A 144,179-nucleotide genomic window follows, 5' to 3' on the forward strand; every position below is an offset into this window, starting at 1 on the left:
CAGTCGGCCGCATAGAGGTCGCGGCCTGAGCTTCGTTTGCCGGCACAGCGAGGTCTTCCTCAGGCTTAGAGTTCGCCGGTGTAGAAGGAACCGTTGACGGCTTGGTGGTGAGGGCTGCTTGGATGGCCACTCGGAAACATTCTGCGGCGCCTTGGAAGTCGGCGCGCACAGTTATGATTCCTTGCGGTCCTGGCATCTTCAGTATCATGTAGGTATAGTGCGGGATGGCCATGAATTTGGCTAGCCCCGGCCTTCCGATGATGGCGTTGTAACCACAGTCGAAGTTCACCACCTCGAACCTCAGGAACTCGGTTCTGTAGTTATCTGGAGTCCCGAAGGTGACCGGCATGTAGATGTGGCCCAGCGGGTATTCCCCTTCCGTCGGCACGATGCCGAAGAAAGGAGTGTCTGACTCGTGGAGCTCTTTGAGGTGAACTCCCAAGCCTTGGAGCGTACGGGGGAAGGTGACGTTGATGCTGCTCCCCCCGTCCACTAGCACCTTCTTTACCCGGCTCTCTCGGATCACCGGATCGACGAGGAGCGGGTATTTGCCTGGATGGTCAAAGTTGAGCCATTGATCCTCCCGAGTGAAAGTGATTGGGTGCTCCGACCACCGGTACGGGGCGGGAGGGCCGGTGGTCGCCACCAGTATCTGGCGGTCGTTGAGCTTTTGTTGTCTTTTGTTCTCCTGCGACCCATGTCCGCCGAAGATGACGTTGACCTCCCTGTCAACGCGCGGGAAAGCTCCTCCTCCCCCCTCCTCCGGCTGATGGGGCTGTCGTAGTTCATCGGGTCTTCCCCTCGGCGGAGGAGGCGGTAGGGGTTGGAAGGGTCGACCATGTCCGACGGAGTGCTTGAAATCCCGGCAGTTACGTAGAGTATGGCGCATGTCCTTGTGGTACGGGCACTGGGCGTCGAGGATGTCGTCCAGTGTACGCTCGCCTCCACGAGGTCCTCCTCGGGCGCGAGAGGCGGGTGGTCCGGCGGCGTGTACTTCTTCGCGAGGCCTCTTCTCCCAGCGCTTGTCGGGCGGCTGGTTCGCGTCGCGTCGTGGTGCTGTCGGTGCGGGTTTTGCTCCTCCGATGAGGTCCTGGGCCCGCTCGTCGGCGGTGATGTAGAGGTCGGCTTCTCGGAACAGCTCCTCGGAGGTAGTCGGCGCCTTTTGCAGTATGGCTCGGACGAAAGCCGAGTCGTTAGATCCTCTGTAGAAGTCCTCGATCACGGCCGCCTCCGTAACCTCGGGGATGCGGTTTCTCATGGTCTGGAACCTTTTAAGGTATGACCGGAGAGTCTCGTCCCCCCGGCGCTTGATGGATTTGAGGTCCCATGGTTGCGCTGGCTTGTCGGAGAGAGACTGGAAGTTGGCGGTGAAACGTCGACTGAAGTCTCCCCAGTCGTCGATGCAGTGTCGGGGTAGATGTCGTAGCCACTGCAGCGCGTCTTGCCCGAGGACGATGGGCAGATACGCAGTCATGACGTCTTCGGATGCCCCAGCAGCCCGAGCAGCGGTGGTGTAGACGGCTAACCAACCCCCTGGATCCTGCTTAGGTTCATATTTGTCGACATTGGATACCTTGAAGTTGGGAGGCCATTGGATGGCCCTAAGGCGCGGAGTAAGGGCGGATACTCCGCACGTGTCCTCCTGTCGTCGGGGATGTCGTCTGTCCCGGGGAGGGGAGTGGCGGTGGTGGTTCCTCGACCGTCCCCGGGTGGTACCACCAGTTGAAGCTGTTGCCGACTCAGTCCGGGTGGCCTGGCTTTGAGTCGGGAAGCCATGATCTCGGTCATATTCCTCCCGACGGCGAATTTCGTTCTCATGCCGCCGTTCGCGCGAAGCATTGATAGAGCTTCGCGCGTCTCGGCGACTGTTGATGGCGTGTCGCAAATCGTTCGGCGGGTGAGCGAGCGGTAGAAGATGGTTGGCTGCCTGAGTGAACAGGCGTCGGTATCCCTCGGCGTCGGGAGTCCGAGGAAGTCCGTCAGCTATCCGAGCTAGAACGCCTCCGACTTCGCTTGGCGTGTTCATAGCTCGGGCGAAGTCGGGGTTCAAGTTGCGCCCGAAGAGCGGGTTCTCGCGTCGTTGCCTTGCATCTTGCTCGGCTTGCTCCTGAGTCCGACGGCGATCACGTCGTCGGGAGTTCCTTCGTTCCCTGAAGACGCGTTCTTCTGGAGTTTCTCCTATCTCTGAGACCTCGTCTCGCGAGACAGGCTGCTCCGGATCCCGTTCTCCAGCTGCGTGATGTCGTCGAACGTTCCTGCGTCGGTTCCTTCGTCGGCGGGATTCTCGCTGAGGTGGTTCTTCTCCAGGCGCGGTCGGTTCATCGTCAGAGACGGCGGGCGACTCTGCTCTCCCGATGAAGAGGACGTCGGGGTAGAACGGTACTGCTGTCGCGGCGACTTTCTTTCCGTTCTCCTTTGAGGCCGGAGGAACGGGAAGAACAACCTGCCTCTCCCTGGTCTCCTTCTTTCTCACGACCCGTGTCCATTCTTTCGTCGGGGAAGTAGACAGCGGAGTCTTCCGGGTCAGCGAGCTTCTAGCTCCAGCCTCCCCGGAGACGATCTTTTTTCGAAGAGCCGGAGGTAGCGTCTTTCCAACATTTTCGGAGTTTGTTGGGGGAGACTTCTGTTCCGGCAGGTCCGCGAGGCGGTGTAGAATTCCCTCTCCGTCCGCTACGGATGAGATTGTCCCGAAGCAGAATACAGATCCGGGACGCACGGCGATCTTACTGTGGAAGGTGACGGCCATTGAGCTAGCTTGGATCGTCGACACACCCCCTACCTGGCGCGCCAGCTGTCGGTGTTTTGGGTCCGACCGCACACCCGGGGTTGCCCCTCAAGGTGTTTTTAGGAGTAGGACGATGTCGACGACTGTAGCAAAATGGTTCGTGCCGTTCGCACGAGGGACAATGGACAAGATTTGCAGGTTCGGGCCGCTTAGAAGTGCGTAATACCCTACGTCCTGGTGAGTATATGAGTGTGGTTACAAGAGGATTCTCTGGATAGAGGGCGCAGAGAGTTTATGTGGGTGGCTAAGTAGAATAGGGTCGATCGATCTGAAGGGGTGCCCCCTAGGCCTTATATACTCGACCGTGGGGCAATACACGTGAGTATGATAACAACAAGTAGCTAAAAGATAGTGAACCTCTTGAGTTTATCCCTACGTAACCTTCGCCGACTTATCCTCGCATGGCTCTGTTGCATGGGGGCTTCAGCGCGGGAAAGTCGGGTCTCTGTTGCGATTCATTCGTTCGACGTTTGTGGGCCGTCTGGGTTTGCACTAATCAGTCTCACGTCTTCTTTTCTTTGTTGGCTGTCCTTCCCTAGGCCCACGAAAGAATGACCTCACGAGTTATTGGGCCCCTGGGCCTTTCGTGAGGCCTTTTACTTCTTTGGTGGACCCAGGGGATATCTATCTCCCACACAGGCTATCATCAAATTTGGATGAAGAAGGAAGATGAGCCAAAAACCAGCTTCATCACCCCCAGTGGTACATATTGTTACCTTCGGATGCCTGAGGGGCTCAAGAATGCTGGAGGAAGCTTCAGCAGAATGACAGCGAAAGTTCTTCATTCTCAGATAGGCAGAAATGTGCTAACATATGTTGATGATATCATAGTAAAAAGCACGAAGCAAGAAAATCACATTGCTGATCTCCAGGAAATATTTGCTAACTTTAGGCAAGCTAGCCTGAAGTTGAATCCAGAAAAATGTGTCTTCGGAGTAAAGAAGGGCAAATTCCTTGGTTGTCTAGTTTCAATAAAAGGGATCGAAGTTAATCCAAATAAAATTGAAGCTATCCTTCGGTGGAGCCGCCAAGCACAAAGAAAGGGGCTCAACGGCTATCAGGAAGATTGGCATCTTTGAATCGATTTATATCCAGATCAGCAGAGAGAAATTTACCATTCTTTGAAGTGCTGAAGTCGGCCGAAGTTTTTCAATGGGGATCAGCTCAGCAGAAAGCCTTTGAAGAGCTAAAGCAGTATCTGATAGACCTAACGACACTAACTCCACCAGCGCCAGGGGCTCCTCTGTTGCTGTATGTGGCAGCTTCGCACTCTGCAGTGAGTGCGGCACTTGTCCAGGAGAAGCTTGAAGGGCAAATTAAAAAACAAGCCCCGGTATACTTTGTCTCCGAAGTTCTCAGTTTATCAAAGAAAAATTATACAGAATTAGAGAAGGTGCTATATGCTATCTTAATGGCCTCCATAAAGCTTCGTCACTACTTTCAAGCATACCATATAATTGTTCCTTCATCACAGCCTTTGAAGGATATTATGAGAAACAGAGAAGCTACTGGAAGGATTGGAAAGTGGGCTGTGGAACTCAATGAGTTCAGCATTGATTATGTGCATAGATCTTCGATTCAGTCCCAGACGCTAGCAGACTTCATCGCTGACTGGACGCCAGGGGCTCAGGAGGAAGAAGCAAGTAAAGATGTCGAAGCTTGGACAGTGTTCTACGATGGTTCCTGGGGAACCTTCGGGGCAGGTGCAGCTGCTGTTTTAATTGCACCTTCCAAAGTTAGAACATGCTACGTAGTGAAACTTGATTTTAGCTGCACAAATAATATTGCTGAATACGAAGCTTTGCTTTTGGGGCTTCGGAAGTTGAAGGCAATGGGGATAAGAAGGGCGGTTCTCAAAACTGATTCCCAAGTTATTTCTGGTCATATTGACAAGAGTTGCAAAGCAAGAGATTCGAAGCTTGAGAAATATTTGGATATAGTTCGAAGGCTTGAAGCTTCATTCGAAGGGTTTTCTGTCAAGAATATTCCACGAGGAGAAAATGAGCACGCTGATCTGCTAGCCAAGTCAGCGGCACAGGAGTTGCCTTTACCTTCAGAAGTGTTCTTTGAAACAATAAAAGCACCTTTGGTCGATCTTCTTGAAAGAGCAGTGCTCAATATATCTCCTGTTTATAGTGAAGATTGGAGAACTGAGATCATGTCTTTTCTCCAAGGAAATTTCCTTTCAGATGACGAAGCTTATAATAAGAGAATAGCGGCAAGAGCCCGACCATATGTAATAATAGAAGGGGAGTTATACAAGCATGGAGTCTGTTCTCCATTGCTCAAATGTTTATCCAGAGCTGAAGGTATAGAGCTGATGAAAGAAATACATGCAGGCCTGTGTGGATCTCACATCGGATCTAGGCCCTTGCTGGGTAAAGTTTTTCGTCAAGGATTCTATTGGCCGAAGGCAGCTTCGGATGCAGCAGAATTAGTCCAAAAATGCGAAGGTTGTCAAAAATGTGCAAGAGATCAAAAACAGCCTTCGTCTCTAACTCAATTAATACAGCCCACTTGGTCGTTATAAAGATGGGGCCTTGATTTGCTAGGCCCACTTCCACCAGCACAAGGAAATTTAAAATATGTTGTGGTGGCAGTAGAATATTTTTCTAAGTGGATTGAGGCGAAGCCCTTAGCCACAATAACTTCGGTAACTGTTCAAAAGTTTTTCTAGCAAAATATTGTGTGTCGCTTCGGAGTGCCGAAGGCTATTACTGTGGATAACGGAACACAGTTTGATGTCGAAGCTTTCAAAGAGTTTTGTGAACAAATTGGCACGAAGATTCATTTTGCATCGGTTAGGCATCCGGAGTCAAATGGACTTGTCGAAAGAGCTAATGGCATCATAATGACAGGAATAATGAAGTTAATCTTCAATCAGCCCAGGGGAAAGTGGCCAGATGAATTAATCAAAGTGGTGTGGAGCCACAACACAACTATGTCAAGGTCAACAGGCTTTACACCATTCAAATTACTGTTTGGTGACAAAGCAATAACCCCAGAAGAAGCCAAAGCTGGGTCAATAAGAACAGTGGCTTCGGTGGAGGACGAAGCTGACTATTCTGTGGAAAAAGATGCTATAGAAGGGATCAGGTTTCAGGCTGTGGAAAACATCAATAAATATCAAGCTGAAACAATTAAATGGTGTGACAGAAAAGTTCAGCTAAAAAATATCAAGCCAGGGCACTTGGTACTTTGAAGAGTTGCTAACCCAGATACAGTAGGCAAGTTGCAGTTAAAGTGGGAAGGACCTTTTCTGGTAGTATCTTCGTCAAGACCCGGTTCCTACAGATTGAACGATATGGACGGCAACGACATTCCTAGATCTTGGAATGCGGATGAGCTTCGGCGATACCATGTGTAGTTTGATGTAATCATTCTTATTCTTTTTTTTTCCTATGGAACCCTTTTCCTTTCCAAAGGGGGAGAAAGGTTTTTAATGGGGCCATAGCATGTAATTTCTCTTTTCTTATTTCAGCTCTACAGGAGCAATATCCCCCAAAAATGTAAATGTAAAAGATGAGCATGCATCATCGAGTGCAAAGAGAAAAGAAAAAACAGGGAGAAGCTCGAAAGACGTCCCTAAGGGGATGCAGAGCACGACGAAGCTACAAAAAAGCCGTTCCTAAGGGAGCGCAGCGTAAGTTTTCTGCTCAAAAGTCGTTCCAAAGGGAATGCAGAGCTTACAGCGAAAAGTCAATGCTGATTCCGCCGAAGTATAAGGCGAAGCGCGAAAAGTCAACGCGATATCACCGAAGTAAAAGGCGAAGAAGTTCAAAAGACGTTCCTAAGGGAATGCAAAACTTACAGCAAAAAGTCAGCGCTGATACACCGAAAAATAAACGGTGAAGCCGAAAAATAAACGGCAGAAAGTTTGGTTGTTCCCAAGGGAACGAAGGTTTTGGTTGTGGCTTCATATGTGTGGGTTTGGACATTCATTTACACGATACATTACATCATACATTTGCATTCATAAACATTCATTTAGACATACATAGGATCATCATCATCATAGCATAGACAGATGTCTCGGCTCTAAAGTGAAGGCTTCGGAAAAAAGAAACAAGTTTTATGCTTCGCTGTGTACGAAAAGAAGGGAAGGTGTTTTTTGCCTTCGGCTCAAAAATGCTAATTTCGTCCACACCAAAGCATTTTATACATCGATGGAAAGGTAAGAATATATTACAAGGTATGGATAAAGTCCACGAACTGAAATTTAATTACATCATTCTTTACACAAGTTATTACAAGAGTTTTTTGAGCTATTTCTACAGACTACTCGAGCTTCATCAGTATTCATGGAGTTTCGTCTTTTTACTCCGTAGCTTTGGCCTCGGCTTCGTCATCTTGTATGTAAGTATTATAAGCAAAATTCAAATTCAAAGGAAAAGGTAAGCATAAGGTATGATTTTATTACCGGCTTAAGATGGCTTCGAGCTTCGTCACCAGCTTTGCTTCGTCCACCCTTTGTCCATACTAATTTTATAAATCTATTTGCAATACTTCAGGCAAGGTTGGGAATGTTATCCAAGTCTGTTGGTAATAAGCTGAAATTGGGTCTATTGATGACCTTTCCGTGTTCGTAGCCAGACTTCAGGAAGGCAACAACTGTGCCCCGAGAAGCTACCAGGGCACAGAAGTCACCATGTCTAGCTATAACTTCGTCAAGATCATCAATTTCACCTTCGATATGTTCGAAGGCACCCGACAGGTCTTCAGTCGAAGGAGTAAATTTTTCGCTGCTGGCTCCAACTGAATAGAAAACCTGCTTCAGCCGTTGAACGCATCGATTGCTGAATTCCAAACATTTATTCTGATGGCTTGTCAATGAGTTTTTCAAGTCTGAACTTTTTTGGACTTCGGTTTCAAGTTTTGCACTAAGCTTCTGCTTTTCTTGATCAAAGTTTTCCGATTGAGAGAGAAGCTTCATACTCAAATCTGTTATTTTTGCTTCAGCTTCCGCTAGTAAGCCTTCGGTTGTCTGAAGCTCGAAGTCTTTCTTTTCAATAGCAGCTGATTGCTCTTTTATTTTGCCCTCTAAATTTTCAATTATAACCTCGTGCTTTTTATCTTCCAAGTCCTGCTGCATTTTTAAAGCTTTGCTCAGCAGCATACTCTGCGAACAAATAACCTTCGTTAGAAAACATCTATGTTATTAAAAACAATAAAAGTTAGAGAAAAGTTGTTTACCTTGAAATTGGAATAAAATAAACTACCAACAATGTGTTGTCGTCGGTAGCGGCTGATATATGTTTCGAGCTTCAGAAAACCGATACTCTTTGATAGAGAAGCGATAACCTTCGCGCCGGTCTGATCTCGCACGCAGCCCAACCTTTCGTCATCAATGCCACCGAAGAGAAGCGCTCCCGGCCGATACCCGCAAGATATAGCATATTCTTTTAGCTCTTCTTTTTCAGCTTTTGTCAGCTCTTGTCCAACTAAGTTTTGAAAGTTAAAAGCTTCATCTTCTGAAGTATCTTCGATCATTTCTTCCTTCTTGGGCTTTGCGGCCGTAGTCTCTTCGGTGGCTGCGGTAGCCTCTTCTGTGGCGGCCTCTTCTGCGGCAGCTTCTTCCGCGGCTATGTTTAGAAGTATTTTATCTATATCAGCAACCATGCTTTCTAAATTAATATCTTCGGATCTGGCAGCTTCGGCTCTGGCCTCTTCTGCGGCAGCCTCCGAAGGTACAGCTTCAGTAGATGTTATGCTTTCAATAGCCGGCACCTTCGGTGGTGTTGCTTCGATGACTTCTGTCACAGTAATGATTCTTTGCCTTTTTGGCCTAGATGCCTTCGTTTTTGCGGGCTCCTTTTCCTTCTAAAAAAGCTTCATCAGATGTGGCCCCAGTGGACTTAGTTTGACAGGCAAAGATTCAGTCATTACCTTTAAGATTTCCTCTACTTCGGTAGCAGAGGGTGTTGCAGAAGTTCCTTCTTCTTCGTCAGTCGCTTTTTGCTTCGGAGTTAAAGTTTTTCTCTTCTTTGAAACACCTGTTTTCGGCTCAGACTCTAGCTTTTTCTTCTTTGGTTGATCTTCATCGTCTTTATTCAAGACACCGGCTACTCTTTTCCTCTTTTGGCCTTCGGCACCCTTGTCTAGCCGCTCATAATCAGGATATTCAAAACCCAGGGCATCCATCACTCGGTTTAGCCTTCGCTTCGGACGAGTGCCGAAGGCCGCAGTCATCAATTGGTCTTCTTTTTTAGAATAATTTCCGAGTATGTCATTGCACATTACTTCGATTGTGTCCAGCCATTCTTGACAAGGCGCTTTGAAATGTCTCTTGAATTTGTAATGATAAGGCAACCGTATAAGTTCTCCTTCCTTCTTTTTTCCTTCAAGCTTCGGCATGGCCCACTCTTTCATAGTTGGAAACACTTTGAAAGCTAAAAATTCTTGCACTAAGTCCCTAGTGTCGATATGCTCCGCAATAACTCTAAATTCAGCCAACGCAGTTTGGGTTGGACCCTCTGGTGTCATATTGCACGGGGGTCTGGTCTCTCCGAAGATCAACTCTAACAGACTCTGGACCAGCTTCTCCTTATCATCATCAATTTTGATGTAAAACCATTCAGATTTCCAGCCAGCTGGCCACTTGCTTCGGTAACTGATCACTGGAGATTTTGTAGTCTTGCGGTAGGCAAAATTGTAGCAGCCGAAGTTTTCATGTAACCCATCTCCTCTAGCCTTGGTCTGGTAATGAAGCTCATGCACTCGGCAGAAACCTTCGGCAAATGGTTCCACCCCTTGGCTTCGGAGAGCCCAAATGTAAACGCTAAGCCTAACGATAGCGTTAGGAGTTAGCTGATGAAGGTAGATCCCAAACTTCTTCAGCACATCAGCAATTATCTTATTCAAAGGGAATCTTAAACCATCTTTAAAGAAACTTTTAAAGATTACTACTTCATCTTTTCCTGGCTTCGGAGTAGTTTCTTCCCCACCAAAACGAACCAGCCTTTTCTTTTCTTCACGTAAATAGCCCAATTTCAACATCTTAGGTAAGTCACCTTCGGAGATGGTGGATTTTCCAAAATCCAGATGGCTGGGTTTACTCGGTACCGCACTGCTATAATCATCTTCAGATTCGGTCTCTTCAACATCATCCTGCTCTGCTTCAGCGGCAGGGACATCCTCCGATGTTACCAGCCCAGACCGCTTCATCGCTTCAGAGATCGGAACAGTCTCAGTAGCTTCGGTCTCATCTCCCTCACGATCAACCCTGGCAGTGGAACGAACTCTGGTCATTTGATTATGACTTTCTTGAAATTTTTGTTGTTGACTTTTTTTATTTTCCCGAAGCTCTTCCTTTTGTGACGAAGCAGAATCAAAAGCGGCGTTTCGTTTGAGCACGATGATTAAGCTTCAGCTATGGCTAAAATTTTGGCAGCAAAACAGTGCAATAGCAATGAATGTTGTGGTAACTTCACACCTACCCGTCTGTTTATATAGTGCCGCAGGTGGGAAGGTGAATCGTCAAGGTCTCCCGCACCGAATAAACAGTCACCCACAAGGTTATTAAAACGATAAAACGTTGGAACGCTCATGGGTGAAATTTTGACTTTTAAACATTTAAACTTTGTTTAAACATAGTTTTAAACAACATAGGAAAAATACCAATACATTATAATTTGAGACAGTAATATGAAGTTAAATACCAAAATAGAGAGGTTAGTGGCTTACCAAAACTTCACCCATGAGCTGGATTGAACCCCAAAAGTAACTAATAGACTGGACCCAAAAGTAGCTAATGGTCTAAAATGCATAAAACACTGTGTTTTACAGTTTAGAACGGCAAAACGCTAAAACGTGGTTTCAACCTCTAATTAGAGTTTTGACGTTTAAACGTAGTTTAAACATCGTTTAAACGTAGTTTTAATAACACTGGTCACCCACACTCGCTGAACGGTGGGCCACAGGGTCCGAGAAGGTGAATCGCTGGGGCGCGCGTAACTGCTGCAAGATGGGGCCACCGCGCGCGCGGATTATTTTAATCGTTTCTCGCCAACGAGCTCAGGGAAGGTGTTTTTCGGATCTTCGACATCCCGAAGCCTAGAAGACTTTTTTCACGGATCAAGCTCGTTACAAAAAACAATCTAGCACCGCGAAGGGTCTACTGTTGGGGTATGCTTCGTAGCCGAATATCCTAAAGAAAGAGAACACCTTCGGAAGATCCTCTCAAGAGCAAAGCCGAAGCTAACACCTATAGAGCTTCGGCATAGTGACAGATCTCAAGACGAAGGGGCAAACCGACTTAAAGATGGATTGACTTAAAGACCCATGACATTTTGTGTCATTATTGTAGTCGATTGTAAAGGACATAAATGTAATTTTACACAGGCTGCGCCCTGTGCCTATAAATAGGTGAACAGTACCCCTGCACTGTTCACGCAATCCTGTAATCGCTAACGCATTACGCTGGAATTATTACTTTCTGCCAAGGCGAAGGTATAAACCTACCTAAATATTATGTTTTGATATTTAGGTTCATATTATAAAATATATGAATGATGTTATTTGTTTCTAATAAATCTTTCTCTAACGTTTAATATTTTATATTTTATTTCGCATTGTTTTATGTCTGATCACGAAGGTATGACCTTCGTGATATTATGCCTGTGACCTTCGTCCGAAGTTCATTAAATCCTTGGGGAGATAATGCTTCAGCGGATGAAGGGCATTATTATTTAACATTTTATGTTGCCTTGTTCTTGATTCATAGCATTTGAGAACAAGTGCCCAACAAATAGTCTTAGGGACCCAAATGCAAGTTTTATCTCCCTTGCATTTTGCCCCCAATTTTCTAGCAACCACTTTCTTATTTTTACATGAAAGTACAAAATCAGTGTTGCAGGTGTCACACCCGCTTCCAAAGGGCAGAGCCGGGTGCATCGCATATGTGTGCCAGGATCTATTTCCACACATATGTTGACGTCACAAGTGTAATATATCAAAAGAACAATGCATAAGAGCGTAAATAACGATTATATTAACATATTACACTTCAAACAGACATAATGTCTTAACCTTTATTCATCAAAGTACAGCGAACATGGACATCCATCCACAGGAAGATGATCGGGGGTATCACTAGACTAGCATCCATGGAGTTCAACATCATATCTTCATTTGCAACTTCTGATCAAAATTAAGCAAGGGTGAGCTCACTTATGGTCGGGGCTCAGCAAGTGGGGGAAAAACTAATGCAAGTCTAACAAGGTGAGGCTGAGGTTGAGCAGTAAGCATTTTAGTTGGTCAACATTTTATTAACGACATATGTCTTACTAATAAGTGTGAATCCCAAGTATTCCCATTAAACAAAGGTATAAGAATATTTCAAAAACACTTAAGTGAAACCACTTAAGCAAACCATTGGCAGATCATCGGATCTCGATTTATTTCCATCTTCAAGTTCAATTATCATGTGAGGAGTCCAGGCTGCTCATAACCGTGAGCACGGCTGATATATCAGTTTTACACTCTGCAGAGGTGGCGCATCTTTACCCATGAGTCGCGATTCCCTTCTAGCCCGGGTTAGCTAGACCCGTATTCACTTCCGAGGTGAATGGCCAGGGTCTCACTACGAGGCTTCTCCCTAGAGTCCTCATTACGCAAATGCTGGAAATGGTCAAACTGCATAAGGCACACCTACTGTAACCAACTTATAGTCCAGACTACAGGGTAAAGCTTTGGGAACTATGCCCGTATCCAATCTGCCTGAGCCGGAACTATAAGAGCTTGCCAGATGCCCCCGTTCCTGTCAACCACGACCAGCACCCAACATAAGACTTCCCTAGTTATTTAGCCAAGACCAGAGCCATGATAGTTCTCATGGTAGCACTGTTTTCCCGGGTGGTCACTCCATGTTCCAATTAATATGCAATAATCTTGTTTAACCATCGGGTTAACAACAATAATGTAAACTTACCATTTGGAACATTAGTATCATATAGGAGTGACTGCATAAAGTTAAGTTGTAGCAATAGCATAGCTACGGAGGTAAAGTATAATTCCCAGGTTTGATCAAGGAATAAGGTTGGAAAGGTTATCTAAATAGGTAACCCGTCAAATTATGCATATATATCCAAAAGAATAAACTTTATTAAATGTATTGTTTGGGATCAAACAGAGTATGCAGAGGGAGAAGTCCACTTGCCTTGCTTATTGAAAACTTGAGGTTCTTCCACGGATAGGAATAGACCTTGATTCTTAACTACTAGATCAACCACTGAATATCACACAAACAAACAAGAAGAACAAACACCACTCAATAACATACCACATTCACCATACGTAAAGCTAAAAGAAAACCTAACGAAAAGAGTGTTCACTTTTCAAAAACATTACATGCAAGGGTTATAATAAAAAGGTATTTTTTCAAAAATGTGTGATCTATACTTTATAAAATCATGACATGAGCTTAAAAATATCTTAATTAAAATATACAAATATTAGGTTCATCAAATTAATCTTTTATAAAACGTCATATGTGATATGTCTAAGATTAAGGTGATAACACACGTTATAACAATATTAAACCTTTTTAACCTTTTAGAAAAGATATATGTTATATATCTAAGGTTAATGCGTTATGAAATACATTATAAATTTTAGAAGCATTATGGAAACATTTACTTATGATAAACTAAGATATAAGTCTAAATATATTTTATGTGAAAAGATCATTATTATTAAATACCTATTTTATGAAAAGTTAGGTTATAGGCCTTTAAGTGGATTGTCATGCAAAAGATAATGAACAAATAACCATCTTTTATTTTTATTAGAAGGTACACGTCCTATATTCTTTGTTAAGAAAGCTATATACAAAACAAATATGTAAATTAACATTTTAATTATAAAAAGGACATGAACACTAATTTTCTTTATTTTATCCTTTAAGAAAAGCTAAGTGATTCGTATATAACGTGGACTAAATTTGATGAAAAGAATAATTAAACCTATATTACTAGTTATGAACAAATTGCATATAGGTTTAATTAATAAATTAAAAAAATAATTAATCTACTATTTGTCTTTAGTTTTAATTTGAGAACTAATGATCTCATTAATAAATAAGGAAATTGTATTCAACATTATATATAAACTATGATTTTAGTTTACGAAAGCAAGAACACTAATTAATACATTTTAACACTGAACTTTTTAAAAAAACTCTATATTACTTTTAAACATTATGACACATGATACATCATCATTTGTAAAAAACTTGAATATAAGGCTAAATCAAGTTTTATGGGAAATATAATTAGACAATATTTAACTTTTATTTTTATTAAGAAACATATGGTCTAATTTTAATTTTTATTAAAAATCTATACTTTAGCAACTATACGAATCATAATTCAATCTAAATATGAAAACTATTAAGAAAACTATTTAAACATATTTAATGCATAATTATGAAACTAACAAAAACCATTTTTATTTTATTTAGATTTCTTATATGTATTTTATTACAAGAATTATTGTAGGGACAAAAATAAAATTAACAGTAGACGTGGGACTTAGCTTTGCAAAATTTGCGTTGTCTTCTACCTTCGTTCTTGCTGACAGCTGAGGAGCAGAGTACGCCAGAGCAGAACACGGGGCAAACTAGCTTCGATGGCGTGGTCCTCACGGTGCTGGCGCTGGGTTCGGACGACTGTACGACGTCGACAGCACGACAAGGCTGAGCATTGACATCAACGAACGCGAACACGATGAGCAAGGTCGGACGACGCAGGGACGATGGTGGTGGTACTTGATGTCGGCACGGCAACTACGTTGAGCGGGCGCGGCAATCGACGAGCTAGCAGAGAACTCGGCAACGAGGTAGCAGCAAGCAGAGCGGAGGTTCTCCGGTGGCACGGGCTGGCGAGACGCTAGTGCTCAGTGACACGGCGTCGCGGTGCTGGTGCGCAGCAACGCTGCGTGCAGCAAGGCTCCCACGCTGGCAGCAATAGCACGACGCGGTGAATAAGCAGAGGCTAGCAGGGAATGAGCATAGGGAGAGCTCCCTGCTGATTTTATAGGCCGAGAACGGGGAGACGAGCAGTCAGCGGCCGACAACTACCATTGATGGCGAGCAGCAACCGAGAAGAGGAGAGGGAAAGACGTATGGCGTAGTGGGGAAGCAGAGGAAGCGCCGCGGCGTTACGAGACTGCTCCATTGTTGTAGTGTGGGCGCGGGGAGAGACTAGAGGGGTGGTCACGACCTCCAGTTTTTTTTTTATGGCCATCAATGGCCATGGATTTCGGTAGGGATTTATTGGGGAGCCGTTTCCGGCTGAATAAAGGAGGGGAATATGGCCGTTACGGGGGAGTGAAGAGCCGGACCGAAGATGGGTGGTCACGGCCTCCAGTTTTTTTTATGGCCATCAATGGCCATGGATTTCGGTAGGGATTTATTGGGGAGCCGTTTCCGGCTGAATAAAGGAGGGGAATATGGCCGTTACGGGGGAGTGAAGAGCCGGACCGAAGATTTCGGGCGGAGGAGGAAGGAGCAAGGCGTCCCGGGATGCGGGGGCGGCGCACAGGATGAAGAGCGGCGACGACCGACGGCTGATGAGTTGCCACCAAAGAGCGAACGGGAGAAAAGAACAGTAGAGAAGATGAACAGGCAACCGAGATTGGGCCCACCTGTAAGTAATCGAGAGAGAGAGATGACAGATGAGAGACTCATGGTGTGCGGGTCATCCAAACGATTTCTTTTTTTAATTACGAATTCCCTTTCCTTGTTTTTATTTGTATTTGTTTTTTTAATTTCTTTTCCTTTTCGTAGAAACCGAATATATATATATATATATCAAAATCTATAATAAATCTAATTTTATTATTAACTTAATAAAATTTATTTTGTAAAAATAAATTATTTTAAGAGAATTCCAGAAAATAAAGGGTTCTTCTCGTAATGCAATAAAATCAAACAAATAGAATTTTGTAATTACTTACAAACTAAAATTATTAATATACATATTTCCCAAAAATATTATTTTAGCAATCCATCATTTTTTTGTAAAATGAGACTTTCACAAGATCAAATTCATAAATTGGATTTGCAAATCAATTCAAACAAATTACATGCTTAGGCATGAGTGCATTAAACACTTGGTAAAATTTTATCCAATCATGAACTTGTTCAATTTATTTATAACACCATGTCATTATTTGAAAACATAAATATTTTTCCTTTCTATTGAAAATTAATAGGTTAACACTAATAGATGGATTTAGGGTGTTACAGCAGGCATGAAAAACAGTAGCAGATTTATTTTACATTTTCTTAGGCACATGATGAACAAAATTGTTTCTAGGCATATTTCTACTATGCACAAAGGAAGAACTTGAAACAATCATGACATGTGAATAATAAGCATTATAACTCCTATTATGATGAGCATTCCTAGAAAATTTTCTATCATAAATAAATGCATGATTCTTTTGACTACTACTAGCCATAGGAGCCTTCCATTTTTCCTTGTTGAAAATGGGAGCCCTTTGGCTTGTTAAGTTCTTGGCTTCCCTCTTAATGCCAAGCCCATCCTTAAATGAGGGGTGTCTACCAACAGTGTAGGCATCCCTAGCAAATTTTAATTTATCAAAATCACTTTTACAAGTCTTAAGTTGAGCATTAAGACTTGCTACTTCATCATTTAATTTAGAAATAGAAATCAAATGTTCATCACAAGCATCAACATTAAAATCCTTGCATCTATTGTAAATTACAACATGCTCTATACAAGGACTAGATTTATTAACTACCTCTAGCCTAGCATTTAAATCATCATTCAAAATCTTCAAGCTAGAAATAGATTCATTGCAAATACATAATTGAGAAGATAGTAATTCATTTCTTTTAATCTCTAAGGCAAGAGACTTTTGAACACTAACAAATTTGTCATGTTCCTCATACAAGATGTCCTCTTGCCTTTCTAGCAGTCTATCTTTTTCATTCAATGCATCAATCAACTCATTAATCTTTTCTACTTTAGCTCTATCTAATCCTTTGAACAAGCTAGTGTAATCTACTTCATCATCACTAGAGTCCTCATCACTAGAAGTAGAATACTTAGGAGTTTCTCGAGCGTTTACCTTCTTCTCCTTTGCCATTAGGCAAGTATGGCGCTTGTTGGGGAAGAGCGATGATTTGTTGAAGGCCGAGGCGGCGAGTCCTTCGTCGTCGGAGTCGGACGAAGAACAATCTGAATCCCACTCTTTGCCAAGGTGTGCCTCACCCTTAGCCTTCTTGTAAACCTTCTTGTTCTCTCTCTTCCCATGTCTTTCGTCTCCCTGGTCATTTTCATTATCGGGACATTGAGCAATAAAATGACCTCTCTTCCCATGTCTTTCGTCTCCCTTTGCCTTGTTCTTGTTTGAGTACTCCTTGCGTCCCTTCAATGCGGTCTTGAAGCGCTTGATAATGAGGGCCATTTCATCCTCATTTAGCCCGGCCGCCTCAACTTGCGCCACCTTGCTAGGTAGTGCTTCCCTTCTACTTGTTGCTTTGAGAGCAACTGTTTGAGGCTCGTAGATGGGCATTGGACCATTCAATGCCTCATCAATGTATCTTGCTTCCTTGATCATCATACGCACGCTTATGAACTTTCCGAGTATTTCCTCGGGCATTATCTTGGTGTACCTAGGATTTTCACGGATAGAATTCACAAGATGAGGATCAAGTACAGTGAAGGACCTGAGCATAAGTCGGACGACGTCGTGGTCCGTCCATCTCGTGCTTCCATAGCTCCTGATCTTGTTGACCAGGGTCTTGAGCCTGTTGTACGTTTGAGTTGGCTCCTCCCCCCTGATCATTGCGAACCTTCCCAGTTCGCCTTCCACCAACTCTATCTTGGTGATCATTGTGGCATCATTCCCCTCGTGAGAAATCTTGAGGGTGTCCTAAATTTGCTTGGTTTTATCCAAGCCGCTCACCTTGTGGTAGGGATGTTCCTAAAACATCCGAATTGTATCACAATCTAATATTTTAGCATAGATATACATAGAATTTAAAGCTAATTTTTGGCAATGTTATTAAGAATATTATGAAGTATTTAAATAAATTTTTATATAATTTTTTTATGTATATTATTTTCTCCCTACAACAAAAAAGGTGAAAAAACATCTGAATCCATATTCGAATAGACATCTGAAGTTTATATCAATTATTTAAAAATATATAGAATGAATTTAATGTTTATTTTTTGTGAAGATTAATAGCCTCAATGCTAAAAACAAGAATATAAATTTACATAGCAAATTCTATATGTTATTTGTTCATAATCGAAGAAAGAAGACTAAAAATTTGACATCCGAATAAATATCCGGATCCATCCCTACCTTGTGGTACTCGTCCCTGCACAAGGATGCTAGCAAAACAGTGGTAGCTTGTGCATTTTTATGGATTTGCTCATTGAAAGGGAATTAGGCTTACACCTAGTTCCTATATAATTTTGGTGGTTTAATTGCCCAACACAAATCTTTGGACTAACTAGTTTGCTCTAGTGAATAAGTTATACAGGTGTCAAAGGTTCACATCAAGCCAATTAAAAAGACCAAAGTTGGGTTCAAATAGAGAGCTAAAGGCATCCCGGAAGACTCCCTGGTCTGGCGCACCGGACTGTCCGGTGGCGCACCGGACAGTGTCCGGTGCACCAGGAGAACTCGCGCTGAACTCCTCAGCCTCGGGTCTTTCCTGGAGCCGGCACGCTATAATTCACCGGGCTGTCCGGTGTACACCGGATAGTGTCCTGTGCTCCAAAGAAGGCACGGCTCCGGAACTCGCCAGTCTCGGGAATTCGCGAAGGCTGCTCCGCTATAATTCACCGGACATGTCCGGTGTACACCGGACTGTCCGGTGCATCCTCGGAGCAACGGCTACTTCACGCTAACGGCTACCTGCGACGGCATTTAATGCGCGCGCAGAAGTCAGAATCGCCCATGCCGGCGCACCGGACAGTGAACAGTGCATGTCCGGTGCGCCACCGGACATCAAGGCGGGCCCAGAAGTCAGAACTCCAACGGTCAATTTCCAACGGCACTGATGACGTGGCGGGAGCACCGGACATGTCCGGTGTGCACCGGACTGTCCGGTGCGCCATCGAACAGACGGCCTCCACCAACGGTCAAGTTGGTGGTTGGGGCTATAAATACCCCAACCACCCCACCATTCATTGCATCCAAGTTTTCCAGCTTCCAACCACTATACAAGAGCTAGCATTCATTGCAAAGCACACCAAAAGAGATCAAATCCTCTCCCAATCCCACACAAAGCACTAGTGATTAGAGAGAGTGATTTGTAGTGTTCATTTGAGCTCTTGCGCTTGGATCGCTTTTTTTTCTTTGGCATTCTTTCTTGTGATCAAACACTCACTTGTAATTGAGGCAAGAGACACCAATTGTGTGGTGGTCCTTGCGGGGAGTTTGATTCCCAAGTGATTTGAGAAGAGAAGCTCACTCGGTCCGTGGGACCGTTTGAGAGAGGGAAGGGTTGAAAGAGACCCGGCCTTTGTGGCCTCCTCAACGGGGAGTAGGTTTGAGAGAACCGAACCTCGGTAAAACAAATCCGCGTGTCTCACTTCATCATTCACTTGCGATTTGTTTTCCGCCCTCTCTCGTGGACTCGATTATATTTCTAACGCTAACCCGGCTTGTAGTTGTGATTATTTTTGAGAATTTCAGTTTCGCCCTATTCACCCCCCCCCTCTAGGCGACTATCAATTGGTATCAAAGCCCGGTGCTTCATTAGAGCCTAACCGCTCGAAGTGATGTCGGGAGATCACACCAAGAGGGAGATGGAGACCGGCGACAAGCCCACTACGAGCCAAGGGAGCACTTCATCGGAAGAGTCCCGCACCAAGAGGAAGGAGAAGAAGAAGGACTCCTCCAAACGGAAGGAGAAAAGATCTTCTTCTTCACACCACAAGGAGAAGAAGGAGAAATCTTCTTCCCACAAGTCGCATCGGAAAGGAGACAAGCACAAAAGGATGAGGAAGGTGGTCTACTACGAGACCGACACTTCATCAACATCTACCTCCGACTCCGATGCGCCGTCCGTAACTTCTAAGCGCCAAGAGCGCAAGAAGTTTAGTAAGATTCCCTTACACTATCCCCGTACATCTAGACATACTCCATTGCTTTCCGTTCCATTAGGCAAACCGCCAACTTTTGATGGCGAAGATTATGCTAGGTGGAGTGATTTAATGAAATTTCATCTAACCTCACTCCACAAAAGTATATGGAATGTTGTTGAGTTTGGAGCACAGGTACCTTCTGTAGGGGATGAGGATTATGATACGGACGAAGTGGCCCAAATTGAGCACTTCAACTCTCAAGCCACAACCATACTCCTCGTCTCTTTAAGCAAGGAGGAATACAACAAAGTGCAAGGGTTGAAGAATGCAAAGGAGATTTGGGACCTACTCAAGACCGCGCACGAGGGTGATGAACTCACCAAAATCACCAAGCGGGAAACGATCGAGGGGGAGCTCGGTCGCTTCCGTCTTCGCCAAGGGGAGGAGCCACAAGATATGTACAACCGGCTCAAAACCTTGGTGAACCAAGTGCGCAACCTCGAGAGCAAAAAGTGGGACGACCATGAGGTGGTTAAGGTTATTCTAAGAGCTCTCATTTTTCTTAACCCCACTCAAGTTCAATTGATTCGTGGTAATCCTAGATACCCACTAATGACCCCGAGGAAGTTATCGGGAATTTTGTGAGTTTTGAATGTATGATTAAAGGATCAAAGAAGATCAACGAGCTTGACGAACCCTCCACGTCCGAGGCACAGCCGGTGGCCTTCAATGCAACGGAGGAGAAGAAGGAGGAGTCTACACCGAGTAGACAACCAATTGACGCCTCCAAGCTCGACAATGAGGAGATGGCTTTAATCATCAAAAGCTTTCGCCAAATCCTCAAGCATCGGAGGGGGAAGGACTACAAACCCCGCTCTAAGAAAGTGTGCTACAAATGTGGTAAGCCCGGTCATTTTATTGCAAAATGTCCTATGTCCAGTGACAGTGACAGGGGCGACGACAAGAAGGGAAAGAGGAGAGAAAAGAAGAAATATTACAAGAAGAAGGGCGGCGATGCCCATGTTTGCCGGGAGTGGAACTCCGACGAGAGCTCCACCGACTCCTCCTCCGACGACGAGGATGCCGCCAACATCGCCGTCACCAAGGGGCTTCTCTTCCCCAACGTCGGCCACAAGTGCCTCATGGCAAAGGACGGCAAAAGGAAAAAGGTTAAATCTAAATCCTCCACAAAATATGAGTCCTCTAGTGATGATAATGCCAGTGATGAGGAGGATAACTTGCTTACCCTTTTTGCCAATCTTAACATGGAACAAAAGGAAAAATTAAATGAATTGATTAGCGCTATTCATGAAAAAGATGACCTTTTGGACTCCCAAGAGGATTTTCTAATTAAAGAAAACAAGAAACATGTTAAGGTTAAAAATGCTTATGCTCTAGAAGTAGAAAAATGTCAAAAACTATCTAGTGAGCTAAGCACTTGCCATGACACCATTGCCAACCTTAGAAATGAAAATGCTAGTTTAATTGCTAAGGTTGAGTCTCATGTTTGTGATGCTTCAATTCCCAATATTAGAAATAGTAATAATGACTTGCTTGCTAAGATTAAGGAATTAAATGATTCTCTTGCTAGCCTTAGAGTAGAAAATGAAAATTTGATTGCTAAGGCTAAAGATTTTGATGTTTGCAATTCTATTATTTCCGACCTTAGAACTAAGAATGATATGTTACATGCTAAGGTTGTTGAATTAAAATCTTGCAAACCCTCTACATCTACCGTTGAGCATGTTTCTATTTGTACTAGATGTAGAGATATTGATGTTGATGCTATTCATGATCACATGGTCTTAATTAAACAACAAAATGATCATATAGCCAAATTAGATGCAAAAATTGCCGAGCATAACTTGGAAAATGAAAAGTTTAAATTTGCTAGAAGTATGCTCTATAATGGGAGACGCCCGGGCATCAAGGATGGCATTGGCTTCCAAAGGGGAGACAATGTCAAACTTAACGCCCCTCCTAAGAACTTGTCTAACTTTGTGAAGGGCAAGGCCCCCATGCCTCAGGATAACGAGGGGTACATTTTGTACCCTGCCGGTTATCCTGAAAGCAAAATTAGGAAATTTCATTCTAGGAAGTCTCACTCTGGCCCTAATCATGCTTTTATGTATAAGGGTGAGACATCTAGCTCTAGGCAACCAACCCGTGCCAAGTTGCCTAGGAAGAAAACTCCTAATGCATCAAATGATCATGCTATTTCATTCAAAACTTTTGATGCATCATATGTGCTTACTAACAAATCCGGCAAGGTAGTTGCCAAGTTTGTTGGGGGCAAACACAAGGGCTCCAAGACTTGTGTTTGGGTACCCAAAGTTCTTGTTTCTAATGCCAAAGGACCCAAAACCGTTTGGGTACCTAAAGTCAAGAACTAAAATTATTTTGTAGGTTTATGCATCCGGGGGCTCAAGTTGGATACTCGACAGCGGGTGCACAAACCACATGACAGGGGAGAAAAAGATGTTATCCTCATATGAGAAAAACCAAGATCCCCAACGAGCTATCACATTCGGGGACGGAAATCAAGGTTTGGTCAAAGGACTGGGTAAAATTGCTATATCACCTGACCATACTATTTCCAATGTTTTTCTTGTAGATTCTTTATATTACAATTTGCTTTCCGTATCCCAATTATGTCAAATGGGCTACAACTGTCTATTTACTGATGTAGGTGTTACTGTCTTTAGAAGAAGTGATGATTCAATAGCATTTAAGGGAGTGTTAGAGGGTCAGCTATACTTGGTAGATTTTGATAGAGCTGAACTCGACACTTGCTTGGTTGCTAAGACTAACTTGGGTTGGCTCTGGCACCGCCGACTAGCCCATGTTGGAATGAAGAATCTTCATAAGCTTCTAAAGGGGGAACACATTTTAGGACTAACCAATGTTCATTTTGAGAAAGACAGGATTTGTAGCGCATGCCAAGCCGGGAAGCAAGTTGGCACCCAACATCCACACAAGAACATCATAACGACCGACAGGCCGCTTGAGCTACTCCACATGGATCTATTCGGCCCGATTGCTTACATAAGCATCGGCGGGAGTAAGTATTGTCTTGTAATAGTGGATGATTATTCTCGCTTCACTTGGGTGTTCTTTTTGCAGGACAAATCTCATACCCAAGAAACCTTAAAGGGATTCTTAAGACGGGCTCAAAATGAGTTCGGCTTAAGGATCAAGAAAATTAGAAACGACAATGGGACGGAGTTCAAGAACTCTCAAATTGAAAGCTTCCTTGAGGAGGAGGGCATCAAGCATGAGTTCTCTTCTCCCTACACTCCACAACAAAATGGCGTAGTGGAGAGGAAGAATCGAACTCTATTGGACATGGCAAGAACCATGCTTGATGAGTACAAGACACCGGATCGGTTTTGGGCCGAAGCGGTCAACACCGCTTGCTACGCCATCAACCGGTTATACCTTCACCGAATCCTCAAGAAGACATCCTATGAACTCCTAACCGGTAAAAATCCCAACATTTCATATTTTAGAGTTTTTGGTAGCAAATGCTTTATTCTTGTTAAGAGAGGTAGAAAATCTAAATTTGCTCCTAAAACTGTAGAAGGCTTTTTACTAGGATATGATTCAAACACAAGGGCATATAGAGTCTTTAACAAGTCCTCAGGACTAGTTGAAGTTTCTTGTGACGTTGTGTTTGATGAAACTAACGGCTCTCAAGTAGAGCAAGTTGATCTTGATGAGATAGGTGAAGAACAGGCTCCATGCATAGCGCTAAGAAACATGTCCATTGGGGATGTGTGTCCTAAGGAATCCGAAGAGCCTCCACATACACAAGATCAACCATCCTCCTCCACGCTAGCATCTCCACCAACTCAAAATGAGGATGAAGCTCAAGTTGATGAAGTAGAAGATCAAGCAAATGAGCCACCTCAAGATGACGGCAATAATCAAGGGGGAGATGCAAATGATCAAGACAAGGAGGATGAAGAGCAAAGGCCGCCACACCCAAGAGTCCACCAAGCAATCCAACGAGATCACCCCGTCGACACCATCCTCGGCGACATTCATAAGGGGGTAACCACTAGATCTCGTATTGCACATTTTTGTGAACATTACTCGTTTGTTTCCTCTATTGAGCCACACAGGGTAGAGGAAGCACTACAAGATTCGGATTGGGTGGTGGCAATGCAAGAGGAGCTCAACAACTTCACTAGAAATGAGGTATGGCATTTGGTTCCACGTCTTAATCAAAATGTTGTAGGAACCAAATGGGTCTTCCGCAACAAGCAAGATGAGCATGGCGTGGTGACAAGGAACAAAGCTCGACTTGTGGCCAAGGGATACTCCCAAGTCGAAGGTTTGGATTTCGGTGAAACCTATGCACCCGTAGCTAGGCTTGAGTCAATTCGCATATTATTAGCCTATGCTACTTACCATGGCTTTAAGCTTTATCAAATGGACGTGAAAAGTGCCTTCCTCAATGGACCAATCAAGGAAGAGGTCTATGTTGAGCAACCTCCCGGCTTTGAAGACAGTGAGTATCCTAACCATGTCTATAAGCTCTCTAAGGCGCTTTATGGGCTCAAGCAAGCCCCAAGAGCATGGTATGAATGCCTTAGAGATTTTCTTATTGCTAATGGCTTCAAAGTCGGAAAAGCCGATCCTACACTCTTTACTAAAACTCTTGAAAATGACTTGTTTGTATGCCAAATTTATGTTGATGATATTATATTTGGGTCTACTAACGAGTCTACATGTGAAGAGTTTAGTAGGATTATGACACAGAAATTCGAGATGTCTATGATGGGGGAGTTGAAGTATTTCTTAGGATTCCAAGTAAAGCAACTCCAAGAGGGCACCTTCATTAGCCAAACGAAGTACACTCAAGACATTCTAAACAAGTTTGGGATGAAGGATGCCAAGCCCATCAAGACACCCATGGGAACCAATGGGCATCTCGACCTCGACACGGGAGGTAAGTCCGTGGATCAAAAGGTATACCGGTCGATGATTGGTTCATTGCTTTATTTATGTGCATCTCGACCGGACATTATGCTTTCCGTTTGCATGTGTGCAAGATTCCAAGCCGACCCTAAGGAATCACACCTTACGGCCGTAAAACGAATCTTGAGATATTTGGCTTATACACCTAAGTTTGGGCTTTGGTACCCTCGGGGATCCACATTTGATTTGATTGGTTATTCGGATGCCGATTGGGCAGGGTGTAAGATTAATAGAAAGAGCACATCGGGGACTTGCCAGTTCTTGGGAAGATCCTTGGTGTCTTGGGCTTCAAAGAAGCAAAATTCGGTCGCTCTTTCTACCGCCGAAGCTGAATATATTGCCGCAGGCCATTGTTACGCGCAATTGCTTTGGATGAGGCAAACCTTGCGGGACTACGATTACAAATTAACCAAAGTCCCTTTGCTATGTGATAATGAGAGTGCAATTAAAATGGCCGACAATCCCGTCGAGCATAGCCGCACTAAACACATAGTCATTCGGTATCATTTTCTTAGGGATCACCAACAAAAGGGGGATATCGAGATTTCATACATCAACACTAAAGATCAATTAGCCGATATCTTTACCAAGCCACTTGATGAACAAACTTTTACCAAACTTAGGCATGAGCTCAATATTCTTGATTCTAGAAATTTCTTTTGCTAGTTTGCACACATAGCACACAAGTATACCTTTGATCATATCTCTTTTGTATATGCTATGACTAATGTGTTTTCAAGAGTATTTCAAACCAAGTCATAGGTATATTGAAAGGGAATTGGAGTCTTCGGCGAAGACAAAGGCTTCCACTCCACTCCACTACTCATCCTTCGCCGTCACTCCAAGCATCTCTCCAACTTTGGTATACTCTTCATTCATTTATTTTATAACCAAAGGAGGAGAAAATACTTCGCAAGGGCTCTAATGATTCCGTTTTTGGCGATTCATGCCAAAGGGGGAGAAAGGTTGAGCCCAAAGCAAAAGGACCGCACCACCACCAATTTCAAAAACTTAGTGTTTTCCAAGAGTATTTTTCAATTGGTATCTTATTGAGTTCAAAAGGGGGAGAAAATAGTTTTTCATTTTGAATCATCAAAACCCTCTTGAACACTAAGAGGATGATTTCATTTAGGGGGAGTTTTGTTTAGTCAAAGGAAAGGCATTTGAAACAGGGGGAGAAAATTTCAAAACTTGAAAATGCCTTGCAAACTCTTATTCATTTACGTTTGACTATTTGCAAAAGAACTTTGAAAAGATTTACAAAAGATTTTTGCAAAAACAAAACATGTGGTGCAAACGTGGTCCAAAATGTTAAAAATGAAGAAACAATACATGCATATCTTGTAAGTATTTATATTGGCTCAATTCCAAGCAACCTTTGCACTTACATCATACAAACTAGTTCAATTATGCACTTCTATATTTGCTTTGGTTTGTGTTGGCATCAATCACCAAAAAGGGGGAGATTGAAAGGGAATTAGGCTTACACCTAGTTCCTATATAATTTTGGTGGTTGAATTGCCCAACACAAATCTTTGGACTAACTAGTTTGCTCTAGTGAATAAGTTATACAGGTGTCAAAAGTTCACATCAAGCCAATTAAAAAGACCAAAGTTGGGTTCAAATAGAGAGCTAAAGGCAACCCGGAAGACTCCCTGGTCTGGCGCACCGGACTGTCCAGTGGCGCACCGGACAGTGTCCGGTGCACCAGGAGAACTCGCGCTGAACTCCTCAGCCTCGGGTCTTTCTTGGAGCCGGCACGCTATAATTCACCGGACTGTCCGGTGTACACCGGACAGTGTCCGGTGCTCCAAAGAAGGCACGGCTCCGGAACTCGCCAGTCTCGGGAATTCGCGAAGGCTGCTCCGCTATAATTCATCGGACATGTCCGGTGTACACCGGACTGTTCGGTGCATCCTCGGAGCAACGACTACTTCACGCCAATGGCTACCTGCGACGGTATTTAATGCGCGCGCAGCGCGCGCAGAAGTCAGAATCGCCCATGCCGGCGCACCGGACAGTGAACAGTGCATGTCCGGTGCGCCACCGGACATCAAGGCGGGCCCAGAAGTCAGAACTCCAACGGTCAATTTCCAACGGCACTGATGACGTGGCGGGGGCACCGGACATGTCCGGTGTGCACCGGACATGTCCGGTGCGCCATCGAACAGACGGCCTCCACCAACGGTCAAGTTGGTGGTTGGGGCTATAAATACTCCAACCACCCCACCATTCATTGCATCCAAGTTTTCCAGCTTCCAACCACTATACAAGAGCTAGCATTCATTGCAAAGCACACCAAAAGAGATCAAATCCTCTCCCAATCCCACACAAAGCACTAGTGATTAGAGAGAGTGATTTGTAGTGTTCATTTGAGCTCTTGCGCTTGGATCGCTTTTTTTTTCTTTGGCATTCTTTCTTGTGATCAAACACTCACTTGTAATTGAGGCAAGAGACACCAATTGTGTGGTGGTCCTTGCGGGGAGTTTGATTCCCAAGTGATTTGAGAAGAGAAGCTCACTCGGTCCGTGGGACCGTTTGAGAGAGGGAAGGGTTGAAAGAGACCCGGCCTTTGTGGCCGCCTCAACGGGGAGTAGGTTTGAGAGAACCGAACCTCGGTAAAACAAATCCGCGTGTCTCACTTCATCATTCGCTTGCGATTTGTTTTCCGCCCTCTCTCGTGGACTCGATTATATTTCTAACGCTAACCCGGCTTGTAGTTGTGATTATTTTTGAGAATTTCAGTTTCGCCCTATTCACCCCCCCTCTAGGCGACTATCACTCATTAATGAAAATGGGATTGTCAGTACTATAAAAAAGCATTCCATTTTCAACGATCTCCCAAATACTTGGATGGAGAGAGAATAGGTGACTACGCATTTTGTGACTCCAAAATGAGTAGTCTTCTCCATCAAAGTGTGGAGGTTTCCCAAGTGGAATTGAAAGTAAATGAGCATTGGAGTTAGACGGAATACAAGAATAATCAAAAGAAAAGTTTGAGTTAACCATTTTCTTTTTCTCGTTGTCGTCGTCTCTTTGGGAAGAGGAAGACTCGTCGCTGTCGTAGTAGACTATCTTCTTGATGCACATCTTCTTCTTCTCGTCCTTCTTCTTGTGACTTGAGCCAGAGTCAGTGGGCTTATCGTCTCTAGGCTCGTTGAAGACGGATTCCTTCTCCTTATCGTTGACCACCATCCCCTTTCCCTTAGGATCCATCTCTTCGGGCGATTAGTCCCTTTCGTGAAGAGAACAGCTCTAATACCAATTGAGAGCACCTAGAGGGGGGGTGAATAGGTGATCCTGTAAAAACTTAAAACTTATAGCCACTAACTTGGTTAAGTGTTAGCACAATAGAATCAAGTGGCTAAGAACCGAGCTCTTGTGAAACACAATAGTCACAAAGAAAACAAGCACAAGAGACACGATGATTTATCCCGTGGTTCGGCCAAGTAACACTTGCCTACTCCACGTTGTGGCATCCCAATGGACGAGGGTTGCACTCAACCCCTTTCAAGTGATCCAATGATCCACTTGAATACCACGATTGTTTTCTTTCTTATACTCTTTCCCGTTTGCGAGGAATCTCCACAACTTAGAGTCTCTCGCCCTTACAACAAAGATCAAAGTGAAAGCACTTAGAGTAAGGGAGGGAAGCAACACACACAAATCCGCAGCAATACGCACACACACAGCCAAGACTTGAGCTCAAATGAATCGCAATAAGTTCACCACGAGAACAGAGATCAAATCACTAAGAAAGTCAATCAAGTGCGCGGAGACGGAGTGTGGAAGACTTAGAATGCTCAAAGTATGCTTGGGTTACTCCTCCATGCGCCTAGGGGTCCCTTTTATAGCCCCAAGGCAGCTAGGAGCCGTTGGAGGCATTCTTAGAAGGCAATTCTTGCCTTCTGTCGGGTGGCGCACCGGACAGTCCGGTGCACCACCGGACATCCACTGTTCATAGTCCGGTGCGGATCTCCTTCCTAAAATGGCACAGCCGACCGTTGTAGAATTGTAGTCGTTGGCGCACCGGACACTGTCCGGTGCACACCGGACAGTTCGGTGCTCCCAGCCGACCGTTGGCTGGGGCCACGCGTCACGCGCGGATTGCGCGGCCGACCGTTGCTCTGGCGGTCGTTGGCGCACCGGACAGTCCGGTGCTCCCAGCCGACCGTTGGCTGGGGCCACGCGTCACGCGCGGATTGCGCGGCTGACCGTTGCGCTGGCGGCCGTTGGCTCACCGGGCACCACCGGACAGTCCGGTGCACCACCGGACAGTCCGGTGAATTATAGTCGTACGCCGCTGAAGATTTCCCGAGAGTGGCCAGTTCGCCGGAGCTGGCCTGGCGCACCAGACACTGTCCGGTGCACCACCGGACAGTCCGGTGCACCCAGACTGAGCAGCAGTTGGCTGTACACAGCCAACTCTTTTACAATCCTTTTCTTTTCCTGATTCTTGCACTTAGACAAATATATTAGTACATAAAAACCATTGTACTAAGTCTAGAATCATACCTTCTTGTTGATTTGTACTTCATCCATCATTTGACATATAATTACTCACTCAATATGTGTTGGGCACTTAATCACCAAAATATACTAGAAATGGCCCAAGGGCACATTTCCCTTTCACCACCCTTGTGGTAGCACTGTTTTCCCTGCTGGTTGCTCCATGTTCTAATTAACATAATGATCTTATCATGAACAGTAAATAAAAACTAATACTAAAAGTATGATCATGAATAATGTGTATCTCCATACCCAAAATCAATTTTGACAAAGGGAAACCCCCTATTTCATTAAGAAATAGAAACCGACCATAGTTCTTACAAAATCCCCGACTTAACCAACAGTCGCAAGCCGATAAGACTACCACATTATCAGCTACGCAATGTTTAAACCCAACTAAAGGAACACAGCAATCCAGAAATATTATGAAAGACTAACGGCCATCTAGAGAGATTAACTAGATACAATTCCAAAAGCAGCCTGGACCAGCCACCACCAGCGACGACCAAAGCTAGTTTTTTATCTACCGAAGAAGATAAGCTGATTACATCCAAAACAGAACCAGATATGAAAAAGATGCATCAGCAGCCAAAATGTCACTGGAGGCGCCTATCGACCGGCTTCCAACCATGGGCCTTGCTGTAGATGTCACTTGTTATCTTTTGGATTCTGCGGCTTCCTTGCTCCACCAGTTTTTTTCCCTCTTTGTCTGCCGAATAGACCAAGCATCAATCCAGTAACAACAGGAGAAAATCACATTAGATGGGTCATCAATCAGCTTAGCATTGAAGCAGCAATCGTTACGAGTACGCCAAATTGCCCAAATGACAACACCACACCCAAAGGACCAGCTTCTTTTCAGTTTTATAGAAACTATTAATCCAGGGACCGAAAAGATCAGCCGTGTCTTTGGGAATAGAGGACAGCTTGAAGGCAATTTGGATAATTCTCCAAATAAATCTGGCCACCGGGCAGTGAAAAAACAAATGGTCTATGGACTCTAATAGTCCACAAAAGATACAGTCCGGATTTCCATGCCAGTGCCTTTTAACCAAATTATCCTTTGTCAAAATCTTATTATTTCTGACCAACCACAGAAACACTTTAATTTTGTGGGGAAGCCTGGTTTTCCACAAAAAATCAAAGGAACCTCAATCAGGGAATTCTTCAACATTTTGTAAAAGGAATTTACTGAAAAACCTTTGCAACCCAACAACCACTTAGAAGAATGATCATTTTCAGAAAACAAGACCTGACTACAATGTTCAATAAGGTCATTATAAGCCTCACCTAAATCACCAATAAGTCTCCTTCTGAACGTAAGCATATAGAAGTTGGAGGAGATGACATTATGAACAGTGATATCTTTGTCATAAGCAAACTCAAACAAGTTAGGGTACTTGTCAGCCAACTTATCATTGCCACACCAGATGTTTTTCCAAAAACTGGAGCTCTTTCCATCACCAATATTCTTTTTACAATAATTATAATATTTGTCTCGAACCGAGAGTATACCCTTCCAGAAATGAGAATCTAAAGGTCTCTTCTTCACAGAAATGATAGGCTTATTTTTAACATATTTGTTATGAACAATGGATTGCCACAAACCACTAGAATTTTCTAGTCTCCAAATCCATTTTGCCAGCAAAGCTTCATTCATTTTTTGCAAATCCAGAACACCAAGACCACCCATATTTTTGGGAGAACAGACTAAATTCCATTCAACCAAATGGTATTTTTTCTGGTTATGGCCACCCTGCCATAATAACCTTTTCCTAAAGAAATTCATTTTTTCAGCACGACCTTGGGGCATTTGTACAAAGAGAGCATATACAAGGGGACATTGGTGAGGCTGCTGTTGATCAAAACTAATCGACCCCCCAAACTGAGAAACCGACCTTGCCAGGAGCCCAATTTGTTCTCAATTTTTCCAATTATGGGATCCCACAAAGATTTGCACAGCTTCTTGTTATCAATTGGAACCCCTAAATATTTCATAGGGAGACCACTGGGAGGACAAGTAAAGATGTCAGCATACAGATGTTCTTTGTTACAAGCATTTCCCAACCAAATAATTTCACTTTTATGAAAATTAATCTTAAGGCCAGACATCTGTTCAAAGATACAAAGAATAAACTTCAGGTTTCTAGCATTTTCCAGATCATCTTGAAACAGAAAAATAGTGTCATCGGCATATTGTAAACAACAGCAGCCACCAGAAATAATATGTGGAATGAGACCTTTGATAATACCTTCATCTTTAGCTTTTTGAATCAGGCAAGCAAGACCATCAGCAGCCACATTAAAAAGGAGTGGGGAAAAAGGATCACCTTGGCGCACACCCTTATGAGTTTTAAAGTAGGGTCCTACCACATCATTAGTTCGGATAGCAACTTTACCACCTTTCACAGTCTTCAAAACCCAATCACTCCACTTATCGCCAAAGCCTTTCTTAATCATCATATTATGAAGAAAATTCCAATTAACCTTGTCGTAAGCTTTTTCAGAATCAACTTTGAAAATCACCCCACTTTGTTTCCTCCGTTTTACTTCATGAACAATCTCATGAAGAGAAAGGACACCATCCATGATATATCTCCCTTTGATAAATCCATACTGAAGGTCACTAATCACAGAGGTAATGCAGCGAGCCAATCTATTAGTCAGAACTTTGGTAATAATTTTGTAACAGACATTAAGCAAACAAATAGGACGAAAGGCTTTAATATCAGTCGCATCAGGGACTTTTGGGATAAGGGTGACTATCCCAAAATTAAGTCTCTCAATGTTGAGAGAACCATCATGAAAGGATTTAAAGAGATTAAACAAATCACCTTTGATGACTTCCCAGAACTCCTGATAAAATTCAGAAGGGAAACCATCGGGACCCGGAGCACTGTTGTGTTTCAGGGCAAACACCACATCTTTGATCTCTTCCAAGGAAAAAGGACTGATAAGAAACCCCCAAAAATCATATAAAGCAATAGCAGGTACTACCCAAAAATTCAGTGGTAAACAAGGTATAAAGATACCCCAACTAAGGTAACCTATTGGGTCCCATCAAAATTAACCTATGCAGATCATTATGATTAATAAGAACATGATTGGGTAAAAAGAAGTGATCAAGGGCACAACTTGCCTTCAACAAGCTCCTGCTCAGCAGTCTCCACCTGCTGAACCCCGGGATCCTCTGTAGATGGCTCGTCTACTCGCAACAGTACAAACAAACATGGTATAGCAGAAATTAACATCACACCAAAGAACAAAACAAAATGCATGTTAATATTCTACGCATCGTAATGAGATCGTAGGAACAAGAATCACTAAATTCGGAGTTATGGTTATCCAGTTATGAATTTCTGAAGCTATTTAGTACCTAGAATAAAGTAATTTGAGTGAATAATTTCAGTTCAAATTTCATGGCTAAAAAGAGCTACTATGTAATGAACAATATTAAAACGGAGTTATAATGAATTAAATATGAATTATACAAGTTTCTGAAATTAATTTTTACTATAATTAATTATCTAATCCATCTACACCTAGGTTGTGCGCAATAATAATCAAAAGTCTAGGGGCTAACTCGTGAAATTTCCCAAACTCAATCCTGCGATGGACTACGGGTTAATTACACATAAGTCCAGGGTCTCTTTAGTAAGGTGGCTGGCCGAAGGGGTATCCGGAGACTCCGTCCATTGGATTAGAATTGGATGGCTGCGAATCACGTTAGGCACCGAGTGTCAATCTAACCGTAGGATCCAGACGCGACTGCCCAGATTCTAAATACCCAGATTCATCTCGATCCGTCCGATCTGTCATCGATGCACCAGATGCAATCCACCCTGAAGCGCTTCTAGAATATGGTATAGGTCGTTCTCCCAAAACTGACGGCTCTGATTATCTCTTCCCCGATCGAGTGACCAGGAACGACGGCGCGCTCCACGCCACGAGGAGAACTCCGGCGAGGTCTGCTAGCTAAAGCGCGGCTACTCAAAATCGAGCGCAGACAGGTGCTACACGAAGACTAGGAGGAGGCGATTTAAGCGAGGCGGACATACCGGTGAATCGTGATGCCCGAACCCCTTGCCCACGGCACGACATGGAAACAGGGTGACGGCCCTCCTCCGGCGAGCAATTGAGGAAGGAACGGCTGGTTTCCGCTCTCTCGAAGTGATCGCGCACAAGAAGCACAATAAGGCGAATCTCCTAGGTAGTACTCCAAGGTCACGACTATGGTGTAGCACGCGGACGACGGTGGCGGCGGTGCTTTCACCTCCCTGGATACGGCTCTGGCGGCGGTGTTCTGATTTCGGGTGTTCGAGTCCACGCAAGAGGGTAGCAGAGGGGAAGAATGGGTTCCAATTTATTTCCTAGGGTCTCGATTCGGGAAAAGGAGGAGGTCGCCAACTATCCCGACGATGACGGCGAACTCAGCGCCGTTCGTTGCGGAGGAGAAGAGAGGGCTCACGCATGGGCCCCACCAGACAGTCAGGGAATCAGCCACAACGCGCGCGGAGGCGAGGACAGTCACTTGCGAGTGGGCCCGCTGCGCCAGAGACACCACCGCGCGGGCGACACATGGGCTTGGTGCGGTGCAACTAGGCCGACTTGCAGGTTTGGGCCCACGTGGTGCTTTCCCTTTTCTTTTTATTTTCCATTTTTCTTTTCTTCCCTTCCAAATTCAAAACTTGAATTCCAATTTAAATTCAAATTTCTGTGGCAAATTTGCCTTCACATTAAATGTTTGTTTTGAATATAGTATGGGATACATTTATTTATTTACAAATTTATCTTGTTTTCTATAGTATTTTTCTCTTTTCTCTTCTACATATTATTTCCAATTTCCTAAATTGTGCCTTTGGGGTAAATCTAAATTCTCAAATCACTATCATATTTTCTTAGTGTCACTATTGTTATTATTCAATGCACAAACAAAACTCCAATATGACGCATGGATTTTCTTTTTTTGTGTTTTAGTAAAGAATTATTCTCTTTTAATTATGCTTAGCCACATGCCTCAAGAAGTAGATGGCAAATCATATAAGGAGATCAACTCTTTTATAAATTTTATAATTTGGGTAGTACATAAACTTACCATTTGGAACATTAATTTCATCAGCAGGCATACCAGCATAAAGTTAAAGTTGTAGCAATAGCATAGCTACTCGATTAAATCATAATCTCAGGTTAAACAAGGAATAGGGTTGGAAAGGTTAGGGGTATCTAAATAGGTAACCCATCAAATTATGCACAGAATAAATATAAACTTAGTTATCATGTATTGATTAGGATCAAAAAAATGTACAGGGAGAAGACCACTTGCCTTGCTTATATAATACTTGAGGCTCTTCCACGAAATAGATCTTGATTCTCAACTAATGGATCAATCTCTAAACATCACACAAACAAACAGAAAGAAACAAACACTGCTCAATAACATACAACATTCACCATAGACCAAACTAAAAGAGAGCATAACGAAAAGAACATTTGCTTTTCAAAAACATCACATGCAATGGTTATAACAAAAAGATGCACTTTTGAAAAAGGTTTGGTTTATATTTTATAAAACAATACCTAAGCTTGAAAATTATGAACGTTTGATGAACCATTTTAATATTTTTAGAAACGTTATATAGAATAACTAAGTCTATGGACTAAAAAATAAAACACATTTATTAAACATTTATTTATGAAGCATTATAAAATACATTATTAAACATTATTAAATCCTTTTAGAATAGATATATGTTATATATCTAATGTTATTGAGTTGTGAAACACATTATCAAACTTTATTGAAAAGCTAAATTATGGATTAAATACATTTTAGTGCAAAGATAAGAAAAAATGAACAACTTTTATTTTCATTAGAAATCAAAACTATAAACTTAATATTTCTACAAGGTGAACTTATCATTCTAAATACAATAAACACTACTATGCATATTTTAACAATTTTAGAACACCTTCATGTATTATTAACATGATTAACATGGATGAGCATTATACATGCATATACACATGTATAAGGCATTCATTTATAATGAAAGACAATTAACTAATTCAATCATCTTTTATTTTTGATTGAGAAATATGTGGGCTATATCTTATTAAGAAAACTATATATAAACTTCATTATTTTATTTACCAAAAACATGAACACTAACTGTATCACTTTTAATATGTTTAGAAAAACATGTTGAATTTAATATTGCAAAGCACAAAATATACCTTATTTAAGAAAAATTGAATATGAATCTGAATCTCATTTTATGAGAAAAGGTAATTAAATATATAATTATCTTTTATTGTTATCGAGAAACATATGTTCTACATAAATTTCTATTTAAGAAAGTTAGACTAAAAAATCTATAATGAACCTTGTTCAATTATGAAAACGTGATATCTATTGAAAAGGTCATTTTAATATTTCTTGTATAACAACCGTAAATCAAAATTAAACTATGAAAATACGTGAACAGTTAGAAACACCAATTAAAATGTTTATCACATGATTAATAAAACTAACAAAACTATTTCTATTTTATTCAGGTTCCTAGCATACATTTTATAACAAAACTGTAACAGAGACCCAAACATAAATAAAGGTAGTAAATTTGCATTTTGTGTACAAATAACACTATGAATACTATCTCTTATTTTTTGGTTAAAAATATGTAATCTTTCTTTCCTTTCAAATTTATAAAACTACACGTAGATCAATTATAACAATAACTAATCAAATTTAAATTATAAAAACATGTAGATTGCTGCAAACACTGATTTAAAGTTTTTAGCACAAATTTACGAAGCTAACAAAATACTATTTAATTTATTTGAGTATCAAATAAATATTTAAAATAGAAATATTATCGTAAGGTCTATACGCGATTAAACATATACTTGAAGTGGTAGCTTCTGATTTTATTTTCACCTTCTTCTGCTCTAGTTCGGCAAAATAGTAAGGAATAGGGTCGTTGTCGAGATCGCAGGAGATCTCGGCACTGGGGACTGAGCAGAGCAGACTGTCCCAAGGATGCTTCGACCATAGTGTGCTCGGGCGACGGCAGGCGAGGAACCGGCGATGTTGTGGCTGTACATGAACATGTCTCCGGTGAGGTGGGTTGGACGGCATCGACGACGAGCGGTAGGCGGTTCCGAGGAAGCAGAGAAAGAAGCACCGGTGGCGAAGGGCGATGCTCTGGCAAGGGGCAACAGGGACTCGTTGTCACGCTGTTCATGGGAAGCAGAGCTCTGGCAAGACGACGACCGACGGGCAGGGAGCAGCAGGCACGGTGTTGCAATTTCAGTGGTGGGGACGACGGCAAGCATCGAGCAGCAGCAGCAGCAGGCACGGAGGCGAGTGTGATCTCGGCGTTGCGAACGGCGACGTAGTGCGTGCAAGGCGCAGGTGGGCAGAAAAGTCAGAGCGAGCGGGAGAGAAAGGAGAACGAGGCTGTAGGGACAAAGAGCGCCATTGATGGGCGCCCCTCCGCTACCCATGTGTACGCCGCTGCCCCACCATTGATCGCATCTTTGCCTGCTGCAGTGGAGCAGCCGCCGCCTCCTTTTCTCCCCTTCCCCACTGAGTCGTCCTCCTCCATCGCGCCATTAATGGCGTCGACGCTTGCCGCTTCCTTCCCTGGCACCGTTACTCTTTCCCTGGCTTATAAATCGTGCTGTCGCGACCTCGTCGATCCATTTCTCTAATTCTCGATCCTGCTACATGCCCTTGCCGTGCTATCCAACGCGGCCACAGTTCCGTACTCACGTCGTTCACCACCGCGCGCCAGTCCTCATCGTCAATGGACGAGCCCGCGACGCTCTCCGCCTGCTGCTTTTATAAATTTATAGCTAGGGGAAATAAACCATATAAGCATAATATAACAATGCATCTAATTTGGCTTGTAATCTTATCTGGTCCCAACTGGACTCCTAGAGACTCCCTTAGGCCTTGTTCGTTTACGTCGGATTGCATTCGGAATTTTTCCAGCTAATCAAAGTTTATATAAAATAGAGAAGCAATCCGTCTATAAATCGTTCCAACCCACCAATCCGACACAAACGAACAAGGCCTTAACAAACTACACGAGGTGTCACACTGTCACGTGTGTGTGTTGTACTTGCATGCTAGCTGAAAGCTGTAATTTTTTTCTAAACATGACGTCAAGTCTAAGCTGGCTGCACGAATCACTGCGAAACCAACAGTCTGTCATTTTCAGTTTGGCTGTAGAAAACTCGAAAACATTTCAGCTCTGTTTCTGACGCTGCAACTCTGTTTGGAAGTAATTCTAGCGTTTCTGCATGAAAGATCGGGACCAAATTACCCACTTGCGATCCGCTAGGGACGTTGAGATTCAACCTGATGGCCCATTAAACGTTTGGCCCAACAAACCGTGCGCTGACGCTTCTCACCAAAGCCCATTCCACCAATTTTTGTGTCATTTTTCGTAAAGCTAACTATTGAGGAAGATTCCAGATTCAGACCCGAACATGAACCCGTGAGGAATATACAGAAGACATGTTCCCTTTTCTTCTCGTTTTGGCATAAGAGATAAGAGACAGAAGGTGGGTAAACTCTTTCCTTATTATTCATTACGATAGGAGAGTACATATTTATCTATATCTATATCTATATTTATATACTAATCTATTAAGAATCTAATGTTGGCACCTGGTGATACCATGTCTTCAGCCTCCGCGCTACCATATCATATCATATAAAAAATAGTGCAAAACGAGCAATCGAATCCACACCCCTTTACTCTAAACATTATTTAGAGGTAACCACCAGACCACACATACTTTAATGTATACAAATAAACAATAATTATATTTTAATAGATATCCCAATACATATTTATCTATTTACTGCTCTATTAAGAACCTAATATGGACACCTGGTGCTACCACAACTTCACCCTCCACGCTGACACTCTGAGCCCGCCTCACTGGTTCTCCCGTCCCTCTCTTAGATACTGCCATGTGGACACGCTGACACTCTAGGCCCGCCCCACACTCTCTGACTCATGTGGACACGCTGCCATTCTAGCCCCGTCCCACGCTCTCTGACTGGTTCTCCTGCCCCTCTCTCATCTACTGCCTTGTTGATCCCAGCGCACACACAGCCAGCTGTTGTGCCTGCTCAGCGCAAAAAATACAAAGCGAGCACTCGAGCCCACACCCCTAGCTCCGAAAATTTGGAGCTAACCATCAGACCACACGTACCTTAGTATTTCGAAATAAATAATAATTATATTTGAATAAATACCTTAATACCTATTTATATGTTATATAAAAATCGTAGCAAAGTACGAGCAACTGGCTAGTTATATAGAAAAGTAGAGCCCATCAGGGCAGATGTTTGGTATTAGCCTACATAATCTTTCGTAGGGTTCTTAACACCACTTGGGCGAATACCGCAATAAACTCATGCCTCATTAAAACTTCGAAAAACCTAGTAGGAAAAAATAGGGAATAGTGCATAGTACTGCTCCATTAATTGCACTTGTTGCCTCGTTAAAAATATTTGCGAGAAACTTTAGAAAAACTCACAACAGAAAAAAGAGTACAACAGGTGTCTTCAGGAAAACTACAACCTTCAGGGCTGCATAGCTCATGATCTTCAAAATCGAATGGCAAGGGCTAAAATTCAAGGATGGTCTCCTTTGAACTCTACAAATCTCTCAAGTGTCTCATCAGCCCTATACCTTGAACATATTTTTTTGAATGTGGCTGCGGGTAAGGATTTAGTGAATAAATCAGCTAGATTACCAGAAGACTCGACTTGTAGGATCTTCACCTCACCCTCAATCTAGAGTTCATGAGTATAGAAGAACTTACGAGAAATATGCTTAGTCATGATGCTTGATTTTGTGTAATTTACTCAAAGACATATAGTCATAGCATAAATATGTAACTTCACTTTCAAAAAGCAGTTTCTATTGACTGTCTTCCATTATATAGAGTGTGCCATCTCCATATTGTAGAATTGAGAAATCCATATAAGAGTTGATGGCAATTGGGCACACTAAAAAGCATCTATCTTTGTCCTGGTTGACAATCGATTGTAACAGGTTGGTAACAATAACAACTCCACATACCATTTGGCCATAAGGCATGAGCCGTTAATGCGCCACCATTTGTACCTTAAGTTGTCCTTGTTAATGGCGTAGGTGGTCTAGACAATCGAGACTATGGGATAGTCAACACCAACCTTAAGCAACAATGGACAATGAACATAACTGCATGATATGATAGTTGACTGCATAGATTGATAACACCTTTTTATGTTCAAAACGATGATGGAGCTGAAGCACTAAAACATTGCCCATTTCTGTTTTCGTAGAAGGCAACGATGATCAGAGTGGACTGCTTTGGGTTTGACGTGCCAGTGTGCGTAGGAACTCGAGAGTGCATATCTCAAGGTTTCCTTTTCTTAAAAGGTATGTCACAGTTGTCATTTTATAGTGTTGTATGATATATAGTGTTTACAAATATGTGATTCCATGAATGGAAATTGCAACGTACACGAAAATAATATAGATGGTCCGAAGCTATATTAATTCATTCCTATGAATTAGCTCATCGAATTACTCCAGTCAATGGATCATAACATTCACGCCCTTACCTCTTTTACATAATCCATGCAGCACTAGGTATATATGTTAGGAATAATAAACTCGGCACCAACGTGTGTGCGTAGGTCTGGCCGAGTACTAGTAGACGTGTGAGTCTGTAGCATGTAGATGTAGGTTCAGTCTGTAGCTTGTCGCGTGACGTGGAGTGAGTGCTCCTGGTCATCACCCAGCTATAAAAGCGTCTCTGTACTGATGAATGAAATAACAGCAAGAGAATAGCAGAATCATACTGCGTTCCTCCATATTGAGGTAGAAAAATCACATAACAAACGATTTCCTACTGAGCCATATGTCAATGTAATAATAGGCCAATATCTAGACCTCGAAATCAAACAATCTAGGAAATTGGCTCGCCTATGGAAAACAAAGTGTCAACAAAACCAGAACTCTTGCAGGTGCTGGCAAATTGTTGATGTCACCCCCAAGGACATCCAACCCACATTGGGCAGTGCAAAGGATGATGTGAGCAAACCATGGTCAATGGAAGTAATCACAACCATGCTATGATGCATATGGAAATGCAGAAATAGCTGTATCTTCAAAGAAATCCCACCCACAATAACCCTGTGCAAGGAAATGTTTGTCCAGGAGCTGATACTCAACTCCTATAGAACGAAAAAATGTCGGTCGACTCGGTAAGAACATGGGTGCAAGCATTGTAATGACTGTATATATGTAAACTCGTGTACATACCCATCTCTTTCTCCTTTATAATATAAAAGAAAAAAAGAAATAATGTAGGCATCCCCTACGGTAACAAACTTATTCAAAAAACAATCTAAGTGACCAAACCATGGAAATAACATGATGATTATATCTACATATTCCAAATGATGTCTCGTACTAAAAAACATAATTCATATGACTTCTGTTGTTGCTCTAGAGGCCCCCGCGTCGGTTCAGGTCTCACGCTGGCTTGGACGCGCAAGCTCTCTGTCTCTTGGTGTGTGGGCTCACTGTGGGGAAGGAGCTCGGGGTGGCTGTGGCCGTCAAGGCCGTGGCGTGGCGGTGGTTCTGGATTCGCGGCAGCGGCGTGACGACGTCTGTGCAGCTGCAGTTGGCGTCGGCCGCTGTGCAGCTGCAGTTGGTGTGGAGCTTGGCGTCGGCCGCTGAGCTCAGGGGAATTGGGTCTGTCGAGGCCCCCACGGAGTTGGGTCACGGCGCCGTCGTGGGCGTGCACGGCCTCCTTGGCAACGTCGTAGGTGTCGGGGAGGGGCGGTTACGGTTGCGCGAAAGGTGGATCTCCGCCACTTGCTTGCCCCGTTGTCGCTGTCATATGCCGTGACAGCTTAGCACCACAGGTGGCGGCGCACAAGCCCGCTGGCGACGTGCGCGCGTCTCCCAGTGTCGTCGTGCTCGCCGCCAGTCGCTTGTGTCCTGCATGTCTGATGGATTCTCCGTGTTGTCTGCCGGGGCGGGGGCTTGTGCTTCGATGCTGCGCCAACCAACGTTGTCGACGACTTGCTGGTTGGCTGGCCCCTTGGGCTGCCTTTGCGTCTCTCTTGCGCGATGCTCCCAGCAGCTCGTAGAGGAGCTGCAGGGGCCGTGTGCTCATGGTCGCCTAGTTGGCGGTGAGGGGTGTTGTGGCCCTAGCCTTCAGAAGTGGGGCGCTCGCTGCATGGTTCTGTGTGCCCGATCGGAGGATGTGGTGTCTGACGCAGCTCTACGACTGATGTGGTAGCCGACACGTCGATGCCCCTCTAGGGCTTGTTCGGTTATTTTCAATCCATATGGATTGGAGGGGATTGATACGGATTGGAGGGGATTTTGATTTGTTGTGGATTGAAACCCTTCAATACCCCTCAATCCATATGGATTGGGGTAAAACCGAACAAGCCCCTAGAGGGTTTGATGAATACATGGATATCAACTATATGTTCAAGGCCCAAATAATCATAGAGTCACAAGCTCAAGTGGGTTGAAACCTATTCGCGAATCCGGTTCGGACTGTAGAAGTGGGTCTCGCGAAAACGGACACCCAGGCTACATACGGACTCCATTTTCGACGTTCTAGATATCGTTGAAAAGCTAAGGAGATAAGCTTTCTAACCCGACTAGTCCAACGTCAATATAGGGTTGGAGCTGATCAGAATCATCATAACAAGATGATGTCCATAATCTGCCAGAAATCAGCGATGCCTGTTTTTGGGCCTAAAGGCCTTGTACATCCTAGGGTTGTGCGGCCACCCCTTGAGTCGAGGACGACTCCAATTCAAGTGGGGAAAATGATGAGGACATCACTTTCATAAAAATAATGCATGTACCGACAACACGAACATGTGCACGAAAGCTGAATCTACAGGTTCGTTCTAACCTAGTCAATTGTGTTTTAGAGCTTACGCTTGGTGACATGGATTTTAAATGATTAGAAACTTTGAAGAGGACCATCAAGGACTTAGGAAAGGCTAAGGTGTCTAGGAGGAGCAGCAAAGCCGTCCACAACAGGAACATGAAGGAGATCAGGTCCGACTCGGCTGCGATTCCATCTCCGGTTCTAGGACCAGTCTGCACTAAAATAGACGCCTAGGACGCATCCGGAATCTGATTGAGACAGACTTGATATGGTTGGAAAGATAAGAAGATTATCTAACCAACCCAACCGGTGCCATTTAAAAGTTCATCCGGAGTCGACATGAATCGTCGAAACAAGTCAGCACTCAAATTATGTTTTGATGCTGTCACACCGTCTGTTGGGCCGTGTATCGTGTTGGAACCCGTTAGGGGTACTGCCATGGGTTGTGCACGCCTCTAACCTCTATTTTAACAGTAGTTGTCGTCACATTAGGGTTTGGGTTTTGCTTAGATCATATCTGTCATCGAATAGTACCATCGTTCATCGGTTTGTGAGACCCCCTCGTGGTCAATGTAGTTTTGATTACGTTCTTCCAGTTCTTGCTTGTGTTCTTGATTGCGCTTGTGGGGATAAGCCTTTGTGGAGAGGTCACTTGTGTGTCATGGATGATAATCAATGGAGCAGTGGTGTAGTGATTGGGAGGATCCGTTCGCTCGGAGCCTTGAATCATCAACGTTGAGATCTCCACCCAATCAAGTTATCATACCTCATGGAAGATCGGGCTTCAGCATTCTATCAAGTGGTGTCAAGATTCAGGTTGCCATTGAGGTATAATCCTACCTTAAGGTTCATTTTGTCCATCCTATAACCCAAAAAGCCAAAGAGAAATTAGTCCTAACATTAGGTCATATCTTTAAAAACCATTAGTGTATCCTGACCCACAGACTTCGCCTTAGCCTTTGCATAATATGGTTTCAGATTCCGCTGTATTGAGTTTGTGTCCTAGGTCAAGGTCTTGTTGCTGGTTTAGATTTGTTTTGGTTCAGTTAAATCCATTTCATCCGCTGCAATCCCACAAATTCAATCTCAAAAATAGATCCCATCATTTTTCATATCAAATTAGTTTCTGTTCAGTTTGGTACTTTGAGCATAAATCTCGCATACGAACTCAGAATATAGTGTTCTTGTAATTTCTAGAAAGCTTAGAAAATTATCTACAACTGTCATACTTACGAGGTTTCCATAAATCTTCGTTATCAAAGAGTTATCTATTTTGGAAGTAAATTTGTGTCTGGTCCTAAAATTTCGGACTAGTCTGTATTTTGGGGTCCATATCTCCCACTTTCTTAATCCAAATAGGTGATCCATATGTCTAAAAGAAAGAGAAAACGAAGACCTACAACTTTCGTGTCGTGAGTTTTTGTGTTTGAGGTATCTAAATATGTAAAATAGTCTGTTGAAGTTAGAGCAAAAAAACTGTGATAGATAGACGAGATTTTTTTTGATACTCTTATGTTATATCTTGATTTTTCAACACTCTTGTGAAAAATAGAAGAGAATATAAAAAGGCAAGTGCAAAAAATGCCACACAAAACAAAGAAAAAGAAGGAAAAATCAGAGAAAAAGAGAAAAAGAGTACACATAAGCAGGAACACCATGATCTGTGCAGCTCTGTGATTGTTTTTCATTCCAACTTGTTCCCTTATTGTTCCTAGATCCTTGTCACCTTCTTTACGTCTTCCTCCAACTGTGCTATTAAATTCTCTAGGCTAGCAGCTAGGACGAGTACTTTGGACACTTATTCAGCATTAGTATCTTTTACTGACTTGTGTGCCACAAATATATATTAATGATTCTTCCCAAAGCTCCACATTTCTCTCAAGCAGAACAGGTACTCCATTGCAATCACACCCACGCTCTTTGGGCTGTCACACCGGCCACCGTTTGCCATCTGCAAAGATGGTAAGAACCTTGTAAGAGCAGGGTAAGATGCTTCATAACATGTGTTCCACCACAATCCTTGAGAGTAGTTGTAGGATTCACAAATTTTGTTTGTTGCTTTGTTTCTGTTTTGTACTAACAATGACATGAACAATTCATCTGAAGATCCATGACATGATGAGAGTTATGTGTGATGCACTCAACATCAACACTGAAAGGTTCAAGAGAGTCAGAACTTGTTGAACAGATGGACACGATGGAGATTCGTCTACCATAGCGTACAACTTCTTCCACATGTGATTCTATTCATGCATTTCCATCCTATGATGATATAGATGCTGAGAATATATTGAGTGGGAAACTAAGATAGATTGTTCTTCTGCAAAATGTTTTATGTGTGAACGGAAAAAGATCAAAAAGGCAACTAGTGTTTTGACCTATTTTGCTTTCTCTTGGTGGGAGTCCTTAACTCCATCTAATAAACCACAAACTTGGGCTAATATGAAAATCCTTATGAGAGAATGATTTGTTTCTTCCAATGATGTCATGCCTTCAAATAAGTTTGAGTTATCTTTATTACATGATGATTGTACTAGTAATTCTTGTGATAAAAAAGAGTTGTGTGATGATTCTTCTATTACTTATATACCACAACTTGAGCACAAACTTGGTATTATTTCTTCTAATCCTATTAATTTTGCTGAAATTAGAACTTTCAATCCTATAACTAGTGTGCATGATGAGCTGAAATTGTTATCTTCTTTAAATACTTTGGACTATATTGAATTTGATGTTCTGCGTAATCAAAATAATTTAGAGGAGAAACTTTCTTTTAATGCTGATTTTCCATGGTTATTTCAACATACATATCATGTTATTAGAAGATATAATTGGAAAGAATAATATATGGTACATCAAATATATATTTGTTCAAATATGAAATCTCCTTTTGTCATGAAACAACATGATCAATTAGATGGTTGTGTTAAAGCTAACCATATCCCGTCCAGTTCCACTTGTCCTTTTTTGTATGTTTTACACTTGGGTTCTAGGAGCAGCAAGGGCGTCCACAACATGAAGGAGATCAAGTCCGACTCGGCTGCGATTCCATCTTGCGTTCCAAGACCAATCTGCACTAAAATGGATGCCCAGGACACATCCGAAGTCTGATTGCAATGTACTTGATATGGTTAAAAAGATATGAAGATTATCTAACCAACCCAACTGGTCCCACCTTAAAATTCATCTGGAGTCAACAGGAATCTTCGAAACAAGTCAGCGTTCAGATTGTGTATTGGTGCTGCGACACCGTGTGTTGGACCGTTGGGCTGTGTATTGTGTTGGAGCCCATTAGGGGTACCTCTAGGGGTTGTACACGCCCTTAACCTCTATTTTAATAGCAGCCACTACCAATTAAGGTTTGGGTTTTGCTTAGATCATATATATCTTTGAATAGTATCGTCGTTCATCTGTTTGTGAGACCCCACCTCGTGATCAATGCAGTTTTGATTGTGTTCATCCCGTTCTTACTTGTGTTCTTGATTGCGCTTGCAGGGATAAGCCTTTGTGGCAAGGTCACTCATGTGTCATGGGTGATAACCAAAGGAGCAGTGGTGTAGTGATTGCGAGGATCCAATCGCTCGGAGCCTTGGATCATCAATGTTGATATCTCCACCCAATCAAGTTATCGTACCTCACGGAAGATCGAGCCTCGCCTTCTATTAGGGTTTGGGCAGGATGTCAGGGTTTGGGCAATGACAGAACTAGCTTGTGTTGTCTCATGGTCTTGGCCTGACGTTTGTGATGGGGACTTCTTGGGCGTAAGCCTCGACGATGGTGGCGCTCATGGACGCAGCTTCCCCTATTGAGGGAATCACTCTCCCTAGGGGCAAAAGCCCGATCCTTCTTGGACATGCGACGGTGGCATCCACGATGTCAGTACCTTCCTGAAGGCGTTGCTTTTGAAGTTCTTCTAGTCCACGACATCACCCTTCGATTGTTGCTTTCGCTCCTCTACGTCTGGTAGGTGGGTGGAGGTGCAGTCTTGCTATGAGAAGTCAGAGCTGCTACGTTAGGGGGGTGTGGCTTGGCAATGATGACGCTTGGCGAGCCCCCTTCTTTGTGGGCTAGATTTGCTTCGGAGGCTATGCGTTTGCCAGGGCGGGGTGAAGGATCAAGTTTGGTAGTCACATTGGTGAAGAATCAGAGCTGCCTCACGTGGGATGTCTCAAGGCTTGGTGACAACGGCGCACCGCGGTCTTCCTCTTTCCATGCTGGTGTTTGGGTGTAGACGTTGTCGATTTTTCTCCTTTGGCATTGTGCTGCCCGTCTTGGGGAGTCAGAGCTGCTCATCCTTTGTGTTGATCTCGGCAACGATGACCCGAGATGGTGTTTGTGTTTGGGGCTACTATTGTCTGGGTTGCTTGTGCACCCTATGTAGGTTTCAGGCCTAGTTTTGCTTAAAACTGAGTCAATTCCCTTTCTGCATCTTAATTGAGAGGCAGAGCTCCTGCTATTAAGTTCAAAAAAATGCCAGAAATACAACATTATATTCTATATGATATAAATAAATATAGCCTACCGCCTACCGGCCATTCAAATTTCCTGATCATTGTGAAGAAGAATATCTGCATTCAGTAATCTACTATAGGTTGATAATCCGTGTTCCATTTTATATGATAATTTTAAATATTGTTAAAGTAAAATTTATTGGTGGGACCGATCATACTCAACTGTGATAGAACTATAGCGAACCGTCTACCAGGGATGCCTATGTAAGTTATAGTAATAGTTACACATGGTTTGTTTATCAAAATTATCATGAGGTTCTAATATTTGGTTAGTATCATTATTCTGTAATTAATTATTATTGATTGAGTTCAATGATATGTAATATCGAATGTACGAACTAAAAATGTACTGAGGACCAAATTCTTTGTAGAATTGATGAAGTACAAGGAGAATGAATGTAAACTGTCACATCCGGATTTAAGGGCCAAACCCGGATGCGTCTCAAATGTGTGCTAGGATCAAGTCTCACACATATGATGACTCATGGTATAGAAACAAATGTGACATCTTTACTATATAATGGATGTATGTATAAAATAGTTAAATAATTACATCATAAGAAGACAACGATCCATCAAACATAGTTGAGTGGGAGACGACGACCTAGACCTCTCACGAACTCATCACGACATCCTTAATGCTCCTTATCTTGTGGTACCAGTCCTTGACCTGGTGGGATGTGAGTACAACAAGGGTGAGCTCACATAGTTCATCGCTCAACAAGTTGTTGGGAGTAATGTGCATGAGCTCACTTACGGTGGGAGCTCATGTGAAGTGTAAGGCATACCAAAGAAGATGGTTAAAGCTGAGCATTGCTTTTAAAGTTGGTCAAAGTTTTATTAGCAGTTACTAAGTATAAGTAGATACCAATCCAATTAAATAAGAGATCATAATTAATAATAACACCCATAATGCAATGCATATGACATATTAAGTTTAGTTCCATAAGTTCATCATGCGAGAGTCGTGCGTCGCTCTTAACCGTGAGCACGACTGATATACCCGTTTTACACTCTATAGAGGTTGCACATCTTTACCCACAAGACATGTTTCCCGATTAGCCAGGGTTAGCTAGACCCTTAGATACTTCCAAGGTGAATGGCTAGGGATCCACTGCGAGGCCTTTCCAAAGTTCCACTAGTTCGAGAAAACCCGCTACGAATTCAGGAAGAAGGAAACATAGGAATCCCTCATCCGAAAAGCTTTACAAACAGTCCGACCCGAGGACCTCCCTATACTCTATAGCGACGCCTCCCCACTTACCCCTTTCGGGTAAGGTAATCTCTCCCTAGCTTTCCTAATTACTTGGCCAAGGGCGTCCCATTCCACCCTTGTGGTAGCACTGTTATATCAAGTTAAGCTCCATGTTCCAATTAACACAATAGTCTTATCATGACCAATAATTAAATCAACAACAATATTGGAACATGATCCTAATTCAGATGTAACATTAATCCCAAAACCAGGTAGAGCAATATCAAGTCTACCCAATAGTTCATTTGTTAATTTGCAAGGTGTGGGGTAAACAAAACTAGGAAAACCTATTAGGTCCCATCAAATTAACATGAGCATGCTACAATGATTAATAGGAACATTATCAGATAAAGAAGAGTGATCAAGGGCACAACTTGCCTTAGACTTGAGATCCTAGGTACTTCACCAAATTGGTCTTTGGGTTTCTCGTGACCTCGCTGCTACTCGTAGCAATACATATAAATGGACAAGGAGTACATAAAAATAACCATACACCAAACATGAGAAAACAACTGCGTAATGATATTCTACGCGCTGCTACGAGATCATAGGTTCGAGAACAACTAAAATCAGAATTATGGTTCAGAAGCTATGGTTTTCTAAAGTTTTAGGTGATTAAATGATAATAATATATTCTATGTTATAAATCATGTGAGAAACATATTACAAAGAAATAACTAACTCAACTTTAAGCTAAGTTATAACATAATCATGTTCCACTAAAATTATAGATACTTCGAATTCAAATACTATATTAACTCTGATTAAACATGGCAACCCAATAAACATAGGTTGAACAAATTAGTTATCTATTTTTCAAAACATGTTACAAGATAAAATAATGTTACTAAAGTGTAGACAATTTTATTACGAGGCTAGCGCAACTTGAACGGGTCAAATTGGACTTAAAATGGACATGTTGTACTTCATCTAAGATTTTGGAATTTGTAAAACCATTTTCCCGATTTATATAATAAAATCATTATTTCGTTTGGACTGCGACCTCTATATTCTAGAAAGCTAGGGTGTTTGGCAACAATTTCAGGACCTATAAGTAATACTTTTAGAGTTGACGTGGATTGCGGGTTGATTCCCTAAAATTCCAGGGTATCTTCAACAAATTACGCACGGCCGAAGGGGTATCGTATCGTGTGAACCGTCCGATCTACTGCAACGGCCAGGGTTAGATCCGAACCGATACGGGCTCTCCACCATTGGATCCTGGATCCGTGGTCGAGGTTTGGCCATGCCATCGATTAATCTACACCGCTCCTATTGGATATGATAGTCATGATTTCCTGGCACGAAGGGGTAAGCGGTGATCTATTCCCGGTCGTTCAAATCCGGATCGACGACTAGATCACCATTTCTCCTCTCTGCGGTGTCGGGGCGGCGGCGCCCGTGCATCCCGCGGCGGCCTAGCCCCTGCATGGTTCTGCCCGGTGCTTCAGTAATCCAAATCCCGATCCAAATAGTGCTAACCTACGCTGGAGCCATGGTGGGTAAGACAAGGGCGACTTACCGATGGTGAGGGCGGAGGAAAGATCAGTCCATGGCGTATGACAGATTCATGGCATCGTCACGCGACAGCAAGAAATTTTTTAGTCACCGTTCAACGTCGCACATGACGATTACCACCCGCATGCTCCACAGACTCAGGCGAATTCCCTGGAGCCACTGGCCAAAGCTAGAGGACTCCGCATACGGGTACCAATGACGGCGGCACACACCCTCTCTTTCTTCTCTGTGCTCGCTCTGGTGAATGGGTGCTCGGGCGCCACCACTAGTGGACGAAAGGGCAGTGGGGCACGGGATTTATACCTCGAAAACGGAGAGTCCGCACTTGATGCATGGCTGGAAGATAAGGATCAAAGGAGGAGATACAATTTTGGGAACTCGTTCCGCCGTTCTGTTTGAGATAGGAGAAGCCCCTGATGATTGGGTCCCACGTGTAGGTGTCACACGTGTGTGTGTGCACGCGACTGACCCTAAAACCCTAATACAGACACAAATCTTTGTCCTCGATGGTATCTCATCTTCATCGCCCAAATACAGACGCAAATCTGAAATGTTAAACATGGGACTAACACCAAAATATATACAGATCTCAAGTTTATATGCATTATCATTAATTTTCTCAAGTACCTTGAAAGGACCCACTGCATGAGACATTAGTTTAGACTTTCTAAAATCTAGAAATCGTTCTTTTCTCAAGTGCAACCAAACCAAATCACCCGGTTCAAGTTTTACCACCTTCCTACCTTTACTATCAACTAGTATATACTTCTCATTCATCTTTTCAGTGTTGCTTTTAGTTGTATCATTCAATTTTAGAATGAAATTAGAATGTTGCTAATCATCGAAGTTCACAAATTTGGAAGGTGGCAACAATAATAAATCAATTGGAGGACGTCGAATAAAACCATACACTACATGAATTGGACTAAATTTTTTGGTGTGTACAACCCTACTCTAAGCAAATTAAACATATGACAAACACTCCTCCCATAACCTCAAATTAGTTTTCAATAAAGTGCACAACATAGTAGACAAACTATGGTTTACCACTTTTGTTTGACCATCCATATATGGGTGACAAGTAGTAGAAAACAACAGTTTAGTTTCCAATATATTCCACAAAGTTCTCCAAAAGTGTCACAAAACATTAGCATCATGGTCTAAGATAATAGTATTAGGCATACCATGCAACCGAACAATTTCAACAAAGAATAAATTAGCAATATGAGAAGTATTATCGGTCTTATCACATGGGAATAAAATGTGCCATTCGGGGGAAATGATCAACAACCACAAAAAAGCTATCCCTCCCCCTCTTAGTCTTAGGCAATCCTAGCACAAAATCCATAAAATATCCTCCCAAGGTGCACTAGGAACAAGAATAGACAAATAAAGACCATGTGGGTTAAGTCTTGATTTAACTCTACTGCATGTGGAGCATCGAGAGGCAAAACACTCCTCATCACGTTGCACCCGTGGCCAAAAGAAGTGAGCGACTAGCACATCCTCCATCTTCTGACCCCAATATGTCCCATCAAACCACCGCCATCGCGTCTTGCAAAATCATTAGTCAAACAAAACTAGCTGGAACACACAATATGGCAGTCCAATAAAGAAGACCATCATGTAACAAAACTTTTTGCCATGTGCAAACCTCTTGACAATTTTCAAAAGCATCTTTGAAGTTCATATCAGTAATATAAAGTTCTTTATTCATCCCTAGCCCAAACATTTTGTGATCTAGTGGAGACAACATTGTGTATAGTCTAGATAGAGCACCAACAATAATGTTGTCCTTCATCTCTTATGCTTAATGATGTAACTAAATGATTCAATGAACTCAATCCACTTAGCATGTCTTTTATTCAAATTTGATTGGCCTTTAAGATATTTCACAGATTCATGATCTGAATGTATGAAAAATTCTTTAGACCAAAGATAGTGTTGCCAACTTTGCAAAACATGTACTAAAGAATAAAATTCTTTGTCATATGTGGAATTATTTAGAAATGAACCACTCATTTTTTACGGAAAAATGCAACTGGCTTACCCTCTTGAAGGAGAACGCCAACAATGCCTAAGCCACTTGCTTCACATTCGAGATGAAACATCTTATCAAAATTAGGAAGTTGTAACAATGGCGCATCAATGAGCTTGTGTTTGAGCATATCAAAAGCCTTTTGTTGATTGTCACACCCGGTTTTAGAAGGCAAACCGAATGCGAACCATGTACGTGCCAGGATCAGTTATTCACGTACACAGCAGTTACATAACATGGACATCATCACACAGTGCTCAAAATAGTATTAAAAGGGAATAATAGTTGATTACATCATACGTCTGAGACGTCCATATAGTTCTTACAATAAATCAAAGTGCGGAAAAGAAACGTAGATAACTGCGGCCTTCACAGGCAGCCGACTGGGGGTTGCCGCTAACCCACACCTAGAACTCGTCGTAGTCTTGGAACTCCTGGAAGTCTCCTTCCACAGCTTCATCTTCTCCTGAGCAGTGGTTGCAATGCTGACAACCTGGAAATGGGGGGGTTTGGTGTGTAGAGCAAGGGTGAGTACACATCAACATACTCAACAAGTATCCTGTTTGGCTGTAGTGGACTAGCTTTATGTGGGGATAAGTCAAGCAGTTGCTTTTAGTTGGTCAGATTATTACTTACTAGTAGAAAGCCAAGTTTTAGCATTACCCAAGTTATTAACCCGATGTACCCTTTCCAAACGGAAAGAATACCACTTACCAGCACCATAGTCATAACCAAAACCATCGATTCTCATAGCCACCTGTACCACAATGTCTCTGATCAAGTACCACTAATCACTGGAGCTCCCTTGGCCGCTCATAACCGCGAGCACGGCTGATATATCAGTTTTCAAACACTCTGCAGAGGTTGTGCACTTTACCCACAAGCCGTGATTCCCTTTCTGCCCGGAGAGAGCTACTCCCCATTGACTACTACCTAGGTGGCCTAGCAGGGCATCACTACGTAGCCTTTACAAAGATTCCCCGGGGCTGTAGCCACCCGTTAGGTTTCCTAAATGTACCGCACTCCTCCCCAAGGGACAAATCAACCTTGGCAGAGCGAGCCGCATACACCGAGCCCCATTGACGGCACGACGGCTAAGTGAACTACATCCCGGATCCTCTAATTATTCAGCTAAGGGCACCCCATTCTACCCTCATGGTTGCACTGTTTTCCCGGGCGGTCATCCATAGAACAGGTCCTTACAGAGAGGCACTCGAGAAACCGCTCGAGCCCCCTTAAAGCCACAAGTACAACATCATAATAAGAGAAGGGAAAACAGCGTATCATAGATAATCTCATCATGTTCATTGATTAGAGTTGAGCAATAGCATAAAGCTAACTAATAATAATAATAATCCAACCCAGATAGGTAAACAAGGACATGGGCAACAAAAGCTAGTCAATCCTTAGGTATAAATGTGTAATGCGGGAGGTGAATTAAATAATGAATAGGACAGAGATAGGTCAAAGGACACTTGCCTCCACCAACCGACTGCTGCTCAGGGGCTTCTCCTGCGAGTTCCTCGGGCTCTTCGACCGGATCGTTCTCTATGCGATTGCAAGCATACATACATTCATCCATTCAAATTGGGAAACAAACAGTACATCATACAAGGGAACAAATAAAGTGAGTATGCATCAAGTATGACATTCGATATCGCATTCATTATGGTTAGAAAGAAACGGGAAAAGGTCTCGCAGGGGTTAAAGCTTATGCACTAACGATTAGTTACAATTGGTTCTAACAAAAGAATTTAGTTATATGCACTAATGGGAACCTAGTCATTTTTAGTTGATTAATATTGAACTGGATAAACGATTGATTATATGAATCAACTAGCGTAACGGAATTCCAAATTAAATTTCCTGTTTCAATAACACGAACAATGATCAACCTGCCTAAAAATAAAACACATACCAGTAATAAAAATAAAATAAAAATAAAATAAAAAAAGAGGGGGGGCGGTTGAACCGGCCAGGGGGCGGTTGAACCGGCCTGGGGCAGGGGCGGCTGGGCAGGGCGCGGGCGCGGGGGGCGGCCGAGCTGGGGCGCGCAGGGGGCGGCCGGGCTGGGCGGCCGAACCGGCGGGGGGGGGGGGGCGAGCTGGGCGGGCGGGCGGCCGAGCTGGGCAGCGGGCGGCCGAACCGGCCAGGGGGCGGGGCAGGGCGCGCAGGGGCGGCGGCGGCCGAGCCGGCCAAGGGCGGCCGAGCTGGGCAGCGGGCGCGCAGGGGAGGGGGAGGGAGGAGAGGAGGGGGAGAGGGAAGGGAGGAGAGGGGGAGGGGGACCTCACCGGGGACGGGGATGGGCGGCCGAACGGCGGGGCGGCCGAGCTGCAGGGGGCGGCGGCTAGGGCAGGGGGGCGGCGGTTGGGGTGGGGAAGAGAGAGAATGAGAGGGAGGGAGAGGGGTTTTGGGAAAAATAAAGGGAGGGGGCGGCATGGGCCAACTGGGCCCAAAGGGGCGCGGGGGGCGGCTGGACCGGCCAGGGCGCGGCCCACGGCGCGAGGGAGAGAAAAGGAAGAGGGAGTGAAAGAAAAAAGAAAAAGAAAAAGAAAGAAAAGGTTTTTCTTCTTTTCGAAATCCGATCTTCTTAGATGAATGCACTTACATTCCTAAGCAATCAAAGAATGCATAGTTCGGCATGGTGCATCAAACAACATAAGGTAATTTAGGGTTTTTCTTAACACGGGAATTCCAAGCCGAACTCCGCTGAAACTTTGGAAAAGGTCAAGGTTTAGCGAGAGAACGAGAAAAGAAAAGAGTAACGCCTGAATTTGGTGAGAGAAAAGAAGAAAAAATTCTACCCCCAAATTCAGGGCGTTACAAACCTATCCCCCTTAAAAGAATCTCGCCCTCGAGATTCAGGGTTGGCCAGCAAAGAGCTCAGGGTATTTAGCCATCAGATCATCTTCACGCTCCCAGGTTGCTTCTTCCTCAGAGTGGTGATTCCATCTGACCTTGCACATTCTGATGGTCTTCCTTCGGGTGACTCTGTCTGCAACCTTAAGGATTTGCACTGGCTTCTCAACGTAGGTCAAGTCCTCCTGGACTTCAAGACCTTCCACTGGCAACTGCTCTTCTGGCACACGCAAGCACTTCTTCAACTGAGACACATGAAAGACATCATGCACAGCAGACAAATTTTCTGGTAGACTGAGCTGATAGGCCACTTCTCCACGTCTTGCAAGAATCTGATACGGACCAATGTAGTGGGGTGCTAACTTGCCTTTCACTCCGAATCTTCTGACTCCTCTGATCGGTGACACCTTCAGATAGACAAAGTCTCCGACTTCGAAACTCAGCTCTCTCCTTCTTGTGTCTGCATAGCTTCGCTGCCTCGATTGCGCTATCTTCAGATTCTCTCGGACCATCTTGATGTTCTCTTCGGCTTCAAGCAAAATGTCTGGCCCAAACACTTGCTTTTCTCCAGGCTGATCCCATTGCAACGGAGTTCTACAACTCCTTCCATAGAGCGCCTGAAATGGTGACATCTTCAAACTGGCCTGGTAACTGTTGTTATAGGAAAACTCTGCATAAGGCAATCTCTTGTCCCATCCGGACTGATCTTGCAACGCACAGGCTCTCAACATGTCTTCAAGAATTTGGTTGGTCCTTTCGGTCTGGCCATCTGTCTGCGGGTGATAAGCTGAACTGAAATTCAGATGCGTGCCCAAGGCTTCATGCAACTGCTGCCAGAAATGAGAGGTGAACTGCGTTCCTCTGTCTGACACTATCTTCTTTGGCACACCATGAAGACAAACGATCCGAGACATATACAATTCTGCCAATACTGCACTGCTGTAGTTGGTCTTGACTGGTATGAAGTGGGCTGACTTGGTCAAGCGGTCCACTACTACCCAAATGGAATCGTAGCCGGCTCGAGTGCGAGGCAATCCGACTATGAAATCCATACCAATTTCATCCCATTTCCACTGAGGGATCTGCAACGGTTGCAACAATCCAGCAGGTCTCTGGTGCTCTGCCTTAATTCTTCGACAACTATCGCACATAGCCACATGCTCTGCGATTTCCCTTTTCATTCCGTACCACCAGAATTTCTTTTTCAGATCCTGATACATCTTCTCACTGCCAGGGTGAATCGAATAAGCTGTCTCATGAGCTTCCTTGAGAATCAACTCCCGAATGGACTGGACATTGGGAACACACAAGCGGTCTTTGAACCATATCACGCCTTCTGCATCTTCTCGAAAATCTTTGCCTCTGCCATCTAGAATCAGTCGCCGGATCTCACTGATCTTCTCATCATTCTTCTGCGCTTCTTTAATTTCGCGCTCCAGGGTAGGTTCCAACTCAACTGTGACTCCTCGCGAATTGTTCAGAAATCCGAGACTCAACCTGTCGAACTCCTTGGCCAACTCATAAGGCATCGGACGAGCGACCATCAGATTGACTTGACTCTTTCTGCTCAAAGCATCTGCCACTACGTTTGCTTTGCCTGGATGGTAATGAATCTCCAACTCATAGTCTTTGATCAACTCTAACCATCTTCGTTGCCTCATGTTCAACTCTGACTGAGTGAATATGTACTTCAGACTCTTGTGGTCTGTGTAAACATCGCATTTCTGTCCATACAGATAGTGCCTCCATGTCTTCAGTGCGTGAACCACTGCTGCCAACTCTAGGTCATGGATTGGGTAATTCTTCTCATGAACCTTCAGCTGTCGGGACGAGTAAGCCACAACTCTTCCCTCTTGCATTAACACACATCCCAAACCTGTGTAGCAAGCATCACAATACACCGAGAAGGGCTTGTGCACATCAGGCAAGACTAGGACAGGTGCTGTAGTCAACTTCTCTTTCAGCGCTTCAAAGGCCTCTTGGCATTTCTGGGTCCACTTGAACTCAACCTTGTTGCCTAGCAACACTGTCATAGGTTTCGCAATCTTCGAAAACCCTTCAATGAATCGCCGATAATATCCGGCCATTCCAATGAAACTCTTGATTCCTCGAGCATCTGTTGGCGCTTTCCAGTTCAGAATGTCTGCCACTTTCTTCGGATCCACAGCCAATCCTTCTTTCTTGATTATATGACCCAAGAACAGGACTTCACTGATCCAGAACTCACACTTGCTCAACTTTGCATACAACTGGTGCTCTCGCAATCTCTGCAACACCATCTTCAAATGATCCGCATGCTCTTCTTCGCTTTGAGAGTAAATCAGAATGTCATCAATGAATACCACCACAAACTTATCAAGGTAATCCATGAATACACTGTTCATCAAGTTCATAAAGAACGCTGGCGCATTGGTCAAACCAAAAGACATCAATGTGAACTCATACAAACCATACTTGGTAATAAATGCCGTCTTCAGAATGTCCGAAGGTCGGATCCTGAGCTGATGATAACCTGACCTCAGATCAATCTTGGAGAACACACTGGCTCCTCTCAACTGGTCGAACAGATCTTCTATTCTGGGCAAGGGATACTTGTTCTTGATCGTGACTTCATTCAAAGCTCGGTAATCGATACACATCCTTTTGGTGCCATCTTTCTTTTCTACGAACAAGACAGGGGCGGCCCAAGGCGAGGTGCTTGGCCGGATGTAACCTTTCTCTGACAGCTCATCAATCTGCTCCTTAAGCTCAACCAACTCTGGTCCAGATATTCTGTAAGCTCTCTTAGAGATAGGGGCGATTCCAGGAAGAAGCTCTATGGCAAACTCAACTTTCCGCTCTGGTGGCATACCCGGTAAGTCCTTTGGAAACACATCTGGGAACTCAGACACAACCTTGATACTCTCAATTGGGTCTGCTTCACTGCTATCAACGGCTATCTGATAACAACTTCCTTTCTTTGGCTCAGGCGGGACTAACTCGGTCACCACTTCCTCTCCTAGTGGAGACACCAACTTGATTGTCCTTTTATCACAGCTGATAACTGCCTGATACTTATCTAGCCAGTTCATCCCTAGGATGACATCTATTCCCTGAGTACCCATTACTATAAGGTTGGCGGGAAACGCTATCCCCCTTATTTCCACACTTATATTCAAACAAATGCTATCGGCTCGAATTCTACCACCGGCTGAGTCAATTTGAATGGGGGTTGACATGGTAGTAATTAGAAGATTATGTGCTTCTACCCATGATGCAGTAATGAAAGAATGCGTTGCTCCGGTATCAAATAACACTTCTGCAATATGGGAGTCGACTGGGAACATACCTACTATCATGTCGGGGGTCTCCTGAACTGCTTCCGCCTCCAAGTGGTTCAGTCTCCCATGATTGTAACGCGGCTGAGAGCGATTGCCTGCTCCAGGCTGAGACACGTTCTGCTTCGCTGGGGCATTGGGGCCTGACTGCTGCTGGGCTGCCTTCTTTGGACATTGCATCACCCAGTGGCCTTGCTCTCCACAGTGGAAACATGCCCTGTTTCCAACCTGAGCTGGTGCTGCCTGATTGTTCTGCTGGTTTGCTGGGGCAGGAAGACGAGGTGCTTGCTGATTCTGCCTCTGAAACTGACCTCCTGACTGATTGCTCTGACGGTTCTGATACTGATGCTGAGGATACTGCCTTTGGAACTGCTGATGCTGCTGAGGTGGACGCTGGTTCTGCCTGAACTGCTGAGGTTGATTGCCTGAGAAACGAGGACGACTGCTGCTTCCAGGCTGGGGTCCACTGATCTTGCGCTTACGATCCTCCATCTCCTTACGCTTTCTTTCTGTCATGATTGCTTTGTCAATCAGGTGCTGGAATGTCGGGAAGGTGTGATTCATCAGTTGGTACTGCAGAGGGTCAACCAAGCCTCTCAGGAAACGGTACTGTCGCTTGGCGTCGGTGTTGACATCTTCAGGAGCATAACGAGACAATTGCAGAAACCTGTCTCGATACTCACTGACAGACAACGACCCTTGCTTGAGAGCCAGAAACTCCTCCTTCTTCACTGTCATCAGACCTGCAGGGACATGGTACTGACGAAAACTACTTCTGAACTCTTCCCAAGTGATAGCGTCAGGGTGGGCATGGGTGGCGAGGTAAGACTCACACCATGATTGGGCTGCTCCTCTCAACAGACGGGGACCATACAGGACTTTCTCCCTGTCATCGCACTGAGCGGTATGCAACTCCCGCTCCACAGTGCGCAGCCAGTCTTCAGCATCCATGGGGTCAGAAGAATGAGCGAACGTTGGTGGATGACCTCTCATAAATTCAGCACGCTTGTCTCTGGGCATCTGAGGCATCTGAGGCTGAGGTGGGGCCTGCTGCTGTTGCTGCTGCTGCTGCTGAATGGCGGCCAAAGTCTGACCGATGGCTTGAACTGCCTGAGTCTGCATCAGAAACATCTGCTCGATGGACATCGGGGGCGGGGGCGGCAGGTGCTGCTGCTGGGGCACCTCATCTTGTTGAGCGGCTCGCTCCTGCTGAGCACGCCTTCCTCCTCTGCGCCTGTTCTCTGACATCTGCAGAATGCAACCACACATCAGAACTGATCTGGCAAATCTTGCAGCATAAGAAAAGAGTAGAGGATTCTTTGACAGCACTGAACAGATGAGCATCTTCACTGATCTCCAACACAGACCACACAGCTTCTCAGATAAAGAGGAAAGGGGAATAAAAGGTTTCCCAACTATATAACTAACTCCATTAACATAATAGGTAAACCAAAATGCAGGGGATACCCACACTCTGGTGACAATCATTACAAAGATCCAAACCAAACATAGTTCATCATGACAAACATAAATGCACAGGATATAGCAAACTACCCTGTCTAACTAAGACTAACTAAAACTGAGACTAACGCTAAGACTGAAGCTTCTATGTATATATATATTTCGTATTAATTACAAGATCCAACTCTGACGATCTATGGTTCTAGAGTTATCTTGGTCTTGCAGTCGGGATTGCCATAAGACTGGGATCCACGCCGAGGTGAACGGTACAGGTGCTGAGTCCCGACGGGAGCGGGGGAACCATCCTCCAGGTGACGACGTTCCGCGCGCTCAGCCCGCAGCAGGGCGATCTCAGCACGAGCCCTACTCAGCTCGTCTAGTGCATGGTCCAGCTCCGTGTTTAGCACGGCGGCTAGGTTGACTGTGCTGCTCAACCTAGGATTGCCCTCACCGACGGGTGAGACAATCACGCCTCCTGTGCTGCCAGATGAACGGCGGGGGTAATACCTCAGGTCAAGACCGTCAGCTACCCCACCGAAAACCGAGCAGTAGTGCGAAAGCGCACGCCGTGCAGCATCTTGCATGGCTGCTTCAGCTGAGTCCCGCTCAGAGATAGAATAGTGCTCTGAGCAGGCCTCTGCACCCTGGAGACTGTTCTCCGGACGGCGCACCAAGCAAGTTGCCTCCCAGCGGTCCGGGTAGACCCCACGACAGTGCTGGTAGACCACACAGCGATACTCGATGGACCAAGTATGCCGGTTAAGTGCCCGACGTAGCAGGGTATCGAGCGCATCGTGGAAGTGACACCCGCGAGCAGCGTCGCGAGTGATGGATCGAGCAAACCATCCTTCCAGCTCATGGTTAGCAGAGAAGTCGGTGTCGTGGCTCGAGCTGTCGTCGCCATCTCCGTCGTCTGGATCTCCTCCAGCAGCTGCTCTAGGGGCTGGGGCGCCCTGTGGTGGTGCAGGGGGTGCCTCCAGGGGAAGCACAGGGGAGCAGCTCCTCACAGACTCTATCTCCTGGTGGAGCGAGAAGGAAGAGCCCTGCTGCTCCTGCTCCTGTCGTCGACGTTACTGCTCCTCATGCAGGCGGTGGTGCAGTCTCTCCAAGTGGCTGGACTGTCCGGCCACAGGACGGCGAAGCGGACGCTCAGCAAGGCGGGAGGGTAAGAAGGGGATGACGGACTTTCGTGCAGTGTGTCTAAGTCGAGCCATCTATAAAAGACATCGCAAGCAAAAGGGTGAGAACAGAATTAATATGACCAGCAAATAATGAATCATAAGTAAATGAAGGATTAGAATAAAACATGATTTTCAGCAAGGTATAATATATAGTAGAACATAGGTTTGATCGGTATGACCAACTTTTGAAGGGATATCAAAGTCAAGGAAGGGACAGAGGTCTATAGTCCTTAGAACGACCATTCTACTCTAGGTTAGCGGTCCTACAGTCAGCACGGCTTTGATACCACTTATGTCACACCCGGTTTTAGAAGGCAAACCGAATGCGAACCATGTACGTGGCAGGATCAGTTATTCACGTACACAGCAGTTACATAACATGGACATCATCACACAGTGCTCAAAATAGTATTAAAAGGGAATAATAGTTGATTACATCATACGTCTGAGACGTCCATATAGTTCTTACAATAAATCAAAGTGCGGAAAAGAAACGTAGATAACTGCGGCCTTCACAGGCAGCCGACTGGGGGTTGCCGCTAACCCACACCTAGAACTCGTCGTAGTCTTGGAACTCCTGGAAGTCTCCTTCCACAGCTTCATCTTCTCCTGAGCAGTGGTTGCAATGCTGACAACCTGGGGATGGGGGGGTTTGGTGTGTAGAGCAAGGGTGAGTACACATCAACATACTCAGCAAGTATCCTGTTTGGCTGTAGTGGACTAGCTTTATGTGGGGATAAGTCAAGCAGTTGCTTTTAGTTGGTCAGATTATTACTTACTAGTAGAAAGCCAAGTTTTAGCATTACCCAAGTTATTAACCCGATGTACCCTTTCCAAACAGAAAGAATACCACTTACCAGCACCATAGTCATTGACTACTACCTAGGTGGCCTAGCAGGGCATCACTACGTAGCCTTTACAAAGATTCCCCGGGGCTGTAGCCACCCGTTAGGTTTCCTAAATGTACCGCACTCCTCCCCAAGGGACAAATCAACCTTGGCAGAGCGAGCCGCATACACCGAGCCCCATTGACGGCACGACGGCTAAGTGAACTACATCCCGGATCCTCTAATTATTCAGCTAAGGGCACCCCATTCTACCCTCATGGTTGCACTGTTTTCCCGGGCGGTCATCCATAGAACAGGTCCTTACGGAGAGGCACTCGAGAAACCGCTCGAGCCCCCTTAAAGCCACAAGTACAACATCATAATAAGAGAAGGGAAAACAGCGTATCATAGATAATCTCATCATGTTCATTGATTAGAGTTGAGCAATAGCATAAAGCTAACTAATAATAATAATAATCCAACCCAGATAGGTAAACAAGGACATGGGCAACAAAAGCTAGTCAATCCTTAGGTATAAATGTGTAATGCGGGAGGTGAATTAAATAATGAATAGGACAGAGATAGGTCAAAGGACACTTGCCTCCACCAACCGACTGCTGCTCAGGGGCTTCTCCTGCGAGTTCCTCGGGCTCTTCGACCGGATCGTTCTCTATGCGATTGCAAGCATACATACATTCATCCATTCAAATTGGGAAACAAACAGTACATCATACAAGGGAACAAATAAAGTGAGTATGCATCAAGTATGACATTCGATATCACATTCATTATGGTTAGAAAGAAACGGGAAAAGGTCTCGCAGGGGTTAAAGCTTATGCACTAACGATTAGTTACAATTGGTTCTAACAAAAGAATTTAGTTATATGCACTAATGGGAACCTAGTCATTTTTAGTTGATTAATATTGAACTGGATAAACGATTGATTATATGAATCAACTAGCGTAACGGAATTCCAAATTAAATTTCCTGTTTCAATAACACGAACAATGATCAACCTGCCTAAAAATAAAACACATACCAGTAATAAAAATAAAATAAAAATAAAATAAAAAAGAGGGGGGGCGGTTGAACCGGCCTGGGGCAGGGGCGGCTGGGCAGGGCGTGGGCGCGGGGCGGGGGGCGGCCGAGCTGGGGCGCGCAGGGGGCGGCCGGGCTGGGCGGCCAAACCGGCGGGGGGGGGGGGGGGGGGGGGGGGCGAGCTGGGCAGCGGGCGGCCGAACCGGCCAGGGGGCGGGGCAGGGCGCGCAGGGGCGGCGGCGGCCGAGCCGGCCAAGGGCGCCCGAGCTGGGCAGCAGGCGCGCAGAGGAGGGGGAGGGAGGAGAGGAGGGGGAGAGGGAAGGGAGGAGAGGGGGAGGGGGACCTCACCGGGGACGGGGACGGGCGGCCGAACGGCGGGGCGGCCGAGCTGCAGGGGCGACCGAGCTGCAGAGGGCGGCGGCTAGGGCAGGGGGGCGGCGGTTGGGGTGGGGAAGAGAGAGAATGAGAGGGAGGGAGAGGGGTTTTGGGAAAAATAAAGGGAGGGGGGCGGCATGGGCCAACTGGGCCCAAAGGGGCGCGCGGGGGGCGGCTGGACCGGCTAGGGCGCGGCCCACGGCGCGGGGGAGAGAAAAGGAAGAGGGAGAGAAAGAAAAAAGAAAAAGAAAAAGAAAGAAAAGGTTTTTCTTCTTTTCGAAATCCGATCTTCTTAGATGAATGCACTTACATTCCTAAGCAATCAAAGAATGCATAGTTCGGCATGGTGCATCAAACAACATAAGGTAATTTAGGGTTTTTCTTAACACGGGAATTCCAAGCCGAACTCCGCTGAAACTTTGGAAAAGGTCAAGGTTTAGCGAGAGAACGAGAAAAGAAAAGAGTAACGCCTGAATTTGGTGAGAGAAAAGAAGAAAAAATTCTACCCCCAAATTCAGGGCGTTACATTGATGTGGACCCCATGAAAAGTCAATCCTTTCTTAGTCAACTCATTAAGAAGTGTTGCAATAGTGCTAAAATCGCGAACAAAGCGCTGATAAAAACCTATAAGACCAAGAAAACTTTGCACCTATGTGGCCGAAGAAGGTATGGGCCAACTTGTGATAGCTTGGATCTTTGATTCATTCACCTCAATTCTCTATAATGTGAACAAAGACACTTGGTCAGTGCAAAATATGCACTTCTCAAGGTTACCAAACAAACGTGCATCTCATAAGACAATAAAATAGCATGCAAATGCTCAAGTTGTTCATCTAGTGATTTGCTATAAATGATAATGTCATCAAAATAAACTACAACAAATTTGCTAATAAAATAAGACCTCGTTCATTAATATCATGAAAGAGTTAGGTGCATTTGTTGAACCAAAAGGCATTACTAACCACTCGTAAGGACCAAACTTAGTTTTAAATGTCATTTTCCATTCATCGCCTAAAACCATGTGTATTTGATCATAACCACTATGCAAATCAACCTTATAGAAACTAACAACACCATTTAACTCATCAAGCATGCTATTAAGCCTAGGAATATGATATTGAATAGTGATGATGTTAATTGCTCTAGAGTTTACACACATGCATCAAGAACCATCTTTCTTAGGAACTAATAAAATTGAAACAGAATAAGGACTAAGGTTCTCACGAATATACCCACGGTCCAAAAGGTCTTGAACTTGTCTTTGGAACTCCTTAGGCTCTAGATTAACTATGTAACAAGCATAGTTCGACAAGTTGGCTCCTAGCACCAAGTCAATCTAGTGTTCAATCCCACGAAGAGGTGGAAGGCCAGGAGGTAGCTTCGAAAGAAAACCATCCATATACTCTTGCAAAAGATTAGTAACATCATGGGCAACAAAATAGCTACACCCTTAAGGAACAACAAAGCACATTTGCAAACCAAAGAATAGCATGACTAGGGAGAAGCATCAATTTTAGTGGCAAGAAAAGAGGCCTTTTTTATCTTAATCGATTGTTGTTTTCTAGATTGTAAAACACTTTTTATTTAGCATTATTCACCTTAGCTTGGTCATACTTAACAATTTTAGCAAGAGTCTTGGGAACCAATGTAATTTTCTTTCCCTGATGCATGTGTTAGTTCTACCATGCTGAAAAGCATAAGTATGAAATCCCCAAGGATGACCCAATAAAAGAGAACATAGATCCATCAACATAACATGAAAATCAACAAAATCTTTGTATGAACCAATAAAAAATGCACTCTAGCAGTTAGGGTTACCTTGACCTTACCATTGGTGTTGAATCACTGAATATGATATGGATGTGGATGCGCTCTTGTAACCAAATCAAGCTTCTTGATCACATGAGTGTTGATCAAATTGTTGCAGCTACCACTATCTATGATGGTAAGAACATGACAAATGTTGACAATGAAGAAATTGTGGAACAAGTTTTGGGGTTATAGCTTGTTCTCTTGATCAACTTGAAAACTCATAGCATGGTGCACAATAAGAGTATTGTAATTCTCCGTGGCATGAGTGCCAAGGACCTCCTCATCACATGTCTCATGTTCATCGTTGTTCCCTGTAATATTAGCTACATTCATATCTTCATCTTCAACATCAAAAGCACTAACATACCCACCGTCGGTAGTAGCAATGTAGGCTCATTTGCTAGGACACTCCCACTGCATAAGGCCAAGTTCATGGCATTGGTGGCACCGGGTGTCAGAGGTACACAAGGTTGTCTTTCAAGCCACCAACACTAATGTGTTGGTGGACTTAGAGCTATCTTGACCCCGTGAAGTGGAAAACGAGTAGAAGCATGCATAACACTAGTGAAGGAATAATTGTGCAAAAAGGAGGGGCTACCCCTTGTTGCTAGAAGCTGAAGATGGTCGTGGTGTAAAGGCAACAACACCCTTGTTGCTGTATCATTGGTTATATCCCTGCAATTCCTTATTTGTAAGCATACCTAAATGGCACAAATGTTGAATAGAATAATACTCTTTATAATCAATGATGTCCAAATTTTTTATTAAGACCCCCATAAAAATATACCATCTTATCCTACATATCCTCAACAACACCATTGTTGGGGACTTGTTATCAAATGCTAAGAGTTAAGAACAAGGCAACATGAAAAAATGTTAAATGTTAGAGTCCTTCGTCCTTCGAAGCATTATCTCCCTTTGGATATAATGAATTCCGGACGAAGGTTGTGAAGGAAAAAACCTTCGTAAGCACAATAAATGATGAGAAAGAATTCATATACGAAATATGAAAAATAATATAAACATTATCATCAACTTATTTTTATTTGCATTACCATATTCACGATGACAAATTATAGATGTACCTTCAGTTTGACGGAAAGTAAGAGTACAGGTGTGATGCAAAAAGCGAATGCCAAGTCAGCGTGAACAGTACGGGAGTACTGTTCATCTATTTATAGGCAAGGGACGCAGCCCATGTAGAATTACATTCATGCCCTTTACATTTGCTAATAACTCTATAGTAATTCTTCGAGGTCTGATTTGCCTTTTCATCTTTAAGTCGGTTCCCCTTTTCTGCTGTCGTACCGAAGCTTTCCTGCGCACAGCTTCGTGATCGCCTTGTCCTTCGTCATAATCACCTTTCGTCTCGCTCAAGCTTCGTCCAGACCATGCTCTTGTATGCTCATGACCCGATTCCGAAGACACCTGTTTACATATTTCACTTGGAAAACATTGTCAAATCATATTTTTGAGGACCTTCGGAAGCCGAAGGCCCCCAACAGTAGCCCCTCGCAATATTTATTTATTAGAATGGTGAATTTATATTGCGATATGGACGAAGGCCTTAAGCCGAAGGTCCGAAAAAACACCTTCCCTTTGCTAGAATAGCAACAGTCACTGTCAAGCGGGACCCTCCAGCTCTCAGCACGCTAGGCGTATAAATAAGAACTCACCACAGGTTCATTTGGTACGCTTTCTTGCCATCTGCTCTTGCTTACTCAATTTTTAGCTCTTGCGCACCAACATTTGGTTGACTTTTTAAATTTTTAAGCTTCGGCTTTGAGAGCACCTTCTCAGCATTTTCGAAGATGTCTGAAGACAAGAAAGCTGCCGATGCGTCGGGGCTGAGCCTTTCTGAAGAGAAGAATCTTGGTTTTCTTGAATTAATGGCAAAGACAAATGCAGAGAAGATTACCAGGGACATTTTGGAAGGTTTGTCTGAAGATACTGACGATAGCGACAGTTATGATGTGGAAAGTGGTGGAGAAGACTCCGAAGATCGACCCTGGCGACCAAGCCATTCAGTTTTTGGAAAATCAACTATTAAACAGAGTCATCGTAATAATATGAGGGGAAGATATTTTCGGGACATGTCTATTGTACGGGCTGATGACGGAGAAAGGACCGTGCCTACTCCCGAAGAGAATGAAGTTGTTATCTTCCGAAGATTTTTCAAGGCTGGGCTCTGGCTTCCATTAAGCAAGTTTGCGGTTGAAGTTTTGAAGATTTATCAAATCTACCTACATCAAATTACGCCCGAAGCCATTATAAGAATGGGAATCTTTGTCTAGGCCGTGAAGAGCCAAGGTTTGGAGCCAAATGCAAAGAGTTTCTGCAATATACATAAGCTATTGTATGAGACAAAACCCTGGAGTAAGGAGCAGTATCACAACAATTTTGGCTGCTACAGCTTCGGTGCTCGATCTGGGTCAAGCTGTCATGTGCCAACCTTTCGAAAGAGATGGCCCGGCGACTGTATGACGTAATGGTTTTATGTGAAAAATGATTTGAAAACACGAGAGGATATTAAAGATATCATTATGCGCCCTATCTGGCAGCGCTTCGGCCTCCGGAGGCCGAAGGTGGAAATGGATGAAGCAGCCGAGGAATGCCAGAGAGCCTTCGGCGTGGTTTACTCTTTTATTGGGACAAGGGATTTGATCTAAGAACATATTGCCTTCAGAGTATGGCCACTTGCAGAAAAATGGGAAATGCCGAAGGAAACTGTCAGGGAACCTGACGAAGGTGGACTAGTTAAGCTAAAATACACATTCAAATATGGAGATAAGTTCGTCGAGCCAGATGATGACTGGCTGAAAAGTATTGAGGCCATAGTGATGAACTGCTTGGATTATACTCGAAGGCGGAAGACACTGCACTATCTGCAGCCTTCGGAGGCCGAAAGAAGAAAAGACTCAAGCGAGTATTTGATGCAATTGGGTTTGTCTACCTTGACTACCGTTATCCAACACGGGGTCAAAAAAGAAAGAATACATCTTCTGCGAAGGAAGTAGCTTCAGCCGCTCCTAGTGAGCCGGCGCCGAAGAGGAAAAAGATGAAGGTTCTCACACACCGGCCACGCTATATTGAACCGGCCACAGTGCCTGAGTTTGTCGGTGAGACCTCTTCGGCCACCGAAGCCAAGGAGCCAACTCTCCTGCCGAATATTGAAGGGCCGGCCAAAGTGCCAGCGACGGAAAAAATAGAAGAACCGAGGGCTGAAGAAACAAAGACATCGGAAATTCTAAGTCCTTCAGCAAGAATTGAGGTGCCAATGCCAATGCCGATGACGACCCCCAAGAGGAAAAGAATGGTTAACGTACTGGATGTATTGGAGACAATAAAGTCTTCAAGCACTACTCCGAAGAAAATTTCCGAAACTTCCGAAGTGCAAATCGAAGCCTTTGGTGCCGAAGCTTCAAAGCACCAAGCTAAAACTGAAGCTGGGCCTTCAGAGCCCGCCAAGGTGAAATCCTTGGAAGCCGAAGAGACAGAAACAACAGAACATATTTTGACTGAAGAAACTGGGACTGCCGCCCCCGAAGCATTCTCCGAAGCTTTTGATTATATTTTACGACATGCTTCGGGGAAAGAGTTGACTGCAAAAGAAAAGCAAGAAGCTCAGTTTTATGCCCAAAAACTGAAATATCCAAAGGGGCGTTGATATTTAACGGCAGTGGAGAAGAAGACTTCTTGTATTGTCTCCCTGACAGCAAGGAGATTTCTGTCTGTCGGGAGATGAGCAAGAGCTTCGGATTCCCAACATTAGAAGACGGGCTCTCGGTGTTATCAAAAAACGAGCTGGCCGACAGCTTGGCATACAATAGTTTAAAGGTGCAAAAATGAGGTCTTTGTATTATTTCTTGAAACCAAAATTTTTCATTTGCTTAAACTTATTGACACACACACATTTTTTTTGCAGGGCCTTATACTTAGCAATGTCCTCAGGGCTCAAAAAGATGCCGAAGACGAAGGGTGTGTTATGGCCCTGAGCAACCTTCGTTCCGAAGTAATTGAACTAAGGAACGAAGGTCTCGAAAAAGATAAAATATTACATTCATTGGTAAATAGAATAAAAGAAGATGAAGCTACTTTTAAAGCTCAAGCTGAAGCTCAGAAGCGTGAAATTGAAGATCTTCGAAAACAACTAGCCAGAGCTAAAGAGGAACGCACACTTGAAGAAACAAAACGAGAAATCAGTGAACAATGGGCAAATCATTTGGAAAAAACGTTGAAGAGCTTCGTGCATCCAAGAAAAGATGCTATGAAAAATCTATAGAATGTGTTAAGAAAGTAAAAACCAGCTTCGCCAGCGTTGGCACATTCTCAAGTGAGGAGAACTTCATAAGGGGTGACCCCGAAGGCCCAATTGGATGGATCAGCCACGAAGCTGAAGCCTTTGAAGAAATTTTGAATAGTCGTGGAGACATATGTGCCTTTTCGGGTGCCAGGGGGATTGCCACTATTTTGGAGAGGAAAGGCTGTGACCATGTGAAATTCTTGGCACAATCCGAAGCCGCCTTGTCCTCTGAAGATATAAAAGACCCCTCGGCCGAAGCGAGCCTTGTCGGTGGAAAATTTTTCACCAACATCTGGGATAATGGTGGCCGGGAAATGGCCCAAGAAATTATACGAAAAAGCGAGAAAGGCATTCATGACGCTAGAAAAGTAGCAGAGGCCGCTGAGAGAAGTGCGGATGTCGAAGGACAAATAGGTATTGACTAGTGGTTTTTGGCTCTTTGTTGTAATTTTTTGATTTCGAACTTGTTTACATTTTGTAACATAGCCGTACTTTCTTTTCCCTCAGAGCCTGCCGAGCCGTCGGCGGACCCCCACGTGAAGGGGGACGACGAAATTAGAAAAATGGCCGAAGCCATCATGGATAAAGTTGTTGATCAGCTACTAAACGAAGCTGCAGAAGTAGTTCTAAGGGAAGATTATATGTTATTGTAAAAACATTTAGAATGTAATGTTTGTTGAGGAACATGTGTAATATTTGTAATATTTTGTAACTTTGAATGTAATATATAAGCTATTTATGATTCTATTCTTTACGATGCATGAAAGTTCACATACATACCATTTTTGAGCCTTCGGTGAAAAAACACCTTCCCTTCTTTTCATGCTTCGTAAATAATATCCGTGTTCTCATAAAATCAGTAACCAATCCTCGTAAAATCAATAACCAATGGATCTTTTCATTTCAGAGTTTGACGAAGGTATAGTTCTTCAATAACTATTTTTGTGTCCTGACACTATTTCTTCGAAACAATCTTCGAATATCAATACTGAGACCCCCTTCTTGCGTCATTGATGCAATATGATGTATGATGTTATGCTATGCAAATGATGTGATGATGTGATGTTATGCGGAATGATATTTGCCGAAGATCGACGTTTTTTCACTGTAAGCCTCCCTTAGGAGCTTCTTCGCCTTTTACTTCAGCGGAATCAGCGTTTATTTTTCGCTGTAAGCCTCCCTTAGGAGCTTCTTCGCCTTTTACTTTCAGCGGAATCAGCGTTTATTTTTCACTGTAAGCCTCCCTTAGGAGCTTCTTCGCCTTTTACTTTCAGCGGAATCAGCGTTTATTTTTCGCTGTAAGCTCTGCATTCCCTTCAGAACGACTTTTGAGCAGAAAACTTACACTGCGCTCCTTAGGAACGACTTTTGTTATTTCGAAGATTCACACTGTAATCATAAGTTTTTATGCTTCGGCAACTTTTTGGGCTCCGTTATTCTGTGGAGAAGATATACTTGTACTATAGCAAAGGCAAAGCTATTACAAGAAATTGAGAACGACAAAAAACACTTAGACTTTCAATAATTGTTCCTTATTAAAAAGAAAATGATACTGAATGCAAAAACTGCTGTCGAGGTAGGATATTTGTCAATAAATGTGCTTCGGTTCTGGCACAGTACTATTGACTGTGCGAGCTTCGGATTCTTCTCTGTAGTCTCGTTGGTGTTGAATATGCTGACTCCCTTCTGGCTGCTGGCCTCGTTGCATTGGTGGTGGAGGTGGATGCTGTTGCCAAGATGCCTGAGATTGACTTGCCGAAGCAACAGAAGCTACAGGGTGGTTACCCACATACTCTGGGATATAAGGCGAGTGGTATGAAGCAGTATGCATGACTTGCTTCGGCTGGGTCTGTTGGGCTGCAGCTTCTGCTATTTCTTTTTGTTTCTGGATCGTGACATGGCACACCCTGGTTGTGTGGCCCTTGTCCTCACCACAGAATAAGCAATAAATTTTCCTTGGCTGATCCCCAAATCATCCTCCGAAGCCCCTGGCACCTCTGCCCCTTGGAGCTGGAGGCCGGGGATAACTCTGCTGCTGCCCCGAAGCCTGGGAAGCCTGGGAGGAATATTGCGGCCTCTGCTGCTGGCTTCCTCTGTCATCATTCTGGGTAGAATGAATCGATCTGACATGTCTAGGATGAAATCTTCTTCCGAAGCCCCTGGCTATTTCGGAGAATCTGTAAGCTTCCTCCCTTCTCTGTCGAAAGTCATTGTCAGCGCGGATGTATTCATCCATCTTCTGAAGCAATTTATCCAAAGTCTGAGGGGGTTTCCTGGCAAAGTATTGGGCTGAAGGTCCCGGCCGAAGCCCCTTAATCATGGCCTCAATGACAATTTCATTGGGCACTGTTAGCGCTTGTGCCCTCAGGCGTAAGAATCTTCGGACATAAGCCTGAAGATATTCTTCGTGATCTTGGGTGCACTGGAATAGAGCTTGAGCGGTGACTGGCTTCGTTTGAAACCCTTGAAAACTGGTGATCAGCATATCCTTTAGCTTCTGCCATGATGTGATTGTTCCTGGCCGAAGGGAGGAGTACCAGGTTTGTGCAACATTCTTGACAGCCATGACGAAAGACTTCGCCATGACTGCAGTATTGCCACCATAGGAAGATATTGTTGCTTCGTAGCTCATCAGAAACTGCTTCGGATATGAGTGGCCGTCGTACATGGGGAGTTGGGGTGGCTTGTAGGACGGGGGCCAAGGTGTGGCCTGCAGTTCTGCTGATAGAGGAGAAGCATCATCAAAAGCAAAATTTCCATGATGGAAATTCTCATACCAGTCATCTTCGTTGAAGAAGCCCTCCTGATGAAGCTCTCTGTGGTGAGGCCTTCGATTCTGCTCATCTTGAGTAAGATGGCGAACTTCTTCAGAGGCTTCTTCTATCTGCCTCTGCAGGTCAGCTAGCCTAGCCATCTTTTCCTTCTTCCTTTGCACCTGCTGATGAAGCATCTCCATATCTTTGATCTCTTGATCCAATTCATCCTCCTGAGGCGTTGGGCTGGTGGCCTTCCTCTTCTGGCTTGGGGCCTCCCGAAAAGAGAGGGTCTCCTGGTTGAGATCCAGCGGTTGCAGAGCTGCAGCCCCTGTTGCTGAAGCTTTCTTTGGCGGCATGACGAAGGTCTATGCTTGCCGAAGGTGTTCAAAACTCAGAAAGTGGAAGTGAGTTCACCGGAGGTGGGCGCCAATGTTGGGGACTTGTTCTCAAATGCTAAGAGTTAAGAACAAGGCAACATGAAAAAATGTTAAATGTTAGAGTCCTTCGTCCTTCGAAGCATTATCTCCCTTTGGATATAATGAATTCCGGACGAAGGTTGTGAAGGAAAAAACCTTCGTAAGCACAATAAATGATGAGAAAGAATTCATATACGAAATATGAAAAATAATATAAACATTATCATCAACTTATTTTTATTTGCATTACCATATTCACGATGACAAATTATAGATGTACCTTCGGTTTGACGGAAAGTAAGAGTATAGGCGTGATGCAAAAAGCGAATGCCAAGTCAGCGTGAACAGTACGGGAGTACTGTTCATCTATTTATAGGCAAGGGACGCAGCCCATGTAGAATTACATTCATGCCCTTTACATTTGCTAATAACTCTATAGTAATTCTTCGAGGTCTGATTTGCCTTTTCATCTTTAAGTCGGTTCCCCTTTTCTGCTGTCGTGCCGAAGCTTTCCTGCGCACAGCTTCGTGATCGCCTTGTCCTTCGTCATAATCACCTTTCGTCTCGCTCAAGCTTCGTCCTGACCAAGCTCTTGTATGCTCATGACCCAATTCCGAAGACACCTGTTTACATATTTCACTTGGAAAACATTGTCAAATCATATTTTTGAGGACCTTCGTGAGAGACAATTGCTGGACCAACACGTGTTATAAGCCTAGCCCAATATAAATAAGAAAAAGACACCACGCGGGAAATAACATAGGGGAAATAGAAAGAACCACAACTGGAGTATCTCCAATTTCCTTTTTCTCTCTCTATTTTTTGTTTCTATTCCTTTTTGTTTTGTTTTTTTACTTCTTTGTTTTATCTTATTTTTTCTTTTTTCCTTCTCTGTTCTACAATAGAGGTGCAAACAAAAAAATCAGCCCCAGCAGCAGAAGTTTCAACCTTGACGTCCGAACTTCAGAGGACGGGTTAGATGCCTTCATGAAGGAATTTGGGAACCAAACTTTGATCGGATGCATCAAAGAGACACAATTTCAGATATAAAATTTAGTTTCACACAATTTTAAAAAAAATCACCTCAACCTGAGTTTGTATGCAAAAGCTATCGCTGATTTACAAAAGGGTCTCTAATAGAGGGGAGAAAATCAGGTTTTGGACACAAAAAACCAAAGTGAACCACCAGTGATCCCAAAGTCAAATGAAGCATAGTTAAGGGATAATTGTAAGGTAATCAAGGATGGAATGCTGAAAGGGGTTGCTGTTGGGGACTTGTTCTCAAATGCTTCGAGTTAAGAACAAGGCAACATAAAAAATGTTAAATGTTAAAGTCCTTCGTTCTTCGAGACATTATTTCCCTTCGGATATAATGAATTCCGGACGAAGATTGTGAAGGAAAAACCTTCGTAGGCACAATAAATGATGAGGAAGAATTCATATGCAAGATACAAAAAATAACATAAACACTTAAACATTATTATCGACTTCTTTTTATTTGCATTACCATATCAACAATAACAAATTATAAATGTACCTTCAGTTTGAAAGAGAGCAAGGATACAAGTGTGATGCGGAAAGCAAATGCCAAGTCAGCGTGAACAGTACAGGGATACTATTCACCTATTTATAGGCACGGGACGCAGCCCATGTAAAATTACACCCATGCCCTTTACATTTGCTAATACTCTATAGTAATTCTTCGAGGTCTAATTTGCCTTTTCATCTTTAAGTCGGTTCCCCTTTTCTGTTGCCATGCCGAAGCTTCCCTGCGCACAGCTTCGTGATTACCTTGTCCTTCGTCATAATCACCTTTCGTCTCGCTCAGGCTTCGTCTTGACCATGCTCTGTATGCTCATGATCCGAATCCGAAGATACCTGTTCACATATTTCACTTGAAAAACATTGTCAAATTATGTTTTTGAGGACCTTCGGAAGCCGAAGGCCCCCAACAGTTGCAATCTAGTGTGGGCTTGCGACAACAATAGTTAATACAAAGGCGACTAGCGAGGGTAAACCAATTAAGGTAGTGGATCAATTTGTAGTTTAGGGTGGTGGATGTGGGATAGTGATGGAAAACATGCCAGAGAAGCAATTAACTATGTCCTAACACATGATGTCATAACCAGCAACAATGTCAAACCACATAAAAAACAAACTCAACCAAACGAATTATAATTGAAAATGTAGGATTTAGGGGCGATACACTACTACAAAATTGATTATACAAGACCATGCCAAAACATTTTAGGAGGTGGTCACAAAAATCAACCGCCTCAGTTAAATGCATGCGATTAATAGAGTCAGTCTTTTTTATTAATGGAGGTGGGCTTCGTAACACAACCATCTCTAGAAGTAGCCTATTTCTGAAGGCAATCATCTTAAGAAGCCTGTTGTGGCGAAACAACCCATATTATTCCAGCTTAAGGGTCCAAGTCCCGCCTTAGAGGCAACGACACACTTAAATCGGAATAAACTGTCGATCCCTCCGATAAAGCCATTTATCAAGGATCGAATACCACTAGCTCACTCGAAGGTGAAGCACAGAGAAATACAATAAAACATAAAACCACAAATTAATAAAGAACTTAGAGATATTACATCATCGGAGTTCAAAAGTAGTAACCATTGTTCTCATTGTAGTAGAAAATAACTAACGGTAAATAAAGGGAGTATGGCGAAGCCTGGCCGATCACTCCTCAAGATCCTCTTCTGCTGAGGCAGGGTTCCACTCGACTGTCCAACCCGGTGGAAGGATGGATGGCTAAGTCAAACCAGCAACCATGTCCTCCAAGGAAGTACCTATAAAAATTATGCCACAAGCAAGGCTGAGTATACTAATACTCAGCTAGACTTACCCGGTGTGAGGAGTCTACAACCTCTACCTCTAGACCATGAAGTTGTTTGGCTAAGGGGTTTGGTTTGCCAAAAGCACTAGCTGAGTCTAAAATAAGTTTTAGCTTTTCCAAGTTCTATAATATTCTTTAAACTAGGTTAGCCTCTTTCTAAACATACATGATATCAAGCATTTAGTGCAAGCAACAGTTTATCATGAAAACTCATTTCACTTCTTACTCGATGTAGCAGCACGTATCAAGCAGTCTTATTAGCTGCGAGAAGCAGACGACTCGAATCTATTTTTAAACCTTGGAAGGTAAACCTAACCACATGACATGTAGGGGCACTCCGTCCCCACATATCAGTCATCCCCATCGATTCCCTGTCAACAGATCAGAGCCACTACCATTGGTATACAATGCTCCACTGACCCCGGCCGCCGCCGTGCAGTGACCGCACTTGTACCCACCATAACCGGAATGGGAGACCCTGTCTCATGAGAAAGTGAGGAGGTATGTCTGCACGCAGGTTCCCTTAGGTACTAGGCTTACCGATTTACCATATTTCTTGGCATGTGCTTAGTACTTTCAAACGCTTGACAAACGGTACCACACATTAATCCTTATTCCAATTTCGCCTCGTAGAGAGGGCATCCCCATGGATCCATGTCCACAGACCAACATAATTTTGTCATCAAAACATGGATAAAATCAATTCCTAACCTCGCGCAAGTTCTAGAAAAATCACTCGACTTCTACCGAGATCCTGAATTAGCTTAGCAACTACTCGACCTAGCATACTAGTATCCATCTCAAAGAAACCTGAATTCATGCAACTAGGATTTCAAGCAATTTCTACACTTAAGTGCACAATACAACGCTACAAACATTAAATGCAGTAAAACAGTATATATAAACGGTTATGCATAAAACCGGGGCTTGCAATTGCCTTCAACCTCACATCATGTTCAATCTAATGAATGCAATGCATAAGATATATGTGTACTATGGTATGCAAAAATGATAAACATAATGCGAGATTGAGTATTGTCACACCCGGATTTAAGGGATAAAGTCGGGTGCGTCTCATATGTGCGCCAAAGAAGAACAACACATATAATGACCAAGTGTATAGAGATAAATGTCACAATCATTATTACATAGCGGAAGTGTCTTACAAAAATAAATGATAACAATAAAGCGAACTAATAATTATTCCTTGGCACCATCAAGCTGACTGGGATCCGCCACCTTGACTTCCTCGTGCTCCTCGTAGTAGTCCTCCTCTTGGGCTACCTGTTCTTCTCCTATGGGGGGTTTATACATCGCAAGGATGAGCTCACAAAAGATCATAGCTCAACGAGTTGTGGGTAATAATGTGCATGAACTCACCAAAGGTGGGAGCTCATGTGAAGTGTAAGGATGATCAATAAATAATGGTTAAAGCTGAGCATTGCTTTTAATAAATTGGTCAAATTTTATTAGCAGTTACTAAGTATAATTAAATACCAGCCTAATTAATGAGAGATCATAATTAATAAATAAACCACAATGTGATGCAAATGATCAATTAAATTTAATTCCATAAGTTACTCATATGAGGATGCAAGTCACTCATGACCGTGAGCACGGCTGATATACCAGTTTTATACTATGCAGAGGTTGTGCATCTTTATCCACAAGTCATGTTACCCATCTACCACGGGGTTGTACGGCCCCATACACCTCTATCAAGGGAGAGAGGCAGGGTAACATTACGAGGCCTTTACAAAGTTCCACTAGCTTCAGAAAACCCACTACGGTTTCTAAGGAGCGCAATATAGGAATCCCCAGTCTGAAAAGCCATCTCAACAAAATCAACCCGAGAACCTCCCTATACCGCCAACTCCCCTACCGCCCTTGCCCCTTTCAGGTAAGGTAGTCCTCCACTAGCTTTCCTAATTAGTTAGCCAAGGGCGTCCCATACCACCCTTATGGTAGCACTGTTTTCCCGGGTGGTTCTCCATGTTCCAATTAACATAATGATCTTGTCATGAATAGTAAATATCTCATTTATAATAAAAGCATGATCATGAATAATGTGTATCTTAACACCCAAAACCACATAAAGCAATAGCAGGTACTACCCAAAAGTTCAGTGGTAAACAAGGTATAAAGATAACCAAACTAGGGTGACCTAGTGGTAAACAAGGTATAAAGATAATCAAACTAGGGTGACCTATTGGGTCCCAGCAAAATTAACCTATATAGATCATAATGATTAGCAAGAACATAATTGGGTAAATAAAAGTGATCAAGGACACAACGTGCCTTCAACGAGCTCCTGCTCAGCACTTTGCACCTGCTAAGCACCTGGGTCCTCAGTTGTTTGCTCGTCTACTCGCAACAATACAAACAAACATGGTACGGGAGAAATTAACATCACACCAAACATTAGAACAGAATACATGATAACATTCTACGCATCGTAATGAGATCTTAGGTTCGAGAATCACTAAATTCAGAGTTACGGTTAAAGAGTTATGATTTTCCAAAATTTTAAGTGTTTGATATAGAATAAATTAAGTGCATAATTCTAACCTATCTTTCATGACAAAACAGGGTTACCAGATGATAAACAATATTAATATGAATTTAATGCAACTGGAATGGATAAAAAAGAAGTTAAAATGAATTACTTATGAATTAAACAAGTTTCTGGAATTATTTTTATACTAGAAATTTAATTTTAGTGTATTTTCACTTAATTAATAAACTGAATAGACCGTGAACACTATTATTGGAAGGTTCAGGGACCTAACTGCTAAGAACATGACCTATTTTAAATGTTTTCTAATGGTGCAAGGACGACGAGTTGATTTGTAAAGATTACAGGGTCTCTTTTGCATAATCGCACGGTCGAAAGGGTATCTATGAATCTTGGTTGTTGGATCTCAAGCCAATAGCTAGGATTAGATCGGATCCTGAATAACTGACCCCCCCGTTCCAGCCCTACGATCAACGGTATACGGCTCAGATCTTAAATAGCTAAGACGGATTCCTACGCGTAAGATACTTATCCAACGACACAGATCTAACAACCCCAACCGTTATGCATGATTTAATCTCATGCATCGAATCTCCGATCGACGGTCCAGATTGGACCATGCCGAACGAGGACGCTGTTCTAATCACAGCCGTTACACCCAGATCAGACGGTCGAGACGCGCGCTTCCCCCTCCTAGGTGTGCAGGCGACGCCGCCGCCCAGGTTTACAGCAGCACGCCCGCCGGAGGCCCCTACATACAGCCATCTGGCTCCCCAAAGCTATCTAGGAGGGAACTACTCACAAAATGGAAGATGGCGATCGTTATAGGAACTATCATAACGCCTTACTGTCGTGGTGATGCTTGGCCACGACGCAAGGCGGACGGCGACGCAGTTCAAACTTTGATGAGCAATTCCTACAGCGACGCAACGTTCCGGGCGTGGGTGAGTCTCACACGGGCTTTAGAGATGATTAGGGATGAAAACGGGCCGGATACAGCCGGATACAGGGTCATCCCGTATCCTACCCTAATGTATTTCTCTCGGATATGGGACCGGATACAGGTAGTTAAGATTCGGGATGGATACAGGATGGGACCGGGTAATAATCCGGGCGGGTAAGAAACGGATAATGGATAATACTCGGGTAGGTACCGGATAGTTGTCGGGTAGTTCATCCCGATGATATGAATTATGCATATGATAGATCAAATGTAGGAAAGAAAACCTATTGACATCATGCAGTTCAAAGTTACTAATCACAAGGACATTGTGAAATCATCACCACAATATTAAAAAAATCGGTAGCATGTCCCCCTCTTTTAGGCATAATCCACAAGCCCACAAGTATATAACATATAGTAGATAGTTGACATTAATTGACATGTTCAAGTGTTCAACACTTTCACATCACAAAATGAAACAACACAAATCACAATAGATATAGTCATTTGATCATGTCAAGTTCAGAACAGCACAAGTGAAGAAGTGCAAATAAGAAAGCATAGTTCCAACAACCAAACAACCAGCAATATTCTATGGTAACTTGAACTTGAACATCTCAAGTTTCAATTGCAGCATCCTCCTCCAAGTCAACGGCATTCATAGCGTCACTTAAGGTTTTAATTTCAATCTCCAAATCTGAAATTAACATAAAACATATTATTAGTCTTGAATGATGATGTGAATCATAAAGTTATAAATATAGCAATACCTTTCTCTGAAGCAATCTTCCAATCTTTACAACAAACCAATGCCTCAATAATTTCTGGTTTGAGCCTTGAACGGAATGCATCAACAATGCGTCCACCAGAGCTAAATGCAGACTCCGAAGCAACAGTAGACACTTGCATAGACAAAACATCACGAGCAAGGGTTGAAAGAATAGGAAAACTTGTCACTTGCCCTTTCCACCATGATAAGACATCAAATGTTGCTTCGTTGTCATTGACCTTCACTAGCTCCTTACTCATATACAAATCCAATTCTGACACCTTTTTTTTCATTGCTTGTTGTTGCATACAACTCATCAAGATCAACCTCATCATCTTCCTCATCCACCAAACAAGCTCGCCTTCTACATGCATAAAGTTGATAATCCTTTTTTGCATATTCCAATTATCATCAATCCAATGTGCAGTAACACACAAGTATGACTTGTTCTGAATATATGTCCATGTATCCATAGTAAAACTAACACGACATGGAAGTTTACTGAATTGTGCATACAACAAATTCTTTTGCTCCTTATAAAGATCCATGATCTCTTTACAGACAGTAACACGAGACTTCATAGGAAATGATGGTCGTAATGATTTGATGAATTTCAAAAAGTACTTGTGTTGAGCAATAATGAAAGGATACTCATGCATGATTATGGCATAATATAGAAGTCTCACACTAGCATTCTCATCATATTTATATGTTGCTATGGCATTTCCACTCTGACTAAGAATTTGTTGACCTTTCAAGATTTGATGCTTCAACTTTAAATGGTTGCTAAAAGCCTTTGTACCATTAGCACTTTCTGCCCTAGCTTTATGTGCACATCTGTTGCATTTAGCCCACGGTTGCTTAACAGTGGAACCATCAGATTGTTGAACCTCTAATTCATACCTTGTGAAGTGCTCCCACACCCATGAAGTGAGCTTTTTTCCAATCTTGACATCATTTTCTTCTTCTTCTTCGTTGTCTCCAATACTTCCTTGACCACTAGCACTTGCATTTGCGCTTTGACTTCCACTTGGAGCGTTTGGACTTGCACTTGCATTTGCACTTTGACTAGCACTTGCGCTTTGCACAACTGTAACAAAAAACAAATGTTAACATAAAATTACTAGTTGCATAAAGCTTGCGAAACTAATTTGTGCAAGTTTAAAAATATACAAACCTTTTGCAAGTGATGGCACTAAAACAATAGCTCTATCCTTGCTTGATGCTACTGCCTTGGATGCCTTGAGCTTGCTCAAAGGAGTAGTGGTTCGCTGTTTCACCACACGATTAACAACACCCAAGAATTTCTTCTTCTTTCCAAGTAAAGGGGTAGCAACAACATTAGCATCAGCGGAAGGTTCACCAACAACTTGGTCATCACTGTGAGCATCGACATCCTCCATAATTGGGGTTGGGGCTTGCACTTTATTCTCATTGGACACATTCTCAATATCAACTATATCATCCACATCCATGGCACTGCCAATCATGAGTACAAAAATTCAGACATATGCAACATGTTCACCCATTAATTCATTAGTGAAAATATTCTAGCATCTGCAGCTCTGCTTCACGGACTCACGGTGGAGGCACCTGACCTGGCTTAGTTGCTCTGCTTGTCCTGTCTCTGCTGCTTGGCTGCTCGGTCGGTCTCTGCTTCTCAGTTCTCACGTCCGTGGCAGCAGGCACTTGGCAGCAGGCACGACAGCAAGCACGGCGATCGGCGAAGGCACCTGGCAGCAGGCACGACAGCAAGCACAGCGATCAGCGAAGGCACCTGGCAGCAGGCACGGCAACAAGCACGACGGTCGGTGGAGGTACCTGGCAGCAGGCACGGCGGTCGGCACAGGCACTTGGCAGCAGGCACGTCGGTCGGCGGAGGGCGGTCGGTGAAGGGGGAAGGCACCTGGCACTCTGGCAGCAGGCACGATGGCACCGTCAAATCGACGGCCAGGGAGGGCTTCGTCCCGTCGACCGTCGTGGCGTCGTACTCGTCCGTGGGGTGTGGCCGTGGCTGGGCGCCTGGCGGCTGGCCGGGTAAACTGCAGGCTGCAGCCACGCCTAAGCCTAACCTAACTAGAAATCGTTAATGGGCCGGGGCGGCTAGCTTGCCTAATGGGCCGAACAACACGTGAAAATTGGGATTTATAGATTCGGTTCAGGAACCGGGTACCCGACCGTGAGGTACCCGTATCCTACCCGGTATTTTCAGGTATTTGTCGGGTATTGGCGATTCCGTATCCTACCCATATCCAGGAGTTCATTATCCGGGTAGTACCCGTATCCGTCCCGACGCAAAAATACCTGTATCTGTATCCGAAACTCAGTTCCGTTTTGATACCCGTACCTGGTACCCATTCCGGGTACCCGTCCCATTTTCATCCCTAGAGATGATCGGTCGAGGTTCCACGTGTATCCACAGGGCCCGAGGCGACTAGGTGGATATGACCGGTGAAGCTAATTTTACCGCGTGCTCGCAACTGGACTTCCCTTGACGTCGGCGGTGAGCTTAGGGTTTGGGGAAAAGAGGAGAGGGGCACAGGGCTCACAACTTTATAGCCCGACCCAGTCGGACGCCACAACCCCCAAGCGCGACATAGGCACCAAGATTTCCCCGTGTCGCTAGGTCTGTTTCCGCCCGAGAAGATGAACAAGGGCGGACCCCACAAGTCAGTCGGTTCGAAGACTGCATGGACTCGCGCGAGTGCCACTGACGAAGGTGGCCCTCACGTTAGAGCACGAGGGTGCGCGGGCGCGGTTTTGGTGGGCCGAGGTGGGCCTGGCGCACGCGCATGGAGCACGAGGTCGGGCCAAAATTGATCCTGGCGGCCCACAACAGTAATTTTCCTTTATTTTTTATTCATTTTTGTTTTATATTCTCATTTATAATTTGAATTCAAATTTAAATTGTGATTCCTTTATTCAAATAAAATGCATCACACAAAAAAAATACATCAGCATGAATGCACTTTTAATTTATTCAACTTGATCTCTTTATTTACATATGCAAAAGAGACGAGAACAATTAATCACATAAGGTTCCATAATTTCCAAGGCTTTTTGTATATAAAAAAAATTATTCCATCCAAATTTGGGCTTTACAAGTATCATTAAATCACTTAGTAAGGTTAGAGTTTTCCTTTTATTAACTAAGTCTTTTAGCAGTGCACTTAGTGGTTTAGATTAAATAGTGAACAAGGAATAAAGGGTCGTTGAGACTTCATTAATCTCCTAAGAATTCAGTGAAGGCTTTGCTAGGTTTTTTGAAAGCCACCTAATGAACATTAGTTAGCCCTTCATTCCTCTTTTCTATTTTCTTTATGCTTTTAAGGGTGATTTGAACTACAACTGTTATTTAGAAAATTTCAAAAAATATGTAAAAGTTACAATAGCTTATCTCTAGCTAAACTAGGTTGTCCTAAGAATTTGAGGTCAAGACTAGTTAGAATCTGTCCTAGACAAAAATAAGAAAAATTAGGGCAGAGGGGTTACTTTGCACTACACCTCCTATCTTGGAGTGGTTACTGCCTATTGGTTATTTTTAATGGTATCTAGGTGCATCAATTTGGTGCTATGCCAAAAATTACTTACTGAAACTTAGTGAATATTTAGTTGTGATTTTCTAAAGTTCTAGGGCTAGAAGATGCTCATAACTAACTTTATTTTTGAAAAATGTTAAACAACAAATTTGGTAATTTTCTAAACTTTTCTTTGCACAAGAGCAATCATTCCTAAGGTTGGAGATTTTTCTCTACACGGAAAGGTTTCTATGATTTCCTAAAGTTTTCTCTAAATCTCTCATATGGCAGGGGGAACCATAATTCCTTGCTCAGCTATGCCCTTTTTATATTTTTACTTGAAACTTTGTTACTTAAGTATTATAAGAAAAATGAGTTGGTCTAATGTTTCATATTTTTAGATCTTGTTTTAGTTTTCCAAAGAAATATGCAGAAATCTAAATCAATTTGTGAACCCTACTTAACTGGGTGAACTAGGGTTTGTAGTATTTTTGTATGTGTTCACTTTTGAGTAGGCATCTACCAAAAATTTTCTAGCCATAGCACAATATTTCTAGTATTTTTACTTCTACTTCCATATTCTACCCAATAACCTAAATAAATAAAAAACTTCCAGAAACAGTACTATACTAGGGTGGTTTCCTATTTTTGCTCTAAGGTTTACTTTGTCCAGAGCCAAGCAAAATTGGTTTGACCAAATTTGGATAAGTTTTACTCAAGTTATGCATTTTAAAGTTTGCTGTTGAATAAATGAAGTTGATATTCTAAAAAAAAGAAAAACCATCTTGCTCTCGGGTCCCTAGCTTTTCTTTCCATTTTCTCTCACAAAACAGTCCATGTTACACTATTCACCAGAATCTTTGGCTTAACACTTAACCCCTTGGGTTTTCCTGGCATCTAACACGTGGTCCTTGGCCAGGGATAAATAGTAACCGCATCGAAAAAGATGGTGGAATGGCTAACCAGCGGCGGTAGAGCTTCAGCGAAGGGTCGGGTGAGGTCGAGGAGTCTCTGGCCATCATGTCGATGTGCGGGTCGGCGTCGGATGTGATCGGAGGTGTCCTGGCCACGAGTTCAGGCGGCGGTGCCTGCTCCGGCCAAACCGTGGTAGTAGAGGTCAATCAAACCGTACAGGGAGCTTCACTAGGTGATAGGGGTGTGTGTGTGCAAGGAATCAAAGAATGGCTCTCTAGTTTACCTCGACCACGTGCATCGACGGGCTAGTGAAGTCCGGCGAGGGTGATCTGGCTTCTCTAGCGAGGTAATGTTTGGTCTAAGGGCTTGGGAAGCTTCACTAGCCTCTGAAGAAGCCAGTGGTGAAGCTCAATTGAGTGGGGAGGGGCTAGGGTGGTCAGACCACGGTGGTCGAGGCTCGGGTGATCTCGCGGGCGAAGCTGGGCTCGGTTCTCAGGCGATCGCAGTGGTTGGGGCCTTGGTGAAGGTGAAAGGCGTGCAGGAGAGTGAGGTTGAGGGCTTGGGCTATCTTCTAGGCATGGTGTAGTTATGGGCGCAGGGTTGGGTGGGGGTCGTGCCGACCGACGCTTGGGGCGTGCGCAGGGAGCAGCCATTGCGCGCTCGGCATTGCCAACAGAGGTCGAACTCGTGGAGGTTTGCTTCTGCTCTTGTCCAAGCGTCCGTTTGGTCACCTTAATGTGCAAATCTTGACAAGAATCACTTGTAAGGTCTCTTCTCTATGCCAAATCCTATCTTTTCTATGTGAGTCCCAAGTGTAGATTGGCTTGGAACTTGGAAAAAAAGTTGGGTCAAGTCGGGTCTGCCTCTTAGCCCAACCCGAGAGAAAAGCCAGGCCAAATCATGCCAAACGATTTTGGTTTGATTTTAAACTTTACTAGTGTGTGCCTAGGGTATTTTGGCACCACTTTGTCCATTGGGGCATGTGGTTTTGGGTTTTGGAACTAGGTGAACACGGATGATCTTTGCAAGGGGCTGAAAATGAACTTAGAGAAAAGTTGATTTTTCTTTTGAGCTCTCCACTTGAGTGATCTTTTTGGGGTTTTTGTGGAACCTTTTTGGGGTAACTTTCTTATTATTTCTTGTAGGTATTTTGGTGAGCTAAAACTTCTATAAATATCCCAAGCCATGATAATGTCATTTACATTGCCTACTTACTTATTCTCTTTTGGTGCTCTATTTGTGTAAAGTGGGTGGACTTAGTGTTTAAGCATTTCTCCCTTTTTTATGTGCATGAAATGGATAAGATAGGTATTCTAAGATGATTAAAACTCACTTAGAACCTTGATTCTCAAGTTTGGTGTCTTTTTTCTCAAACTAAACCACGTGTGATAATAGGTCAAGGGTGTGAGTGCTGAGTAGAAACCCTAAGTAACACTTGGGTTGTTACAGCCCTCCCCCTTAAAAGAATCTCATCCCAAGATTTGAGTGAGATTATAAGGGGTAAGGAGGTGGGTAAATCTACTGCCTAAATAGGGATAGTGTAACTACTGAGTTGTTTTGACCACTGGCTCTTCGAATGTTATCCTCTTTGCAACTTTAGAAGGAAGCCCTACAACACTTATCTAGACAGTCCATCTTTCTTCTAAATAGGGAGGTATTATGGTACCTTGAAACAGGAAGCAAGGATTTGATGGAGGGGTATGGTTACGTACCAACACTTTCAGGTACAAACTCGGGGTAGTTCTTGTGTAGATAATCCTCTGTTTCCCAGTAGCTTCCTCCTCGGTGTGGTTGCTCCATTTGACCTTATACATTTTAACTGCCCTATTGCGAGTGGATCTGCTCTTATGGTCCAATATTTTGACAAGATTCTTTTTGTAAGACAGGTCTGGTTCTATTTCTATCTCTAGCTCAGCTAGAACTTCTGTCCATACTCAGACACACTTTTTTAGTTGAGACACGTGGAACACATCATGTATTGCAGATATCATAGGTGGTAGCTTCAGTTTGTAAGCTACTAGCCCACATGCTTCTATGATCTCATAGGCCCCAATCTAGCACAAGGCTAATTTGCCTTTAATCCCAAATCTTTGCAAACCTTTGGTGGGTGAGACCTTGAGATACACATGATCTCCCACTTCAGACTGTAGGGGCTTTCTTCTTTTATCATGGTAGCTCTTTTGCCTAGCTTGAGCAACCTCTAAGTTTTTCTTAATGATTCTAACTTTTTCCTCAGCTTCATGCAATAGGTCAGGCCCAAAAAATTCTCTTTCTCTAATTTAAGACCAATTAAGGGGTGTTTGACACCTCCTTCCGTACAAGGCTTCAAAGGGTGCCATCTTCAGGCTGGCTTGGTAGCTGTTATTATAAGAAAACTCGGCCAATGAAAAGCACTTGTACCCGTTCTTACGATAGTGGATCACACATGCTCTCAACATGTCCTCAAGAATTTGATTTACTCTTTCTATTTGGCCATTTGTTTGAGGATGGTATGTTGAGCTTCTAATCAAGGTCGTTCCAAGGGACTCCTATAGCTGCTCCCAAAAGCGTGCTACAAACTGAGCTCCTCTATCAGAGATAATGGTCTTGGGTATCCCATGCAAACGTACCACTTGGTCAATATAGATCTCTGTGTATTTTTCTGCCCTGTGGGTGGTATGTACTGGTAAGAAATGAGTCGTCTTGGTTAACCTGTCCACAATAACCCATATGGAATCATGGTGTTGGGAGGTATTAGGTAATCCCATAATAAAATACATGTTGATATCTTCCCATTTCTAGGATGGTATAGGGAGTGGCTGCAAGGTGCCTACTTCATCCTAGTCCACCAATATAGGGATCGAAGGTCATGATACATCTTGTTGCTTCTAGGGTGCATGGAAAATTTGGAGAGATGAGCCTCGTCCAAGATTCTCTTCCTGAGCTCCTGATCCTTAGTAACAACAAGTCGGTCCTCAAACCATAATATGCCCTTGCTGTCCTAGCAAAAACACTTGTACTTTTCCACTTTTTGGGTGAGCATATCCTTGAAGATTTGGACTCCCTTATCACCAAGTTGTGTCATGATAATCTGATCTTGCAAGGTTGGCTCAACTGAGATATAATCCAGAGTTCCCGGAGAAACTACTTCCATGTTCAACTTGCTCAACTCATCGCATAGAGCAGCGATAAAAGAATCAATGGTCAGACAATTGCATTGGGATTTGTGACTCAATGCATCTGCTACCACATTTGTTTTCTCAGGGTGATAGTGCACTTCCAGGTCATAATCTTTGATTAGCTCTAACCATCTTCTCTATCTCATATTGAGGTCAACCTGGGTGAAAATGTACTTGAGGCTCTTATGGTCAGTGTAGATGTTGCAACAAGCTCCCATCAAGTAGTGCCTCCAAATTTTTAGATCATGAACTACAATTGCTAACTCCAAGTCATGTGTTGGACAGTTCTTGTTGGGGGTCTTCTACTCTGCTGAAGGTCCTCAAGACGAAGACTCTACGTAGAAGCAACAATGCGAAATGCCGAAGCTCAGTAACTTCAGCCCAGACCAAGCAAAGAAGGAAAAAGGACTAGTTAGACTTTCTTAGTTTAAGTTTCTTGTAAACAAATGTTCAAGGACACGAATGTAATTTCACCCGGGATACGCCCCGTGCCTATAAATAGATGCCCTGTGCTGTTCACGCTGGATTGTATTCACTCTTCCGCATCCCCGCTTTCGAGCAAGCCGAAGGTACCAATGTAATATTAACATTGTTGATATTTATATATATTTTATGGAATGCAAGAATAAATGAATTATTAAGATATAATTATTACACTTATTCCTTCGCATTCCTACCCTTGTATTGATATTATGAAGGTACTCCCTTCTTGACCTTCGTCTCAGAAGCATTATACCCGCAAGAAGATAATGCTTCGAAGGATGAAGGTCCTTAATGATTAACAATTGTGTTGTCTTGTTCTTGTCTCACAGCATTTGAGAACAAGTGACCAACATTGGCGCCCACCTCTGGTGAACTCACTTCCACAATTGCGACAATGACTTCGCAAGCCAACCAAGTTGTGGCACCTTCGGCTACGAAGCTGGTGCTCCCAATTACAGGCGGCTCAAGTTCTGAACCAGCCAACAAGAAGCAGAAGAAGGAAGCACAGAGAAGGGTACAACATGTTGGAGTGCAAGAACCCTTCATCAAGTCCAAATGGTCTCATATACCAATCACCTTCTCCCAGGAAGACCTTTAGCTCAAGGATTATCCCCACAATGATGCAATGGTCATATCTTGTGTCATCATGGGGTTTCTGGTCCACAACATTCTAGTGGACACGGACAATGCGGCAGATATCATCTTCGCGAAGGCTTTCAAGCAAATGCAAGAGTCGGATGACAAGATACATGATGCAACACACCCCCTTTGTGGCTTCAGAGGAAGACATATCGTGGCGCTCGGTAAGATAACTATGCCAATCACCTTTGGCTATGTTCACAACACAAGGACAGAGCAGGTTTGCTTCGACATTGTTGACATGGACTATCCTTACAATGCAATCATTGGACGAGGGACATGGAATGCCTTCGAAGCAATACTTCACCCAGCATATCTTTGCATGAAGATACCTTCGGAACAAGGGCCCATTGCTATGCATGGAAGCCAAGAGGCTGCCAGGAGAGCTGAAATAAGCTAGACGGATTCGAAGTCCATCCATAACATAGATGAAGCCGAAGCTCATCGACAATATAAGCATAAAAGAGAAAAGGTTGCTTCAGCAGATCAACCAAAGTCCATGCTTTTGTGTGAAGACATAGCCGAGCAAAAAGTGCTATTGGGATCTCAGTTATCTGACGAACAAGAGAAGACCTTGCTAAGATTTTTGTTCAACAACAAAGATGTTTTTGCTTGGTCGACCAAAGATCTTTGTGGTGTCCATAGAGATATCATTGAGCACTCACTCAATGTAGATCCAGCCTTCAGACCAAGAAAGTAGAGGCTTCAGAAAATGTCCGATGATAAAGCCGAAGGTGCACGAAACAAAGTGAAAAGACTTCTGAGTGTCGGTGTTATCAGAGAAGTGACATACCCAGAGTTGTTGGCTAATACTGTGATGGTAAAGAAAGCTAATGGAAAAAGGAGAATGTGCATTGACTTTACAAATCTCAATAAGGCATACCCGAAGAATGAATTCCCATTGCCAAGAATAGATTCCCTTGTGGATGCAGCAGCTACCTCGGAGCTTATGAGCTTTTTGGATTGCTACTCAAGCTATCATCAAATTTGGATGAAGAAAGAGGATGAGCCGAAGACAAACTTCATAACTCCTAGTGGGTCCTATTGTTACCTTCGGGTGCCTGAGGGGCTCAAGAATGATGGAGGAAGCTTTAGCAGGATGACCGCCAAGGTTCTTCACTCTCAAATTGGCAGAAATGTGCTAACATATGTTGATGATATCATAGTAAAGAGCACGAAGCAAGAAAACCGCGTTGCTGATTTGCAAGAGACATTTGCCAACTTCAGACGAGCCGGTCTTAAACTGAATCCAGAGAAATGCGTCTTTAGAGTGAAGAAGGGCAAATTTCTTGTTTGCTTGGTATCAACAAAGGGCATCGAAGCTAATCCAAGTAAGATAGAAGCCATACTTCGAATGGAGCCACCGAAGTCAAGAAAGGGTGCCCAAAGATTGACAAGAAGGCTGGCATCATTGAACATATTTATTTCAAGGTCAGGAGAGAGAAACTTGCCATTCTTCAAAGTGCTGAAGTCAGCCGAAGTCTTTCAATGTGGACCAAATCAGCAAAAAACCTTCGAAGAACTGAAACAATATTTAATAGAGCTGACAACCTTAACTCCACCTTTGTCAGGAACTCCATTGCTGCTGTATGTACCTGCTTCCCACGCTGCGGTTAGTGCAGCACTGGTGCAAGAGAAGTAGGAGGGCCAGACAAGAAAACAAGTGCCAGACTACTTCGTTTCCGAAGTGCTTAGTGCATCAAAGAAAAATTATACAAAGTTAGAGAAGGTACTATATGTTGTACTAATGGCTTCCAGGAAGCTTCGGCATTATTTTCAAGCATACCTGTTGGGGGCCTTCGGCTTCCGAAGGTCCTCAAAAACAAGATTTAACAGTGTTTCTGGAGTATAATGTGTAAACAGGTATCTTCGGACTCGAGTCGATATCGCAGTAGGAGAAGCCCAAAGTAATATGAAGGTTGATACAACGCCGAAGATGTGAGCGGGAAAGCTTCGGCGTGGTAGCAGAAAAAGAAACCGACTTAAAGATGAAAAGGCTATTCAGACCTCGGTGGATTACTATAGAATTACTACCAAATGTAAAGGGCATGAATGTAATTTTATATGGGCTGTGTCCCGTGCCTATAAATAGGTGAACAGTACCCCCGTACTGTTCACGCTGACTTGGCATATGTTTTTGCGTCACATCTGTATTTTCATCTCCTTCCAAGCTGAAGGTACATTTGTAATTTGATGTTATTCCTGTTTCTTCATAATAATAGTAATGCAAAAATAAGTTGATAATAATATATAATTGTCTATGTTCCTTATGATTCATTCTTCATCATCGTATGCTGTGTTTATGAAGGTACATCCTTCATAACCTTCGTCCGGAAATCATTATACCCTAAGGGAAATAATGCTTCGTAGGACGAAGGACTTTATCGATTAACATTTTCTGTGTTGCCTTGTTCTTAACTCATAGCATTTGAGAACAAGTCCCCAACATTGGCGCCCACCTCCGGTGAACTCACTTCCACTCTTTGAGTTTTCGAACACCTTCGGCGATCATAAACCTTCGCTATGGCGCCGAAGAAAGCTTCAGCAACTGGGGCTGCAGCTCTGCAACCGCTGGACCACAATCAGGAGACTGTCTCCCTTCTGGAGGCCCGAAGCCAGAAAAGGAAGGCTGTTAGCCCGACACCGCCAGAGGATGAGATAGACCAAGAAATCAGAGACATGGAGATGCTTCATCAACAGGTGTAGAGGAAGAAGGAAAAGATGGCCAGGCTAGCTGAACTGCAAAGGCAGATAGACGAAGCTTCTGAAGAAGTTCGTCATCTTACTCAGGATGAGCAGCACCGAAGGCCTCAGCACCAAGACCTTCATCAGGAGGGTTTCCTCAACAAAGATGACTGGTATGGCAATTTCCATCATGGGAATTTTGTTTTTGATGATGCTTCTCCTCTATCCGCTGAGCTGCAGGCTACACCTTGGCCTCCGTCCTACAAGCCGCCTCAGCTTCCCATATTCGATGGCCACTCAGACCCAAAGCAGTTTTTGATGAGCTACGAAGCAACAGTATCTTCGTATGGTGGCAATACTGCAGTCATGGCCAAATCTTTTGTTATGGCTGTCAGGAGTGTTGCTCAAACCTGGTATTCTTCCCTTCGACCAGGAACGATCACTTCATGGCAAAAGCTGAAGGACTTGTTGTTAACTAGCTTCCAAGGGTTTCAGACGAAGCCGGTCACTGCTCAAGCTCTATTCCAGTGCACCCAGGACCACGAAGAATACCTTCAGGCGTACGTCCGGAGGTTCTTGCGTTTGAGGGCACAGGCACCAACAGTGCCCAATGAAATTGTCATTGAGGCCATGATCAAGGGGCTTCGGCCAGGACCTTCAGCTCAGTACTTTGCTAGGAAGCCTCCTCAAACTTTGGAGAAGCTGCTCCAGAAGATGGACGAGTATATTCGGGCCGATAATGATTTTCGTCAAAGAAGGGAGGAGGCTTTCAGGTTTTCTGAAATGACCAGGGGCTTCAGAGGGAGGTTCTATCCGAGGCACGTTAGGTCAATTCACAACTCTATTCAAAATGATGATAGGGGGAGCCAGCAGCAAAGGCCACAGTGCTCCTCACAGGCTTCGGGGCAACAGCAAGGCTCCTTCCGACCACCAGCTCCAAGAGGCAGAGGCGCAAGGGGCTTCGGCGGAAGATTTGGGGATCAACCTAGAAGAATTTTTTGCTTGTTTTGTGGTGAGAACAAAGGCCATACCACCAGGATGTGCCATGTTACCATCCAGAAACAAAAGGAAATAGCCGAAGCTGCAGCACAACAGGCTCAACCGAAGCAGGTCATGCACACTGCTTCGTATCATTCGCCTTACATCCCAGAATATGTAGGCAACCACCCTGCAGTTTCTGTTGCTTCGGCGAGTCAACCTCAAGCTTCCTGGCAACAGCCTCCGCCTCCGCCACCGCTGCAACAAGGCCAACAGCCAGAAGGGAGCCAATATGCTCCACACCAAAGGGACTTCAGAGAACAGTCCGAAGCTCGCACAGTCAACAGCACTGTGCCAGAATCGAAGCACATCTATTGATAAATATCCTACCTTGATAGCAGTCTTTTTCATTCAGTTTTATTTTCTGTGTAATAAAGGACATTTTTTAGATTTCATATAATAGTTTCGTTGTTTGCCACAAGGAAAATATATTTTCTCCACAGGCTTAAGTTGTTGAAGCTTAAAGATTTGCGATAACAAGGAGGACCTTCGAATTATCAAAAATTCTTCGAAGCAACAAAAAGTCGTTCTAAGGAACGCAGAGTAAGTTTGCTGAAGTCACAAAAAGCCATTCCAAAGGGAGCGCAGTGTAAGTTTTCTGCTCCAAAGTCGTTCCAAAGGGAATGCAGAGCTTACAGCGAAAAGTCAACGCTGATACCGCCTAAAGTAAAAGGCGAAGCGCGAAAAGTCAACGCGAATACCGCTGAAAGTAAAAGGCGAAGAAGCTCCTAAGGGAGGCTTACAGCGAAAAATAAACGCTGATTCCGCTGAAGTAAAAGGCGAAGAAGCTCCTAAGGGAGGCTTATAGCAAAAAGTCGACGCTGATTCAAATAGATTATGTGTTTTATCGCAGGGATGTGCGCGTGTCTTCGGAATAAATACCATCTTACATAGCATAAACATCATCACATCATTTCGCATAGCATAAGCATCATACATCATGCTGCATATGGCACAAGAAGGGGACACAATATCGATCTTCAGAAGAATGTTTTGAAAAAGGAGAAAATCATGCTAAGTCGTAAGGAGATACACTATTGATCTTCGGAAGTGTAGCTTCAGAAAATATCTTCACGAAGCTTGGATATTATTCATCAGAACACTACGGATATTGTTGTGATAAATAAAAATTCTTCTTCACGAAGCATGAAAAGAAGGGAAGGTGTTTTTTCGTCAAAGACTCAAAAACGGTACGTATGCAAAATTTCATGCATCGTAAAGAATTGAACAATAAAAACAGGTATATTACATTCAGGGCTACAAGATGTTACACATGTTACATTTCAGAAGTTTTTACAATAGTACTTAATCTTCTCTCAGAACAACTTCCGCAGCTTCGTTCAGGAGCCGATTAACAACTTCATCCATGATAGCTTCAGCCATCTTTTTAATTTCGTCATCTCCTTTCGGGTGAGGGCCCGGAGATGCTTTAGTAAGATCTGAAGGAGGACAGGACACGGCTACATTGCCATTACAAATTGCGAACGAAGTTTAAAGCCAAAAATTACAACACAATAAAAACCATTAGTTAATACCTATTTGCCCTTCGGGCTCTGCGCTTTTTTCAGCAGCCTCAGCTACTTCTCTAGCATCGTGAATGCCCTTTTCGCTTTTTTGGATAATTTCTCGGGCCATTTCTCGGCCACCATTATCCCAGACATTGGTGAAAAATTTTCCACCAACCATGCTAGCTTCGGCTGAAGAATCTCTCGCATCTTCGAAGGACAAGACAGCTTCGGATTGCGCTAAAATCTTTACATGCTCGCAGCCCTTTTTCTCCAAAATGTTGGCAATTCCCCTGGCACCCGAGAAAGCACATATGTCTCCGCGACTATTTAAAATTTCCTCGAAGGCCTCAGTTTCGTGATTGATCCATTCGATGGGACCTTCGGGGTTGCCTCTTGTAAAGTTTTCTTCGCTCGAGAATGCGCCGACGCTGGCGAAGCTAGCTTTCAACTTCTTGACACACTCCATAGATTTGTTATAGCATCTTTTCTTGGACGAACGAAGCTCTTCAACAGTTCCCTCTAAATGATTTGCCCATTGGTCGCTAAGTTCTCGCTTCGTTTCTTCAAGTATACGTTCCTCTTTGGCTCTGGCCAGTTGTTTTCGAAGATCTTCAATTTCACGCTTCTGAGCCTCAGCTTGACCCTTAAAAGTAGCTTCGTCTTCTTTTATTCTATTTATCAATGAATGTAATATTTTATCTTTTTCGAGACCTTCGTTCCTCAGTTCAATTACTTCGGAACGAAGGTTGCTCAGGGCAATAGCGCACCCTTCGTCTTCGGCATCTTTTTGGGCCCTGAGGGCATTGCTAAGTATAAGGCCCTGCAAAGAAAAGTGTGTGTGCGTCAATAGATTTAAGCAAACGAAAAATTTTGGTCTCAAGAAAAAATATAAAGATCTCAATTTTTGCACCTTTAAGCTATTATATGCCAGGCTGTCGGCCAGTTCGTTTTTCGACAACACTGAGAGCCCGTCTTCTAGTGTTGGGAATCCGAAGCTCTTGCTCATCTCCCTACAGACAGAAATCTCCTTGCTGTCAGGGAGACAATACAAAAAGTCTTCTTCTCCACTGCCGTTGAATATTAACGCCCCCTTTGGATACTTCAGTTTTTGGGCATAAAGTTGGGCCTCTTGCTTTTCTTTTTCTGATAATTTTTCCCCGAAGCATGACGAACAATATAATCAAGGACTTTGGGGGATGCTTCGGGGGCAACATCGCTGACTTCTTCAAAGATTGGCTCCGTTATTTTTTCTTCCTTGGTTTCCAAGGATTTTACCTTCGTGGCCTCTGAGGGCCCAGCTTCAGCTTCAGTTTCTTGCTCTGGAGCCTTAGTATCAGAAATTTCAGTTTTCGCTTCGGAAGTTGAAACAGTCTTCTTCGGAGTTGTGCTTGAGGATTTAATTGTTTCCAGAACATCTAACACATTGACCATTCTCTTTCTTTTCGGAGTCACCGCTGGCCCCTTTTGGATTTTTGTTGTCTCAACATTTGCTGAAGGACTTAAAACTTATGATATTTTTGATCCTTCAGCTAATCCTTTTGCTTCTTCCATTTTTTCTGACGATGGCGCTTCGGCCATCTCTTTGGTTTCTGATAACAAAATCTTTGGTTCTTCCAATTCTGTTCTTGTTGGCGTTTCTGCCATTTCTGCGACTTTTGGCAGCAAGGTTGGCTTGGTTGGCTTTTCAGCTTCGGTGGCCGAAGAGGTATCTCCGGTGAACTCAGGCACCGAGGCTGGTTCAATATAGCGTGGCCGATGTGTGAGGACCTTTATCCTTTTTCTTTTCGGTGCTGGCTCACTAGGAGCAGTTGCAGCTTCTTCTTTCGCAGAGGTTGTGCCTTTTCTTTTCTGCCCTCGAATGGGATAACGATAGTCAGGGTAGACGAACCCGATTGCGTCAAATACTCGGTTCAGTCTCTTCTTTTTCCGGCCTCCGAAGGCTGCTGACAATGCAGTATCTTCGGCCTTCGAGTAAGCCCCAAGTAGTTCATCACTTAAATTTTCAATGCTTTTTAGCCAGTCATCATCTGGCTCAACGAATTTATCTCCGAACTTGAAAGTATACTTCAGCCTGATAAGCCCACCTTCGTCAGCCTCCTTTATGGTCTCTTGCGGCATTTCCCATTTTTCCGCGAGCGGCCATACTCTGAAGGCAATATGCTCTTGGACCAAATCTCTCGTTCCAATAAAAGAACAAATAACTCCGAAGGCTCTCTGGCATTCTTCGGCAGCTTCATTCATCTCAACCTTCGGCCTTCGCAGGCCGAAACTTTGCCAAATAGGGCGCATAATTATACCTTTAATATCTTCCCGTGCTTTCAGGTCATTCTTCACATAAAACCATTCTGTCATCCAGTCGTCGGGCCATCTCTTCCGAAATGTTGGCACGGGACAGCTTGACCTAGATCGAGAAACGAAACTGTAGCAGCCAAAATTATTGTGATACTGTTCCTTACCCCAGGGTTTTGTCTCATATGATAATTCGTGTATGTTGCAGAAACTTTTCGCATCAGGTTCCAGACCTTGGCTTCTCACGGCCCACACGAAGATATTCAGCCTTATAATTGCTTCGGGGGTAAGTTGATGAAGATAGACTTCAAACATTTTCAGCACTTCTACGACAAAGCTGCTCAGGGGAAATCGTAGTCCAGCTTTCAAAAAGCTTCGGAACACTACAACTTCATTTTCCTCAGGGGTCGGGCAAGTTTTCTCTCCTTCGTCGACCCTCACAATGGATAAATCCCGGAAGTATCTTCCCCTCATGTTGACAAGATGATTTTCTTTGATACCTGATTTGCCAAAAACTGAATGGCTTGGTCGCCAGGGGCGATCTTCGGAGTCTTCACCACCACTATCCACATCATAACTGTCGCTGTCACCAGTATCTTCAGACAAACCTTCTAAAATCTCTTTGGTGATTTTTTCTGTGTTGGTCTTCGACATTGCTATAAGAAACCCCAGGTTCTTTTCTTCAGAGAGACTCAGCTTCATCTCGGGAGCAGCCTTCTTATCTTCAGACATCTTCGCAAACACTAAAAAACTGTTTTCAACGCCGAAGCTTAAAAACTTAAAAAGCTAAGCAAATCTTGGTGCGCAAGAGCTAAAAATTGAGTGAGCGAGAGCAGATGGCAAGAGAGCGTGCCAAATGAGCTCGCGGTATGCTCTTATTTATACGCCCAGTGCGTTAAAAATTGAAAGACCCCGCCTGTCAGTGAATGTTGCTATTCTAGCAAAGGGAAGGTGTTTTTTCGGACCTTCGGCTTAAAGCCTTTGTCCATGTCGCAATCTAAATTTATTATTTTAACAAATTAATATTGCGAGGGGCTACTGTTGGGGGCCTTCGGCTTCCGAAGGTCCTCAAAAACAAGATTTAACAGTGTTTCTGGAGTATAATGTGTAAACAGGTATCTTCGGACTCGAGTCGATATCGCAGTAGGAGAAGCCCAAAGTAATACGAAGGTTGATACAACGCCGAAGATGTGAGCGGGAAAGCTTCGGCGTGGTAGCAGAAAAAGAAACCGACTTAAAGATGAAAAGGCTATTCAGACCTCGGTGGATTACTATAGAATTACTACCAAATGTAAAGGGCATGAATGTAATTTTATATGGGCTCTGTCCCGTGCCTATAAATAGGTGAACAGTACCCACGTACTGTTCACGCTGACTTGGCATTTGTTTTTGCGTCACATCTGTATTTTCATCTCCTTCCAAGCTGAAGGTACATTTGTAATTTGATGTTATTCATGTTTCTTCATAATAATAGTAATGCAAAAATAAGTTGATAATAATATATAATTGTTTATGTTCCTTATGATTCATTCTTCATCATCGTATGCTGTGTTTATGAAGGTACGTCCTTCATAACCTTCGTCCGGAAATCATTATACCCTAAGGGAAATAATGCTTCGTAGGATGAAGGACTTTATCGATTAACAATTTCTGTGTTGCCTTGTTCTTAACTCATAGCATTTGAGAACAAGTCCCCAACAATACCACATCATAGTACCTTCTTCACAACCTCTCAAGGACATAATGAGAAATAGAGAGGCCATAGGAAGAGTTGGAAAATGGGCTGCAGAACTAAACGAATTCACTATTGATTTTGTTCATAGATCTTCGATCCAATCCCAAGCGTTAGCAGACTTCATTGCTGATTGGACGCCAGGGGCTCAAGACAAATAGAAACCAACCGAAGCCGTAGCCTGGACAGTATTTTGTGATGGGTCTTGGGGGAACCTTTGGTGCAGGAGCAGCAGCTGTCTTGATTTCACCATCAAAAATTAAAACCTACTCTGCAGCAAGATTGGACTTCAATTGCACAAATAATATTGCAGAGTACGAAGCCCTACTCTTGGGGCTCCGGAAGCTCAAGGCAATGGGAATAAGAAGGGAAATACTTAAATCCGATTCATAGGTCATTTTAGGTCACGTTGACAAAAGCAGCAAAGCATGAGACCCGAAGCTAGAAAAATATCTGGATGTAGTCCGAAGGATGGAAGCCTCTTTCGAAGGTTTTTCTGTAAAAAAATATCTCGAGAGGAGAAAACAAGCATGCAGATTTGCTAGCTAAATCAGCGGCACAGGGGCTTCCGTTACCTTCAGAAGTGTTTTTTGAAACAATAAAAGCACCTTCGGTCGAGCTCATGGAAAGAGCGGTGCTAACAATTTCACTAGTACATAGTGAAGATTGGAGGACTGAGATTGTATTGTATCTTTCCTCCAAGGCAAATGTCTTTCGGATGACGAAGTTTACAATAAAAGAATTGAAGCAAGAGCAAGACCATATGTAATCATAGAAGGGGAATTATACAAACACGGAGTCTGCTCTCCATTGCTCAAGTGCTTGTCCAGAGCTGAAGGTCAGGAATTGATGAAGGAAATACATGCATGATTGTGTGGGGCTCATATTAGGTCTTGGCCTCTGCTGGGGAAGGTTTTCAGACAAGGTTTTTACTGGCCAGAGGCAGCATCGGATGCAGCAGATCTAGTTCAAAAATGTGAAAATTGCCAAAGATGCGCCAGAGACCAGAAACAACCTTCGTCTCTAACCCAACTAATACAGCCAACTTGGCCACTGCAAAGGTGGGGCCTGGATTTGTTAGGTCCACTTCCACCAGCACAAGGCAACTTGAAATATGTTGTGGTGGCAATGGAGTACTTTTCCAAGTGGATTGAGGCAAAGCCCTTAGCTACAATAACTTCGACCACAGTACAGAAATTCTTTTGGCAAAATATTGTTTGTCGCTTCGGCGTGCCGTAGGCTATCACCGTTGATAACGAAACTCAGCTCGATGATGAAACATTCAAAACCTTTTGTAACCAGATTGGTACAAAAATACACTTCGCATCAGTGAGGCATCCGGAGTCAAATGAACTGGCAGAAAGAGCAAACTGAATTATAATAACAGGAATAATGAAGTCAATCTTCAACCAACCCAAAGGGAAGTGGCCAGACCAACTAATAAAGGTGGTGTGGAACCACAACACCGCTGTGTCAAGGTCAACAGGATTTACCTCGTTCAAGCTTATGTTGGGTGACGAAGCAATAACACCGGAAGAAGCAAGAACGTGTTCAATAATAACCTTAGCTTCGATAGAGGATGAAGTTGATTGCCTAATAACAAAAGACACCATAGAAGGGACAAGACTGCAAGCAATAGAACACATCAATAAGTACCAGGCCGAAACAATCAAATGGTGTGATAGAAAGGTAAAATTGAAGAATATTAAGCCAGGACATTTGGTGCTTCGTAGAGTGGCCAACCCTGATACAGTGGGGAAGCTTCAGCTCAAGTGGGAAGGTCCCTTTTTTGTAGTATCTTCGTCAAGACCTGGATCTTACAGATTGAAAGACATGGATGACAACGACATACCAAGGTCTTGGAATGCGGATGAGCTTTGACGATATTATGTGTAAACAATGTAATTTTCTTATTTTTTCCTATGGCACCCTTTTTCTTTCAAGAGGGGAGAAAGGTTTTTAATGGGGCCATAGGTTGTAATTTTCATTTTTTGTTTAGCCCTATGTAATACAAGGGCCAAAGTCCCCCACATGTAAAATGTAACATCAGGGACCACACCATCAAGTGCAAGAGGCCATGGAGAAGCTCAAAAGTCATCCCTAAGGGGATGCAGAGCTAAAATGTCACCTAAGAGGTGAAGAAGCTACAAAGTCGTTCCTAAAGGGACGCAGAGTAAGTTACGAAGCTCCAAAGTCGTTCCTAAGGGAATGCAGAGCTAAAATGCCACCTAAGTAAAAGGTGAAGAAGCTTCAAAGTCGTTCCCAAGGGAATGCAGAGCTTAGATACCACCTAAGTAAAAGGTGAAGAGACTCAAAAGTCGTTCCTAAAGGGATGCAGAGTCTTTGTGTGTTTTTGGCATACATTTGCATATTTCATCACATCGTCCTTTGCATTCATATGAACATACATTAGACATTCGTAGGCTTATCATCATCATGGCATAAAGCATAGATATTAATAGGAAAAATAGGAAATGCCTGTCCTTAATGAGAAAATGCTTCGTTGCATACGAAGATGCTTTCTCTTCAATGAAAAATGCTTTGATGCGAGCAAAAAGAAGGGAAGGTGTTTTTCGCCTTGAGCTCAAAAGATTACAAGCATTGGTTTCATCCACAACAAAGCAGTTCACACATGATCGAAAGGTAAAATGGTATTACAATGTATTAAAAAATATTTACAATAATTTGTCCAACTGTCAATTACAATTTTTTGTCATATGATACAAAGAGTTTCTAAGTCCTTCTACATATAAATACAAAAGGATATTCTGGGATATTTCAGAACAAGCTTCGGCTTAGGACCTTCGGCTTAGCAACCTTCAGTGCCATCATTCTGCAGCAAGACAAGGTATAAGGTAATCGGAAATTTAATAAGGAAAAATCAAGGTAAAAGGACAAAGGCAAAGTTTCATACTAAGTTAAGCAGCTTTCGTGCTTCATCCCTGGCCAATTCATGCCCGCCCTTTGCCCAAATTTGGGTAATAAATCTATTTCCTATACTTCGAGCCTCGGTTGGAACGTCAACCAAATCCGATGATGAAACATTGAAGTTCGGCTTGTTGACGGCCCTCGCGTGATTGCACCCGGCCTTCATGAACGCTGCAGCTGTGCTGCATGAAGCCACCAGAGCATAGAAATCTCTGTGCCCAGTTATAACTTCATCAAGGGCCTCAACTTCATTCTCGATATGATCCAAGGCATCGGGGATGTCTTTAGTAGAAGGGGTGATTTCTTCAGAAGTGGCTCCGACTGAGTTAATTATCTCCTTCAATCGATTAATGCATCGGGTGGCAAAGCTGGAGCATTTGTCCTGAAGGTTCTTGACAGCTTCACTTAGCTTCGCATTCTTTTCAGCTTTGGCTTTGACCTTTGCTTTCAGTTCCTTCGTTTCGTGGTCGATGTGCTCTGATCTTTTGTTCAAGGTTGCTCAAGCTTCATCTAGGTCTCCGCTCAACTTATCATTCAGAGATCGTGCTTCCGCGAGGGAGCTTTCGACTGATTGCAGCACACTGTCTTTTTATTTTAAAGAATCTTCAAGTTTCTTAATTTTATCTTCTAAGCCTTCAATAATAACTTCGTTTCTTCTATCTTTGGTATCTTGCTGCATTTTCAAGGCTTTGCTTAATAACATACTCTACAAACAAGTTAAAATTAGAATACTCAAACCATTACAAAGGTAATATTAAAAAGTGTAGAGAAAAACCTCACCTTGAAATTGGAATAAAACAAACTACCAACAATATATTGCCGCCTGTAGCAGCTAATGTCAGTCTCCAACTTCGAGAATCCAACACTCTTGGATAAGGTGCCTACAACCTTTGTCCCGGCGCGGTCGCGAATGCATCCCAAGATTTCTTCATCGACCCCACCGAAGAGCATGGACCCCGGTTGGGAACCACAGGACATAGTGAATTCTTTCAACTCTAACTTATCTTCCCCAGAAAGTTACTGGCCACCTAGGTGCCGAAGGTCAAAATCCTTCTCTTTCGAAGAGGCATCATCAATTTTCTTCCCTTTATCAGGCACTGGGGCCATGCTTTTCTCTGCAACCACATCTGCCTTCTCTGCAACCACATCTGATATAAGTTTGTCAATTTCTGACATTGTGGCTGCGAGTTCTTCTGCTTCGGCTCCGCCAGCATCTTCAGCGTCGGCAGGAATCGCTGCTTTCACCACTAAAGCTTAAGGCGGCGTTTGCTAAATTGCATGCATTACATTCACAATCCGCTGCTTCTTCTGCCCTTCAACCTTCTCCTCTGTGTCCGAGGGCATTTTCTTCTTCTATAAAAGGTTGGTCAGTTTCGATCCTAGAGGACTTATTAGCTTGAATGGTGGGGATTCAGTCATTACCTTCAAAATTTCTGACACCTCGGCAGCAAAAGGCGATGAAGGGCTCAAGGTTTTCTCCGGCACTTCATCTACCTTTCGGATTGGCATGATGTATCTCAAGTTTCCTTTTCTTAGGAGCCGGTGCCTTCGGCTCCGGCACTGCTTTCTTCAGAGCTTCTTCTTCCGCCTTCATGGACCGGGCCGCTTGCCTGCTCAGAACGCTGACAACTCTTTTTCTTTTCGCCCCCCTAGCCCCTTGTCAAGTCTTTCATAGTCTGGATAATTGAAGTTCAGTGTATCCATTACCCGATTTAGCCTTCGTTTTGGCCGGGTGCCGAAGGCAGCAGTCATCAATTGATCCTCTTTCTTCGTGTAATTACCGAGAATCTCATTGCACATAGTTTCAATCATTTCTAACCATTCAGTGCATGGTTTCTTGAATTGTTTCTCAAATTTGAAACGATAGGGGAGTTGAACAAGCTCGTATTTCTTTCCCCCTCCTTCAGCATTCCCCAGCCACTGGAGGTCGGAAAGGTCTTATTCGCCAGGTACTCCTGTACTAAATCTTTGGTGCTAATTTCAGCAGCCATCACTCTGAATTAAACCTCAACTAGGTGGCATGGGGAGCCGAGTTGCATATGGCACAATGGCCTTATCATTCCGAAGCTTAATCTCATAGGACTCATAACCATGGTCATCAATTTTTCTCTCTTCTTCTCGTCAGCTTTTACATAAAACCACTCATTTGTCCACCCGGTCGACCACTTGGTGCGGTAGCCGATTACCGGGGCCCTGGTGTCCTTTCGGTATGCAAAATTATAGCATCCAAAGTTTTTGTGAAGGCCATCCGCCCTGGCCTTCGTCTGATAGTGCAACTCGTGCACTCGGCAGAAACCTTCGGCATTAGCACTCATGCCCTGGCTTCAAAGAGCCCATATGTAAACACTCAACCTGACAATGGCATTTGGCATCAGCTGATAAGGTATATCTCAAACTTCTTCAAAACCTCTCCTATTATGTCATATAGAGGAAACGAAAGCCCTGCACTGAAGAAGCTTTTAAAAACAACAACTTCATCCTCCTTCGGCTCCGGAACCACTTCCTCGCCAGCAAAACGAATAAGTTTACTCTTAGTTTCCCCAAAATAGCCCAGCTTCTTCATCATAATGAGGTCCTCCGCTGACACAGTAGATTTTCCAAATTCAATATGGCTCGGTTTTGACGGGCTCAAGATATTGTTGTCTTCTTCAAACTCATCATCACTCCCATCCTCTGCTACAGTTTGCTCAGCTTCGGTAGTGACACCTTCGGCAACAGCTTCTTCCAGCACTACTAAACCCAATCGCCTCATCATTTCTGATATTGGCGTTGTCTCTGTCATTTTAGCATCATCTCCCTCACGTGACACCCTAGTAGTGGATCTTACTCGGGCCATCTCAAGTATCACGGTTCCTTAAGACGAAGCTGACTTCGTAAAATGAAGAGTGTGTCTGGAAATAGCAATCCGGAAAGCTTTGGCTTTGGTTAAAATTTTGAACAACACAATAGTTCAATGGCAATGAATGTTGTGGTAACTCCCCACCAACCTATTTGCTTATATAGTGTTGCAGCGGAAGAAGGCGAACTGCTAGACCGCCTACACTGGCTAAGCAGTGGATCGCTCGACGCTCGGAATATTTTAATCGTTTTTCGATAACAAGCTCAGGGAAGGTGTTTTCGGACCTTCGGCATTCCAAGGCCTTTGTGTTTTTCATGGATCGAGCTCATTACGAAAAAACGATCTAGCACAGCGAAGGGGCTACTGTTGGGGGTCTTCTACTCTACCGAAGGTCCTCAAGATGAAGACTCTACGTAGAAGCAACAATGCGGAATGCCGAAGCTCGGTAACTTCAGCCCAGACCAAGCAAAGAAGGAAAAAGGACTAGTTAGACCTTCTTAGTTTATGTTGCTTGTAAACCAATGTTCAAGGACACGGATGTAATTTCACCCGGGCTGCACCCCATGCCTATAAATAGATGAACAGTACCCCCGTACTATTCACGCTGGATTGTATTCACTCTTCCGCATCCCCGCCTTCAAGCAAGCCAAAGGTACCAATGTAATATTAACATTTTTTATATTTATATATATATTATGGAATGCAAGAATAAATGAATTATTAAGATATGATTAGTACACTTATTCCTTCACATTCCTACCCTTGTATTGATATGATGAAGGTACACCCTTCTTGACCTTCGTCTAAGAAGCATTATATTCGCAAGGAGATAATGCTTCGAAGGACGAAGGTCCTTAATGATTAACAATTGTGTTGTCTTGTTCTTGACTCACAACATTTGAGAACAAGTGACCAACAGTTCTGCTCATGAGGTCTGAGTGCCCGTGACGCACAGGCAATGAGTCGGTTGCCTTGCATTAGGACACACCCAAGTCCAGTGCTCGAAGCATCACAATACACGTCAAAAGCCCTGGCGTTGTTGGGTAATTCTTGTATCGGTGTGGTCGTCAGATGTTGTCTTAAGGTGTGAAATGTGTCTTCGCACTTCTGACTCCACTCGCCCTTCTTCAATAACTCAATCATTGGTTTGGCAATTCTAGAGAAGTCTGGAATAAATCGTCGATAATATCCCGCTAATCCCAGAAAACTTCAAATCTATCGAACCGTGGTAGGAGGCTTCCAATCCATCACTTCTTGCACTTTGTCAGGATCAACTACTATCCCTTCCTAAAAATTGTATGACCAAAGAACTTGATCTGCTTCAGCCAGAAATCACATTTGGAGAATTTGGCATAAAGGTGATGATCTCGCAGTCGTTGGAGTACTATGTGGAGGTGCATTGTATGTTCATCTTCATTTTTCCGATGTTTCCAAAATATCGATATCGTTTCCATTTTTGAAGTTACCATTTTTATTATGTTTCTGATAAAAAATGTGAAAACCAAAACGGTTTTAGCGTTTACCGATTGTTTCCAACCCTTTTGATCCCTACTCACTGCCACACTCTTCACTTAGGAGCCTTGTCTCTCCTAACTCACCAGCTAGGAGCCCCACACCTCCTAAATGAATCCTTTCACCTACTACACCAACTCTTAAAAGGGAAATGCACATAATGTTAAGCCAGACAACAAGCAAGAGCACCCAAATTTACTCCTTAGCTAAGTCTACATCAAAGAAGCAAGCTTATGACATGACTGATGACAAGTTAAACACTATCGTCAACACCAAAGTGATGGAACACTTCAAAAAGAAGATACCTGAGAAAGAAGTGCCAATATATCCATCCAAGAAAGCATTCTCTCTGAAGATGAGCATCAAAGCGAAGAAACAATGCATGTCAGACTAAAGAGCACATGCTTAGTAGATCACATAAAAATGTCCAAAGGAAAATGTGCCAACACAAGAGAGAGCTTGGACAAAGCAGCACTACAAGCCTCTAGTGAGGCCAAAGTTGGTGAAATACTTACCAACATAAATGTGTAGATTCCATGAATGGTACATGAAGGAGCCAACCATTGATAGGACCTGTTTTGGTATGCTTATAATTTTTTGACTTCTCCGATGGCCTTGACATGGTGTGGCCAGATTTCAAAATATATTTAAGATTTATCAAAGGAATGCACTAGACATCTCTCTCCTTAGTTGTTGGGTTCTATAAGTGTTTACCATCTCTACTAACTATTGTACATGATTCAACAATATATATTTAATGGTGTCTATCATGCCCTTACACCTACTTTATATCATGAAGGATGGAGTTACAAAGATGCTTTATTGAGGGGATATACAATGTGGCCTTCATTGACCCGATGGTTGTTAACCAAAAAATCAATAAGGACTTTCTCGTCATTGTCTTCAAAATATTCCTCAAGTTTTTGCATAAGCAACATTATTTGCGATACATATTTCTATCCTACAATTTTAAGTGATTGCGCACAACATCATACCCCATAAATTTTCATAATTGAATGTATACTCTAATTAGCTCTTCTTGTTTATAACATTTCTACAACTTCCACTAGATACTTCTAGTGATCTCAATAAAATAAGGCATTTACACATCTTTGACTCAAATACATTATTAATTAGTAATTCTTACTATTCAAACTTAATTCCCTAAACCTCAAAATGCACCAAGGACCAATCATTTTTGTTATACAGGACATGGACGTAGCTACACAAAAACAGTATGGCCTAAATGAAACTTTAAGTTTGGGCCAAACTTTTATGTATGTACAAAGCTTGCACATCGCACAAATTATTTGCTAATAGTATTTTCTCGGATTTGGTGTAAGACACAAGAAAAGGGGGACAATCTTTATGGATACTATATTTGTGAATTTTTTTCACACCTTCATAGGTAACAATTTAGTGATAAAAGATATCAAGGTATGTTAATAATATGGACATTATTAATTTTGATTTCATGATAATAAAGTGTCTCAAATTTGAATTTAATAAAATATTATTAGTAATTTTGAAAATTACAGTTGACGAAGATGAAGGAACCTACGATTTAAGGACAAATCCAGATGCATCTTAAATGTGTGCTAGGATCAAGTCTCACACATATGATGAGTCATGATACATAAATCAATCTCACATCTTTATTACATAATAGGAGTTCTGTAAAAAAATACCTAAATAAAATACATCATATGACGATATGATTCTCCACAACCATAGTTGTCTGGGAGACGATGGCCTAGATCTCTCCAAACTCATCTCCATGATCCTTCTCCAGCGGTACATGTACTTGACCTGGTGTGATTATAGCAAGGGTGAGCCCCCATACGGTCATCGCTCAACAAGTGTGGGGAAAAGTGTGTATGAGCTTACTTACGGTTGGGGCTCATGTGGTGTAAGGCTTACCAAGGATAATGGTTAAGTTTGAGCATTGTTTTTAAATAAGTTGGTCAACATTTTATTAGCAATTATTAAGTATAAGTATATACCATCCCAAATAAATGAGAGATCATAAGTAATAATAATTCCCATAGTGCAATGCATGACATATTAAGTTTAGTTCCATCATTTAATCATGTGAGTGTCTAAACCGCTCTTGACCGTGAGCACGGCTGATATACCAGTTTTACACTCTGTAGAGGTTACACATCTTTTTACCCACAAGCCGTGTTTCCCGTTTAGCAAGGGTTTGCAAGGCCCTTCCAAGGTGAATGGTCAGGGATCCACTGAGGCCTTTACAAAGTTCCGCTAGATTGAGAAACCCCACTACGATTTCAGGCAAAAGGGAGTATAGGAATCCCTTGTCCAAAAATATATCATAAATAGATTGACCCGAGAACCTCCCTATACTCTGCAGTGATTTCACTCCCACTTGCCCCCTTTCGAGTAGGTAATCCCTCACTAGTTTTCCTAATTAATTAGCCAAGAGCGTCCCATTTCACCCTTGTGGTAGCACTATCTTCCTGGGTGGTTCTCTATGTTCTAACTAACATAGTAATATTATCATAAACAACAATTAAGCCAACTATAATGGCAAAGCATGATCATAATTCATATGTAATATTAATCCCAAAACCAGGTAGAGCATAGCAAGACTACCCAATAATTCATTTGTATGCAAGGTGTAGGGTAAACAAAACTAGGTAACCTATTAGGTTCCATCAATTAAGCCTAACTGTGCAGCAGTGACTAGTAGAATCATAAATATTATTAGGTCAAAGAATGTGATCAAGGACACAACTTGCCTTATACTTGCAATACCAGGTACTTCTCAAAGTTTGGGATCAAATTCCTCGTGACCTTGCTTCTACTCGTAGCAATTGTCACACCCGGGTTTCGGGGCACCAAGACCCGGGCGTGAACATAATCACCAGGTGTGCTGGGACCAAGTCTCACACATATGATGAATCATGGCAAAGGATTGAATGTCACATCTTTACTATATAATAGGAGTTCTATACAAAATAAATAAATAATTACATTATCAGGAGACAACGGTCCAGCAACCCAAAGTTGACTGGGAGACGATGGCCTAGACCTCTCACGAACACATCGCAGCATCCTCCATGCGCCTCATCCTGCGGTACCTAATCTTGACCTGTGGGGGGGTGTGAGACAGCAAGAGTGAGCTCACATACGTTCATCGCTCAACAAGTTGTGGAGAATAATGTGCATGAACTCGTTAAAGATGGGAGCTCACGTGAAGTGTAAGGCTTACCAAAGAGGATGGTTAGAGCTGAGCATTGCTTTTAAAGTTGGTCAAAATTTTATTAGCAGTTACTAAGTATAAGTAAATACCAACCCAATTAAGAAAAGTAATAACATCACCTGCGATGCAATGCATATGACAAATTGAATTTAGTTCCATAAATTAATCATGTGAGGGTCCGAGCTGCTCATGACCGTGAGCACGACTAGTATACCAGTTTTACACTCTGCAGAGGTTGCACATCTTTACCCACAAGTCATGTTACCCATCTGCCAAGGGATCGCGACTTCCCATACACCTCTACCGAGGAGGCGAGGCAGGGTAACACTACGAGGCCTTTACAAAGTTCCACTAGCTTCAGAAAACCCGCTACAGTTTATAGGAAGCTCCAATGCAGGGATCCCTCGCATGATCGCCATCGCAGCAAAATCATCCCAAGGACCTCCCTACACTGACCACTCCCCTACTGCCCTTGCCCCTTTCGGGTAAGGTAGTCCTCCACTAGCTTTCCTAATTAATCAGCCAAGGGCGTCCATAAACCCTTGTGGTAGCACTGTTTTCCCGGGTGGTCGCTCCATGTTCCAATTAATATAATGATCTTATTATGAACAGTAAATAACAACGGATAACAAAAGTATAATCATGAATAATGTGTATCTCAATGCCCAAATCCACATAAAGCACTAGCAAGTACTACCCAGAAGTTTAGTGGTAAACAAGGCATAAAGATAGTCAAACTAGGGTGGCCTATTGGGTCCCATCAAAATTAACCTATGCAGATCATTATGATTAATCAGAACATGAATGGGTAAAAAGAAGTGATCAAGGGCACAACTTGCCTGGGACTTAGAGATTCCAGGTACCAGGATTATCTTCAGATAACACGTGTCCTCACTGCTAAACGTAGCAATACAGACAAACATGTATAGGCAAAATTAACATCACACCAAACATAAGAATAAACTGCGTAAGCATATTCTACGTGTTGCTACGAGGTCGTAGGAACAAGAACCACTAAATTCAGAGCTACGGTTATTAAGTTATGATTTTATGAAGTTATTTAATGCCTAAAATAGAGCTATTCATGTGAATAATTTTAAATCAAGTTTCATGGTTAGACAAAGGTACTTGGTGATAAACAATATTTAAACAAAATAAATGCCACTGGAATGAATCAATTTGGAGTTATAGATTTTAAGTTATGAATTTCTGAAGGTTTTATGTGTTTTGTACAAGATTAAATATGATATAAATTTTAATGTGACTTTCATGTCAAAACAGAGGTACTATGTGATAAACAACATTATTACAAAATTATAGGAACTGGAATGGACTAAAAAGAAGTTAGTATGAATTTTCTATGAATAAAATGAGTTTTTGGAATTATTTACATACTAAAAATTATTTTCTAATTGAATTTCTGAATTTCCCAATGATTTTGGACTGCACGCCAATTCCCAGAGAAGACAGGGGCCACGGTGTAAAATCTTCCAAGACACAGGGCACAGCACTGGTGGACGGCGGGTTGGTTTAGATAAATTTCAGGGACTCTTTAGCAAAGTGACTCGGCAAAGGGGTATTGGCGAATCATGGCTGCTGGATCATAATCGAGGGCCCGGATTAGATCACGAGTCGTTACGCGTTGTAACGATCCCAACTGTTGGATCAATGGCGAGCGGCCTGGATTTAAATACCCTAAAGTCCATCCTATTCGCTGATGAATAGATCTACGGTCACCGCGCCCGAGCTGAATCGTTCTTTTGACTTCTAATCTCCACCGTTAAACAAGGATCGGACGACCCCGAGACCCCCACCAACCTCCCACAGCGGAGCGCGGCGGCGTGCTCCATGCGCGGTGGCTCCCCGCCGGAGTCGAGTTGACTACGGGTTTGTCGAACCGTTCAACCGAGGGAAACGCGCCAAAAGAAAATTCACACACTAACAAATCGAACAAAGGGTTCCATACCTAGGTTTGACGCGGCGCGATGCTGCTCCACGCCGAACGACTCCCACGCGGCGGAGACAAGGTCCCGACGAGAAATTCCAGTCGCTGCCGAGGTCGAAACACCCCCAGCCGGTCACGAGCGCCCCCCAGCAGCGCTGCGAAGTAGCCCAAGGCGGCACGGACCCCCCGGAAATGGTCACGGACGGGAACGGAGCTGGCGGGTGCTCCCAGCCGCGATCCGAGCCCGAGCAGTGAGTTCCCACGGCGCGTACGGATGCGGCAAACAGGCGTCCGACGGCGAGGATGTCCTGCGAGCGCATGGCAGACCCACAGTGTCTCCCCCGCGAGCAACGAACCGAGGCCAACCCTCCATACATCACGCGCTCGTTGAAGGTCCACACAGGGGCGCTCTTTATCTCTCTCCACCATGGCACCCCTTCCTGGTTCTCCTTGTGTTCTCGCTGGGCCGCAGGTTCCAAGTCGACCCCGAAGCGATGGGGAAACCGGGGGATGGTTTTTATATTCCTAAAGCCGAGCTTCACGATGGGATGACGACGAATCGAGCCCGGAAATCTCGGTTCCTGGCATCAGTTAGCGCCAGATGCGGAGGGGGTTTGAGAGGATAGGGATGACCCTGACAGGCTGGGCCCACACGCAAGACACTCAGGCGAGAGGTGCTGAGGACAGCGTCCCAGTACGCGCGCCATCGCCGTGAGGCCGCCCACATGACCCCACAAGTCGGTGACAGTGTGTATGTGTGCGGGATGTGAATTGGGCTAGCAGGGTGCTCATGGGCCGCATGGATGTGAGCCAGGTTGGGCTGAGGGGGAGGGAATTCAGCCCAGAATCCAGTTTGTCCATTTTCCCTTTTTTTCTTTTCTAATTCCTAATTCAAATTTAGTTTGCAATTCACACTCAAGGTTTGAGTTCAACTTTTAAATGCACAGTGAAAACTCCAGCATGAGATTCAAGTTATATTTGTAGAGAATATTTTATTCAGTTATTTAGAAATATATATTTCAAATGTGAAGTAAACATATTGTTGAGAAATACTATTTTTGATGTAAGTTTAAAGGTTCTCCCATAATTCAACATTTATTTTTTTTATTTATTAAAATTAAAGGGATATGTTTTATGAAGGATGAAAAACATTTATAGAAGTTATTTTATCTCAAATTATTCGGACATTTTTTATAACTTCACAAAATAAGATTTTGGGTATTACAACAATGCATACAAATAATGAAATAATGGATACAAATAACGTTACACCAAACATGAGGAAAACTACGTAGTAATATTCTACAAGACGAGACGAGATCGTAGGTTCGAGAACCACTAAAATCAGAGTTAAAATGTGAAAGATATCAATTTTCTAAGTTTCCTAGGCATTGTATATTAATTTTACACTTAAAAGAATTTACTCACCCGTGTTTAAGGACAAATATATATACATATCAAATGTGTGCTAGGATCAAGTCTCACACATATGATGTCATGGTACATAAATCAATGTCACATCTTTATTACGTAATAGGAGTTCTATATAGAATAGCTAAATAAAATACATCATATGACGATATGATCCTCCACAATCATAGTTGTTTGGGAGACTACGACCTAGATCTCTCCGAACTCATCTTCATGATCCTTCTCTAGCGGTACCTATACTTAACCTGGTGTGATTATAGCAAGGGTGAGCTCTCATACGATCTTCGCTCATCAAGTGTGGGGAAAACTGTGTATGTGTTCATTTATGGTTGGGGCTCATGTGGTGTAAGGATACGAAGCATAATGGTTAAGGCTAGCCATTGCTTTTAAATAAGTTGATCAAAATTTTATTAGCAATTACTAAGTATAAGTATATACCATCCTAAATAGATGAGAGATCATAAGTAATAATAACTCCCACAATGCAATGCATGACATGTTAAATTTAGTTCCATCATTTAGTCATGTGAGTGTCCGAGTCGCTCTTGACCGTGAGCACAGATATACCAGTTGTACACTCTATAGAAGTTGCGCATCTTTAACCACAACACATGTTTCCCGTTTAGCCAGAGATTCCAAGGCCCTTAGACGCTTCCAAATTGAATGGCTAGGGATCCACTCCAAGACCTTTATAAAGTTTCGCTAGCTTGAGAAAACCCGTTATGGTTTAAGAACCACTAAATCAGAGTTAAAAAATGAAAGATGTGAATTTTCTAAGTTTTCTAGGCATTTTATATTAATTTTACACTTAAAAACATTTACTAAATGTTTTTATGTATTTCCTGGATTTATTTTATTTTTTAATCAGTAAAAAGGACGGTGTTCACTATTTCTAAGAGTTCGGGCCCTGTAAAAGTTATGGGCCTAAATTAAATTTCTTTAGCTAAGTTAGGACTGCGGGTTGATATATGACTCTGCTCTATTCGGCTGTTATAACTCTGCTCTATCCCTGGTCATTGGATCCAAAGGCAACGACACAGACTAGTCTCCCATTTCTACGAACCGGTACACTCTCTGATCTCTCCGATTCCACATCTACGACGTACGATCGTCCACGTCTTGGCTTAACATCTACTCGCCCGATCAAACTCTGATGGTTCAGATGGATTCAAGCCGAATGGGTAAATTAGATTTAATCCAGTCCATCCATCCATCCATCCACATCCAACGTCCACGCTCTCATCCCTCTCCTCTGGTGGTCGAACACGGAGGCGCGCACGATCACCACGGAGGCGGCAATTCTGGCAACCGGTGAAACAACGCTCTGGCGAGCAACACCCTTCAACAAACAGGGCTACACTATGTGGAGGTCGCGATGAACGATTGGAAATAGATCTCACCGAATATGATGGCGAAGAGGCCCTGGGTCCACGGCGTGGTGAAGCTCCGCGACGGCGCTTGACCTCCGACGAGCACGCTCCTGCTATAGGGTGTCATTGCTCAGATGCAGACGGTGCTACTCGTTAAGGGGACAGTGGAGAGCACGATGAGGGGATTCCTACCCAAAGAGGTGCCGGTGGTGACATGGTCCGTGTCGAACTGCGGCTCCACAACGTCCGACTTGCTCCAGTGAGAAATTCGGCCGGCCCTTATGGCTCACACTTCACACCAGTGTCTTGACCAACCTCCTTGCCTCCCAATCGAATTCCATAGCCACCAACCGAGGCCGGAGGGACGGCGTGGTCAAGATCCGGAGCGCGACGTCTCTCTCCTTGCTCTCTGCTCTCTTCGCTACGTGATTTCTCAATGCTCGGCTATTGACGTTGGCCCATCCATCCCGAGCTGGAAGAAGGGGGGTCACGGCCAGCGGGTAATATATATAGTTATATACCCCACGCAAGCGAGCCCGAAGGGAGAGCGGCCGAATCCAATCCTGATTTTACGCAATAGAATTATGTTGGGACGAAGCTTCTGGTCAAGCGGACCCACATGTCAGTCACATGTAAATGAGAGCGTGTCGCGATGGAGCCGGCACAGGGGCCCCACCTGGCAGCAGATATCGGCACGCACGGGGAAAAGAAGGCTAGCCACCTGGGCCCACCTGTCGGCATCGGGATGGCTGACTAGGCTGGCGCGAGGGCACTTGGGCCGGCTGAAAGGGTTTTTGGCCCAAGGTGAGCCCTTTTCTTTATGATTTCTATTTTATTTATGATTTTTTATTTTCTATTCCATATTAAAATTTTCAGATTTCAATTCGGTGTTGGGTTGAAACACAAATTAAATGAATAAATCAGAACTCATATCATGATGCAAGGTTCATTTTATTTATTTACTCTTTAACTAATTTATTCCTTTGAGTAAATACTTCTTACTCTATAATTAATGAAAGAATAAGTCACTCAAACAGATATGGGTTTTAAATTAATTTCTAGTTTCAAAGATTAGATAAAATTTTGAACTACCAACTTTTAATAATACCTAATTATTATTATTATTATTATTATTATTATTATTTTGAAATGGACATGTTTAATATATAATCCTCCATTAGAAGACACTCTAGTTTGATTCTTCTTGGGAAATTTTCACTAAAACCAAAATTAGGATTTTGGGGTATTACATACTCCCTTGGAAAATATTGAAGCAATATAAACAAACTAATAGGGTTTATATATAACAAGATCATGTCTAATATTGGAAAGTTCTATTATGGTGGATGAAATCTCTTAGCTCCATTAGAAAACAAGAGAATGAATATTGAGAATATAGGAACAAAAACTATTTAGTAGTTAGTAGACTTTATAGTACTTGCTTGTACATTTTGTGTATATTACTATTATTATTTATCTTAATGTACACATATTAATATTACTATTCATATATATATATATATAGGAGGGGGAGGTAATGGAAACCCAAGGTGTAACACCTCTGGATCCACAAATACAACAGAATGCTACTAAACTACATATCTAACATTCATATATAAAGTTTCGACAGCATCTCCTTTAAAAATTGCATAAACGGGGAAGCAACAAAGTATAAATAGTGTCAGCGTTTCGGACCCGGGGGTTCCCTGGACCGACGAGTAAATTTGTCGCTGCGTGCCCCTGTCCAGATGGGTTGGCGCGAGATGGAACACAAGGGAGAAACGCAGCTCGTATTATCTCGCACTAGGGGGGTGTGCTCGTAGTAGGGGTACAAGCGTTCACGCGAGAGAGAGAGAGAGAGAGAGAGAGAGAGAGAGAGAGAGAGAGAGAGAGTGAGCCTGTTTGTTAGCTCGTTCCCCCGCGCGACCCACTCGCATGAAGGCCCTGGACCTCCCTTTTATAGATGCAAGGAGAGGGTCCAGGTGTACAATGGGGGTGTAGCTATGCGCTCATGTGTCTGGCAGAGAGGTGCCTGAGACCTGTGTACATGCCAACGTGGCTGTCGGAGAGGTGCTAGAGCCCTATGTACGCGATAACGTGGCCGTCGGAGAAGTCCCTGAGCCCTGTAGAAGCACAGTTGTCGGTGCTGCTGGGATCCTGCTGACGTCTCCTTGCTTCCGTAGGGGGCTGAGAACCACCGTCGTCATGGACGCACGCGGGGAGCCATCATTACTTGTTACCGGGGCGAGCCAGATGAGACGCCGGTCTTGTTCCCTCGTAGCCTGAGTTAGCTAGGGGTAGTAAAATGATGTATCCCCTGTGGCGCGGTCGGTCCGAGCCCAAGGTCGGGCGAGGCGGAGACTTCTCCTGAGGCCGAGGTTGAGGCCGAGCCCTGGGGTCGGGCGAGGCGGAGACCTCCTTCCAAGGCCAAGGTTGAGGCCGAGCCCTGGGGTCGGGCGAGGCGGAGACCTCCTCCCGAGGCCGAGGTTGAGGCCGAGCCCTAGGGCGAAGACCTCCTTCCGAGGCCGAGGCCTAAGGTCGGGCGAGGCGGAGCTTCCTGTTGTGCCCGAGGCTGAACTTGGCTATTGTCAGCCTCACCCTGGTGGGTGGCACAGCAGTCAGAGCGGGGCGAGCGGCGCTATTTTCCTGTCAGGTCGGTCAGTGAAAGGTCGAAGTGACTGCGGTCATTTCGACCTTGCCGACTGAGGCACGCGTGTCAGGATAAGGTGTCAGGCGATCCCCGCATTGAATGCGCCTGCGATATGGTCGGTTGGTGAGGCGATTTGGCCAAGGTTGCTTCTCGACGAAGCCTGCCCGAGCTAGGCCTCGGGCGAGCCGAGGGTGCGGCCGCTGCCTGAGGAGGTCCTCGGGCGAGGTGTGAACTCGTTCGGGACTACTACTCCCGCTCGAGGTCGGGCTCGGGCGAGGCGAGATTGCGTCCCTTGGTAGACGAGGCCTTGACCTGAACCGCGCCCATCAGTCTTTGCGGTTTGCGCTGATGGTGGTTACCAGCCGTATTTAGGAGTGTTGGGGGTACCCCTAATTACGGTACCCGACAGTAGCCCTCGAGCCTCAAAGGGAGTGTTGGTACTCGCTTGGAGGCTTTGCCGCACTTTTTTGCGAGGGGACCGGCCTTTCTCGGTTATACTTTGTTCCGATGGGTGCGCGCGAGCGCACCCGCCGGGTGTAGCCCCCGAGGCCTCGGAGGAGTGGTTTGACTCCAATGAGGTCTTAATGCCTTTCGTGATGCCTCGACCGGCCTGGTTGTTCCCTCATGCGGCCTGGCCATAGCCCGGGTGCATGATCGGGTTCCGAGTTTCTGAGCTGGTTTGTTGACGCTGTCAACAGTTTGGCCGTAGCCGGGTTGCGAGAGCAGCCCCCGAGCCCCTGCACGGAGCGAGAGGACGATCAAGGACTGTCTCGACTTTTATCATACGCACCTTCGTCGCCTTTCTGCAAGGAGGAAGGGGGAAAGCGCCATGTTGCCCTCGGAGGGCGCCGAACATGGTGTTTCTAGTGAGTTGCTAACGGGTGATCCGAGTGGACGCCTGTGCCCCGTTCGATAAGGGTCGGCTAGTGGCCCAGAGGCACGCTCCAAAAGTACCTGCGGGTGATTTGCCGGACCCAGACCCGTTCGATAGGGTCCGAGGGCTCGATGCCTCCCTCTGGTGGGATTCCGTTACAAAATCGCTCCTGCTGGTCTCGGAAATGTCCTATGGTACCTCGGGAGCGTAGCCCGAGCCTCGGCCATGTAATGGACGTACCCAGAGTCATCCCTCACTCCGTGTGCTCAGGGGCGGCTGTCGAACCCTTCCGAGGGGCCAGCCTTTGAACCCCTGATCAGTAGTGGGCGCGGAGCCCGGGCGCTCTGGGGCGGCTGTCGAACCCTTCTGAGGGGCCAGCCTTCGAACCCCTGATCAGTAGGAGGGCTCGGGGCCCGCTTCCTTCGCGGAGAAGGATCCCTTTCAAAATATCCCCTTTCCCGGTCCCTGTAGCAAGAGAGAGAAAGGGGAAGAGGAAAAGGATATGAATTTAAACGGTGTGGCACACCTTTTTTGACGCGGTCATCATGGCGGAGGTGAAACGACGCCCGCTTCGCCTGCCAAAGGTGTCGCTTGCTCTGCCGAGGAGTTAATGCGACGGGACGGGCGATTCGCGGGGCGGCCGCGTGTGCGAGTCGTTCGAGGAACGAAACACGGGCGCGTCGTCTTCACGCCGTGGGAGAGGGCTCCCCTGTCGCTTTAGGAGGGGACGCGAGCCTGCAGGCGATTTGACCGCTGCTTCCGCTCGTCTGCTGCCGCCATTACTGCCGGTCCACTTTTGGCCATATCAATCGTCGCGCCTCCTCCCGCAGCTGACTGACTCATGATCATTGCACTCAATTGGCACCATCGGGTCGCGCATAGGGCTGCCTCGAGTCGCGGTACTAGTTCCGCAGTCGAGAAGACGCGGCATTGGCGTAAGTGGCGGTGCGGTTTCTTGCACGTAGTAACCGGCGCGCCGGTTACATGACGTGTGGGACTGGGCCTCCATGCCGGATGCGACGAAGCCGAAGGGGTGCGCCACCGCGGTGCGATTGCACGCCACCTGCATGGCGGTCCGCCCTTTCGTCCGTTGGTTTTGGTGAGGATGGAGGAGTGCTTGTAACCGCGGGGCGGTTACACGCTCCGCGTGTGGCGGTTTGGCTTCTTCCGTTTCGGGTCAGCTTGTATGACGTGTGGGACCCAGCCCCCGTGTCGTAGGGGGAGGACCCTAGAGCACGTCGGTGAAGACTTTGCCCGTGACGCTTGAGGATGCGAGTGGGGAGAGCCGCCTTTAAAAAGGGATCGATCCCCCGGGCGGTAGCCATGCCTTCACACTCCCCTCATGCATCACGCCCTTCCACCTTTCGAGCCCCCGGATGGGGAGCACCCGCGTTGCCTTCGTCTTGCTGCTGTTGGAGGAGCGTGACCTCGCGGGGGTTGGCGCCCTTTAGCTATCGCTCGGCTTCAAGGATTTTTATCATGTAGCCCGGCTGCATTCCCTCACCAATGGTCATCCAGGATGATGACCACCAGTTTGGTGGTGGGGAGAAGCAAGTCGGGCTGTAGCCTCTGCCCTGCCCTCAGCTTCAAGGATCTTCATCATCCGTGCTGGGGAGGAGGGCGGGGCGAGTCGGGGCCTGCCTCCGTGTGGGCCGGCGATCCGCTTCTTCCTCCGTCATTCGGGGGAGAAAGGCATCCTCAAGCTCTGCAGAGGAGGCGTCCTCCAGCCATGCGGGGGAAGGCGAACTACTGCTGCCGGGCCAGGGTGCAGCTGTCCGTCCTCCACCCAAGCTACGGCCGTGCCGCGCGTGGGCCGGCTACGTCCAGGTCCTCCCTGCGCCATCGGCTGCACAACACGTCGTACGCTGCGAGGGTGGTACTCGTGTTCTGGGACGGTCCTGTTCTCGTTCTCGTGGCGAGAATGGGAGTGAGGACCTGCCGGTGCGCTTTGGGGCAGCCGCCGCTTGCCGGTGCAGTGTTGGTGGACAGGTGGCCGCTGTCGTCGGTGCTAAGGTGGTGGTTGCCGCTGGAGAGGCTTCCCACCGCAGCGGTGGTTGCTTCCGCCGGCGAGACCGTCAGTGCCACCTGCGCTCCGGGCCTCCGGCTCTTTGGCTTTAATGGCTGGTTCTCATCCCCGTGAGGGGACGTGAACGAGGGCCTTTCAGCAGCAGTGTTTGCCCTGAGGCCATCGCTGCAGCTGTCTTGCCGCCTGAGACGGAGATTGTTGCCGCGCTGCTGGTGCAGCGGTCACCGGCGAGCCACCTGGAGTTTGTTGTCCCGCAGGCTCTCTGGTGTGGAGGTTGTTCATACCCGCGGGAGTGGAACCGAAGTCCCGTTTGTAATGGTGAGAGCACCTAGAGGGGGGGTGAATAGGTGATCCTGTAAAACTTAAAAACTTAAGCCACAAAACTTTGATTAAGCGTTAGCACAGTTAATGCCAAGTGGCTAGAGAGAAGATCTTGCACAATACGATAACCACAAGGAGTTCAACATAGAGAAGACACAATGGTTTATCCCGTGGTTCGGCCAAGTACAAAACTTGCCTACTCCACGTTGTGGCGTCCCAACGGACGAGAGTTGCACTCAACTCCTCTCAAGTGATCCAATGATCAACTTGAATACCACAGTGTTATGCTTTTCCTTTCAATATCCCGTTTGCGAGGAATCTCCACAACTTGGAGTCTCTCGCCCTTACACTTGAGATTCACAAAGAAATACGGAGTAAGGGAGGGAAGCAACACACACAAATCCACAGCAAAATGCGCACACACACGGCCAAGAATCGAGCTCAAAAGACTATCTCAAAGTTCTCACTAGTACGGAGCTCGAATCACTGAGAATGACAAACGAATGCGCAAAGACTGAGTGTGGATGATCAAGAATGCTCTAAGGTTGCTTGGTGTACTCCTCCATGCGCCTAGGGGTCCCTTTTATAGCCCCAAGGCAGCTAGGAGCCGTTGAGAGCAAATCTGGAAGGCCTTTCTTGCCTTCTGTCATCGGGCGCACCGGACAGTCCGGTGCACACCGGACACTGTCCGGTGCCCGATTTCCTTCCCAAAATGGCGCAGTCGACCGTTGCAGATCTGGGAGCCGTTGGCGCACCGGACATGTCCGGTGCACACCGGACAGTCCGGTGCCCCCTTCTAGCCGTTGGCTCGGCCACGTGTCCCGCGCAGATCGCGCGGCCGACCGTTGGCCCGGCCGACCGTTGGCTCACCGGACAGTCCGGTGCACACCGGACAGTCCGGTGAATTATAGCCGTACGCCGTCGGCGAATTCCCGAGAGCGGCCACTTCGGTCGAGGCAGCCTGGCGCACCGGACACTGTCCGGTGCACCACCGGACAGTCCGGTGCCCCAGACCGAAACAGCCTTTTGGCTGTACACAGCCAACTCTTCTCTTTTCTTCTTCTTTCTGTTTCAAATACTTGGACAAGTATATTAGTACACAAAACCAATGTACTAAGACTTAGAAACATACCTTTGCTCTTGTTTTGCACTTTGTTCATCCATAATCATGAATTCACATTTAAGCACTTGTGTTGGCACTCAATCACCAAAATACTTAGAAATGGCCCAAGGGCACATTTCCCTTTCAATCTCCCCCTTTTTGGTGATTTATGCCAACACAACATAAAGCAACTAGAACAAGTGCAATATCACTTCAAATAAAACTCAAATTTATTTTGATTCAATTTTGGCATATATGGATCATCCTTTGCCACCACTTGGTTTGTTTTTGCAAATCAAACTCAAATCTCTATCTCTAAGTCAAACACACATGTTGAAGCATAAAGAGAGTCTTTCCAAAAGAGATTGATCACAGATTTAAAAACTCCCCCTTTTTCCCATAATCAACACTTCTCCCCACAAAAAGCCAACTTTTGACAAGAGAGACAACAAAAGAGTTTTGACAAACCAAAAACTCTATCCTACTATTTTCAAAATCTCTCAAGTGGTAGCTGATCCATTTATTGCTTTGGCCTTTATTTTCTCCCCCTTTGGCATCAAGCACCAAAACGGGATCAATCTTGGCCCTTTAACCCCATTGCCTCACCAAAATCTTCAATTAAGAGCAAATGGCAATGAGAGTTCATGAGATGAACTTGGAATAAGTTACCCTCTCATCGGAGTGCAGTGGAAGTCTTTCATGGTCCAAGTCCACCTTTTCCCTTTCAATTCTCCTTTGAGACTAAAACAAGCAAACTCAAGCATATGGTTAGTCTCAAGGGGTCAAGTTGTAACACATCTCCCCCTAAAACTGTGCATCACGTTGCAACGGACTTGTGAGGTCCAGGGAGTGTTTGTACAACTTGAGCACCACAATAAGCAACAAAATGCAGAATGAACATGATCAAAGGCATAAACACATGTATGCTACAATTCAATCCAAGTTCCGCGAATCTAAGACATTTAGCTCACTACGCAACCTGCAAAAGGTCTTCTCATCTAGAGGCTTGGTAAAGATATCGGCTAGCTGGTTCTCGGTGCTAACATGAAACACTTCGATATCTCCCTTTTGCTGGTGGTCTCTCAAAAAGTGATGCCGGATGTCTATGTGCTTTGTGCGGCTGTGTTCAACAGGATTTTCCGCCATGCGGATAGCACTCTCATTATCACATAGGAGTGGGACTTTGCTCAGATTGTAGCCAAAGTCCCGGAGGGTTTTCCTCATCCAAAGTAGTTGCGCGCAACACTGTCCTGCGGCAACATACTCGGCCTCAGCGGTGGATAGGGCAACGGAGGTTTGTTTCTTAGAGTTCCACGACACCAGGGACCTTCCTAAGAATTGGCACGTCCCTGATGTACTCTTCCTATCGACCTTACATCCAGCATAGTCGGAATCTGAGTATCCAATTAAGTCAAAGTTAGACCCCTTAGGATACCAGATCCCGAAGCAAGGCGTAGCAACCAAATATCTTAGAATTCGCTTTACCGCCACTAGGTGACACTCCTTAGGATCGGATTGAAATCTAGCACACATGCATACGCTAAGCATAATATCCGGTCTACTAGCACATAAATAAAGTAAAGACCCTATCATTGACCGGTATGCTTTTTGATCAACGGACTTACCTTCTTTGTTGAGGTCGGTGTGTCCGTCGGTTCCCATCGGCGTCTTTGCGGGCTTGGCGTCCTTCATCCCAAACCGCTTTAGCAGATCTTGCGTGTACTTTGTTTGGGAGATGAAGGTGCCGTCCTTGAGTTGCTTCACTTGGAACCCAAGGAAGTAGTTCAACTCGCCCATCATCGACATTTCGAATTTCTGCGTCATCACCCTGCTAAACTCTTCACAAGACTTTTGGTTAGTAGAACCAAATATTATGTCATCGACATAAATTTGGCACACAAACAGATCACCATCACAAGTCTTAGTAAAGAGAGTTGGATCGGCTTTCCCAACCTTGAAAGCATTAGCAATTAAAAAGTCTCTAAGGCATTCATACCATGCTCTTGGGGCTTGCTTAAGTCCATAGAGCGCCTTAGAGAGCTTACACACATGGTCGGGGTACCGTTCATCCTCGAAGCCAGGGGGTTGCTCTACGTACACCTCCTCCTTGATCGGCCCGTTGAGGAACGCGCTCTTCACATCCATTTGGTACAACCTGAAAGAATGGTGAGCGGCATATGCTAGCAAGATACGAATTGATTCTAGCCTAGCCACAGGAGCAAAAGTCTCCTCAAAGTCCAAACCTGCGACTTGGGCATAACCTTTTGCCACAAGTCGAGCCTTGTTCCTCGTCACCACCCCGTGCTCGTCCTGTTTGTTGCGGAACACCCACTTGGTTCCCACAACATTTTGCTTGGGACGAGGCACCAGTGTCCAAACTTCATTGCGCTTGAAGTTGTTGAGTTCTTCCTGCATGGCCAACACCCAGTCCGGATCTAGCAAGGCCTCTTCCACCCTGAAAGGCTCAATAGAAGAGACAAAAGAGTAATGCTCACAAAAATTAACTAATCTTGAACGAGTAGTTACTCCCTTGCTAATGTCACCCAATATCTGGTCGACGGGATGATCCCTTTGAATCACCGCTCGAACTTGGGTTGGAGGTGCCGGTTGCGCTTCTTCCTCCATCACATGATCATCTTGTGCTCCCCCTTGATCACACGCCTCCTTTTGATGAACCTGTTCATTGTCTTGAGTTGGGGGATGCACCGTTGTTGAGGAAGAAGGTTGATCTCGTTCATCTTGTTCCTGTGGCCGCACTTCTCCAATCGCCATGGTTCGTATAGCAGCCGTCGGAACATCTTCTTCATCTACATCATCACAATCAACGACTTGCTCTCTTGGAGAGCCATTAGTCTCATCAAATACAACGTCGCTAGAGACTTCAACCAAACCCGATGATTTGTTGAAGACCCTATACGCCTTTGTATTTGAATCATAACCTAACAAAAACCCTTCTACAGCTTTGGGAGCAAACTTAGAATTTCTACCCTTCTTCACTAGAATGTAGCACTTGCTCCCAAATACACGAAAGTAAGATACATTGGGTTTGTTACCGGTTAGAAGCTCATATGACGTCTTCTTGAGGAGGCGATGAAGGTAGACCCTGTTGATGGCGTGGCAAGCCGTGTTCACGGCTTCTGACCAAAAGCACTCGGGGGTCTTGAACTCTCAAAGCATCGTCCTCGCCATATCAATGAGTGTCCTGTTCTTCCTCTCTACCACACCATTTTGTTGTGGTGTGTAGGGAGCGGAGAACTCGTGCTTGATCCCCTCCTCCTCAAGAAACTCCTCCACTTGAAGGTTCTTGAACTCGGACCCGTTGTCGCTCCTGATCTTCTTCACTTTGAGCTCAAACTCATTTTGAGCTCTCCTTAGGAAGCGCTTGAGGGTTCCTTGGATCTCAGACTTATCCTGTAAAAAGAACACCCAAGTGAAGCGGGAAAAGTCATCAACAATAACTAGACCATACTTACTTCCTCCTATGCTCAGATAGGCGACGGGTCCGAAGAGGTCCATATGTAGCAGCTCCAGGGGTCTTGATGTTGTCATCACATTTTTGGTGTGATGAGAGCCTCCCACTTGTTTCCCTGCTTGACAAGCTGCACAAGGTCTATCTTTTTCGAAATGCACATTAGTCAAACCTATCACGTGTTCTCCCTTTAGAAGCTTGTGAAGGTTCTTCATCCCCACATGTGCTAAGCGGCGATGCCACAGCCAGCCCATGCCAGTCTTAGCAATTAAGCATGCATCTAGACCGGCCTCCTCTTTTGCAAAATCTACTAAATAAAGTTTGCCGTCTAATACACCCTTAAAAGCTAGTGAACCATCACTTCTTCTAAAGACAGACACATCTACATTTGTAAATAGACAGTTATATCCCATATTGCATAATTGACTAACCGATAGCAAATTATATCCAAGAGATTCTACTAAAAACACATTAGAGATAGAGTGCTCATTAGAAATTGCAATTTTACCTAACCCTTTTACCTTGCCTTGATTCCCATCACCGAATATAATTGAATCTTGGGAATCCTTATTCTTGACGTAGGAGGTGAACATCTTCTTCTCCCCCGTCATATGGTTTGTGCATCCGCTGTCGATAATCCAGCTTGAACCCCCGGATGCATAAACCTGCAAGGCAAATTTAGGCTTGGGTCTTAGGTACCCAACTGCAAGTTTTGTCTCCCTTGCATCTTGCCCCTAATTTCCTAGCAATTATCTTCCTATCCTTTCTACAAATTGCAAATGAAGCATCACAGGCATGATAAATTGTAGAAGGTTCATTAACTTTCCTAGTAGTATTGACAACATTTCTCCTAGGCATGTGATGAACAACATTTCTTCTAAACACATTTCTACCATGCATATAGGAAGAACTAGAAGCAAACATGGCATGAGAGTCAAAAGCATTATAAGCATTACAACTCCTATCATCATGAACATTTCTAGAAAATTTTCTATCATGGTACATAAAAGCATGGTTCCTTTTAGTACTTTTAGCCATAGGGGCCTTCCCTTTCTCCTTGGCGGAGATGGGAGCCTTATGGCTTGTTAAGTTCTTGGCTTCCCTCTTGAAGCCAAGTCCATCCTTAATTGAGGGGTGTCTACCAACCGTGTAGGCATCCCTAGCAAATTTTAGTTTCTCATAATCACTTTTGCTAGTCTCAAGTTGGGTATTAAGACTAGCCACCTCTTCATTTAATTTAGAAATGCAAGCTAGGTGTTCACTATAGGCATCAATGTTAATATCTTTACACCTAGTGCAAGTTATAACATTCTCTACGCAAGAGTTAGATTTACTAGCAATCTTAGCATTCAAGTCATCATTAATGCTCCTTAAGCTAGAAATTGTCTCATGGCAAGAAGATAATTCACAAGAAAGCATTTCGTTTCTTTTAACTTCTAAAGCATGATATTTTTGTGCTTCTACAAATTTATCATGTTCATCATATAACAAATCCTCTTGCTTTTCTAAAAGCCTATCCTTTTCATTCAAGGCATCAATTAACTCATTAATTTTGCCAATTTTAATTCTATCTAGACCTTTAAATAAACTAGAATAGTCTATTTCATTGTCGTCACTAGAATCATCATCACTGGAAGAATAAGTGGTGCTTTCTCGAGTACATACCTTCTTCTCCTTTGCCATGAGGCATGTGTGATGCTCGTTGGGGAAGAGGGACGACTTGTTGAAGGCGGTGGCGGCGAGTCCTTCATTGTCGGAGTCGGAGGAGGAGCAATCCGAATCCCACTCCTTTCCGATATGTGCCTCGCCCTTGGCCTTCTTGTAATGTTTCTTCTTTTCCCTCTTGCTCCCAAGTTCCTGGTCACTTTCATTATCGGGACAGTTAGCAATAAAATGACCAATCTTACCGCATTTGAAGCATGAGCGCTTCCCTTTGGCTTTGGTCTTGCTTGGCTGTCCCTTGCGACCTTTGAGCGCCGTCTTGAATCTCTTGATGATGAGAGCCATCTCTTCATCATTAAGTCCGGCCGCCTCAATTTGTGCCACCTTGCTAGGTAGCGCCTCCTTGCTTCGTGTTGCCTTGAGAGCAAGGGGTTGCGGCTCGTTGACCGGACCATTCAAGGCGTCGTCCACGTACCTTGCCTCCTTGATCATCATTCGCCCGCTAACGAATTTTCCAAGAACTTCTTCGGGCGACATCTTGGTGTACCTGGGATTTTCACGAATATTGTTCACCAAATGAGGATCAAGAACGGTAAATGACCTTAGCATTAGGCGGACGACGTCGTGGTCCGTCCATCGCGTGCTCCCGTAGCTCCTTATTTTGTTGATAAGGGTCTTGAGCCGGTTGTATGTTTGGGTCGGCTCCTCGCCCCTTATCATTGCGAACCGTCCAAGCTCGCCCTCCACCAACTCCATTTTGGTGAGCAAGGTAACGTCATTTCCCTCATGAGAAATCTTGAGGGTGTCCCAGATCTGCTTGGCGTTATCCAAGCCGCTCACTTTGTTATACTCATCCCTGCACAATGAAGCTAGAAGAACAGTAGTAGCTTGTGCATTCTTATGGATTTGCTCATTAATGAATATAGGACTATCCGAACTATCAAAGTGCATTCCACTATCTACAATCTCCCATATACTAGGATGGAGAGAGAATAGGTGACTACGCATTTTGTGGCTCCAAAATCCGTAGTCCTCCCCATCAAAGTGTGGGGGCTTGCCGAGTGGAATGGAGAGCAAATGTGAATTTGAACTTTGCGGAATACGAGAGTAGTCAAAGGAAAAGTTCGAATTAACCGGTTTCCTTCTCTCGTAGTCGTTGTGGTCGTCGTCCTTTTGGGAAGAAGTAGACTCATCGCTGTCGTCGTAGTAGACGATCTCCTTGATGCGCCTTGTCTTCTTCTTCTTCCCTTCCTTTCGTCTATGACCCGAGCCGGAGTCGGTAGGCTTGTCATCTTTGGGCTCGTTGACGAAAGACTCCTTCTCCTTATCGTTGATCACTATCCCCTTGCCCTTAGGATCCATCTCTTCGGGCGGTTAGTCCCTCTTCTTGAAGAGAACGGCTCTGATACCAATTGAGAGCACCTAGAGGGGGGTGAATAGGTGATCCTGTAAAACTTAAAAACTTAAGCCACAAAACTTTGATTAAGCGTTAGCACAGTTAATGCCAAGTGGCTAGAGAGAAGATCTTGCACAATACGATAACCACAAGGAGTTCAACACAGAGAAGACACAATGGTTTATCCCGTGGTTCGGCCAAGTACAAAACTTGCCTACTCCACGTTGTGGCGTCCCAACGGACGAGAGTTGCACTCAACTCCTCTCAAGTGATCCAATGATCAACTTGAATACCACAGTGTTATGCTTTTCCTTTCAATATCCCGTTTGCGAGGAATCTCCACAACTTGGAGTCTCTCGCCCTTACACTTGAGATTCACAAAGAAATACGGAGTAAGGGAGGGAAGCAACACACACAAATCCACAGCAAAATGCGCACACACACGGCCAAGAATCGAGCTCAAAAGACTATCTCAAAGTTCTCACTAGAACGGAGCTCGAATCACTGAGAATGACAAACGAATGCGCAAAGACTGAGTGTGGATGATCAAGAATGCTCTAAGGTTGCTTGGTGTACTCCTCCATGCGCCTAGGGGTCCCTTTTATAGCCCCAAGGCAGCTAGGAGCCGTTGAGAGCAAATCTGGAAGGCCTTTCTTGCCTTCTATCATCGGGCGCACCGGACAGTCCGGTGCACACCGGACACTGTCCGGTGCCCGATTTCCTTCCCAAAATGGCGCAGTCGACCGTTGCAGATCTGGGAGCCGTTGGCGCAACGGACATGTCCGGTGCACACCGGACAGTCCGGTGCCCCCTTCTAGCCGTTGGCTCGGCCACGTGTCCCGCGCAGATCGCGCGGCCGACCGTTGGCCCGGCCGACCGTTGGCTCACCGGACAGTCCGGTGCACACCGGACAGTCCGGTGAATTATAGCCGTACGCCGTCGGCGAATTCCCGAGAGCGGCCACTTCGGTCGAGGCAGCCTGGCGCACCGGACACTGTCCGGTGCACCACCGGACAGTCCGGTGCCCCAGACCGAAACAGCCTTTTGGCTGTACACAGCCAACTCTTCTCTTTTCTTCTTCTTTCTGTTTCAAATACTTGGACAAGTATATTAGTACACAAAACCAATGTACTAAGACTTAGAAACATACCTTTGTTCTTGTTTTGCACTTTGTTCATCCATAATCATGAATTCACATTTAAGCACTTGTGTTGGCACTCAATCACCAAAATACTTAGAAATGGCCCAAGGGCACATTTTCCTTTCAAATGGTACCCTGAGTATGGGTGTTTGTTCATTGTGGCTGTCGAGGCCTGAACATCTGGGTATTTGAGTGTAATACCGTGTTTCTCCCTCATTTCGAGCACTAGGACTCGCCTGTCGGCTAGCTGAACCGCTTAACCGAGCGTGAGTTGCCTTGCGTGGAAGGTGACGAGTGAGGTATCCGTATCCCGGAGGCGTAGGAGTCCCTCGGCTCGGTCGACCTTGTCGTTTAAGGCCTCTCTTGCTTAGTTTTAGAACCTTCGGCCGCTCTGCGATGAGCTGGAGCCGGAGGCAGCGGTGTTGGTGTGGACAGAGGCGGAGTCGGCTCGAAAAGAGGCTTCGTCGTCCCAGGAGCAGGTGGCTTCCCAGGCCGAGGAGGTGCAGCAGCAGCGGCTGGAGCCTGGCCAGGTCATCCGCAAGCAGGACCAACCTCGGAGTCACGCTGTCGAGGCCGCGAGCCGGGCTGAGGTCCTCGAGGGATAGCTGGCTGAGGCTACGGAGCGGCCAACCGAGGTGTCTGCTTGGGCTGGGGCCCTGGCGGAGACCCGGGCTGTGAGGGCCCAAGCGCGGTGCTGGCGTCCTCCTTCGAGGTGGAGATCCTTCCGCCCGTGTCGCCGTCTGAGGCCGAGCCAGATTCCGCCGAAGGTGGAAACGACGCCGAGGGTGCTGCTGCTCCCTCTGCCGATGTCTGAACCTGCAGGAACAGTTTGTCTGTAGTATGCGTATGTTTTTTGCGGCCGCCGAGGCCTAAACATCTTATTGTCGTGTTATAAAGCTGCGTTTCTTTTCCTCTTGTTTCGGGTATCAGGACTTGTTTGTCGGTAGCAGAATCACTTATCCGAGCGAGAGTTACTTTTCGCGGAAGGTGATGAGTGAGGTATCCGTATCCCGGAGACATGGGAGTCCCTCGGCTCAGTCGGCCTTGCTGCTTACATGCACTCTTACTCGTTTGCAGGATTATGTTATCGATATAGTCGAGAAGGCACGAAAGTCGTTCTGGCAGAAAAGTTTTCGAGCGTTAGGACTTGTTCGGTAGCAGAATCGCTTATCCGAGCGTGAGTTACTTATCGCGGAAGGTGATGTGTGAGGTATTCGTATCCCGGAGGCGTAGGAATCCCTCGGCTCGGTCGGCCTTGTCGCTTACGTGTACTCTCGTCGTTTTTAGGACCCCGCTATCGAAGCAGTCGAAAAGCACGAAAGATGTTCTGGCAAAAGACTTTTCCAAGGAAAATTTTGACGCAGAGGGGGTTCCCCCCTTCTAGCCCCCGAGGGAGGGTTGGGCTTTACCGAGGCAAGGCTGACCCTTCCTTGACGGTTAGACTTTATTTGTGTATGTAAAGAGAACGAGGTATATGAACGATTTGAAACATCTTAAGGGTAGAAGCGACGTAGCTGTTGGATGTTCCAAGCGTTGCTGTAGACATCGCCTTGATCGTTGGCCAGCTTGTATGTCCCGGGCTTCAAAATCTTGGCGATGATGAACGGCCCTTCCCAGGGAGGAGTAAGCTTGTGGCATCCTCGGGCGTCCTGCCGCAGCCGAAGTACCAAGTCTCCCACCTGGAAGCCTCGGGGCCGAACCCCTCGGGCGTGGTAGCGTCGCAGAGACTGCTGATACCACGCCGAGTGTAGTAAGGCCACGTCCTGAGCCTCTTCGAGCTGGTCCAGTGAGTCTTCTCGACTGGTCTGGTCGCTTCGGTCGTCGTATGCCTTTGTCCTCGGGGAACCGTATTCTAAGTCTGTGGGTAAGATAGCCTCAGCCCAATAGACTAGAAAGAACGGCGAGAAACCCATGGCTCGGCTCGGCGTTGTCCTCAGACTCCAGACCACCGAGGGTAGCTCCTTCATCCACTGCTTGCCAAACTTGTTGAGGTCGTTGTAGATCCTCGGTTTAAGTCCCTGCAAAATCATACCGTTGGCACGCTCCACCTGCCCATTCATCATGGGGTGAGCTACAGCGGCCCAGTCCACACGGATGTGGTGGTCCTCGCGGAAGTCCAGGAACTTCTTCCCAGTGAACTGTGTACCATTGTCGGTGATGATGGAGTTCGGGACCCCAAAGCGATGGATGATGTTTGTGAAGAACGCCACCGCCTGCTCGGACCTGATGCTGGTTAGGGGTCGGACCTCGATCCACTTGGAGAATTTGTCGATGGCGACCAGCAGGTGCGAGAAGCCCCCGGGTGCCTTCTGCAAGGGACTGACGAGGTCCAGACCCCACACGACAAACGACCAGGTGATGGGTATTGTCTATAGGGCCTGAGCGGGCAGGTGCGTCTGTCTTGCGTAGAATTGACACCCTTGGCAGGAGCGTCCAATCCTAGTGGCATCGGCCACCGCGATCGGCCAGTAGAAACCTTGTCGGAAGGAGTTCCCCACGAGGGCTCGAGGTGCTGCATGGTGACCGCAAGCCCCCGAGTGTATTTCTTGTAATAGCTCCTGTCCTTCGGCGACGGATATGCATTATTGGAGGATGCCTGAGGGGCTGCGGTGGTAGAGCTCCTTTTCATCACCCAGTAAGACGAACGACTTGGCGCGCCGCGCCAGTCGCCGAGCTTCGGCCTTGTCGAGGGGTAGCTCTCCTCGGAGGAGATATTCCAGGTACGGGGCCTACCAGTTCGGGTTGGGCGTGACCCCATTCCGCTCTCCCTTGACGCGCAGGGCCTCACCCTCGGCGGCCGAGGATACCTCGGGCTGGGCCGAGGATACCTCGGGCTGGGCCGAGGCCTCCTCGGTCTCGGGCGTGTCGTCGATCTTGACGGAGGGTTGGTGTATGTCTCTGGAGAAGACGTCAGGGGGTACCGTTGTCCGCCCCGAGGCTATTTTAGCCAGCTCATCCGCAGTCTTGTTGTACCGTCGAGCGATATGGTTGAGTTCAAGCCCGTAGAACTTGTCTTCTAGGCGCCGAACTTCGTCGCAGTAGGCCTCCATCTTCCAGTCGCGGTAGTGGGAGTTCTTCATGACTTGGTCAATGACAAGCTGCGAGTCACCACGAGTGTCGAGGTGCCGAACCCCTAGCTCGATGGCGATGCGCAACTCATTAACCAGAGCCTCGTACTCGTCCATGTTGTTTGACCCCGGGAAATGGAGGCGTAGCACGTAGCCGAGATGTTTCCCGAGGGGTGAGATGAAGAGCAAGCCAGCACCTGCTCTTGTTTTCATCAGCGACCCATCGAAGTACATGGTCCAAAGTTCCGGTTGGATCAGAGCTGTTGGTAATTGGGTGTCAACCCATTCCGCCAGGAAATCCGCCAAGACTTGGGATTTTATGGCCTTCCGAGGGACGAATGAGAGTGTTTCGCCCATGAGCTCCACTGCCCACTTTGCTATCCTACCCGAGGCCTCTCGACACTGGATGATCTCCCCCAGGGGGAAGGATGACACCACAGTCACCGGATGAGACTCAAAGTAGTGTCGCAACTTTCGCCGCGTCAGAATTACTACGTACAGTAGCTTCTGAATTTGCGGGTAGCGGATCTTGGTCTCGGATAGCACTTCACTGATTAAGTAGACCGGCCTCTGGACGAGCAGTGCATGCCCTTCTTCTCGTCTCTTGACTATGATCGCGGCGCTGACCACCTGAGTGGTTGCAGCTACATTTATCAAGAGGGCTTCTCCCGCAGCGGGGGGCACCAAGATGGGCGCATTTGTAAGGAGTGCCTTTAAGTTTCTGAGGGCTTCCCCGGCCTCGGGGGTCCAAGTGAAGCGCTCGGCCTTCCTTAAGAGGCGGTACAGGGGTAATCCTTTCTCGCCGAGGCATGAGATGAAGCGGCTCAGAGCCGCAAGGCATCCTATGACCCTCTGTACTCCTTTCAAATCTTTGATAGGCCCCATGTTGGTGATGGCCGCGATTTTCTCCGGGTTGGCCTCGATGCCTCGCTCGAAGACGATGAACCCCAGGAGCATGCCTCGGGGGACTTCGAAGACACACTTCTCGGGATTGAGCTTAACACCCTTCGCTCTCAAACACTTGAATGTCGTTTCAAGGTCAGAGAGGAGGTCGGAGGCTTTCCTTGTCTTGACAACGATGTCATCGACGTAAGCCTCGACCGTTCGACCGATGTGCTCTCCAAACACGTGGTTCATGCACCTTTGGTATGTCGCACCTGCATTCCTCAAATCAAATGGCATAGTAGTATAACAGTACATGCCAAAGGGTGTGATGAAAGAAGTCGCGAGCTGGTCGGACTCTTTCATCTTGATTTGGTGATAACCTGAATAGGCGTCGAGGAATGACAGGGTTTCGCACCCAGCAGTGGAGTCCACAATTTGATCGATGCGAGGCAGAGGGTAGGGAACCTTCGGACATGCTTTATTCAACCCGGTGTAATCGACGCACATCCTCCATTTCCCACCTTTCTTTTTTACAAGCACAGGGTTAGCTAACCATTCAGGATGGAATACCTCTTTGATGAACCCTGCAGTCATCAGCTTGTGGATCTCCTCGCCTATGGCCCTGCGCTTCTCTTCGTCAAAGCGGTGCATGTGATGCTTCACGGGTCGGGCTCCTACTCGGATATCCAGCGAGTGCTCGGCGACATCCCTCGGTATGCCCGGCATGTCCGAGGGACTCCACGCAAAAATTTTGGCATTTGCGCGGAGAAAGTCGACGAGCACTGCTTCCTATTTGGGGTCGAGCTCGGAGCTGGTCTGGACCTTCTTGTCGGCGTCGTTGCTGGGGTCGAGAGGGACGGACTTAACCACCTCAGCTGGTTCAAAGTTGTCGGCGTGGCGCTTCGCATCAGGCGCCTCCTTGGAGAGGCACTCCAGGTCGGCGATGAGGGCCTCGGACTCGGTGAGGGCCTCAGCGTACTCCACGCATTCCACGTCGCATTCGTACGCGTGGCGATACGTGGATCCGACGGTGATGACCCCATTGGGGCCTGGCATCTTGAGCTTGAGGTACGTGTAGTTGGGGACGACCATGAATTTGGCGTAGCACTGTCTCCCCAGCACTGCGTGGTAGGTTCCTCGGAACCCGACCACCTCGAACGTGAGGGTTTCCTTTCGGAAGTTGGAGGGAGTTCCAAAGCAGACAGGCAAGTCGAGTTGTCCAAGGGGCAGGATGCGCTTCTCGGGGATGATCCCATGAAAGGGCGCCGCACCAGCCCGGATCATGGACAGATCGATCCCCAAGAGCCCGAGGGTCTCGACGTAGATGATGTTTAGGCTACTGCCTCCGTCCATGAGGACCTTGGTGAGCCTGGCGTTGTCGATGACGGGGTCGACAACGAGCGGGTACCTTCCTAGGCTCGGCACGCAGTCGGGGTGGTCGCCTTGGTCGAAGGTAATGGGCTTGTCAGAGCAGTCTAGGTAGACTGGCGCCGCCACCTTTACCGAGCAGACCTCCCGGCGCTCCTGCTTGCGGTGCCGAGCCGAGGCGTTCGCTACTTGCCCACCGTAGATCATGAAGTAGCTGTGGACCTCGGGGAACTCCTCTTCCTTGTTGCCCTCCTTCTTGTTGTCTTGGCCTTTGCCATCTCCTGCCGGGGACCCGACTTTATGGAAGTAGCGCCGAAGCATGACGCATTCCTCAAGGGTGTGCTTGACGGGACCCTGGTGACAGGGGCACGACTCCTTGAGCATCTTGTCGAACAGGTTGGCCCCTCCAGAGGCTTCTAAGGGTTCCTGTGCTCGGCAGAAGCGACAAGATCTATGTCGGTGGTGTCGCGCTTCGCTTGTGACTTCTTCTTGGCCTTCTTCTTCGTGCCCCGCTGGGCGGACGCCTCGAGGATGTGTTCCGGCTACTGTCCCTGAGGCTGCTTGTCCTTCCAGAAGATGGCTTCGACCGCCTCCTGACCAGAGGCGAACTTGGTGGCGATGTCCATCAACTCGCTCGCCTTGGTGGGAGTCTTGCGACCCAGTTTGCTCACTAGGTCGCGGCAAGTGGTGCCGGCAAGGAACACCCCAATGACATCCGAGTCGGTGATGTTGGGCAGCTCGGTGCGCTGCTTCGAAACCCGCCGGATGTACTCTCGCAGGGATTCCCCTGGCTGCTGGCGGCAGCTTCGGAGGTCCCAGGAGTTACCAGGGCGCACGTACGTGCCCTGGAAGTTTCCAGCGAAAGCCTTGACTAGGTCGTCCCAGTTGGAGATCTACGCAGGAGGCAGATGCTCCAGCCAGGCCCGGGCGGCGTCGGAGAGGAACAGGGGGAGATTGCGGATGATGAGGTTGTCGTCATCCGTTCCTCCTAGCTGGCATGCCAGCCGGTAGTCCGCACGCCACAACTCCGGCCTTGTTTCCCCCTGAGTACTTGGTGATGGTAGTCGGGGCCCGGAACCGGGTCGGGAACGGCGCCCGTCGTATGGCCCGGCTGAAGGCTTGCGGACCCGGTGGTTCGGGCGAGGGGCTCCGATCCTCCTCACTATCATAGCGTCCCCCACGCCTGGGGTGGTAGCCTCGGCGCACCTTCTCGTCAAGGCGGGCTCGACGGTCGCGGCGGTGGTGCCCGTTGCCGAGGCGATCCGGGGCTGCAGGCGTCACGTCTCGCGTGCGCCCGGTGTGGACCGAGGCCTCCCGCATGAGTCGGGAAGTCGTTGCGCGATGCTCTGGGGGCACCCTTTCCTTCGGGAGGCAGAGCTTTCGGCCCATCGGACCGCGGCATCCTCCAGGAGATTCTTGAGTTCTCTCTAGATACACCGCCCCTAGGTGGTGGATGGCTCTAACATTGCTTGGAGTAGTATTGCCGCTATAGCCAGATTCTGGTCGACCCCACTGGAGGCTGGGGGCAGCCTTGCCCTGGCATCGTCAACGATACGGCGCTAGACGTCCCGGGCCTGATGATGCGCTTCTCCGGCGAGTGCTCGGCCTGCCCACTCCTGCTCAATGTTTTGCCGGAGCTGCACAAGTTGCCCTGCTTCTTCGTCGAGCTTGGCCTCCATCTCGCGGATTTGCTCGAGCTGTGTGTCCTGACCCCCGCAGGGACTGGGACCACAGCTAGCTCCCGCGGGATGTCAACGCGAGAAGCAGGCCCAGGGGGATCGTCATCCTCCAGCATACCAAGGTGGTTGCCTTCGTCGCGACCCCCAGATCGACGTGGAAACATTCGCGACTTGGGTCACAACCTTCATCGTCAAGGCTGTGGCCATCATCAGAGCAACCGGAGAGGCAGTAGTCACATGCGGTCATGAAGTCTCGCATGGCACTGGGATCACGGAGCCCGGAGAAATCCCAACCGGAGTCGGGACCGTCCTCTTCCTCGGAACCCGGGGGCCCGTAGGTTGAGACGGCCGTCAGTCGGTCCCAAGATGACCACATATGGTACCCCGGAAGGTTAGGATATGCCTTTATGAAAGCGCTCACCGAAGCGGGGTCGCTTGGTGGATCGAAGCTGAATCTAAAAGGCACAGGGTGGAAAACGGACGGTACCTCTTGATCGATGGATGGTGACGAAGTCGCGTCGGGGACGGACTGCACCGTTATCTCAGGTACAAGGCTAATGCCCAGCAAGTCCTTCGCGAGTGTGCTGGCGTCATCTGTCCGCTTGGGGTTGGCACGTTACGGGAAACGACATTCATCGTTGTCTTAGGTGCGAGGACAACGCCCGACATGTCCCCCGCTGGGGTGCCGGCGTCGTCGACTCGCTCGACAGCCGACGAGGTGCCACCTCCTGCCTGGCCACGGTTACCCCGTCTCCTCCTCCTGTGGCGAGGAGGGTGGTGGGACAAACCTGGATGCTGCTCTTCCACCACGGGGGGAAGACGTCGTCGAGTTCGCCACCGCCGGGTGAGCTGACGACCGTCGTTGTTGCTGTCACGATGCGGGGGGAGGAGTACCATGTCGTAGCTGCCGTCGAGGGACATGAACTCGAGACTCCCGAAGTGGAGCACTGTCCCGGGCTGAAGAGGTTGCTGGAGACTACACATCTGGAACTCAACGGGAAGGTGTTCGTTAACACGTAGCAGGCCCCTACCTGGCGTGCCAACTGTCGGCGTTTCGGACCCGGGGGGTCCCTGGACCGACGAGTAAATTTGTCGCTGCGTGCCCCTGCCCAGATGGGTTGGCGCGAGATGGAACACAAGGGAGAAACGTGGCTCGTATTATCTCGCACTAGGGGGTTGTGCTCGTAGTAGGGGGTACAAGCGTTCGCGAGAGAGAGAGAGAGTGAGCCTGTTCGTTAGCTCGTTCCCCCGCGCGACCCCCTCGCATGAAGGCCCTGGACCTCCCTTTTATAGATGCAAGGAGAGGGTCCAAGTGTACAATGGGGGGTGTAGCTATGCGCTAACGTGTCTGGCAGAGAGGTGCCTGAGCCCTGTGTACATGCCAATGTGGCTGTCGGAGAGGTGCTAGAGCCCTATGTATGCGATAACGTGGCCGTCGGAGAAGTGCATGAGCCCTGTAGAAGCACAGCTGTCAGTGCTGCTAGGATCCTGCTGACGTCTCCTTGCTTCCGTAGGGGCCTGATAACCACCGTCGTCATGGACGCACACGGGGAGCCATCATTACTTGTTACCGGGGCGAGCCAGATGGGACGTCGGTCTTGTTCCCTCATAGCCTGAGTTAGCTAGGGGTAGGGTAATGATGTATCCCCCATGGCGCGGTCGGTCCGAGCCCAAGGTCGGGCGAGGCGGAGACTTCTCCTGAGGCCGAGGTTGAGGCCGAGCCCTGGGGTCGGGCGAGGCGGAGACCTCCTTCCGAGGCCGAGGTTGAGACCGAGCCCTGGGGTCGGGCGAGGCGAAGACCTCCTCCTGAGGCTGAGGTTGAGGCCGAGCCCTGGGGCGGAGACCTCCTTCCGAGGCCGAGGCCTAAGGTCGGGCGAGGCAGAGCTTCCTGTTGCGCCCTGAGGCCGAACTTGGCTGTTGTCAGCCTCACCCTGGTGGGTGGTACATCAGTCGGAGCGGGGCGAGCGACGCTGTTTTCCTGTCAGGTCGGTCAGTGGAAGGTCAAAGTGACTGCGGTCATTTCGACCTTGCCGACTGAGCCACGCGTGTCAGGATAAGGTGTCAGGCGATCCCCGCATTGAATGCGCCTGCGATATGGTCGGTTGGTGAGGCGATTTGGCCAAGGTTGCTTCTCGACGAAGCCTGCCCGAGCTGGGCCTCGGGCGAGCCGAGGGTGCGCCCGCTGCCTGAGGAGGTCCTCGGGCGAGGCGTGAATTCGTCCGGGACTACTGTTCCCGCCCGAGGCCGGGCTCGGGCGAGGCGAGATTGCGTCCCTTGGTAGACGAGGCCTTCACCTGAACCGCGCCCATCAGTCTTTGTGGTTTACGCTGATGGTGGTTACCAGCCGTATTTAGGAGTGTTGGGGGTACCCCTAATTACGGTACCCAACAAATAGATATCATGATAAGAAAACATAATAGACATTAATAATCTGCTAGCAATGGGAACACAACCATAACGACATGAACTGAATTAACCAGTGCGCACGACTAGTTAAAAACAAACATTATTTGACAAGAAGTTTCTAATTAAATCATGACTGCGCCTAGGCAGCGTTATTATGAGAGTGAAGGTGGATGTGATGCTACTTCTCACTCCCCTTGATGAGTAACAAACACCTGCATTGAGTAATGAAAGAGTGAGATGAAACATCTCAGCAAGCAAATTGTTTTGACGAGATATTTAAACCACAAATTGAATTAATCAACATTCTAAAAGAATCACAAATAAGATCAGAAATACTTGTAGATATAGAACTCAGTAGTCCCAATATAACCAATACCATCTCATTTCCTCGAACAATCACGATAGGTTGTATAACACTTCCCTGCGTCAACAATACCTACAAATATCACTCAATGTATGCACAGAAATGCAATGTGTAGGTCCCCTGTCTTCATACCTCTGAGGGTATAAAACCACATCATCTGCAAATATCACTTCAATGAATTCATATGAATGCAATACATATGTCCTCTGCCTTCATACCTCTAAGGGTATGAAGCCGCATCGTACCCCTCCTCGGGCAACGTACGATGCTAAGTTGTACCGGTACGGTCGGACCATAGGTCACGACAAAACTTTAGATGCAAATGATTCATGCAATATATATGGCATGCTGCATTTATCAATAAACACTACCGAAATCAATCGCTTTGCCGAGTGCCTGAAGCTCTCGGCGAAGCCTTAAAAACACTCGGCAAAGGCTTTGCCGAGTGTGACACTCGGCAAAGAAGGCTCGGCAAACAGTGCATCGGCAAAGCCTTCTTTGCCGAGTGCCGGAGAGCACTCGGCAAAGAAAAGCGGCCGTTACGGCGCCGGGTGACGGAGACGGCGGCGGCGCGGCAAGCGCGCGGCGAGCGCGGGCGCGCGTGCGCAGGGCCGAGGGCGCGCGCGTGGCCGGCGGCGAGGGCGGGCGTGGGGTCGGCGGCGAGCGCGGGCAACGGCGGCGTGAGCGAGTGAGCGTGAGTGAGAGAGAGAAGAAGGAGAAGCCGTCGGTTTGGTTAAGTTCATGTTCTTTGCCGAGTGCCCGCGATGCGGCACTCGACAAAGATTTTTTTTTATTTTTAAAATATGGTTTGCCGAGTGCCAGATCGGCGGCACTCGGCAAAGGCGCCTTCGTTGCCGAGTGCCACCCAGGGGCACTCGGGAAAGATTATTTTACACTGCTTTGCCGAGTGCCACCCCGGGGCACTTGGCAAAGCATACTTTGCCGAGTGTCAACCAGTTGACACTCGACAAAGTACATTTGTATTTTTTTTTGTTTTGGGCACCAAACTTTTTGTGGTATGTTCCTAAACTATGTAGACCTACATGTATCATTTTGGGACAATTATAACAGTGTTTGCAATAGCTAGTAGATTTAGTTCGTTTATTTGAATTTCTTCGGAAAATTCAAATTTGAACTACAGGTCACTCGAAACTTGGAAAACCGTGAATGAAAAAATGATATTCATGGTACTTAGCATAAGTTACGACCGATTTCAGAAGCGTACCGGAAACTTCGAGCAACATGCTCACTAAACATGGTCGTGAACTTGGCATCCACATGTTTAAAAATTGTATAAAACACAAACAAAGTCAGAAAATCATGAAACTTGTCCACGTGTCATGATATCATATGTATAGGCTGTGACAAAAATTTTAGAATGTTTGGAGAAAGTTGTGAGACACTATAAAGTTTCAATGTGGATCTCTTAGGTTTCTACACATAATGTCTCACAACTTTCTCCAAACATTCTAAAATTTTTATCACAGCCTATACATATGATATCATGACACGTGGACAAGTTTCATGATTTTCTGACTTTGTTTGTGTTTTATACAATTTTTAAACATGTGGATGCCAAGTTCACGGCCATGTTTAGTGAGCATGTTGCTCGAAGTTTCCGGTACGCTTCTGAAATCGGTCGTAACTTATGCTAAGTACCTTGAATATCATTTTTTCATGCACGGTTTTCCAAGTTTCGAGTGACCTGCAGTTCAAATTTGAATTTTTCGAAGAAATTCAAATAAACGAACTAAATCTACTAACGATTGAAACTCTGTTATAATTGTCCACAAATGATACATGTAGGTCTACATAGTGTAGGAACATACCACAAAAAGTTTGGGAGACAAAATAAAAAAATAAAAATACACTTTGCCGAGTGTCTAGAGATGACACTCGGCAAAGCCGCCTTTGCCGAGTGCCTACTATGTGGCACTCGGCAAAGAAGACTCTTTGCCGAGTGCCAACCGTTGGCTCTCGGCAAAGACTGACGGCCGTCAGCTTTGGGACGGCCGCTGACGGCCCTTTGCCGAGAGCCCCCTTTGCCAAGTGTTAGACACTCGGCAAACTTGTCTTTGCCGAGTGCCGTCCTGTGCCGAGTGTTCAGCACTCGGTAAAGGGGCTCTTTGCCGAGAGCCTAACTTTACCGAGTGCGGCACTCGGCAAAGAATACAACACTCGGCAAAGCCTCGGATTCCGGTAGTGAAACTACACTTCCTTCAGATACAATACAAACCTCAATTAATACTTCATCTGCCTTTATATACAATACAAACCTTAAATAATACTTCATCTGCTTCCAGATACAATACCAACCTCAAATAATGCTTCATCTGCCTTCAGGGGTGTGAATTAATCTCAAGGGTCATACTCGAACCATAATCATCATCAATATATGATAGAGCATCAATATAATACAAACAAGTAAAACATCATCATATAGTTCAAATATGAAAGAATCCAATAATTCTGAATATTAGAGTGTAGGCAATAGAAGTAACAGGTCAAAACGGTAGCAACCACCGCTACATTCACTTGCCTTCATCGAAGAAAAAATGTACTGGGCATGATCTGGAGTGTAGCCACCTGCTAGCGCGCATAAAACTTAGTACAAATATTTCACAAACATTTGCCAACAATCAACAATTCTCTCCTACACTGGAAACCAAGACCTGGTGGAAAGACTCCCACCCTGAACCACATGCCGCACAGCAGCAGCGCTGTTTGTTAATTTTGTATCTTTAAAATTATAACAGTGGTGATATCAAACAAATACTCTAGGAGTATCTACACAAAATACTCTACAACTTCGGTATTCAATAGATAATTAAATTCAGCCATCTATAAGTTCTAAAACATCTCACAAGATAACTGACTGAATTTGTTTCAGACAGCAGCATAGTTAACTTCAAAATTTGTTATCTCCCAAACTACTCAACCAAAAATTATGAAATTCTGCTGGAAGTAAGATCTTTTATCCATCTACAAAAGTTTCCATAGTTGGAAGAGCCAATTCCGCCATTTACTAGATGAAACCTACCAGTGAACAGACCCGCTCATTTTTGTCAGGCAAACAGGAACAGCCACAGTAAAACAAACATAACTGGAGTTTCAAAATTCATATGAATGCACTCTTTAACAATCTGGAAAGCTTAGGAAATTATCTACAACTTCTTTTACCAACCTAAAGTTTAATTCTGTTGATAAAATTTCCTAAATCTTAACAGAACAGATTCTTCACAGAATTGTGAGACTGAAAAACTGCTATAATCAAACTGCAATAACTTTCTGATCTGATGTCCGATTGGGGTGTTCTTCGCGGCCACGGAAAGATCTACAAATTATCTACGACTCATATATAGACTATTTTTTGAGGCCACTAAGAGCACGGAAAACTGGTATGAACAGAAACTGTTGAATCTGCCATTCTGCAGAAACTAATTTCGAGATAAAAAACTAACCCCCATCTAATCCAACCTCTAGTCCTTCAATCCCCATGATTCACAACCCCCCAAAACACATAATTACAGGGAGGAACATGGATCTTATCCTTACCTACGGTTTCCTCAAGAAAAACTGCAAGAAGAGATGGGGTAGAACATCTCCTTGATCCTCTCTTCCTCTTCAATTCAACGTGCTCCTCCTCTTCTCGATCCTTGCTGCTTGGGGGGGGAGATCTAGAGGGAGGAGGAAGTCATGGAGAGGGTAGAGGGCGGCTGCAAATGGGGAGGAGAGGAAGAGGGAGGGGGCGGCTGCAACAATTGGGGAGAGGGAGAGGGGTCAGCTAGGGTTGGGGAGGAGAAGGGGCTCCCATCCATCGGATCGAGATCAATGGCCCGAACTCGCTCTCCCATCTGAGCTCCCGACCCCAGCGGAAAAAATGCCAAAAGATCTACTGTTTCCCTGAGGAATGCCTACTGAAACTCCAAACCCCAATGCCACAGAACATGAAAGAAAAGAGAAAAAGAAATTCAACTTCTTTTCAGAAAATTGGGGTATCACACAGGGCTTCCATTAGTACGGGAAGCCCCTGTGAGGTATACCCACGCGCATCCGATCTTGTGCTGGTTATGGCTCACGCGGATTTCAGTGTAAATGAGTACAAAATTTAGCATAAATCGTATATATGTTTCGTAACACCAAATATGGCCTAAAATTACGGCATGAAAATCGCGCGCGTCCGATCGTGCGTGGGTTCTGGCTCGAATGGATTTCAGTGTAAAACGTGAACCGAAGCATCATAAATTTGTACAAATTTTAGCGTAAATCGTAGATCTGTTTTGTAATGGCGAATGAGGCCCAAATTTACGGCGCGAAAATCGCACGCCACCGGTCGTGCGCGGGTTCTGGCTCGAACAGATTTAAGCGTATAACATGAATCAATACAACGTAAATGAGTACAAATTTTAGAGTAAATTGTCCATCTTTTTCATAATAACGAATGTAGACCGAATGTATCTCTCTACACATGAGGTTGTCATAAAACGCATCAAGAAATGTTGTAAATTGGTGTAAAATACAACAAGAAGTGATTTGAGATAATTGTAGTGTTAAATGCAAGCTAACTATCTATAGGAGAACTCTTTCAGATTTTATAATATGATATAAGAGATAATTATTTCTGTACTCAACTATGATAATGTCAACGTCCTTCATCACATAAACACCAGCTTGATACAGAAAATGTCATTTATGCCTGAAACTAATACAAGAGTTTATTTCAAAGACCTTGGTGGACACTAGTGATTCAATCCCAAATGAATTCCATGTAATTTGAATCAATGTAAGAATTGTTTATTATCTTAATCAGATGCTTGACACAGTTCAATGAGTGAGCTTTGAGAGCAGTGAACAAAGGAGTAAACAAGGTGGAAAACTCTTTGTTGCACTGTCAATAGATTTGTAAATATTAGCCCGAAAGTTTGCAAACAAGTTTCAAGCAACGAAGGAAAATATGGTTTGAACCACAATTATGGTATATATGACACTCCTTTTCAGTGGTATGTTATTGAAGAAGTATTACAGTCAATCGTCACTAGTTGACAAAAAACAAATCTCCAAAACAAAAATAAAATGTGACTAAATTAGGCAAACACTCTTATAGTTCCAAAATGATGTGTATTCAGTTCTACATCGTTTGCATTTGTCCATTCATTCCAGTAAAAGAAGATTAGTGCAATGTTGATTGTAGTCACCAGCTGAAATTAAACTTTTATTCTAAAATATTCTTAGCATGGTATCTAAAATTTAAAAAGGAGGATCAATAACCAATCAAATCCCTTGTTGCACTAAATCCCGTCTTATAGTCATTTTTACTCAGGCAAAATAAGTTGAGAAACAAAAAATACAGACTATAATTGAGAAAAATGTCTCAACCACTTTATACTAGTTCTTCAATAGTTCTACAACCTGATCTAAAACCTAATTTAAAGCAGACATGATGAATAGGTCAAACGTATGTACATACAGGTAGGTAAGTAGGTCACTAGTGCGTAGCAAAAAGACATCGCTAGTGCCAAACCTTCTTTACATAGACCATAGCAATCAAAGCTTTTAGCTTTCGTGGTGTATTAGACTATTGTAATTATAGAAAGCCTAATTATGGTAGTGAGCCTTTGATTGTAGGCTGCCCTTGATTGGCTTGTACGCCTGTGCGGTTGCCTTGTGAGCAACCTCGGCCTCTCCTATGTATACGCACACATTGTCATGGAATAGAATCAAGTCATTCCCACAATTACTCTTTCATGGTATCAGAGGTTCCGATCCACCACACTTCCACAACCCAAGACCGCGCCGTCGCCGATCCGATCGCCGCTCCTGCAGACCTCGTCGCCTGGAGCGTCACTGATCCCATCGCCTGCGCCATCCGTTCGTTCGATCGCCCGCCCCGTCGCTATTCTTGTCGGGTGCGGCCGCTGATCCGCTCACCCGCCTCGTCGCGCGGTCGCAGATCCAGACCGCGGGCGCGGCCGCTGATCCGCTCGCCCGCCACACTCGCTGATCCGACGCGGCTCCAGATCGGCGGATCTTCATCGCGTCTCCCTCGACTGATTCCCGTCCAGATCGCGCCGTCGTTTCCTCTGGCTAGGCGCGGTCAAGCCTCCAGACCGCGCTAATCCCGTCGCGCCTCCCTCCCGTCCAGACCGCAGCCATCGCGTCTCCCTCCCGATGGCGGACGACCACGACGCTGCCGCCGCCGCCAGGACCGCGGAGGACCAGCGCCTTACGGCTGAGGCTGCAGCACGCCGTGCCGAAGACGCCCGCCGCGCCGAGGAAGGCCGCCTCCGTGCTACTGCTCTGGACGAGTATGAGCGTGCCCATGAGGCCCTTTGGGCGCAGGCCACTGCCGTCGTCAACGTGAAGGCGCTCATCCCTGTCCTTCTCGATCAGGCAACAAATACCTACACCAAGTGGCGTGGCATGTTCCTCACTGTCCTTGGCAAATATGCCCTAACTCGTAAGGTCCTTGAAGATGAAGCGTTCCCGTCGCGCTCGGCATGGGTTCAAGCCAATTGCTGCGTCCTGACATGGATCTACAGCACCGTCTCCGACGACCTGCAGCAATCTCTGATGATGCGGCAGGGCCCCGCTCGCGGGGCGTGGTGCTACCTCGAGGACGAGTTCCTCAGCCAGAGGGAGTCTCGGGCGCTTCTGCTCAAAACAAAATTTCGCAACTTCCGCCAAGAGTCCTGAGCATCACCGACTACTGCCGCCAGCTCGAATCGATGGCGGCTTCCCTTGCCGGGTTCGGCGATCCCATCGGCGATCGGCAGATGGTGCTCACGCTCCTTCGCGACCTCGGCGGTAAGTTCCGCCACATGGTGTCCATCCTCAAGATGCACCGACCGTTCCCCACGTTCGCAGAGGCACGAGCGCACCTGCTGTTGGAGGAGCTGGAAATCGACGCACGACCTCCGTCCCCGCCATCCGCACTCATCGCTGCAACGCCGCGACCTGTGGCTCCCGGGGCTCCAGCACCTCCAGGTCTAGGGGCACATCCTCCAGCACGCCCCTCGGTGCCAAACGGCCAACGTAACAGTCGTCGTCGCGGTCGCGGTGGATGCAACGGCCAGCACCAGGGCCAACCAACGCCTCCTGGTGCCGGACAGGGAGGTGCACCCCCCGGCATGCATCCGTCCTTCGCGCATCCTTGGGCTGGCACTGTACGGCTGTGGCCATACGATCAGTCCGGGCGCCCACCACCGCCGCCAGCATTCAACGCAGTACTAGAGTACAACACCTATGGCGGTTTCTACGGCGCTCCATCCCCTCCGTACGGTATGCACTACGAGGGAACTCGAGCCCCAGGTTTCCAGGCGCCCGCACCGGCGTACCAAGCGGCGCCCTGGAACCCCACTCATGGAGGTGCATGGCATCAGGAGGCCCTTGCACACTCTTTCAACACCATGACCCTCAACCCGCCGAACGCTACTTCCGAGTGGTACGCCGACTCCGGTGCAGGATCACACATGACCTCGGACGCTGGTAAACTTTCCACCATTTCCTCGCCCACTTCATTCACTCCT

This window comes from Zea mays, chromosome 1 (assembly GCF_902167145.1).
Source record: "Zea mays cultivar B73 chromosome 1, Zm-B73-REFERENCE-NAM-5.0, whole genome shotgun sequence".
NCBI lineage: Eukaryota > Viridiplantae > Streptophyta > Magnoliopsida > Poales > Poaceae > Zea > Zea mays.